At 33.9% G+C, this 142,774-nt stretch overlaps 15 protein-coding genes, 1 long non-coding RNA gene and 3 pseudogenes across 29 annotated transcripts; 5 read left to right on the forward strand and 14 right to left on the reverse strand.

Moving 5' to 3' along the window:
• Positions 1-23,548: 23,548 nt before the first annotated feature.
• Positions 23,549-24,650, reverse strand: LOC110714970 (ylmG homolog protein 1-2, chloroplastic-like). The gene has a single exon (XM_021893525.1). The coding sequence runs from the start codon at positions 24,486-24,488 to the stop codon at positions 23,790-23,792; it is 699 nt and encodes a 232-aa protein (XP_021749217.1). The 5' UTR covers positions 24,489-24,650; the 3' UTR covers positions 23,549-23,789.
• A 1,440-nt stretch (positions 24,651-26,090) lies between these two features.
• LOC110714822 (probable xyloglucan galactosyltransferase GT12) lies at positions 26,091-27,860 on the forward strand. The gene is made up of 2 exons (XM_021893373.1): positions 26,091-27,624; positions 27,754-27,860. The coding sequence occupies exons 1-2, from the start codon at positions 26,091-26,093 to the stop codon at positions 27,858-27,860; spliced, it is 1,641 nt and encodes a 546-aa protein (XP_021749065.1).
• Positions 27,861-28,245: 385 nt separating this feature from the next.
• Positions 28,246-29,912, reverse strand: LOC110714959 (probable xyloglucan galactosyltransferase GT11). The gene has a single exon (XM_021893517.1). The coding sequence runs from the start codon at positions 29,739-29,741 to the stop codon at positions 28,296-28,298; it is 1,446 nt and encodes a 481-aa protein (XP_021749209.1). The 5' UTR covers positions 29,742-29,912; the 3' UTR covers positions 28,246-28,295.
• Positions 29,913-30,269: 357 nt separating this feature from the next.
• On the reverse strand, positions 30,270-32,712 carry LOC110714967 (annotated as a pseudogene).
• Positions 32,713-32,785: 73 nt separating this feature from the next.
• On the reverse strand, positions 32,786-36,710 carry LOC110714972 (annotated as a pseudogene).
• A 199-nt stretch (positions 36,711-36,909) lies between these two features.
• Positions 36,910-40,497, reverse strand: LOC110714966 (probable aldo-keto reductase 4). The gene is made up of 5 exons (XM_021893521.1): positions 40,018-40,497; positions 39,419-39,619; positions 38,312-38,484; positions 38,124-38,226; positions 36,910-37,415 (listed from the first exon to the last, which is right to left on the reverse strand). The coding sequence occupies exons 1-5, from the start codon at positions 40,237-40,239 to the stop codon at positions 37,077-37,079; spliced, it is 1,038 nt and encodes a 345-aa protein (XP_021749213.1). The 5' UTR covers positions 40,240-40,497; the 3' UTR covers positions 36,910-37,076.
• Positions 40,498-41,994: 1,497 nt separating this feature from the next.
• Positions 41,995-43,955, reverse strand: LOC110714961 (annotated as a pseudogene).
• Positions 43,956-44,741: 786 nt separating this feature from the next.
• Positions 44,742-48,577, reverse strand: LOC110714962 (probable aldo-keto reductase 4). Its single transcript, XM_021893519.1, has 5 exons — positions 47,898-48,577; positions 46,947-47,147; positions 45,792-45,964; positions 45,602-45,704; positions 44,742-45,392 (listed from the first exon to the last, which is right to left on the reverse strand). Exons 1-5 carry the CDS (start codon positions 48,117-48,119, stop codon positions 45,048-45,050), a joined length of 1,044 nt encoding a protein of 347 aa, XP_021749211.1. The 5' UTR covers positions 48,120-48,577; the 3' UTR covers positions 44,742-45,047.
• A 4,191-nt stretch (positions 48,578-52,768) lies between these two features.
• Positions 52,769-54,695, reverse strand: LOC110714960 (auxin-induced protein PCNT115-like). Its single transcript, XM_021893518.1, has 5 exons — positions 54,416-54,695; positions 54,116-54,328; positions 53,840-54,012; positions 53,656-53,761; positions 52,769-53,459 (listed from the first exon to the last, which is right to left on the reverse strand). The coding sequence occupies exons 1-5, from the start codon at positions 54,629-54,631 to the stop codon at positions 53,118-53,120; spliced, it is 1,050 nt and encodes a 349-aa protein (XP_021749210.1). The 5' UTR covers positions 54,632-54,695; the 3' UTR covers positions 52,769-53,117.
• An 876-nt stretch (positions 54,696-55,571) lies between these two features.
• LOC110714965 (probable aldo-keto reductase 4) lies at positions 55,572-57,837 on the reverse strand. Its single transcript, XM_021893520.1, has 5 exons — positions 57,555-57,837; positions 56,902-57,102; positions 56,553-56,725; positions 56,362-56,467; positions 55,572-56,164 (listed from the first exon to the last, which is right to left on the reverse strand). The coding sequence occupies exons 1-5, from the start codon at positions 57,771-57,773 to the stop codon at positions 55,823-55,825; spliced, it is 1,041 nt and encodes a 346-aa protein (XP_021749212.1). The 5' UTR covers positions 57,774-57,837; the 3' UTR covers positions 55,572-55,822.
• A 3,907-nt stretch (positions 57,838-61,744) lies between these two features.
• Positions 61,745-63,491, forward strand: LOC110714969 (myb-related protein 306-like). Its single transcript, XM_021893524.1, has 3 exons — positions 61,745-62,078; positions 62,318-62,447; positions 62,564-63,491. Exons 1-3 carry the CDS (start codon positions 61,946-61,948, stop codon positions 63,273-63,275), a joined length of 975 nt encoding a protein of 324 aa, XP_021749216.1. The 5' UTR covers positions 61,745-61,945; the 3' UTR covers positions 63,276-63,491.
• Positions 63,492-65,328: 1,837 nt separating this feature from the next.
• LOC110714968 (probable aldo-keto reductase 2) lies at positions 65,329-69,532 on the reverse strand. The gene is made up of 5 exons (XM_021893523.1): positions 69,158-69,532; positions 67,925-68,125; positions 67,006-67,178; positions 66,717-66,819; positions 65,329-65,784 (listed from the first exon to the last, which is right to left on the reverse strand). The coding sequence occupies exons 1-5, from the start codon at positions 69,359-69,361 to the stop codon at positions 65,446-65,448; spliced, it is 1,020 nt and encodes a 339-aa protein (XP_021749215.1). The 5' UTR covers positions 69,362-69,532; the 3' UTR covers positions 65,329-65,445.
• A 1,591-nt stretch (positions 69,533-71,123) lies between these two features.
• LOC110714971 lies at positions 71,124-73,554 on the reverse strand. 2 transcript variants are annotated; one of them, XM_021893526.1, is made up of 4 exons: positions 73,221-73,554; positions 72,987-73,129; positions 71,686-72,277; positions 71,124-71,420 (listed from the first exon to the last, which is right to left on the reverse strand). In XM_021893526.1, exons 2-3 carry the CDS (start codon positions 73,106-73,108, stop codon positions 71,734-71,736), a joined length of 666 nt encoding a protein of 221 aa, XP_021749218.1. In that variant the 5' UTR covers positions 73,109-73,129; positions 73,221-73,554; the 3' UTR covers positions 71,124-71,420; positions 71,686-71,733. The 2 variants fall into 2 exon arrangements, with proteins under 2 accessions (XP_021749218.1, XP_021749219.1); XM_021893527.1 differs by having other exon boundaries at positions 72,987-73,554.
• Positions 73,555-75,877: 2,323 nt separating this feature from the next.
• LOC110714958 (pentatricopeptide repeat-containing protein At4g37170-like) lies at positions 75,878-82,842 on the reverse strand. 3 transcript variants are annotated; one of them, XM_021893516.1, is made up of 5 exons: positions 82,710-82,842; positions 80,399-82,179; positions 80,259-80,279; positions 79,829-80,084; positions 75,878-76,218 (listed from the first exon to the last, which is right to left on the reverse strand). In XM_021893516.1, the coding sequence occupies exon 2, from the start codon at positions 82,049-82,051 to the stop codon at positions 80,579-80,581; it is 1,473 nt and encodes a 490-aa protein (XP_021749208.1). In that variant the 5' UTR covers positions 82,052-82,179; positions 82,710-82,842; the 3' UTR covers positions 75,878-76,218; positions 79,829-80,084; positions 80,259-80,279; positions 80,399-80,578. The 3 variants fall into 3 exon arrangements, with proteins under 3 accessions (XP_021749208.1, XP_021749206.1, XP_021749207.1); XM_021893514.1 differs by having other exon boundaries at positions 80,259-80,316; XM_021893515.1 differs by having other exon boundaries at positions 79,829-80,279.
• On the reverse strand, positions 76,733-80,470 carry LOC110714823. Its single transcript, XM_021893374.1, has 6 exons — positions 80,428-80,470; positions 80,259-80,316; positions 79,829-80,084; positions 78,354-78,910; positions 77,445-78,151; positions 76,733-77,379 (listed from the first exon to the last, which is right to left on the reverse strand). Exons 1-6 carry the CDS (start codon positions 80,468-80,470, stop codon positions 76,733-76,735), a joined length of 2,268 nt encoding a protein of 755 aa, XP_021749066.1.
• Positions 82,843-84,076: 1,234 nt separating the features above from the next.
• LOC110714791 (protein PHR1-LIKE 2-like) lies at positions 84,077-89,556 on the forward strand. 7 transcript variants are annotated; one of them, XM_021893345.1, is made up of 7 exons: positions 84,077-85,022; positions 86,915-86,991; positions 87,113-87,125; positions 87,904-87,973; positions 88,086-88,155; positions 88,416-88,553; positions 89,101-89,556. In XM_021893345.1, the coding sequence occupies exons 1-7, from the start codon at positions 84,770-84,772 to the stop codon at positions 89,146-89,148; spliced, it is 669 nt and encodes a 222-aa protein (XP_021749037.1). In that variant the 5' UTR covers positions 84,077-84,769; the 3' UTR covers positions 89,149-89,556. The 7 variants fall into 7 exon arrangements, with proteins under 7 accessions (XP_021749037.1, XP_021749034.1, XP_021749032.1 ...); XM_021893342.1 differs by having other exon boundaries at positions 84,078-85,022; positions 87,895-87,973; XM_021893340.1 differs by having other exon boundaries at positions 84,103-85,022; positions 87,113-87,167.
• Positions 89,557-90,256: 700 nt separating this feature from the next.
• On the reverse strand, positions 90,257-93,543 carry LOC110714910. Of its 2 annotated transcripts, none has more exons than XR_002510171.1 (4): positions 93,232-93,543; positions 91,915-92,537; positions 91,176-91,448; positions 90,257-91,040 (listed from the first exon to the last, which is right to left on the reverse strand). It is a non-coding gene; the product is annotated as an uncharacterized LOC110714910 (long non-coding RNA). The 2 variants fall into 2 exon arrangements; XR_002510170.1 differs by having other exon boundaries at positions 90,262-91,040; positions 91,176-91,296; positions 93,232-93,540.
• A 1,221-nt stretch (positions 93,544-94,764) lies between these two features.
• LOC110714874 (protein ROOT PRIMORDIUM DEFECTIVE 1-like) lies at positions 94,765-111,342 on the forward strand. Of its 2 annotated transcripts, XM_021893427.1 has the most exons (8): positions 94,765-94,914; positions 95,412-95,702; positions 105,278-108,266; positions 108,358-108,479; positions 109,080-109,279; positions 109,402-109,778; positions 109,958-110,060; positions 110,836-111,342. In XM_021893427.1, the coding sequence occupies exons 2-3, from the start codon at positions 95,421-95,423 to the stop codon at positions 106,466-106,468; spliced, it is 1,473 nt and encodes a 490-aa protein (XP_021749119.1). In that variant the 5' UTR covers positions 94,765-94,914; positions 95,412-95,420; the 3' UTR covers positions 106,469-108,266; positions 108,358-108,479; positions 109,080-109,279; positions 109,402-109,778; positions 109,958-110,060; positions 110,836-111,342. The 2 variants fall into 2 exon arrangements, with proteins under 2 accessions (XP_021749119.1, XP_021749118.1); XM_021893426.1 differs by having other exon boundaries at positions 108,358-109,279.
• Positions 111,343-127,415: 16,073 nt separating this feature from the next.
• LOC110714993 (uncharacterized WD repeat-containing protein C2A9.03-like) lies at positions 127,416-137,984 on the forward strand. Of its 3 annotated transcripts, none has more exons than XM_021893553.1 (10): positions 127,416-127,566; positions 128,184-128,322; positions 128,456-128,626; positions 128,706-128,792; positions 130,200-130,334; positions 130,590-130,700; positions 132,953-133,044; positions 133,136-133,241; positions 133,456-133,542; positions 137,221-137,984. In XM_021893553.1, exons 2-10 carry the CDS (start codon positions 128,191-128,193, stop codon positions 137,632-137,634), a joined length of 1,335 nt encoding a protein of 444 aa, XP_021749245.1. In that variant the 5' UTR covers positions 127,416-127,566; positions 128,184-128,190; the 3' UTR covers positions 137,635-137,984. The 3 variants fall into 3 exon arrangements, with proteins under 3 accessions (XP_021749245.1, XP_021749248.1, XP_021749247.1); XM_021893556.1 differs by having other exon boundaries at positions 127,417-127,566; positions 128,459-128,626; XM_021893555.1 differs by lacking the exon at positions 127,416-127,566 and adding an exon at positions 127,620-127,733.
• Positions 137,985-142,774: the final 4,790 nt, after the last annotated feature.

Below are 142,774 nucleotides of genomic sequence, written 5' to 3' on the forward strand. Positions count from 1 at the left end.
ATCTTCCTAAAAGATATACGTCTAACCATAAACCCTAAAGATATATTCTCAAAATAATATCTTAACATAAATATCCTAATTAAATATATTATTCTCTTAAATGATATCTACGGAAAATATATCACACATATATTTTTCGATATCTCTAACAATTTTTAACTGATCCGATCTTTATACCCAATCTGCTCTAAATGGTCCTGAATGATCAATAATTGGTTGAAGAAGTAATTTTTTTTAATTAAATTAAATTTACACGTGTCAAATTTTGATTTGTCCAAAAAAAAAAGTAAAATCAAATAACAAAAAAAAAAAAAAAACTACCACCATCCCCACCACCAGCCAAACCAGACCCCAACAAACCTAGGAACCACCACCACCACAGCATACCCGAAACCAGACCCTGCAGGAACCACCACCACCTACCAAACCAGACCCAGCAAGCCAACCCCAAAATCCCCTTCGAAAAATAAAAAAACCCACCAATCCAGATCCCATGAAACTGGTTGGGGAGGTCGGCGCGACCGGAATCGACGTCGGGGGAGGACGATGTGGTCAAAATGGGAGACAGGGAAGGTCAGTGTGGCTTGTTAAGGGACGGGGAGGAGGTTGGGATCGGGACGAAAAAGGGGTTTTCGAGGGTAAGGGGGTGGGTGGTGGGTGACTTTTTAAATTTTTTTTAAATCAAACTCTTTTATTTTAACCAATCACAGATTGCCGCGTGTTAGATAACTTGTTATAACAGGCTACATATCCGATTATGACCATTTAGAGCGGATTGGGTATAAATATCGGATTATTTTAAAATAACCCAAACGTGGGATTATTCTGGGAATTTTTTCCCAATAATTAATAGACTATTCATATACAAATCATTATAAAGCATAATAATAAATTCATGATCAAGTAACATTATGGAAGATAATACCAATATAACAAAATGGGAAGTTACTCCGATTTATATACTAGACTTTATACATTAATTAGGCAATTCAATTAAAGTCATTGATAATTATTATCCAATCTGAAACGAAGCAACTTCGAAGATGACTAGATGAGTAGAGCCGCCCATTGACTTTAATAGCAATGATAGGATGAAACGTCATAATATTATAGTAGGGCATCAACTTTGAAGTTTATAAAAGGTAACCAAAATATAGACTAATTCACCTATCAACACAAAACAAACAAACAAAAAACACCCAATTTTTTTTTTTAAGGAAGATGAATACAAAGAAATATGTTGTTGATGTTCTCTTGCTGTTGCTTGCCATTGCCATACTTCTGACTGTGGCTGGCACCGGTGTGGCTGCGCAGGAATGCGTAGGATTCGGCCAATATTGCACCATTGGACAGTGTTGCCCGGGTTACGAGTGCCTTAGCGTCTTCCATTACCCCGTTGGCCTTTGCAGATAATGCCTCCGTCATGATCAGTTACATATTTATACCATCTACCTAAATAAAAATACGCTAATCCTACAATATACTGCATACTAGTTTAGTATGTTGTATACATACTATATATTGGGATTGCTACTTTTATGTTTAAATTACTACCTCCGGTCCAAATTACTTGCAACTTTGGAATATTTTATATCTCACAAATAATACCCCAAAGTTGCGAGTAATTTGGACCGGAGGTAGTACTTGTTATTACATGTTGTTGTTTAATATTATCATTGCTTGTATGTACCATAACTGTATTATGTCATGTTTGATTTTATTAAATTAAATGAAGTGATGTTGTGTGTCATGTTTGATTTTATTGAATAATTCGTTTATTTTCAACTTGATCATAACCAAGCATGTGTAAATCCGTTCACATTTAAGGTCGTGGATGTCTGCTAGATTAATTGATAAAAGAAGTCGTGGAGGTGCTGGGGATCGGATCAAATACCATCTATATCATTGCTCTTACGGTTATCTGTACACCAAGTATATATAAGATCTATTTTATGTATAAAATATATAATTTATGGCAAAAATGATGAAGATGAACAAATGTGTTATGGTGCTATTACTTACGCTTGCCATCATTGTGTTGGTGGCCACAAGCGAGCTTAATAGCTATGGAGGATGGTGCTCAGGATACGGTGAACCATGTGGACTATGGGAGTTAAGTTCGTGTTGCCAAGGCCATCAATGCAACAATTGGTTTAGTGGTACATGTTATTGGTCATTGCTCGTTAGAACACCCTAGCGCCTTTGCGTCTACCTAGTACATAAGTTAATACGTATGACATGTAGTATGTACATATTGAAATATTGTGGTGGTTTGTAAATTGTAATTTCTAATTTTCTATTATGTACCACCATCCCTATGTGTTTGTTTCTATTAGAGTGTATTGGATAAATTTTTTTGTTTATTGAATGTTATTTGAGCGAGTGGTGAAACCGTGAGAGTGTACGACCTAGTCGCATCATGTTTATGAATGGCGTGTATCACAAAATTCACCAATAATTAATTAAATATAGCATATCATGTTATACTCCAATAATTAAGGGTTTACTCATAAATAAACATATTTTCTAAGAGATTATCTAATTATTATGGCACCAAAAATGAATTCGATTGCATTGATGACTTAATGTCCATGCCACAAAAATTTCTAACTTATATATCCATGGATGAAAAACTTGAAGAACAATGAAGAACGATTTTTGAATTTTATTAAAAACTAATTTTTATAAAATAATTTTGAAAATAAAAAAAATAATTTTCAGAAAATAAAAATTAATTTTCTGAAAATAGAAAAAGAATTAAAAAATAGAAAATAAAGGGGGTTGACCATGATTTTTTTTAAAAAAAAAAATTAAAAAAAAAAATGAATCAATCATATTTAAGTATAGTGGTGGTCATAATTTTTTTTTTTTTTTTGTTTAAACTTCATACGGAGTATGATGTAAGCCTGTAACATTTTTGTAATCTAATGATCATACCTTTTAATTTCTTAAATTGTTTATTGTTAGGGCCTATATTTAGTTTTTTATATTGTATGACTAATGGGCCTATTTCATGAGCCCTAATCATTTGTATACATACTCTACTCTACACTCTAATGAAACTGTGGAAAATTATTTAGTGACATGGTATCAGAGCCAAAATCAATCTAAATCCTATATCTCTATTTTTTTTTTCTAATTCCTACTGAAAATAGGTTCGTAACTATACTCAACCCTCTTAATTATAGTTGACCTCCTAATTTTATATGCTCGATTGCTTGACCTTGATGTGACAAAGTCAATAATAATAATAATAATAATAATAATAATAATAATAATAATAAGTTGTTATGTCAATCATAACCATGCCCATATGTGTACTGGTCCATTGACTTTAGTAGTGAATGAGAAGTGATTATAAAGAGCCAAAAAGTGAAAGAGTACTAATTCTATAAAAATTCTCCGTATATTATTGTAATATACATATAGATAAAAAAAAATAATCTTCGTGGTATAAATCAAAATGATGAAGACCAACGAATATGTTGTAGTTCTGATTCTTATCTTTGCCTTCATTGTGTTGGTGGCTACCGGTGAGCGCGATCCGTTTGGAGGGTGGTGCTCAGGAGTCGGGGAGTCGTGTGGAGTCTGGGAATTCAGTTCATGTTGCGGAGACTATAATTGCGATCAATGGTTTAGTGGTACATGCCATTAGTCCCCCAGCCGTCTTTGCGGACCATTATTCATTATGCCTTCACAACTGCCTATAACATACGCTTACATGTAGTATTATGCATATCACAATGGTTTGCAATATCAATTATGTACCACAGCGACCTACTTGTGTTTTCGAATTTATTAAATTGTTTCCTTTTTTATGTATGTATTTATTTTGTCTGCTACTACCTCCGTTACATATTATTTGCAACGATTTGCTATAATGTAGAGAGAAAAATTGTATGATCGTTACAAATAATATGAAATAGAGGTAGTATATTGGATTAAATTTTCTATTGAACATTATGTGAGCAAAGCATGTGTGAGAGTGTGCGACCTTTTGTACCATGTTTATAGATTAATAAAACGCAAGCTAAAATCTTTATGATTTCTTATCTTCTTTGGTTAGTGAAAATTATCTAAAGTAGTTTAATTATAAGCTAAGCGTAATATTGAGTTAATTTATTATGGAAAATGCTATAAAAACAGTCTTGAAAATTGTTTAAATTTAGAAAACAAAACACACTAATTATACTAATCTACGCGTGTTTTTGTCATAAATTCTTAATTTTATAATTTTCAAGATTATTTTTAATACTTATATATACCCCTAAGAGCTATGTATAACATTACCCATTAATTATATCTAGTCAAACCTCAAGAGTACATAGCCACATAGGGTATATTTATTATCATGAATTTTTTAAAAACCACTAGGATATTGGATGACAAAAGGCATTAACGTGATGTAGAAAGTCATCAATGCAATGAAGTATTTAGTGGTAAATGCCATTAATAGTCATTAAAGCCGCTTAATTAATTGATTAACATATATGTATATCCTTATTAATTAAGCATAGCTAGTGTATTATGTAGATGCATTGACTTTGAAATTGTTATAAGACGAACAGATCAAGGAACATTGCTAGTATATTTCTAAAAACAAAGTAAAAAAAAAAGGTTATGAAGATGAATAGCATCTACTTACTTGCGGTTATCTTGCTAATGCTTGGCACCATGGTGATGGAGGTTAGTGGTGCGCCAGCATGTTGCTATTATGAACCGTCGTGCTCGGCTTACGGGGAACCTTGTGGAATCTTCAAGCTGGCTTCGTGTTGCTCCGGCTCTTGCGACGATATGTTTTCCGGTACATGCGGGCTATGATTAGAGCTGGCAAATAGCCGGCGCGTACTATTGCATCTGCCTAGCTGCCTGCCTCATATATGATGTCAAATGATCATGTACCTTTACTCTCTTATTATATTTTCTTAAAAGCTAATCAAACTATAAACCGTGAATAAAATTTGACCCTCTATATATATGTTTGATATTTCTTCCGTTCATTCTTTTTGTAGTCTGGTACACGGATCGAAATATTTATAAATTTCAATATAATGGAAGTTAGTGTTCCAACGAAAAAGAGAAAATACAAGTTTATCTTGATAATAAATTGTAGGGAATAATTTCAAGCCTTTAAAATCCCACTAGCTTGAACCCCACTGTGATCATACACTAAAGTACGGTGGCGTCCAAAAGGGAAGAAGATAGAGCAAAAGAGTCGCCAACAAGTTTTTAAGGAACTTGTAAACCGTTCACGAGGTGAAGGTTACACCCCTTAACGATCCAAGAGATCGTCAACTCCATAAAGTCATGAACCAAATAAGGGTTCGGGGATGATGGTACAAATCCAACCTAAAAGAGATTGAACCTGCCCTAATAATAGGCCTCTACTTTATTCTGCTCGTATTCATGTGCGCTTTCTGACTAACATACAATCAATAAGATTTAACCCTAAACCTGTTTATCTATGTTGGTTGAATTTAATGCACAAATAAACCTATTATTGGCGATCACTTGAATTATAATCACAATTAACCTAACAAGATTATTAATTATCTTATAAAGCGTGATTGCAAATACCAATTCCCTTTAATCTGCAATAAAAGGTGATCAAGCAATAATAATATACAATAATATACATATCAAGCAACATAATAAATAATCATAATAAATCATAAACATAAACATTAGAAATCATAGGAAGCATCATACTTTTAATCATGCTTAATATTAAAAACACCCTAGACATGATACTAGGAATCATCAAAAATAACAATTTAAGCATAATATCTACATCATGAAATCAATTAAACTATTAAAGTACTTACTTGGATACCTCGTACCTCTTTCTAATTACAAAATACACACGTTAGTAACTTCAAGGAAAATAATAATCAAAACAATTAAATTAAATAATTGAAAGAGAGATTTGGGACCAAACCCTCAGAAACTAAAACCTTTCACGTCTAGGGCGAAGGCAACTTCGAATATGGCTAGGTGTTTCAAGATCTTGTGAATGCGGAATTTTGTATGAAAAAGCAAAGTTTAGAAAAGAATGCTAAAAGACCAATGTTATTGAAAATTGATGAATGAAAAACTTAAGAATAAAGAGAATTAATTAAAAGCCTTGATGAATGAAGAGAGTTGATGAAAATTGATTGTAGATGATGAAGATAGTTGGTGAATTCGTCCATGAAAATGGAGTTTTGATACGATATTTATAGAGAAAATCAGCCAAAAAAGATAATTTATCAAAACAGAGTCTGGAGACCACAGAACCACCTTGGCGCCAGCCCTGGCTCATTGGCGCCAGGACCAGTGGCTAGCGCCAGGCGCCAATGGCTGGCGTCTGGCGCCAATCCTGGTTCCAGGCGCCAAGGCCTGGGGTTGGACGCCAAACCGGCTTTATAAGCGTTTTTGAAATTCTGATAAAATTCCCGTACTGGAAGATAAAATAATATAATTTCAGTTGAAAATGCTATTTGATCTTGATTAAAACTCTGAAGAATCCTAATTGAATTAAGAATGATAAGAACCTTCTAGAATGTTCTAGAAGACCAAAACCATTCCTAATTACATTAGGAATGATAAATCATATTAGGCCCTCCCCTAGATCATTGGGCCGTACTTAAAGCTCAAACAAGGCCCAGTTTAGTAAATTGGCCATAAATTCCTCAATATTCATCGAAATTGGGCTTATAATATATCGTTAGAAAGGTCTTTGCAAACCCCATCCAACTACACCACTATTGGACCCATATCATGGACCAACCAAACTGGATTGGAGGTTTTCTTAAAATAAAGTTTTCAAAAACAGAGAGAGGAGAAAAGAAATAAAACTTTCTGCAACACTAGACCTTTCCACACTTTCGTTTCATTCGATTATGATTCGACGTGAAAGGTACTCATCACTGGGTTTGGTTTTGGGGAGACACAAATGGGTGTCTACATAAATAAAATTTGTTTATCTAATGACATTTTCGTAAATAAATTAACAAAAAATCTTAGTCAGCATGACATTTTAAATAAGTCAACATTTGTGGAATCCGTATAGTAATAAAAGTTTCACTTATTTAAAAAAAAATGTCATGCTGACTCAGTTGAATTGTTGATATATTTATCAAGGTGAACGGGGACTACCTCAACGAAAAATAAAAAAAAATATAAAAAAAAACCTGTTATGTGGGCAGATTTTATGTTTCATTCCGTTCATCTTGATTTGTAGTTTCATAAACTCAATTTAATATTAAAAAAATATTTCCTTTGTTTTTATATACTCTATGCGCGAGCATATATAACTAGAGTTGTCAAAAGTTAACCCGACCCGAAATACCGACTAAAACCCAATTATTAACCGACCCATCTGAACCCAAAAAAATAGTGACCCAAATCCGACTTGAAACCAACCCTAGACCCGAGTTGACCCGAGTATGTGAGACCCAAACCCGAGCTAACTTGGAAATGACCCGACCCGAAAGTAACCCGTAAATTATTGTCCTAAACCGAACTCGACTTGAACCGAAATTGACCTAACCCCGTTTTAATCCGTCGAAACCCGAATATAATCCGACTTGTTACTAACCTAACCTGAATTCAACTTGACTCGTTCCTAACCCGACCCGAATGTAACCCAACCTATTACAAACCCGACCCAAAATCAACCTAATTTGTTATTGACCCGACCCGAATTTTACCAGACCTATTACTAACCCGACCCAAAAACTGAACCCGATCTGTTACTAACCCAACTTGAAATCAACACGACTTGTTATTGACCCGATCGACCTAAATTCAACCCAAATTGTTCTCGATCCGATTTCAAATCACCTTAAATGCAATTTAGACCACCTTATTATTGCTGATCAAAGCATTTTGTCTAGGGAGACCAAGTCGGTCCAGGGCAACAAAAGAAAGGAGCATCATCCTCAAATTTAAGAGTTAAATATAGTATATATTTGTTGTATGGTCAAAGGAGATAATTATATTCCAAAATTATAAACAATAGTTCCCTATTATATTGCCATACATATATATTATAGTCAAAGGAAATAATTAGCTTGATAAAAATGATAATTATCTATTTATAGTTAGTTGAACTCGAATATGACCTGACTTGGAAATAACCCCACCTGATTGTAACTTGCAAATTATTGACTTGAACATAACCCGACTTGACTCCGAGAATGACCCGACTTTGAAATGACCCAACCTAATTATAACCCGCAAATTATTGACATGAACCGAACCCGACTTGAACCCGAGAATGACCGGACTTGAAAATGACCCGACCTGATTATAACCCGCAAATTATTGACTTGAATCGAACCCGAATCAACCCCAAGATTAACCCGACCTGAATCTAACCCGCAAATTATTGACTTGAACAGATACCGACTTGTACCCGAGAATTACCCTAACCCGTGAAAACCCAAATTAAACCCGACCAATTGTTCACCCGAGAAGAATGTAACTCGTCCTGTTATTAACCCGACCAAAACTTGATAAGAAGTATGACCTGATGTGACACGACTCAAGCATGACCTAACCCAAACCCAATCCGTATAGGTTATGGAATTGATCCGAATTGACATGATCCAAGCTGACCCGACCCACTCTTACCGACCCAAACCTGACCTATTTAACCGAATTGATAACTCTACCCGAAACGTCCAAAATTTCTCAAAAACCGTGGATACTAGCCTTCAATTTTGGAATTTTTTGACATTTTTTCACCCGATAATAAAAATAACCAATTAAAAATGTTTACCATGATCCCTAATATCCTCCGGGAGTCCAATTGGCTGGGTGGAACCATCCAATTTGCCTTTAAACGACCAATTTACCGATTTACAACTTGCACCGATTTCATTAACTCAAGCTTACCACGAACATTTATGACAACATATAATGATCATATATGGATCCAAAAGGCATTATGTCACCCCGAGATGTATCCCCTAATATCTCAATGCTTTTCGACATCGGGCCCCGAAACATTCGAAATTTCTCAAAAAGCGTGGATATTAGCCTTCAATTTTTGATATTTTTGACTTTTTTCGCCCGGAAATAAAAATTGACGAAATGTTTACCATGGTCTCTAATACCCTCCGGGAGTCCAATTGGGTGGGTGGAACCATCCAATTTGCTTTTAACGGCCAATTTACCGGTTTACAACTAGCGCCGATTTCATTAAATCAAGCCTACCACAAACATTGATGACAACATATAATGATCATATATGGTTCCAAACAGAATTATATGACCCCGAGATGTATCCCCTAAAATCTAAAGGATTTTCGACACCGGGCCCCGAAACCTCCAAAATTTTCTCAAAAAGCGTGGATATTAGCCTTCAATTTGGAAATTTTATACTTTTTTCGCCCAGAAATAAAAATTGAAAAAATATTTACCATGGTCCCTAATACCCTCCGTGAGTCCCATTGGGTAGGTGGAATCATCCAATTTTCCTTTAAACGACAAATTTATCGATTTAAAACTTGCACCGATTTCATTAACTCAAGCCTACCACGAGCATTTATGACAACATAAAATAATCATATATGGTTCCAAACGGCATTATATGACACCAAGATGTATTCCCCGGAATTTCAAGACTTTTCGACATCGAGTCCCGAAACCTTCAAAATTTCGCAAAATGTGTGGATATTAGTCTTCAATTTTGGATTTTTTTTGACTTTTTCGTTCGTAAATAAAAATTGCCAAAATGTTTACCATGGTCCCTAATTTAATACCCTCCGGGAGTCCAATTGGCTGGGTGGAACCATCCTACTTGCCTTTAATCGACCAATTCACCAGTTCAAAAGTTGCAATGATTTCATTAACTCAAGCCTACCACAAACATTTATGACAACATATAATTAATAATCTTATATAGTTCTAAACGACATTATATGACCCCGATATGAATCTCCTAAAATTTCAAGGATTTTCGATACCGAGCCTTGAAACCTCTAAAATTTCTTAAAAGTGTGGATATTAGCCTTAAATTTTGGAATTTTTTTTGACTTTTTTTTGCTTGTAAATAAAAATTGCAAATGTTTACCATGGTCCCTAATATAATCCGGGAGTCCAATTAGGTGGTTGGAACTATCCAATTTTCCTTTAAATGGTGAATTACCGGTTTACAACTTGCACTGATTTCATTAACTCAAGCCTACCACGAACACTTATGACAACATATAATGATCATTTAAGGTTTAAAATAGTATTATATGATCCTGAGATGTATCCTCCAAAATCTCAAAACTTTTCGAAAACGGGCCACGAAATCTAAAATATTTCTCAAAACGCGTGGATATTAGTCTTCAATTTTGGAATTTTTAAACTTTTTTTCGCCTGAAAATAAAAGTTGTCGAAATGTTTATCATGGTCTCTAATACCCTTCGGTAGTCCAATTGGTTGGGTGGAGCCACCAATTTGCTTCTAAACGGACAATTTATTGGTTTATAACTTGCACCGATTTCGTTAACTCAAGCATACCACGAAAATTTATGACAACAAATAATGATCATAAATGGTTCCAAACAAAATTATATGGCCCCGATATATATTCCCTAAAATCTCAAGTCTTTTCGACACTGGGTCCCGAAACCTCCGAAATTTCTCGAAAAACGTGGATATTAGCTTTCAATTTTGATTTGTTTGACTTTTTTCACCCGTGAATTAAAATTTCCAAAATGTTTACCATGGTCCCTAATACCCTTCCGGAGTCCAATTGGGTGTGTGGAACCATCCAATTTGCCTTTAAACGACCAAATCACTAGTTTACTACTTGCACTGATTTCATTAATTCAAGCCTATCACGAACATTTATGACAACAAATAACGATCATATATGGTTCAAAACGGCATTATATGACCCCGAGATGTATCCCGTAGAATTTCAAGACTTTTCGACACCGGGCCCCATCAAAACCCGAATTTAACCCGACTTGTTACGAACCTGACCTGAAATCAACCCGACCCGAATTTAACCTGACCTGTTACAAACCTGACCCGAAATCAACCCGACTTGTTATTGACCCGGCCCAAATTCAACTCAACGTGTTATTGACCCGACCCGAATTTTACCATACCTATTATTTACCCAACCCAAAAATTTTACCCGATCTGTTACTAACCCGACTCGAAATTAACACGACTTGTTATTGACCCCACCTAATTAAAATTCAATCAAAATTGTTCCTGACCCGATTTCAAATCACCTTAAATGCAATTTAGACAACCTTATTATTGTTGATAAAAGCATTTTGTCTTGGGAGACCAAGTCGGTCTAGGCCAACAAAAGAAAGGAGCATTTTCCTCAAATTTAAGAGTTAAATATAATTTAGAGTTAAATATAATTTATATTTGTTGTATGGTCAAAGGAGATAATTATCTTCCTAAATTATAGACTATAGTTCCCAAGTATATTGCCATATATATTATAGTCAAAGGAAATAATTATCTTGATAAAAATGATAATTATCTATTTATAATTAGTTAAATCCGAATATGACTTGACTTGGAAATGACCCGACCTGATTGTAACCTGCAAATTATTGAATTGAACATAACCCGACTTGAATCCGAGAATGACCCGACTTTGAAATGACCCAACCTGATTATAACCCGCAAATTAATGACTTGAAGCGAACTCAACTTGAACCCGAGAATGACCGGACTTGAAAATGACCCGACCTGGTTATAATCCGCAAATTATTTACTTGAACCGAACCCGATTCAAACTCGAGAATGACCCGACCTAAATATAACCAGCAAATTATTGATTTGAACCGAACTCGAGAATTAGCCTAACCCGTTTTAACCCATGAAAACCTGAATTAAACCCGACCTATTGTTCACCCGACCCGAATGTAACCCGACCTATTATTAACCTGACCCAAACCCGATAAGAGGTATGACCCGACGTGACCCAACCCATACATGACCTAACCCAAACCCGACCCACACAGGTTATGGAATTAATCTAAATTGACCCGACCCGAGTTGACCCGACCCACTCTTACCCGATCCAAACCCGACGCGTTTACCCAAATTGACATCTCTATATAAGTATGTAAGTGACATGTTTCTTTAATCATGGATATGTTTTCCGATGAAGTAAGTCAATCGTTAATATCTTTAAATATTGATATGCAAAAATTATAGAGATTTATTGGGTAGATGATTTAAATCATTCATTATCATTATAAATCTAACAAGACCCCGGATAGAATACTATATTTTTCATTACTTATTTATGACGCGCAGATGATTGGAATGGAACAATTTGGGAACTCACCTTCAAAAACAAAACAAAATAAATAGCAAAACATGATAATAAAAGAGATCGTATTTATGACAAAATTTAGATTTCCTCCTATCAAACCAAAATATTATTTTATTAAGTTTCTACAAATTAAAACATGATAGAAAATAACTATCTTGATGAATTTCCTCTTTAATAAACCACCATTATGTTCACCCTCTTGATGATTTTCCTCCTCAATGAAATCATAATTAATTTTTTAGTTAAACCCTCTTATATAGGCTAACCAAGAAACCTATCACATTAAGATATTTTACTTTCTCCCTAAGCCTAAATAATCCTACATTGATTATATAAATAAAATCTATCTAGTTTTCTAATTACAATCCTCATCTAACTAGGATTTTAAAGCATAAAAGATGAAAATAAATAAAAATTACGTATTTGATAAGTTTAGTTTATTTCCGAACAAACCTTCCCTTAAACTCAACCTAACACATCCACATGTACCAACGGACCTTTTTTCCTCTTGCCGGGCTTGCAACACTAACATTTATAAATCACAACGTAGACAAAGAAGAGTGTGTAAATAATACTTTCTTCATTTTTGTAAAATGCATCAGTTATTTAATTTAGCATTTATCTATATTTGGTAACTTTATACCATAATTTATTTCCCTACTCAAAATATTTTATCATTTTTTTTTTGTATCTACTTAAATTATTAAAAAAAATTACTCTCTCATAAATGTTATCTCTTTCATGGTATGATTATACTTTTATCAAAATTAATTAATCATCCATAATAATCCATTTACTTAACTTGCATAATTGGGATTATTTAAAAGTAATTGGCTCAAATTTGGAATTAATAAAACCATTTTTTTCAACTTTATTTAAAGACGAAAAAAATACATCGATCAATTTGCCTTTTGTGATCGATCCGAATTTGTTTTGTGTGCAATTGTGCATTTGGATGCGTATACCCTAAAAAAATTCCTTTAAGCAATATATATAACATTATGTTGTCAGGCATGAAAGTTATTAAAATAGTGCAACTAAGCACTCCAATTGGCCAACGTACTTGCTTGTGAATTATTGTAAATTTTTGTTCTTATTCTATTTCATTTTTGTAAGATTTTTCCTTGGAAATGGGAACTTAAAGTGAAAGAAATAATTGAGTTGACCCTAATAGTTAGCAAATTAAAGTCATTATTTATGATAATTATCCAATTCCGAAAGAGTAAACTCACAATTAGAGTGAAATTTATAACTTTGCCAGCTTATGTATAAATCGAACGCACGGGTATGCGTTGGCTTTGATTACAAATAAAATTAAACATGGACGACGACTTTAATTTGAAGGTTATAAAATGGCTAAGAAAACATACATGAAAGCACCACAAATTAAAACAAAGAAAAAATATATATACGATGAAATCATCAATAATGAGTTATATTCATATCTTGGTTGTTGCCATGACCATCGTGATGGTGGCGACGAATAATAATGTAGTTGCGCAGGATCAATGCATTCCTCAAGGCAACATTTGCAACTCACGACCTACTGAGTGTTGCTCGGACTTTGAATGTAGACAATACGAGTACGAGGCTTTTACTTGCCAAACGTGCCCGGGCCTTGGAGAATCTTGCGGGTTTTTCACCAAGTGTTGCTCACAAAAGTCTGAATTCACTTGCGATGGTTTTTTTACGGGTAATTGCAAGGCGTGCCCAGGACCTGGTGAACCCTGCGGTTTCTTCACTTCTTGTTGCAAGAAAAACTCTTGCAGCGGGTATTTTTCGGGTACATGCCAATAGATCAAATTCATCAAACCATCAATAGCATGCTGATCTACTAGCACAATACTCCGATCCCTCTGTGCCCTTTTATCTACACTGTATGATTCAAAAAGCTCTTACAAAAAGTGGACTCATGGTGCAAGAAACCTGGGACTAGGGTTGTCATTACTGTTTGGGTCCAATTTAGTCCAATTGGGCCTAGACATTAAATGATCCAATTAAAAGCCCAAGGTCAAGGTTCAACTCTCCAATTTGCGCTAAAGTCAAGATCAGTCCACAAGGCAAGTCAATTGGGCCAAGGCCCACATTCTCCATATATGCAAAGGTATAAAAGCCATCAATATTACATTTGTACAGACATACACACAAAGCCTCAAGCAACTAATTCTCTTGCATAGCTTTCTCTCTCTACACATTGTACTGACTTTAGCATCGGAGGGGTCTTCCTCGGCAACACCCCCGAGGCTAGTTTACGTGTGTTTGCTGTGCAGGAAACCTTCGGCCCAACATCACTTGGACCGAACCAGTCTTCACCACTTTAGCGGGCCTTCGGCAAGGCCCCATTATTTTCACCCGAAACAATTACTAATGTACTATATGTCTATAACTACTACTATCCTATGGTGTTAATTTTTAGTAAGTGTGCGTGTGAATTTCTTTCTATATATGGTAGTATGAGGGTTGTTACATACAAAGTATAATAAATGTACTTCCTCCATTCTCTTATAATCAACACAAAGTTTTAACTTAGGTACTTCTTCTATTCTTATTTAATCACAAGTTTTATATTTTCATGTTTGTTAGTTGATGCATCATTTTAGATTTTTAACCCTTTATATCTCTAATTATAGCTGCATAAAGCCTATAAAAATTTGATTTTAATAATGTAAATTGACACAAATCTTAATAAATCCCAATTTCTTCGATATGATATTATATATATATATATATATATATATATATTATCTAACGTAATACTCTCTCGATCGCTCTATTATTTTTAACCGCATGATTTGACTTTTGCACTATTCACATATTATGGTTGACTTAATTTTTTCACTTGTATAAAATAATAAATGTTACTATATAATATATCGTAAGATTAGTCATAATGTCGAGTTTCATAATATAACTTTGTTATAAATTTTACTAAAAGTCATTTAAAGATATTAATGGTCAAAATTATATCTCGCCAAATATACCAGTCAAACTGATGCATTTAAAAATAACAGAGGGAGTACTAACCGTTGACACTGAGTGTCTGAGAATGTGATTGATGAACTCATATCATTTTTCTAATAGCTCTTACAGCGCTGCTAATGCCATAAGTAGAAGTTAAATGCGTGGGTATGCGTGCGCTGGCTTGATTATACAATTAAACATAGACGACTTTGAAGGTTATAAAATGGCGGCTAATGAACATAGATGGGAGCACCAAAAAAAATAAAACAAAGAAAATAAACATAAATATTATACAAGATGAAATCATCAAACAGTTATGTTTTTGTTGTTGCCGTGATCATTCTTATTGTAGCCACTAGTGTGGTTGCGCAGGATCAATGCACTCCTCTAGGCTACCCTTGTTATTCTTCAAATGAGTGCTGCCCGGGAAGCGAATGTCGACCTCTCAGGCTCCCAGCTCATAGTTGCCAAACGTGCCCCGGACTTGATGCATCTTGCAGTAAATTATTCACTCCGTGTTGTTCTGCCTTCACCTGCGACGGCTATTTTTCGGGTACATGTCGGGAGTCGTAGATTTAATCATCTATAGCTTGTGGATCTACATCTACTTGGTTGCCTGCTGCCCTGCTTTATTTGTATGTAAAATGTAGTATTGTAGTACCTAAATAAAATTACTTCTCCTGTATACAGGAAATCAAGTACTAATGTACTAATATTATTATGTGATGGTTAAATTTCTAGTAAGTTCTATGTATGACTAGCTATACGTTGCGACCACATTTATTTAATTTATAAGAGTAATCTCAATTTTTTTGAAACCATATAAGAGTACTCTCAATTAATTATTCATTAATTCATTCAAGTATGAGTAGCCTCAATTATTCATAAAAGTTATCTTAATATGATCGGTAAAGTAACCTTAATTCATTATCAGTGTGACATCAATCAATTAGAAAAAAGTAAAATTGTTCTATTCATTCAAGTAATGCCTCATCTTTTATTTTAACTATTAACATAATAACTCCATTTATTTATAAGAGCAACCCTTTTTTCTCTCTTTGCGGTAACTCTTTATGCATCAAAGTAACCCCTTTTTATCATCGTCATAACTTCATTACTTAATAATTGCTTATAAGAGAAATGGTCACACCATATGCCCAGCCACATTTAAGAATTTGTGCTATACTTTAGTATGAACTTCAATTTTAATTAATTGAAAAATAAATAATTATAATGATAGAAGTGTATATTGTCAAGCAAGTGTTGCAGATAATGATAAAAAATATACATTGCCAATAAACAATTGTCATATTTATAACAGAGGTAATGTTGCAATTAATATAAAACGTAGGTACATATATGTTGTTGATGTAAGTTTTTGCCTTCACTCTATTTTATTCCATATTATCATAATATTTTTCCATAAAAATTGGAACTTAAAGCGAAAGACTTAATTAATTAACAAAGTCATCAATAATAAGTAATAACTATCCAATTCTTATAGAATAAACTTAGAAGAAGTGCTTTGATAACCTTGCCAGCTTAATCATAGATGTAGAACTCATCAATATGCGTTGGCTATGGTTATTACTTAATAATACAGAGACGACTCTAGCTCAGCGGTTATAAAATGGTTGGGAAAACATAGATAGAACCACCAAAAAATACTAAGAAAATAAATACAACTACTACAATGAAATCAAACAGTTATACTGATGTTCTCGGCCTCGTTTCCAAAATTTTCATCCTTTGCATTTTGATGGGGTTAGCCGCTAATGTGGCTGCGCAAGATCAATGCACTCCAGAAAGCCTTCCTTGCGACTCTTCGAGTGAGTGTTGCCTGGGGACTGACTGCAAAACACTCGAGGTGGGTCGTAGTTGCATATCGTGCCCAATACTAGGGGCATCCTGTAGTAAGCTCACCAATAAGTGTTGCCCTGAACTGGCGTGCGACGGCTATATTTTTGGTACTTGCAATCCTTGTCCAGGACCTGGAGAGCCTTGCGGTTTCTTCACTCCGTGTTGCTCCAACTACTCATGCGACAGCATTTTTTCGGGCACATGCCATTAGATCAAATTAAACCTTATGATCATATAATTTATATGATATACTACTACTAAATACATACATACTACGGAGTATATCATTATAAGGTGTTTAATAACGTACTGTGCAACAAGTGTGCCAGTATGTATCATGTTAGAACATACTACGTATAACAATATTACATACATGCTTCTAATGTTTATTCGGTAACCTCCAATAATACTATGTATGTTATCTAATAACGTTTCCATTACATGTACGTATGGTCATTGTTTGATACATAGTGTTTCATGACAGTTTGAAATACTTTTCAATGCAATGCAAATGTCCCAAATGTAATTGATGGTGCAATGGCTTTGTGATTAATGTCTTTGTAAATTGCAATTGTGAAATGAATTGTCAACTAAAAACTTTTGCAAAAACATTATTATTCCTCATAAAGTAGGATGATGATTTGAGTGATCACAATAAAATTGTAGCCATTGTATTAGATCAACCTGCAAACATTTATTTCTTTTGACTAATATAAACCATCAATAGAGTTCACTTTTGATTTTATTTTTGAAAAACGTTGACCAAAAAAAAAAAAAAAAAAAAAAAAAAAAAAAAAAACTCATTATATCCAACTATCATTCGATTTTAACATACTACCTCTGGTTCAATTTACTCGCAACAAATGAATATTTTATGTCTCACAAATAATACCCCTTTATTGCGAGTAAATTGAACCGGAGGTAGTATTAGTTTTGTTTTTATTTCCTTGCTCAATGTCGTTTGCTTTCATGCCCAATGGGGCAAATAAAAAAAAAAAGGAATGAAATAGTAAAGTACATTTAAATACAAATCTAACAATGGGGCAAATGATTTTGATGCAATACTTTCAAGAAAAATCACGTTAAATAATTAAAGTTTATACTCACAAAGCATAAGCAAATAATAATAAGCAACGAATGATATTGCACTCCGTAGAAGTCAATGATATTGCACTCCGTAGAAGTCAACAATCATATCTTCGTTTGTTATATGCCAATCATCCCAGATGTTGGTCAAGTACTCAAAACTCAAAATCAAATATCATCTACATCAATTTTCTATTGAAGTTCAGACGGAGAGATTTGGAGGGAAAGGGGAAAATGTGTATATATTTATCAAACGTATAGGCCAATTTTGAAACAAAAGTATATATTTAGGTCTTTGAATCACACCTTAATACCTTATAGAAGAATGGAATTCAGAATGGCACATATAGGCCAATTTTGTAACAAAATTTTTATTTTGCCTGCTTTTGTTTCCTACAGACAGTACATTATAAAAGCAGAAGCTATCAGAATTTCAACATGACAGTAAAGAATCAAAAGCTAACAGTCAATTCCATTAAGCACTTGGACGAAGCAAGTTAAACCAGCAAATCCTTGGGTGTTCCATATGCTAGAGCTAGGTGTACCCAATACTTGTTTACTTGCTTTATCGGATGGCTCAGATGAGCAAAACCAATAGGAAACAGGGGACTACTGATCTTTAAAAGAACAACAAGAATAGAGTGTCCAAAGTCAACCCTGTTGCATCTGGACCTTGTACTATACAAAACCTGAACTCTAAACCAAATCCCTGAAAGATCTCAACCTAAATGTTCAACAATCAACACAAACCTGAATACACCTTTTTCGGGGTATATGTCAATGCAAATCTACTTCCCATGTACGGTATACATGGTCTCATAACTATTAGTCAATGTTTGTCCAAACAAATCTCGTGCTTTAAAACCTCCAAGTTACCAGCAAATATTCTACCTCAAAGCTCAGAAAATCAGAATGGTTCATATCTATAAACATCATTTTATATGGATGGCAAGCATTACCATTTGAACTAGAGTAATTTAAATGAATACTCTATAAGACATACAGCCACAGGAGAATTGTGTATAAACTTATATGACCCCAAGTCATTGAACAATGCTAACAAGACAAAACTCACCGCTATTGGCCCTATTCAATCATCAACAGTCACCAATCTTTGATCAACTACACATTAAACTATAAATATCACCCCTATACACACATCTTATGCTAGGACTGCTCATAATTTAATTAGGAAGCTCAATTCAGCAAGCTATAGTTTACGTCAACTTACAGTCAAAAACTCAGAAAAATAATCCAATCTACGTAATAAAGGATGCTCTAGTAATGAGTTAATGCTAGTGAGTTTCTCAAAAGTGGAAACTCAGCAGGTACTACATTGTTATTAATTTGTCTTTCTTAGTCCCCATAGCCTCACACAAATGCTACTCTATTTCTTAATATGTTCAAATCTCTGGAGCGTTCATCTCAAATTGAACCAGAAAATAAACATTAAGTTATTTTGTCTCAGGAAATCATACAGGGCTAAAGTAACATTGCCCTCCTACATATCCAATCAGAGACTATAAACTTCCTACCATAGATAAAGCTAGGTTCTGATCGAGCTTCTTCTACACTAAGACTCCAAGCAAAAGCACACCTGCAATTATCTCAATTAAGAGCTACTCAATATTCATGTCTTAATTGGGTACGTTTCTGGCCCTTGCTTCTACAATGAAGGCAGTCAGATTAGATATACCAGCACTAAACTTCTCATAAGCTCATTCGTTTATTTCACTAATATTTTCATCTTACAAGTTCATCCAACATGAGTTACATAACCCAGTGAGTGCAAAAGGAAACTCAAGTTATGAGGAAAGAAACAAAAGGAATTCCTAACCAATCTAAATCATACAAGAAGGGTTCTCCCAAGGTTATTAAAACAAAGGTCCCCAAGTCGAGCAATTCTACCCTGTCTTATATGATTGCAGGTGAATGAGAAAAGGTGAAAAGATTAGGCCACTAAATCTTACTCATCAAACATTTTCACAATTCCTAACTTCACTCTGTTAGGCTAGATTAATGGCTAGCGGTTGAAGTTGTACAAAAGAGCTTGATAGATCATGGTTTTTTTTCTTTCATTCTACTTCAACCACCCTACATTGGCACAATGCTTTTACGAATCTTATTAAGAGTGTAATAATGCTTCGTAACCCTTGCCCCAAAATCGAGTAAAACAGTATAAGCACTCAAACTTATTATCTATGCCCGTTCCTCATCAACTTTTTAAGCAAGGTACTAAAAAGACGAGCAACACAAGATACCATATTAAAATCCCTAGTCACTGATAATGGTTGCCCATCCCACGGAATAACAGGGAACCAAGTAATCAATCAAGTAAAATCCTAGGCTCCTAGCTATTTATACACCTTTCTTGGGGCCAAGGTCCATATTTTCCCATTTAGAGTAAAATGTGGTATAATGACATTTGGTCTATGTCAAAACAAATTGGATGCTAAGTACCCAAGCTAGCAGCAAAGAGTTTTTCACATAAATATTCACATAAATTATCTTCATTTCTATGAACTGCCATTTGGACTTATCTAAACAAATGAGCTAGATTATGTCTAATACTTCATACTACGCACTCTTACTGTACATCCATCTTATGTTAAAAGTGACTCAAAACATAATCAGGTAACCCAAATAGACAAGACAAGCTTACAGTTCTACAAGATGCTCAGAGAATAGTCCAATCAATTCTGCTCAAAACTAAACCAAGAAGCAGACTATTCAGCTCTTTTATCTCAAGTAACTCATCCTTAAAGGGGTCAAAGTGACATTGCCTTCCTACATTCCAATCACAAGCATAAAGCCTCTTACCATAAGTGAAGCAGGTTTTGATTGAGGTTCTACTACAAATAGACTAAGTGAAAGAGCAGTTGAAATCTCTTAACTGAGACATATACACAAGTACAGACACACCTTTGGTTACCCTCAGAACATTAATATAGCAGGTGTGTTTCTGGAAGCTGCTTCAGTGCTTCTACAAAGTAAACCAGTCAAATGAGATCAACCAGAGCATTTATACATCTCAAGCAACTAATGATTTTTTTTTCCTTCTCATTTCACTCACATTTTCTTGTTCCAACCTCCAAGTCTATTCATCACGAAATATAAGTCCCAAGGAGCATTTAAGTCAATAGGAAAGGAACAAAAGGATCTTTCAATCAAACCTAAAGCAAATAAAAAGAGCTCTTAGTTCATGTAATTCCACTCAGTCTGGATGCTCGAAAAGATTACAGGGAAATAGGAGCAGGGCAAAGACTAAGCTGCTAATAGATAGTAATTGATGATTTTAATCAATGGCAGAAATTTTATAACCTCTGATTAAGGGTTTGTCAGAACTACTCCATAATCCTTCATACAAATTGCAAAATTGTCTCAAATTATTGCACCAAATGGGGTAAAGAAGAAAAGGCACCTAAATTTAGGCTCTTTGCCCTTTCCTTACCCCCCTTTTCTAAGCGAGGTACTGAAACAGATCTAAACACCACACGATAACTTAAGACAATATACAAGAGGGCTAAAACCTCTGATTAAGTTAAGTATACTCATATTCCCAAGTCTTTTTGAAAGACCAACGACATGACCAAGTAAATTAACTCTTTCACTATTCAACGATACCATTTAAACAACAGTATCTCACACTACCACTACAATTTCAAATTTCAAATTACTTCAGTTTATAAAACAAGCTCATCAAGTTTGAGGTTTTACATCACCGATACCAATGCAATCGATATAAGTATATAACACTTGTATGAGTTCAAATTTCTCCAAACAATTGACGGTTTTCTTTTCATTACCAAAAATAAAACTATGAAACTAACTACTTGCAAAATTACCACACTTCAGTGCCTAAAAAATTCCAAAAAAGAAACCATACTAATCATCATCAATTAAATATCAAAACTCACTTGAATTCAATATCAAAAGAGCAAAAGAAACAGAAATCATCATCATCATCATCATCAACTATCAATTTAATAACAAAACTCAATATAATATGCATATAAATAATTATAGGTTTATCAGCTGAATAACAAAACTCAAAATAGCATATACTTGTATTAGTTGTATATAAATAATTATAAGTTGATAATTTCCTCCATAATTTAATGATTTCATTTGTTCATCTAAAGTAGAACTAACAGCTTACAAAATCTGTTTATTCCATTGTTCTAACCCACATATAGCAAAAATTTATAAAAACAAAATTCAACAATACCACACATAAACAGCTTGCTCAAACCTTCCACCTTGAATTCTGCACAAAACTAAACTAGAAAAGCCAGTAATTGGGTTCTTTAAGCTCAAGTAACTCATCTTTACTGGGGATCATACGGCATTGCCTTCCTACATTTCCGATCACAAGCATACAACCCCCCTATACCAGAACATTTTTTTATTTTTTTTCATTTCACTCGTATTTTCTATTTTAGCCAATTCAACATGAAAGAGTTGGTGCTAAGGACTATTCAAGTCGATAGGAAAGGAACAAAAGGATCTCCCAATTAAACCTAAAGCAAACAAAAAGTTATCTTTGGGTTCTTAAGAATTAAAGAAAACAGAGCTCCCAGCTTATGAAAATCCAACCTGTTTAAATGCTTAAAAAGATTACAGGAGAATGGTGAATTGGTGACAGGGCAAAGATTAAGGCGCTAACAAAAAGTGTTCAACAATTTTTACTATTGGCACAGACTTTAAGAACTCTGATCAAAGATGTGATAAAACTACTCTGTAACCCTTCATACCAATTGCAAAATTCTCTCAAGATAATGCACAAAACAGAGTAAAAAAGAAAAGGCACCTAAATTTAGTCTCTTTACCCTTTTCTTACCCCCTTTCTAAGCAAGGCACTAAAAGATCTAAGCACCACAACATAACTTAATATATTCAACAAGGGGATTGAACCCTCTAATTTAAGTTACGTATATTACTTTACAGTCTCATAATCTCCAAGTCTTTTTCGAAAGATCGACAACATGACCTAGTAATTTAACTCTTCTACACCTCAACAATATCCTTTAAATAACAGTATCTCACACTACCCCAACAATATCAAATCTCATTACACTCCCTTATACACAAGCTCATAAAGTTTGGGGCTTTACATCACGAATATCAATGCAATCAATATAATTCTGGTATGAACTCAAATATCTCAAGATTTTGACGGTTTTCTTTTCTTTGCCAAAAATAACACAATTTAACTACCAACTAGCTAAATTACCATACTTCACAGTTCATCAACAAAATCCCACAAAACACTATACTACACCATAAACAACTCACTCAAATTCGATATCAACAGAGCAAAAAGAAAACATCATCATCAACAAAATAACAAAATTGAAAATAGCATATATATATATATATATAAATAATTATAGGTTAATATTCCTCAATAATGTGATGATTCCATTTCTTCATCTAAAGTAGAGCTAACAGCTTACTAAATCAGTATATTCCATTGTTCTAACTCACAGCAAAATTCACTTTTATAACAAATTTTATAAAGACAAAATTTAACAATACCATACATAAACAGCTTACTCATTCTCCCACCTTCAATTCACCTTCATCTTTTTCATCAATAACTCCCAAGACTGCTGTTCAAAATCGAGCCAAGAAGTCCCAACACCGCGAAAGCTAACAACGGGCTAACATCCAATGTATCGAAAATTGGTGGAATAATATTTCTAAACAGATTCAAATAAGGATCACACAAATCCCTAATTGCCGATAATGGCTGCCTATCCCACGGAATATTAGGGAACCAACTGAGCAAAACCCTAACCATTAAAACCCCACTGTAAATATCAAGCCATTTCGCCATTCCAGCAGCAACAACTGTTAATGGAGTATTGAGGGAACCACTAGGGCGGTCTTTCAATGCGGCGAAGAACAAAGGACCCACTGAACCTAGCAAATTCGTCCTCAAATTGGTGAGATTCTGGAGCCCAGTAGGGGTTGGTAAGGGTAAAATCGAAGCGATTTTAGTAGCGAAGAGTTTCGAAACGGCAAAAACGGTGGCGATCAAGGTGGTGATTGGGCGCATGGAAGTGGAAAGTGGGGAATCGTTGAAGGGTATAGTTGGAATTGGTGAAATTGAAGGTGCTGGTGAGGTTGAAGATGAAGAAGAAGCCCTAATATGAAGAGAGAGATTGGTTGTTGGTGCGGCGGAGGTTGCGAAGAAGAGGGTTTTTCTGGTGGGTTTTGATAAGGAGAGAAAAGGGGTTTTAGGGTTTAGGAGAAAGAGGGATTGAGAAGAAGCTGTAAAAGTCGCCATTGTTGAGGTTTCAGAGCTTCTTCTTCGTTGAAGGAGGAGAGAGAAAGAGAGGAGGAGGGAGAAGAGTGTGGATGATGTTTTGATAAGAGGAAGATTTAATGGCGTTTTAGTGGGCTTTTTATTTTGGTTTTTGTTTGAGTTTTTGAGTTAACTCACGTTGGACCCATAATAGATAAGTTGGATGCTAGACTTATATATTTAGAAGTGTCAAAACCTTATTCCATCTAAAATCGATTCGAAAATATATTTAATTTTAATTTCAACTCATATAAACGATTATTTTTTTTTTTGAAACAAAACGAAATTATTGATTGAAATTATTTTTGTATAAGATTTAATATTATAATTTATCGCCATTGTTTATTTGTATAAGATTTAATACTATAAACAAAACGAAATTATTTTTGTATAAGATTTAATACTATAATTAATTTTTTTTTTTTTTTAAAAAAAACACACCAGAAGATAACACGTGTCATTGCTGATGCGTTGTCTTATAATAAGTTCAGTAAAAATAAGTTCAGTTCAGTAAAATTAATTTCAGTTCAGTAAAAATAATTTCAGTTCAGTAAAAATAAGTTCAGTTCAATAAAATTCAGTTTTCTTAAAGAACAATTATAATAGAAAATCAGTAAAAATAATTTCAATTCAGTAAAAATAATTTCAGTTCAGTAAAAATAATTTTAGTTCAGCAAAATTAAGGTAAATCAAACAGGGCCTTATTGATTGATTAAACCCTGTTCACTTCACCTTAAAAAAATATTAATAATTTAGTAAAAATAAGTTCAGTTCAGTAAAAATAATTTCAATTCAGTAAATTTCAGTTATCTTAAAAAAGAATTATAATTGAAAATTAGTAAAAATAATTTCAGTTCAGCAAAAATAATTTCAGTTCAGTAAAATTAATTTAATTTCAGTAAAAATAATATAAGTTTAGAAAATATAATTTTTTTTCACTAAAAATAATTTCAGTTCAGCAAATATAAGGTAAATTGAATGGGGCCTTAAGTTTAAAATTAGATTTGACCTTATCGAACTCGATCCGAACAGGCGAACACCCAAAATGACACCTCTAATTCATTTGTTCTATGCATTTTTAGCTCCCTATAGCATTTTCCAAAAAAAATAAATACTTGGTAATATCCAATCCAATCAAATATTTTGATTATACTCTCGAATTCATAATCTTTACTTTCCTTAATCACCAAAAAAAGCTGGTATAGAGGCTTGATTGCACAGTCAATATATAGAGTGTTTTTAATAATTGTTTTAGTAAGAATCCTACAATATCTTATAGCATTGAATATATGAGTTGGAATACTACAAGAAAAATTACATATATGGAAGAAAATCATATGATTACATGAATATTTTTGAAGTATGGATAGTACATTATTCACTTTGATTCTAAAAAAAATGTTCCTATTTAATCAAATTCTTTTGTTCTGCCTCATAATAATAGCTCACAAAAATTTAACCACACCAAATTAATTTAGCCATTCGATGAAAGTTTTCTCATACAACGGTTGTAAGTAAAATTTTATTGTTTTTCGAAGGTTTATATAGTAGAACCTTGTTCAATTTCAAGCATATACAAGAAAAATGATGTCCCACTTGATAATCTCTAGGAAGCCAACATTAAGCTTAATGCAATTCTTCAAAAATTGTCACAAAAATCCATTATTATTGCATATAGTTATTGCAACACTTTTATTGTTGTGCCTTGCATTGCCTTCCTACTACTACTTCTCGATCTCATTCACATATGAAAGTACCATAATTGTTACCAATTGCAATGTTACTTGGCAGACACCGGGAAAAATCACTCCGAGAGTTGATCAAGAAGAACCAAGGAAGCGAAAATTTGATCAAAAATCACTAGACATTCATGTTAAGCAAGATCCTTGCTCGGGCCGTTACATTTACATGTATGATCTTCCTCCAAGGTTCAACCAAAACTTGCTTAAAAATTGTCACACACTTGTTAAATGGTATAATTTCTGCCCTTATGTGCAAAATGACGGTTTAGGCCCTAGAATTAACAAGAATAGTTGGTATCATACTGACCAGTTTATGTTATCTGTGATATTTCACAATAGAATGAAGCAATATGAGTGCTTGACTAGGAATTCTTCCTTGGCCTCGGCGATTTATGCTCCATTTTACCCTGGCCTAGAGATAAGTCGATACCTTTGGAGCGAGGTTAACTCCTCGGTCAAAGATGCAGCAGCCTTAGATTTCGTCGTGTGGTTAAAGAAAAAACATGAGTGGAATCGAATGTTTGGTAAAAACCATTTCTTTGTTGCAGGGAAAATTAATTGGGATTTTAAGAGAACAGGTGATGGTAACGACGGTTGGGGTAGCAAGCTCTTGAATTTGCCTGAAGTCAAGAACATGACAGTACTAACAATCGAATCAAGTCCTTATGAAAGTAATGAGTTCGCGATCCCATATCCTACCTATTTCCATCCCTCAAACATTAATGAAGTGTATAAGTGGCAGAAGATAGTGAGTAGAAAAAAACGAGCTTACCTCTTCTCGTTTGCTGGGGCCTCGCGCCCCAATCAGAAACAGTCCATCAGAGGGGAGTTGATCAGTCAGTGTAAAGATGCGCTGAACGATCGTTGCAACTTAGTTAACTGTATGCAAAATAACTATCAGTGCAACAGTCCAACACATATCATCAAGATGTTCATGAAGTCTGTTTTCTGCCTGCAGCCCTCAGGGGATTCATACACAAGGCGGTCCACTTTTGATTCGATCTTGGCTGGCTGTATCCCGGTTTTCTTCCACCCTGGATCAGCTTACATTCAGTACTTGTGGCATCTTCCGAAAAATTACACCAAATATTCAGTGTTTATACCAGAAGATGGGGTAAAAAATGGGACTGTCAGAGTTGAAGAGTTGCTGTCACAGATTTCAGAGGAAGAAGTGTCTTCCATGAGAAAAGAGGTCATTAGATTGATACCGAGAATATTATATGCACGGAAAAAATTAAATATGGTAGAAGACGCGTTTGATGTTGCTGTCACAAATGTTCTCGAAAGGATTGAAGATGCCAGGAGACTAATTCAAGAAGGAAAAGAACCAAGCAACAATTCCTCTGGAAATTTAAGCAGAGAGGATTTCTCAGAAGGTAAATTAAAGGAGTGGAGTTCTTTCTTCTGACATTTCGGCCAAATGATGGATTTGGTAATGTATGCATAAACATTAGCTTATATATATACTGTATGACTGAATTGTTATGGTACAATTTTTTACACAGTTAGATCTCGTTTGAGAGGTTTGGAAATTCATTATTTCTCAATCAGTACTTCTGCAAGTTTTTCTGAACCTTTTGTTTCAGTTTTGCCCTGTGTCTGTCCACCTTAATAATATCAGTTCGTCGCTGATCAAGAGTCAGGACTATACTGATGTTTCGTGTTTTAGCGATGTTATTAGTAAGACAGTTCTAAACCTATGATTTTTTATGAGTATAATCACATATTCTGACCAAACAACATTGCAAACTACCATCAAGTAAGCTATCATCAATTCATCATACAATATTTCAAACGAAACAGAACAGAAATAAAATCATGCATTCTGAATTTTTATCTCTGAACAATTGATTTAAGATGACTGATTTTTCTATGTTTCTCTCTAAGATTAGTTGTCAAAATCTAAGCAGTAAAAAACTATCATGAAGTCAGATATTACAGTATACCTAACAACCACCTTTAGGTCCTTTACTAGTTTTTAACTATCAATTCACTTGCACAATTATAACTTTGAAATTTGGCATTATTTCTGCAAATTCTGCTTGCTTCAGAAATAAGAATCCCATTCATGATCTTCGCCTTTTCCTGTGAAATAATACTTCTTTCTTGACTCCTCTTTCCCTTCTCGAAACCTTATCCTAGCTTCTTCAATCCTCCTCAGTACCATTTTAACAGATACATCAAATGCGTCCTCAATTGTTTCCAACTTATTTTGCGCGTAAATAATTCTTGGGATCAACCTTATTACCTCTTCTCTTAAAGCAACAGCTTCATTGTCAGGAATTTTTGACAGTAGCTCCCTAACATTAACAGTCCCATTTTTAATCCCATCTATTGGTATGAATACAGAATACTTTGTGTAATTCTTAGGAAAATGCCACAAGTACTGAATGTAAGCTGATCCTGGATGGAAAAATACCGGGATACACCCAGCTAAGATCGAATCAAAAGTAGATTTTCTCGTGTATGAGTCCCCAGGAGGTTGCAGGCAGAAATCAGACTTCATGTATGTCCTGATAACATTCTTTGGACTGTTACAAAGATCATCTTTATGCAAACAATTAAGCAACCTGCAGCTATTGCTTATCGCGTTTTTACACTGACTAATCAACTCTCCTCTGACCGATCCTGTCATATTGGGGCGAGGAGCTCCACCAAATGCAAAGAGGTATTTCCTTCGTGGTGACTTCCTCACGCGTTGCTGCCACTCAATCACCTCTCTGTCACTCGAAGGATGGAAATAGGTCGGATATGGGATTGCAAAGTCATTGCTGCCATAAGGGCTCGACTCAATGGTTAGCATTGTCATGTTTTTGGCTTCAGGCAAGTTTAAGAGTACATTACCCCATGCCTTAGAGTTTGCGTCTCTTAGCCTCCTAAAGTCCCAAGTAATTCTTCCTGCTACAAAGAAATGATCCTTACCAAGCATCCTGTTCCACTCCGGTTTTCTCCTTAGCCATGTAGCAAAATCAAGGGCTGCAACATCCTTAACTGATGAGTTAAACCCGCCCCAAAGAAACCGGCCTACTTCTAATCCAGGGAAAAACGGTGCATAGATTGCTGATGCTATAAAAGAACTAGTAGTTAAGCATTCATACTTCTTCATCCTATTATAGAATATCACTGATAACATAAACTGGTTAGTAGCATACCAACTTAACTCATTAAGCCGAGGCCCAAAACCTTCATTTTTAACATAAGGGCAGAAATCGAACCATTGGCTAAGTGTATTACATTTTGTTACTAAGTCATGGTTGAACCTTGCAGGAAGATCATGCATGTAAATGTAACGGCCTGAGCACGGATCTTCCTGTACACTGACTAATCTCTTCCCTGTCCTTTCCTGATTAATTACCGGTACGAGACGGATTGTTTCTTTCACTGTGTTTGAATATGGTGATAAGTAATGATAGGTATGCAATGAAAGACAGAATAGTATGAAGGTTGGGCTGATTATACACCATATATAGTTGTGACAATGGCAGAAAACCATTGATTCTAATACTAAGATTTTTCTGATAATAATATTGCTTTTAAGAGTAAGGAAGATTTTTTTGTGATCTTGATTTGCACAACAATTATAGCTTAATAATTGGCACCTAAATCTTTGTTGTTTTACTTTATCTAAGTCCAAGCTACTTATTCTCAATTCAGTTAAGAATTATTTTTGTGTTTTTTTTTTTTTTTTTTTGTTTTTTTTTTTCAGGGAATATAGGAATTATTGAGTTTATTTTTTAAAAGATATTATTTTCTGTATAAAAATTATATATTTATTATTATTCTATTTGAGGGGTTGTATAAAAAATTAATCTAAGCTGTTATTTTTAAACTTTTCATTTGCTAATGATTTTGCTATTTATTATTATTTTTTACAAGATTTTGCTGTATATTCAGAACCTATGTGTAAATAAATAAAAGATTTCAATGTAAAACCATCATGATATATTCTACGACCAAAAAAAAAAAAAAATTGATATGAACTTCCATTTGTGTGTGCAATAGCTGATCGAAAAAACTTTCATGATGAAGAAATTTCTTTATTGTTGTAAAACTTATTAATACAGCTTCAATTCAAGATCATGAACGAAATAAATTGTTTGTTTTTATGACAAAATGTAACTATTAACAACAAGATGATCACACAAAGTAGACAACATTTAAGAAATACAGGATTCGGTATATGCAACATCATCATTCAGGTGACCAGGAGGACAAAGATGGAGTCTCTGAATTCTCCCAAGTACTAGTAAGACCTCCATATCGATGGCCTTTAACGCTGTCAGCAGAGGCAAAGGGCTCTAGCTCAGCCATCTCTTCAGGAGTAAGCTTCACAGATAAGGCTCCAATGTTCTGGTTGAGGTTTTCAATCTTAGTGGTTCCGGGGATGGAACACACATCAGCTCCCTGGTGATGAACCCATGCAAGCGCTAGTTGTGCTGTGGTGCATCTTTTTCAGGCTGCTATTTCACTGACTCGCTCAAACATGTGTTTATTGTGCTCAATATTCTCTGGTTGGAACCTTGACAAGTTCTGAAAGCCAATAAGAGTAACATGTAGCAAGAGGTTACTATTAAAACAAAAGTAACTGTACAAAACGAGACCACTTATTTGGCACACATGGAACACATTGTATACAAATACGTCAACAATTTGGACAAACCTGCCGAAGGTCCTCCTTTGAGAAGCTCTCCACTATCTTAGGCCCTGAAGAGAGGAACCCCCTTCCAAGAGGACTATATGCCACAATTCCAATTCCGAGTTCCCTAGAGATAAATAAAGTCAGAACTCAGAACACAACAGTTTGATGTTCTCATTAGAATTTCGAGCATCAGAAACATGTCACCTGCAGGTAGGAATTATTTCATCCTCCACATCTCTTGTCCACAAGGACCATTCCAGCTGAACGGCTGTTACAGGGTGAACTGCATGCGCTCTTTTGATGGTTGAAGCTGAAGCTTCAGATAGACCTATGTACTTGATTTTTCCCTCCTCGACTAGTTTTTTCAGCTCTCCCATCTGATGCAGCATGTCAACAACTCAAAAGACAGAACTGGTTTTATCAGACAATCTTAGTATAGCAGCAACCTTAAGTCGTGTAACACCCAACCTAATAATATATAGCATTTATATATATGAAAAGGCTTTAAATAGGTAGCTCTAAGACATCTGAAGTAGCTTAAAACTTTATAAATTATTAGCACACCCTTGTGATAGACACAGTGATCAACCTATAACTTAATACCACTGAAATTGTCATCACATCAACACATCACCTGATGTGATGCTCTGAATCCTCCGAACTATTAACTTATCTTCACCCTGACTTTTCTTCTTGGTCCCCTCTCTTCATAATATTAAGTGATAGTCCAAATGTTACTAGAAATAACATGAAAACTGGAAATCCAAGTTAAATAATAAATAATGTTTCTGGTAGCAGATTCCATTTCAGAATGATAAACCAGGGTGAATAAGAAAATAAAATGAAGCAAATGAACACACCGTGACTTCAATGGGAATTCTGATATCAACACGGTGCTGATAATAGAGGTCGATGCAATCAACATTAAGCCGCTACAAGCTTCCCTCACAGCAAGCCCTTACATATGCAGGATCACCACAAATCTCTCCTTTTCCATCAGTAAATTTGAGGCCAAATTTTGTAGCCAATTCCACTTTCTCCCTCCAACCTCCTCTCAATGCCTGCCCAACACAAATCCACAAGGAAAATAATAAGAAAAGAAAAGGAAAGCTAGCTTAATCATACTTGAAGTTCCAATTGGGACCAATTCCAAGTAATGAGTTATGTTGTTCCCAAAACCTGACTGCTAAGTTAATGTCACTTACCATAAAGTTAACCAACAATCAGATTCAGTAGCACAAAAAATCAGCATCAAAACTAAATCTTGTCAAAATATATAGCTACACACAAAACGACATCAACAAAAATAAATCAAAATGCCTTTGGAAAAAAAAAATTACCAAAACTGAGCACACACCTATAATATCAAAGCTTAAAATAAATAAACAAACAAAGAGCATATAGAATCATCAATATAAAAGGTGGCATATCTTAAATTACCTTGCCAAGGAGATACTCATTTGTATGAGGTCCATAAACATCAGATGTGTCAAGGAAGGTGATACCAGAGTCAATAGCATGGTGGATCAGTTGAATCATGTCTTTCTCGGGTTTAGGAGGGCCGTAAAAGGCAGACATCCCCATACATCCAAGGCCTTGAGCTGATACTTCCAAACCCTGAGAACCCAGCTTTACCCTCTTAACAGCTGATGCCATATCTTCCTGTTTCTGCTTCCTGGATGTAAGCAACTGTGTATCAAGTGAATGTTAAATAGGCAAGAGAAACCTTTGGCCAAGCTCAAATCTCAGTGACTGGAGTTTCCAATAAGAGGGGCTGGATATGGCCTTTTGCTAAGTTTGACTTTTCTCATGGTATCACTTATCCTATAATTGCCGTGTGTCAGATAGTTATGTAATTATGTAATAACAGCTGAGTCAAGGAAATCAACCCATGAAAATTACATGAAAAGTAAATCTTCTTTATTAAGGCAAAAGATATAGATACAGTCCATACAGATTACAAAAAGAAACAAAAGCACACTTAACTGGCAAAAACAACTCCAGCAATACAAAAAAAAAGAAGTAATTTGATCAAAAAACTACTGATGTTCACAACAAAACATTATCCTTTGGAGTACTGTTGCACAATATATGATGAACCCTTCATTCAGGTGTCCATGAGGACAAAGGTGGGGTGTCTGAAGTCTTCCAGGTAGAAGATAAACCTCCATATCGATCACCCTTAACACTGCCCTCTGAGGCAAGAGATTCTAACTCAGCCATTTCTCCTGGAGTTAGACTTACAGACAAGGCTCCAATGTTCTGGTTGAGGTAATCTTAGTGGTTCCGGGGATGGGACATACATCATCCCCTGGTGAGTGGTGATAAACCCACGCAAGTGCTAATTGTCCAGGGGTGCATCCTTTTTGAGCAGCTATTTCACTGACCCGCTCAAATAAATGTTTGTTATGCTCTAGATTCTCTGGTTTGAAACTTGGTAAGAGCTGAAAGGAAAAGAAATGAGTAGATCAATATGAAGATAAAGATCAATAATCTTCACAAAGCTATTCGTATTATGACAGGGATTACTTTAATAATCGAGATAAGCCCTCATATTTACTTCCATTCATTAAGTACAACTTTATTATGTTTGTGACTCATGGAAGATATACAGGAGCAACCCTTAGAAATAATTAGCCTAGAATTACTAGCTTTGAAGTTCCCTGTTTCGAATAAAGATCAAGGGGTCAAACTCTAGAAGCAAATAACAACGATGTTTATAATGTTAATTGACAAAATGACGGGCAATGAGCTTGTTGGTTAATTTTGAGTGGGAGTACACCAACAAAGGCTTCAAATGCAACAAGGAACCTTTGCATAAATTGAAAAAGCACTACTGCACACATATTATGTTAAAGGAATAGCAAGGAAATTATAGGTCAATTACAGTACATTTGAAACAGGAAATGGAGCATTGTTTTGAGGAATCCCTTAAAAACAAGATTTTACTAAACAAATATGGAGTATAAGATAGATAAATAAACTAGAAAAAAAGAGCAATTTTTTTAATCTTATACCAGTAAACTCGGAAAAAAAAAAAGACTATAAACTAAGTCAGAGCAATTTGGACAAACCTGCCGGAAGTCCTCTTTGGCCAAGTTCTCTGTCATCTTAGGCCCTGAAGAGAAAAAAGCCTCTTCCTAAAGGACTGTATGCCACAATTCCAATCCCAAGCTCCCTATGTCAAGATACAACAAAGTCAGAACTTTGAGACACAGTCCCAAGTTTTTACATTCACTTACCAAGTATCAGATTTAACTCACCTGCAAGTAGGAACTATGTCTCCCTCCACATCTCGCGTCCACAAGGACCATTCAATCTGGACTGCTGTTATGGGATGAACTGCATGTGCTCTTCTGATGGTTGATGCCGATGCTTCAGATAAACCTATGTACTTGATTTTCCCCTCCTTGACCAGTTTCTTCAGTTCTCCCATCTGATGTAGCATATCAACATATAAGAGGACAAAGAAATAGATTTTGAACATTAAGAACGTAAATACAAAGGGGTTGGGCAACAAGATAATGATTATGTTGATAAACAGTTATAGAAACACCAGCTCTATTCTCTAATAACACAGTGAATATTATTCCACAATCACTACCAAAATTTTTACTTTAAAAGCTATTGCTTTCGCATGCTTTGACTTTGTGACTATCTTTCATGCAAGGACTGCTTGTGTATGACCAATTCTCTAGCTAATTTCCGACCAACGTCCATGGGATTGGTTTAGATTTGCATAACACCTGAAAAATGACAATTTTTGTAGAAAGAGCTAAAATTTCTTGTACAGTTGTATTTGATACACCATCGGTCCATCCCTTTCCCCTAAATAGCTTATGATAAATAATCCGGTGTATTCAATAATAGCTTATGATAAGTCCCTCAGTGATATACCTTCTATTTTCCCGTCCACTCCATACAACTAATTTCTCACCCAAATATAGACAAGAGATAGAACAAATTACGAATGTTTTTTTGAAAAAAATATACGAATATTTCAGAAATGAATACTAATAGAGATTTCTGAAGAAGCAATTGTACAAACCATGACTTCTATTGGGGTTTTGGTATCAATACGATGCTGGTAATAGAGGTCGATGCAATCGATATCCAGCCGCTTTAAGCTTCCCTCACAGGCAGCCCTTGCATAGGCAGGATCACCATGAATTTCTCCTTTTCCTTCCACATATCGAAGGCCAAATTTTGTAGCCAATTCCACTTTCTCTCTCCATCCTCCTTTTAATGCCTGCCCAAATTACAAGATCAAAACCCAAAAAGGAAAAGGAAAAAAAAAAAAAAATATACAATCATAAGCTATCTAACCCGAAAATCACATCACCAATTAAGTCCTAATATCAATCAAATTATCAATATGTTTAGAAATTCAATATATTGCTAACAAAACATTATCATATATCTATCCAATCAACACACCAATTAACAACTGATCAAAAATTATCATAAGATCATCATTATACTAGAACACACCTAAATCAATACCCATATCACAGAGGATTTGTCCAAAAAAAAAAAAAAAAAACAGACGAGAAAAAAAATGAAATTCCTAAGTATTGAACAAATCCCCATCAAGATCAAGACCAAAATAACATCAAATAAACAATCAAAGCTCAAAAAATGTCATAAATAGAAAAGGGTAATGGTTAAATACCTTTCCAAGAAGAATTTCATTGGTATGAGGACCATAAACATCAGAAGTATCAAGAAAAGTGATGCCAGAGCTAACAGCATGATGAATAAGTTTGATCATATCTTGTTCAGGTTAGGGGGTCCATAAAAAGCAGACATACCCATACACCCTAGACCTTGAGCAGAAACTTCTAGACCCTGTGAACCCAGCTTCATTCTCCTAACACCATTTGATTCTGCCATAGAGTGAAATCTCTCTGTTTTCCCCTGTTTTCCTCTGGTTTTGGGGGTTTATTTTTGTTTCTTCTCTTTTGTGGGTATTGGTGAGAGGAGAGTAATTTGAGTGTGTTAAGTGATGGAGCTAATTTGAGTATTTAAATGAAGAAAAAGGGGGGAAAGTTGCAAAATTGATGAAGTCATGGTCTAATTGGGATATCTATTGAGTTTTGTCTTTGTTGATACAACCATACAAGTATATCTAAATTTGGGAACTTTGATAAAACAAACTCAAAGAACAGGGCTTTAAATTTATAGAGGACCTAACGTGTATTATTTCTACGCATTGGCCAAATATAGGTGTTAAACAGCTTCGTTAAACAGTTCAGCCAAAGGGACTAGAGCACAAGACAAACTCAAATTTAAATGGGAAAATGTAAATCCAGAAGGCATGTAAACTAGTTTTTGCGGTTATTGATATCTATTAATGCAAAGGTTCTTAAAAAATTAAATAAGAAAATTAATAACATGATTTATTAATGAACAAGAATTAAACAGTTGTAAAATCCTATACTTTGAATGTCTCATTTTCAAACACCAAACTTTCATTTTAAGACATTTTGCAAGGAAATAAGATAGTGAAACAAAAGAGTAAAAAAGAAATTGATTCATAGTCTTGGAAATAATTGAAAGGAATGATAAATATGCAGATTAGCATGGAGTAACAGTCTAATAGGCTATTATCTAGCTAAAGATTACACGATACAGGAGAAGAACAAACATGCTGCTGGACTATTAATGCAAAGTTACATCTAACATGCTAAATACAATTACATTATACATGGAAAATTCATTTGATGTTAGAACGATTCATGGGTTGATCACATGAAATTACGCGTTCATACCTGCTGCCAGGAGCCCTTCTTTGTGATGCTTGTAACCATCTTAGGCCCTGAAGAGCGAAAGCCCCTTCCTAGAGAAACATTAGTTAAGCTCAAATCTCAGTGACTAGAGTTTTAGTAAGGGGGCTGGATGTGGCCTTCTGCACATTTGACTATCCTCCTGGTCCACTTATACTTTGATTGCCGAGCGTCAGATAGTTAAGTTATTATGTGATAACTTATAACAGCCGAGTTGTGGAAATCAACCCATGAAATTTTCATGATATCAACTCATCTTTATTAAGGCAAAAGATACTGATGCAAATTACAACATTAAACTAACACATAAAGACTCAATAGTACAAGAAAGAGGTAAATTGATACATCTGAGATAGCTGTAAGCGGAAAAATACTGATGTTCACAACATAGGATGAACCATTTTCATTCAGATTTCCATGAGGACAAAGGTGGGGTGTCTGAATTCTTCCAGGTAGAGGATAAACCTCCATATCGATCTCCCTTGACACTTCCCTCCGAGGCAAGAGATTCTAGCTCAGCCATTTCTTCTGGAGTTAGCTTTACAGACAAGGCTCCAATGTTCTGGTTGAGGTTCTCAATCTTAGTGGTTCCGGGGATGGGACATACATCACCTCCCTGGTGATGGACCCACGCAAGCGCTAATTGTCCTGGGGTGCATCCTTTTTGAGCAGCTATTTCAGTGACCCGCTCAAATAGATGTTTGTTATGCTCTAGATTCTCCGGTTTGAACCTTGGTAAGTGCTGAAAGGCAAAGAATTAAGTTGATCAACATGGTGCTAGAGATCAATAATCTTTCCACAACTGATCATACCATGAAAGGGATTACTTAATAAGCCCTCAAATTTACTTCTTTTTATTAAGCACAACTCTTCTAAGTTTGTAAATTATGGAAGATATAGAGGAGCAACCCTTAGTAATAATTAATCTAAAACTAGGAATTGCTCTGTTTCCAATAAAGATCAAGGGGTCAAACTCATCAATAAACTAACAACGGTGTTTATAATGTTAGTTAATGAATTGACGGCCATTAATTTGGCGCATAATTTTGGGTGGGGGTAGAGTGGTAGACCAAGAAAGGTTTTAAATCAATAAAGGACCTTTGCATGAATGGCAAAAGCACTACTGCATATTTATTATGTTAATGGAGCCAAACTAGAATTATCATCTTTGATTAAAAAAAAAAAGATTGGGGGGGGGGGATTATAGGTCAATTACGGTACATATGAAGCAAAAAAACGAGCTTTATTTTGAGGAATACCATTATACTTGTATAAGATTATACTTAAGTACTTAACAAATATTGTTTCAAAAAAAAAAAAAAAAAAAAAAGTACTTAACAAATATGGGGTACAAGATTAATAAACTAGATAAAGAAGCTTCATCTTTTGCTTTTTTGAGGAATCTCAGAAAAATGAGACAATTAACTATGTCATAGCAAATTGGACAAACCTGCCTGAAGTCCTCTTTTGCAAAGTTCTCTGTCATCTTGGGCCCAGAAGACAAAAAGCCCCTTCCTAAAGGACTGTAAGCCACAATTCCAATCCCAAGCTCCCTATGTCAAGATACAACAAAGTCAGAACTCTGAAGATACAGTTCCAAGTTTTCACATTCACTTACCAAAATCAGAGATATCTCACCTACAGGTAGGAACTATGTCTTCCTCCACATCTCTCGTCCACAAAGACCATTCAATCTGGACTGCTGTTATGGGATGAACTGCATGTGCTCTTCTGATGGTTGATGCTGATGCTTCAGATAGACCTATATACTTGATTTTCCCCTCCTCAACCAGTTTCTTCAGTTCTCCCATCTGATGTAGCAGCATATTACCATATAAGAGGACACAGAAATAAGTTTTGAACTGCTTTTAATCTTAGCAGCAATTACTGTGTTCTAAAATTAAACTGAGCATGCTGCATATTAGTTCTAGCAAATTATTGTGACCATGCTGTATACCATTCAGGTGCATATCATTGTACCAAACCATATAGAAAAGTTTTGTGATCGGTGGCTCAGTTATCGAGCTAGTGGTTCCTTTAAAAGAAGATTTTGGTTAATATTATTGGCAAAGTATTTGTTGCAATATTATTTGTTTGTATGAAAACTAAGGACTTAATACAAAGGGGTTTGGGCATAAGATAATGGGTATGTTGGTAAAGAATTTTTAAAACACTACACTATTGCTAACATCTACTCTTAAGAATTTCTGCTAAACATGCTAAAAATTTACCAGTAGCTTTCATACAAGGATGCTTGAAAGTTAACAGACTCTCACAGCTAATCCCCATCCAGTGACCATGGGGTTGGTTTAATTTTGGCAATTGGCATAACACCTCAATAATGAGAGTTCGAGAAGAAAGTTCTCCAATTTCTCGTGGAGTAGTATTTGACACACCACCTCTTCTCTAAGATTATGATAGCTAATCTGCTTAAGACCTCAATTTGACAGTTTCAGAATAAAGTGCTTAGTTGTATTTAATCACCACCAATCCCATTCCAAATTTTCCATACTATGATTATGATAGCTTAACACGTGTATTGAAGAGTATGTGCTAAATTGTGATGTGACAACAGTTTAAAAGAAGATAAGGCTTCATTTTCCAAACTCTCCTTAAAACTAATCCATAACCCAAAATAGACAAGACATAGAACAAACATGGATATTTCATAATTAAATGAGACATGTTTTAGAATCATAAGCAAGAATAACTAATAGAAATAACTGATGGAGCAAAAGGACGAACCGTGACTTCAATCGGAGTGTTAGTATCAATACGATGTTGATAATAGAGATCGATGCAATCGATATCAAGCCGCTTCAAGCTTCCCTCACAGGCAGCTCTTACATATGCAGGATCACCGCGAATCTCTCCTTTTCCATCCACATATCTAACGCCAAATTTTGAAGCCAATTCCACTTTCTCTCTCCATCCTCCTTTAAATGCCTGCCCAATTTACAAGATCAAAACCCAAAAATGGCCAATTCAATCATACTGTACACTATCAAACCCCAAAAATTGCATCATCAATATTCAATAAAGTCCCAATTCTAGTCAAATTATCAATGTGTTCAGAAATTCACAAAATTTCTTACAAAACATTATTATATATCCATCCAATCAACAAAGCAATTAACCATTACCAATTATTACTAAAATTAATCAATACCCCAGATCAGAACATCATCATAAGATCATCAAAAACCAAGAACACGCCTAAATCAATACCCAAAATACCCTAAAAATTGAACACATACCCATCAAAATTAAGACCAAATTATCATCAAATTATTCAATCAAAGCTCAAATTATGCCATAAATAAAAAAGGGTATTGATTAAAAACCTTCCCAAGAAGAACTTCATTGGTATGAGGTCCATAAATATCAGAAGTATCAAGGAAAGTGATGCCAGAGCTAATAGCATGATGAATAAGCTTGATCATATCTTCTTCTGGTTTAGGAGGTCCATATAAAGCAGACATACCCATACATCCTAGACCTTGAGCAGAAACTTCTAGACCTTGTGATCCCAGCTTCATTCTCCTAACACCATTTGATTCTGCCATTCTATCAAATCTCTCTGTTTTCCTCTGTTTTTTGGGGGGGTTTATAGTTTCTTCTCTTTTGTGAGAGTTGGTGAGAGGAGAGAATAATGAGTGATTTGAGTGTGTTAAGTGTTGGGGGGTATTTGTAGTGATAGATAAGTTGACTTTTTGATGAAGAGATTTGCGTAATTGATGAAGTCATTTTTTTTTCTTTTTTTTTTGGAAAGAAAAGTCATGTTTTCATTGATTTGCATAATTGATGAAGTGAAGAATTATAAATAAAAAAAATACTTCCACACTCATAATACTCGATATAGTTTTCATTTTCCTTCGTCCTACAATACTTGACACATTACTAAAGTATGGAATGAGAATACTTTTCGTCCGTCCCATAATATTTTTCCACATTTTTTCTCTCTTCACCTACTCCACTTCCACCCCACTTGTTCTTTTCTTACAATATTAAAATACAAAAGATAATCTTTTATATGATAAACAAATGTTTTAAATAGACCAACTTATAGTTTTCTTAAACTAAGTGTGCAACTCAACGTCTCAAGTATTATGGGACATAGGGAGTATTCAGCAAAAATGATTTTGGTTTCATAAAAATAATTTTAGTTCAATAAAAATCATCAGTAAATTTATAGAACAGATACAATAGAGAATCAATTAAAATAATTTCAATTTAGTAAAAATAATTTTAGTTCAGTAAAGATAAGAGAAATTGAACAGGGCCTAAATGTAATTGGGATTTTTAATCTCAAATTAGATATAGTTGTATTACATCCTTATGTGGTGTAATCAATAGAGTCACCATGTTTTTAAGTTTTTAATATTTACAATTTGTATTGTTCAAAAAAAAATTATTTTAAATTTGTATAAAAATTATGACAAAAGAGATAAAGTATACAAAGTTAGTTGGTCTAAGAAAATATTGCCTTTGTGAGTTTTACAAAAATAAAAGGAAATTTTGCAAAAAAAAACCACCTTTTAAATCTATTTTTTTGCATAAAAAATTATTGCACAATACCACCAATTTTAAAAATTTGCAGCAAATTACCACTTGTTTAGCCAAATTTATCAATTTGTTTTACATTGAATTGGGTGGTAAGTTCAACAAAAATTGACTCTTACAATCTTAGACTAGCTTGATTTTGATATATTTAGTATTCATATTGTCGAAAGCACAAAAGTTGTCTCTGAAAAATTGTTTTTAAATTTCACTAGATTTACATAAACAATCCCGAGATATTCACGAAAACCATAAACTATGGGATGAAACAAGATATAATTTATTTTTGAGATCGATTGAAAGATCAAAGTAAAGCTCGCCTAATTAAGTTCAAAGAACATAAAAACAGGTAATATTGTCTTAACTTTTATATACACTCTTAGGGCTTGTTCTCTTACGTTAAAATTCAGTTCAGTTCAGTTCAGTTCAACTCAGCTCCGCTCCTAATTTCCTTCTCTTATAAAATATTCAGTTCAGTTCAGCTCAGTTCAGTTCAGCTGAGTTCAGTCAATAAGAACAGGCTCTTAGTTTGAATTAAAACTAAGAAAATTGATATGGAGCAATACTTGGTGACACTGGTGCATTATCACAATTTTCTTATTGCCATGCTTATGAATTAAATATCAAAATGTATGTACACTTTTAGGTGATTAAATAATAAAATGATCACCGTAAAACGCAATGATATAATATAACCCATAATCATATAAAAAAAATAATGGTCCCTTAATTTATTCAAAATTTGATTATTCTACGTCAAAAAAAAAAAAAAAATTGATTATTCAAGGTGGAGGAGCTCATAAACAAGATTACATCATTTACTCTGAATATTACATAAAATTGACACACAACCAATAAATAATGCATTTTTAAAATAAGAGAGGAAAAAAAAAAAAAAAAAAAGTCTACAACTCTCAAGTCTCAATTCAAGAAAATTCAGCACCTAAGCACAGGATGTTCCATCTTTTTTTAGTTCTCTACTTTCCAAGAGGATAAAGGTGGAGTATCACAGGTCTTCCAAGTAGCCATTCCAGCTTCATATCGATCACCCTTAACACTATCCTTCGAGGCAAGGTGCTCTAACTCAATCATATCCTCGGGTGTTAGTTTCACTGATAGCGCGCCAATGTTCTGTTTCAGGTTCTCAATCTTAGTGGTTCCCGGGATTGGACACACATCATCTCCTTGGTGATGGACCCAAGCCAGTGCTAGTTGTGCAGGGGTACATCCTTTTTTGGTTGCAATTTCAGTAACTCGATCAAAGATGTGCTTGTTATGCTCTAGATTTTCAGGATGAAACCTTGGAAATAACTGAAAGAAATGGTAAATAAGCAGATCAATATGGAGTGACAGCCTAACAGGCTAGTCGATAGACTGAAACTAATGTATATAGCTAAACTTTACGCGATATAGGAAAAGAATAAACATGTTGCAGGATTATTTATTATTTATGTAAAGTTACATCTAACAGGCTTAATACAGTTATATTTAACATGGAAAATTCATTTCAGGTTAGAAGTTAGAACAAATATTTATAAATTGGTCACATGAAATTACGCGTTCATACCTGCTGCCAGTATTCCTTATTGTTTGAAAGGTTATCTAACATCTTAAGTCCTGAAGAGAGAAATCCCCTTCCTAGAGGACTGTATGATACAATTCCGATCCCAAGTTCCCTAAGTTAATGTAACAACAATGTTAGAACACTCAATTTTTTTTAAGAATGTTACATCTGAAAAGTCTCGCGGTCTCACCTGCAGGTAGGAACTATTTCTTCCTCCACATCTCTGCTCCAAAGAGACCATTCCAACTGAACTGCTGTAATCGGGTGGACTGCATGCGCTTCTGATAGTCGAAGCAGATGCCTCAGATAAACCAATGTACTTGATTTTACTCTCTTCAACCAATTTCTTTAGCTCTCCCATCTGAAATTACATGTGACAAAAACATAAGAAAAACAAATTAACTCTTGTTTAACCTTATGATCAAGTCAATATACATAAGTTCTGATAAGGTATGGCCTAATGGCCTATATATGTTTAACCTCGAAAACTATGTATGCCTTATAGTATGAAAGGGAAGAGATCAAGTATCTATTAGTATAAATAGCACAAAATATAATAAAAATTAAGTAACCAACCGTGATTTCAATAGGAACATTGGTATCAACACGGTGTTGATAATAGAGATCGATACAATCAACATCAAGCCGCTTCAAGCTTCCTTCACAGGCAGCCCTTACATATGCAGGATCACCCCGAATCTGCATGTCTGCACCAACAGCGCCGTTGATGCCAAATTTTGTAGCCAATACCACTTTTTCTCTCCATTCTCCTTGTAGTGCCTGCTCAATCAATACACAATTTTACAAAATAAATTTTATTAAATTAAACCAACACAAACTCTCATTTTATGTTTATAATCTATTAAACATATCATATCAAAAACAAGTAGTTATGCAACTACGAGTACATACCTTGCCTAGGAGAATCTCGTTGGTATGAGGTCCATAGGTGTCGGAAGTATCAAGGAAAGTGATGCCGGAGTTGATAGCATGGTGGATAACTTCAATCATGTCTTCATCGGAGTTTCGAGGTCTAAAATAAAAACACATTCCCAAACATCCTAGACCTTGAGCTGAAACTTCTAAACCTTGAGAGCCTAACTTAATCTTTCTAACAACACCTTCCATTTCTTATTGTTTTTTTGAGTTTACACTTGTTGGATTTACTGATTCATTTCTTGGAAGGGCTAATGCATGCTATTTATAGAACATCTAGGGAAATTCGTGCGTTATACATGATGTCATAGTGATTATTAATATAATTAAGATAAATATAAAAAGAAACCAATAACATTATAGTCTATTTACCATGGTTGAGATGTCAAATTTGGTGATTTAATTTTCAACATGTAGGTATATACAAGTTTATTATAGCCTATAGTAAACAAAAGTTAATTCGATTACGTTGAAATGGTCAGTCATCAAACATGTACAAAAAAGCTTGGAGAAGAATGATTAATTGATAATAAATTAATTAACAGAAAAAAAAAATTAATCATTGATAATATTATCTTGAACCTACTTGTACAAAGTAATCAGTTATTGCAATTCAAAGAAAAATGTCCCCTGATTTGAAAATTTGACAAAGAACTTGTTTTTAATCAATCTTAGTATGGCAGGAAATATAATTAATAAATATGTAAAGTTAAAATAAAAATAAAAATAAAAAAAAAATAAAAAAAAAGAACAGAAATACATATTTAGTAGCAGATTCCATTTCAGAATGATAAATCAGGGTAATAATAAAGAAAATAGATGGACTAAATAAAAGGACACACCGTGACTTCAATGGGAACGGTGCTGATAATAGAGGTCGATGCAATCAACACCAGGCCAGGCCGCTTCAAGCTTCCCTCGCAGGCTCATAGCAAGCCCTTATGTATGCAGGATCACCATGAATCTCTCCTTTTCCATCAGCATATTCGAGGACAAATTTTGTAGCCAATTATGGGAAATTCCCTGTTTCTCATATTGAGAAACGAAATTTGTTTCTCATGAAAACATTTTCGTGAATAAATCAACAACTTTTTCATTATGACCCCATGATAATTTCAAGAAAAAGATATTGATACAAATTACAACAAGAAATTAAGCAAAAGCACACTCAACTGGCAAAAACAGATCCATTAGTACAAGCAATAGGTAAATTGATCAATATCTGAGCTTGCTGCATTAAGCAAAAAACTACTGATGTTCACAGAAAAACATATTCTTTTAGAGAACTGTTGTACAATAAAGGATGAACTAATTTCATTCAGGTTTCCATGAGGAGAAAGGCGGTGTGTCTGAATTCTTCCAGGTATAAGATCGAGATACATCCCCATATCGATCACCCTTGACACCCTCCTCTGAGGCAAGAGATTCTAGCTCAGCCATTTCTTCAGGAGTTAGCTTTACAGACAAGGCTCCAATGTTCTGGTTGAGGTTCTCAATCTTAGTGGTTCCGGGGATGGGACATACATCGTCTCCCTGGTGATGGAGCCATGCAAGTGCTAACTGTCCTGGGGTGCATCCTTTTAGAGCAGCTATTTCACTGATCCGCTCATATATTTGTTTGTTATGCTCTAGATTTTCTGGTTGGAATCTTGGATAGTACTGAAAGGAATACAAATAAGTTGATCAACATGAAGCTATAAATCAATAACCTTCATTCACACAACTAATCGTACTATATATGAAAGGGATTGCTTTAATACTAGAACAACGTTTCTAAGTTTGTGAATCATGGAAGACATAAATCATTTTCGGAAATTCAGAAAAATAATATACAAGAAACTAAGTCAGAGCGAGCGATTTGGACAAACCTGCCGCTGATCCTCTTTTGCAAACTTCTCTGTTATCTTAGGCCCTGAAGAAAAAAAGCCCCTTCCTAAAGGACAGTAAGCCACAATTCCAATCCCAAGCTCCCTAATTCAAGATACATACATAAAATTCATAACTCGAAAGACACAACACCAACTTTTCAAACTCACTTATCAAAGCGGGATATCTCACCTGCAGGTAGGAACTATGACTTCCTCCACATCTCTCGCCCACAAAGACCATTCAATCTGGACTGCTGTTATGGGATGAACTGCATGAGCTCTTCTGATGGTTGATTCCGATGCTTCAGATAGACCTATGTACTTGATTTTCCCCTCCTCGACTAGTTTCTTCAGCTCTCCCATCTGATGTAGCATATATATTAACATATAAAGAGTACAAAGATATAGATTTTGAACAGGTTTTATGCCAGCCTGCCAGGCTATCTTAGCGGCAATTACTACTTTTAAAAATTAGAGTGAGCATGCTGCATATTAGTTCTAGCAAATTATAGTGAGCATGCTGTATAACTTTAAGCTGCACATCATTCTACAAATCCATTTCAAAGGTTTTTACTCGAATGCTTAGTTATCGTGCTAGTAGTTCCTTAATAAACAGATTTTGGTTGATAATAGTTGTATTGTGAAGTGTTTGCTGAAGTGAGTCATATATTTTTGGCAAAACTATCTGCTGCAGTAGTATTTTTATGAAAATTTCTTGTGTTTAGAAGAAAGTGCTTCAATTTTTTGTATAGCTTTATTTGATACACCGTCTTTCCATTAAGATTATGATAGCTAAACACCTCAAAATGACTGTTTTAGAATAAAATGGTGCAAATTCACATATAGTTGAATTTGATACACTATACAATTCCTTTACCCTGCTAAAATTTTGATAGCTTAACCTATGTATTTAAGAGTATGTACTTCATTGTGACGCAACAACAATCTAAAAGAAGAGACAAGGCTTCATTTTCACATTCTATTCTCTCCATATATATTAACTTAAAAATGCACAAGACAGCAATAGAACAAACATGATTATTAAATGAAACATGTTTTGAAAAGGGGATTTTTCTGTGTGGCTAGCCGGGGTTACTCAATTTATTTGCTCAGGGGTTACTCGAGTTACTCCTGACCAAGTAACACCTCGAGTAACCCCTGAGCGAACCCTTCAAATAATCCCCTCAAGTAACCCCTGACCGAGTAACTTGAATAACCCCTAATCAAGTAACTCAAGTAACCCCTGTCACACGATGGAGTCAGCCACATATAAAATTTTGTCGTTTTGGAATCATAAGCAATAATGAATACTAATTTAGATAGCTGATGGAGTAAATGGACAAACCGTGACTTCAATCGGAATGTTAGTATCAACACGATGCTGATAATAGAGGTCGATGCAATCGATATCAAGCCGCTTTAAGCTTCCCTCACAGGCAGCCCTTACATATGCAGGTTCACCATGAACCTCTCTTGTTCCATCCACAAATCTAACACCAAATTTTGAAGCCAACTCCACTTTCTCTATCCATCCTCCTTTTAATGCCTGCCCAATTTACAAGATTAAAACCCAAGCATGCCAATTCAGTCATTAGCAATCAAAATCATCAATAAGCCCCAATTCCAATCAAATCATCAATTTTAAGAAATTCACAATATTGCTAACAAAAGATTATGTATATCCAAATCCATCCAATAAACAAGGCACTCAAAATAACCATTAAAATTTCTAAAATTAGTCGAAGACCCAGAAAAAAAATAAAATAATAAATAATCATCCTAAAATCATCAGAATTTGTTACATACACTCGGTGTATGGTACACCCGATACACCAGGTAATTTGCTCATTTATTGAATGAGCAAAAATTAATTAATGAGTAAATTACCGAATATACCATACACTCGGGTATACAAAACGGACAAGGATTTAAACAATGCATCATGAAGTTTGGAATGAACAATGTACCCTAACAAATACGATTAATAATTATGTACTAAACATTCTTAATTACTAACACCGTTAAGTATCCGTTAGTTTTAAAAGACAAGAATTCCACCATTGCATTTTATTTAATTTTTTTTGAAATGAATTATTAACGAACATTAACATATAAGAAGATTTTTCATATATGACTTTATGCAGACTTTATTTGAAATGAAATGAAATGAATTATTTGAAAGATTAACAATGCTATCATGCAAAATGTATGACTTTATGTAGACTTTACACGATATTTGGGTCTATTTAGAGACATTAAATTAACAGTATAAATAAAAGGGTATTGATTAAATCACCTTCCCAAGAAGAACTTCATTGGTATGAGGTCCATAAATATCAGAAGTATCAAGCAAAGTGATGCCAGAATTAATAGCATGATGAATAAGTTTGATCATATCTTCTTCTGGTTTAGGAGGTCCATAAAAAGCAGACATACCCATACATCCTAGACCTTGAGCAGAAACTTCTAGACCTTGTGAACCCAACTTCATCCTCCTAACACCATTTGATTCTGCCATTCTATCAAATCTCTCTGTTTTCCTCTGTTTTTTTGGGTTTTATATTCTCTCTTTTGTGGGAAGAATAATGAGTAAATTGAGTGTGAACTGTAGTATTTGTAGTAATAATGTGATGGGCTAATTTGAGCATTTTAATGAATAAAAGGGGGAAGATTGCATCATAGATGAAGTCATGGTCTAATTGACTAACTTGATTTTTTTATTATTTTTTTTACTTTGTTGATGAGATTCACTATCTATTTTCATACTCTTTTTTTATATACAAAGTCTGTTTCATATTATTTTTAATGATTTCGATTTATGAAGTATGAAACAAGGTACGAGTAGTAGATTACCATATTTTGACTATTGCTCTCTCTGTATGTATGATCCCTTCTGTGATTAAATAAATAAACATTTTCCTTGTATACTTATGTCAATGCAACACTTTAAATAATACAAGTAATAATATAATATCTTTAAATATCAATAAGTAAAAATTATAACAATTGAATATTAATAAAATAACAATGCAACACGTTGTGGTCAGCCGCACACAAAATTACATTAGTCAAAGTGAATTAGATAAATAGTACAAATAGTCAAAACATTTCATTTATTTAAACACGATGGGATTGTTACATTAATTATAAAATAAAAAATTGTCGAATCAATTTTTTTTTTTTTTTTTGGGAAATATGAATCAAATAGGATTGATACATATTAAAAAGGTAATTTCCAAATAAGAAATTTTCATATATGTTAAATTATAAAAACAGAAATATTCAACAGTAATGATAAGATTCGATTCGATTTGGTCTGATTTGATATATATATATATATATATATATATATATATATATATATATATATATATATATATATATATATATATATATATAAGATAAGATAAGATAAATGTAAGATAAGATAAAATATAGAGATATTCATTACGGAGTAGTAAAATACTCTGTATAAGATAAGATTCGATTTGGTTTGGTTTTTGGTTTGATTTGATCCTCTTATATGTTTTAAGCTTCAAATCTATTAATGATTCACAAACTTTTCATTAAATCGGATGTTCACTATTTTAGTGAAAATCGGAAGAAGACGTCAGTTTGGTGGCCCAATTTTGGCAAGGAAAAAAATTCGTATTTTCTCTCTCCTCTTAATTCTACTGCTTCTCTGTCTTCTTCAATCTTTTTTTTTCTCTCACCTCTACTTTTCATCTTTTTTTGTTTTTTCTCTCTCCTCTTTTGGCCATTTTCATTTTCTCACTGTGTTAGTTGATTTCTCTGCGTTACTCAATTTCATTTTTCAATTTTGTTAATTTTTAATGTTTTGATTTTTAGGATTTTTTGTAGTTTCTGCAATGGTGAAGAAGAATAGTTTGGTTTCTGGTGATGATTGATGATGTTGATGTTTCTGCTCTAGATTAGTGTTTGCACTCTTTTTTTTTGTAAATTTTTCGTCGCTTTGCTTGGTGAGATGGTCGGAAAGGGTGGAATCAACAATGGTTTCAGCACGATTGGTGCCGCTAACGGTGGTTCCGGCGGTGACTTTTGATTTGTTTGAGTGATTGTATTGTTTTTTCATGACTATTGTTAATTTTGTGTTTGTTTTGTTGATTTTGATACTCTGTTTTGCATACGTAGTTTAATTACTTTTGTGAAAAAAAGGGGTCACTTTTGTGAAAAAAAAGGGTCACTTTTGTGAGGGGGAAAAAAGTCATTTATGTAAAAAAGGGGTTATTTTTGTGTAAAAAAAAGGGGTCACTTTTGTGAAAAAAAAGGGTCACTGTTGTGAAAAAAAAGTCACTTTTGTGAAGATATGGAACACTTTTGTAGAAGAAAAAAGGGTCACTTTTGTAGAAAAAAAGGTCACTTTTGTACAAAAAAGGAGGTCACTTTTCGCAAAACAAAATGTTCGATGCACAATAAAATTATTGTAAACCGGGGGCATAAAAAAGTTTTTGTTTATGATTTGATCTAGTTATTTCTAAAACAAGTTCCTCCATCCGTTTTTTAATATTTGCATCACTTTAACTATCAAATTTCATAAGTTTACCATAAATAACTTTAACCGGATTGTTAATTGGGTTGTTCAATATACATTTTTTTTAACGAAAAGTAATAATATCATTAAATAATAGCTATACGACATTTTAAATAATAAAGATTTGTAAACCACAAATTTAAAGAAAATATTATAACTTTTACAAACAAAATCATAACTAATTTGGCATAGCTCATACTCCACCGCTTCAAGCTTGACGCGAGCAATGATTTTCGATGTCTTTGCATCTTTCCAAGTTAAAACCTTCGCAATCCGCGCTGATGTTTTGATCAATTAGTTGATGACAAATCCAATACCCATAGGAATCCAAATCACCTTCCCAATTATTATAAGAACCCTAAAAATAAAATTTTCATCCATATATGAGAATCAAAATCTCAAAAAATTGGGAAAAATCAAGAAAATTGGGATAGACGACTCTCACGGAAGGAGAGAACAAAAAAAAAACAAAAAAAACAAAACGTAAAGGAAAACAAAAAACTAAATTGAATTAAAGAAAAAGGGTCGAAAATAGTCTAATTAGAAGAAATTAGACTATTTTCAGCTTAAACGGCCAAGAAAACTAAAACCCTAGAAGAGAGAAGAGAGAAAAAGAAAAAGGGGGTTGGGGTTCTTCTATATAATAACCCTGTTAATTCACTTTTCTACGTTCATTTTCCACATTATAACCCCAATATACATTTTGTTTCCGTACGGTAACCTTGTCGTTATCCCGCCGTTAAAAATTCCGTTAGTAGGGTCCACTCTCAATTTATTAAATTTTTTTATCGATTTGCACGTTGGAAAATGTCCCGTTTAAAGTTTTCAGGGCTATTTTGGCCAAGGAACCAAATTAAACTCAGATTTGGAAAAAAAATAAATTAAATGCCTCGTTTTTCTTATTAAGTAATGTCTCGATTTACGTGTTCACGTTTTAATACTTATAACGAGGCATTTACTGACTCATTTTGAGAAGATGGGAATTAAAAGTGGGATTATTCTAGGAATTCAAAAAGGTGAGATTGTTTTGAATAGAATAGACAAAGGTGAGATTATTATTTTCCAATTTTCCTAAAATATAATGTTTGTATGCAACTCGTGACGGCTAAATAAATGGATGAAATAATGTCTTGAGAAATTGAGATTAATATAAACCGTAAGCTACTAATAAAGTTACACACTTACACCTCTAAATCACTAGTGTATTGAAGATTTGAAGTAGAAAGTCATGCTTTTCTTTTTCTTATTATTAATTATTTCTGTTGTTACGGTTTATTTTCAAAACTTAATCACTTTTTGGCTTTTTGCACCTTATTTTGGCATCAACCTAAAATTAAATTAAGAAACAAATTAACTTTTACATCATCTAGCTGAATTTCGTGTTTGATATGCTCCTGGGAAAATTGCAATTGTGAGAAATCTCGTGTGATATATTCAATGGCTTAGAAAAAAATTGTTACAAAAATTAGGATTTCAAAATATATTTGACCAAGATTTAGGGAGTAAAATACGTTAAAATTTTATATTATACCTTTATTTTTTTTAGTTGACACTGTTTGACTTTTACACAATTCACACAGCACACTTTGACTTGCTTTTATGGTTTATAGCTACAATAAAACATATTCATGTGAAATCTTGTTTGAATCGTTTTAATGTATATTTTATTAATATTCACTTTTTATAATTTTATATTGTTGATAATTAGAGATATTAATCGTTAAAAACATGCGTTGACAAGCGTGATAATAAAAAGGTGTCAACTAAAAAAAAAGAGGAATTAGATTTTTAAAATTTTATGTTACAAATAAAATTTTAGCAAGATAATCATACATTTTAATGCGTTTTTTTTTTTTTTTTTTAATGGAGATTTGTTTTTAAATTTAACCATGCAAGACAAATAGACAATAAAGGTTTTTGGTAGAAGTTGTCATTAAAATACAAATATAACAAGGCAAACTATGGTCATCAAAGTAGGTTGTAAATTTAGGGATGATTATGTGAAAGAATGTTTAGAGTTTGTTTGGGTATCCATATGACTTTACTTTGGGCCGATCATTTGTAACTATTGTAAGGTCCAAGTCAAGTCCATTAAAATGTCCTTAGCCAAGTCTAAAGTTCAACCTTAACGTATTAACAATTTAATTGCATTTACATACTGATTTACGGATTAGATCATTTGAGGGACTTTTCAGACAAACCCCCATTGTTTAAGTAATACCTCCGTTTTTTTTTTAGTTGACACATATTTCTTTTTAAAAAGTTTTTTTTTAGTTGACACATTTTCTTTTGGGGTAACTTTTTTACCTTGTATTTACAAGCTACCCCACTTGCTTTTTCAATCTCTCTCACTCCCTCTCATCTCCTTAATATATGTGCCTAAATCAAACGCGAAACGAAGGAAATAGTAACCAAAATAGGATAAAAATACAATATAGTACTCGTTCATAATAAAATTTTTTTTTCCGACACCACAAGTATTATAACATGCGATGGTTTATAGGAAGCTACAAAGGATAATTATGTAAACAATATCCCAAACTAGTACCTTGCCAAGGAGAATCTCATTGGTATGAGATCCATACATGTCAAAAGCAAGTAAGGTGATATCAGAGTTGATAACATGGTGGATAACTTCAATCATATCCTCCTTGGGCATATATTAAGTTACAAAAATAATTTTTTTTCGGTAACTTTGCTACATAATTACAGAAAACCCTATAGTAAAGGGACTAAATATAGGAATGATGAACCCTATTGACAATTTTTAAAACTAAAGTATAAATAATTCCATTAAATAATCGTATTAAGTAACAGGTGACTAACATATTAGTCATCTCTTTAAACTCACTTATATATCACTTTAAACATTACACAAATCTGGCACACAACACATAAATAAGGATTTAATCAACACAACACTCTGAAGTCTCAATCCAAGCACAATATGTACCATCTTTAATTTTATGTTTCAGTTTTCCATGAAGACAAAGGTGGAGTATCATAGGTCTTCCAAGTAGCAATTGCAGCCACATATCGATCACCCTTAACACTATCCTCAGAGACAAGGTGTTCTAGCTCAGCCATATCCTCGGGGCTTAAATCCACAGACAACGCGCCAATGTTCTGTTTGAGGTTCTCAATCTTAGTAGTTCCTGGGATTGGACACACATCATCTCCCTGGTGATGGAGCCAAGCCAATGCTAGTTGTGCAGGGGTACATCCTTTTTTCACCGCCATATCAGTAACCCGTTCAAAGATGTGTTTGTTGTGCTCAAGATTTTCTAGATTGAATCTTGGTAAAAACTGAAATAGAAGATGTAATAAAGCAGATCAACATGGGGTAACAGGCTAGGAATACACTAAAACTGATGTACTGCTAAACATTTCGCGATACAGGAGAAGAGATCATAAATCTTCTGCAGGTCTGCAGGATTATCTTATGCAAAGTTAGAACGACAATGAAATTAGTCACAACTCACATAGAATTATGCGTTCATACCTGCATTCGGGCGTCCTCTTTTGAAAGGCTCTGAACCATCTTAGGCCCTGAAGAGAGAAAGCCACATCCTAGAGGACTGTAACATACAATTCCAATCCCAAGTTCCCTAAGGTAATGTAATGACAAAGTTAGATTTCATAATATTTAAGGACACTACATACATTTTTTAAGGGAAAATTCTCACCTGCAAGTTGGAACAATTTCTTCCTCCACATCTCTAGTCCACAACGACCATTCTAGCTGAACTGCTGTTATCGGGTGGACTGCGTGTGCTCTTCTGATCGTCGATGCAGGTACCTCAGACAAACCAATGTACTTAATTTTACCCTCTTCAACTAATTTTTTTAGTGCTCCAATCTGAAATTATTTGTGACAAATGATGATGAGAAGAATAAAAATAGGACTTATATTATGAAATGGTAGCATTAGCATTTATAGCACATAGTGCAAATGAACTAACCGTGATTTCAATGGGAACATTGGTATCAACACGATGTTGATAATAGAGGTCGATACAATCAACACCAAGCCGCTTCAAGCTAGCTTCACAGGCAGCCCTTACATATGCAGGGTCACCTCGAATTTCCATCTTTGGATGAATTGGATCACCAACGTTGTTAAGGCCAAATTTCGTAGCCAATTCCACTTTTTCTCTCCATTCTCCTTTTAATGCCTGCTCATTTCACAAGATTATTATTTAAGTAGTCTATAATCACACAATACAAGAATAATTTATTTATGCCTACTACTACGTACATACCTTGCCAAGGAGAATCTCATTAGTATGTGGTCCATACACGTCGGATGTATCAAGGAACGTAATGCCGGAGTTGATAGCATGGTGGATAACTTCAATCATTTCTTCATCGGGTTTCGGAGGCCCGTAAAAAGCAGACATCCCCATACATCCTAGACCTTGAGCAGAAACTTCTAAGCCTTGAGAGCCTAACTTAATCTTCCTAACAGCACCTGCCATTAATTTTTATGTTATTTTTTTTTGAGTTTCTTTGATAGGTTAATTATTTGTTTAATATTTTTCTTAAGAGTTATTTATAGTGTAATAATATAAGGTGCAGAAATAATAGTCAAAGTTGTGCGTAATAGATGAAGTCATGGAGATTGGAGATGAAGTCATGTATTTCTTGTTTTAATTCTAGGTAGGGTAATATAATGCATGTTATTTATAAAATTCAATTAGTAAAATGGACTAAATATCTACGAAGTAGAAAAAGTTGTGCGTAATACATGATGTCATAGAGATTATCAGTTAGTATAATGCAAGGAAAAAGAAGACAATAGCAATTGATTAAGTGATCAACTTTACAATATAGTCTTTTTACCATCGTTGAAATGTCAAATTTGGTGATTAATATTTTAGATGAAGGTACATATGAGTATATTATAACCTACAATAAGCAAAAAGTTAATTTATAGGAGATGATGATAGTTCGTCATTTCTAAATTGTGATGCTAAATTTAAGGGTTTTTATTAAAAAAAAAATGATAAAAAATGTACTATATTGTAAAGCTAGCCCACAAAAAGGGACTGATTTAAAATGCTTCATCAATCAGCTTGATTGACTAGGGTGGCCTCGCAATAAATCAACCAATGAAATTTTCATGAAAATCAATTCTTTTTGTTAAGGCAAAAGATATATATTGATACAAATTACAATAAGAAACAAAAGCACACACAACTGGAAAATAAAAATGTTTCTAAAAAATAAAAATAAAAACAAGAAATAGATAAATCGATCAATATCTGAACTTTGAAAAACATAAACATTTGGAAATTGAATGAGTTACACCATTAAGGTCACAACTTAAAAGAGCTAGCATGAGTTACCACATATATACCATCTCTTGGGGACATTTTTTTCAAACAAAAAAATTCAATAATTTTATAAATAATCGTATTAAGTATCAAGTGACTAACATAATACTATTCAAAAAAAGTGACTAACATAATACTATTCAAAAAAAAAAGTGACTAACATAATATAAGTCATTTATTCTAACTCGCTGACATATATCACTCTTAACATTACACAAAATTGATACACAATTGTGTAAAAAAAAAACCGGCACACAAAAAAATTAAAAAGGAATTTAATTAAAACCAATGCAACACTCTGAAGTCTCAATCCAAGTACCATCTTTATGTTTTTCAGTTTTCAGATTTCCATGAAGACAAAGGTGGAGTATCATAGGTCTTCCAAGTAGCAATTCCAGCTACATATCGATCACCCTTAACACTATCCTCAGAGGCAAGGTGTTCGAGCTCAGTCATATCCTCGGGGCTTAGCTTCACAGACAACGCGCCAATGTTCTGTTTGAGGTTCTCAGTCTTAGTAGTTCCGGGGATTGGACAAACATCATCTCCTTGGTGATGGATCCAAGCAAGTGCTAGTTGTGCAGGGGTACATCCTTTTTTCACCGCCATATTAGTAACTCGTTCAAAGATGTGTTTGTTATGCTCAAGATTTTCTGGATGGAATCTTGGAAATAACTGAAACAGAGGAAATAATACAACAGATCAACATAAAACTGATATGCTGCTAAATATTACGTGATACAGGAGAAAATGTGCTGCAGGACTAGCATATGCAAATTTGCATCTAACAGACATAATGAAATTACATTTTACATGAAAATTCATATGAAGTTAGAACGACTTGAATTCAACATGGAATTACGCGTTCATACCTGTAGTCGGGCATCCTCCTTTGAAAGGCTCTGAACCATCTTAGGCCCTGAAGAGAGAAAGCCTCTTCCTAGAGGACTGTAACATACAATTCCGATCCCAAGTTCCCTAAGTAATGACATGACAAAATTTTATTTGGAAATATTTAAGGATTTTACATTTTTTTTAAGAGATAATTATGCAAAATTCTTACCTGCAGGTAGGAATAATTTCTTCCTCCACATCTCTAGTCCACAATGACCATTCCAGCTGAATTGCTGTTATCGGGTGGACTGCGTGTGCTCTTCTGATAGTCGAAGCAGTTACCTCAGACAAACCAATGTACTTAATTTTACCCTCTTCAACTAATTTCTTTAGTTCTCCCATCTGAAATTATTTACGAAGAAATTATAACAAACTTTTACAATGATCCACTTAGTACACATGAACACATCAAGTTCTGATAAGGTATGTATTGTGGCATATTTTTAAGTTACCTCAAAAATTATATATATTAGGCCTTATATAATGTAATGGTAGCACGATGGTGCAAATGAACTAACCGTGATTTCAATGGGGACTTTGGTATCAACACGATGTTGATAATAGAGGTCGATACAATCAACACCAAGCCGCTTCAAGCTTCCTTCACAGGCAGCCCTTACATATGCAGGATCACCTCGGATTTCCATTTTTGTATCAACAACGTTAATGCCAAATTTCGTAGCCAACTCCACTTTTTCTCTCCATTCTCCTTTTAATGCCTGTTCAATTCACAAGAATATTCAAGGTAGCAAAAGGCTTAGTAAACCCCCCAACATCCACAATCACAAAGTACGCATACAAGTTTATTTATGCCAATTAACACTAATAATTTAGCATTACTCGATAGATCAGATCACCCATAAAAATAATATTAACACGTACTAGTTTATAGAAAATCCACATATCAAATTATGTAACAATGCAAATAAAATTCACCACCAAAACAAGAACAAAGCCTCTGTTCTCATTAGATTATTTTTAGTTCAATTCAGTTCAGCTCTAATAAGTTCAGTTCAGTTCAGTTCATTTCAATCAATGAGAACAGGCCCAAGAAGTCTCAAAATGATTTGTTAAGCTAACACAAAAACTCGTGTTTACCATATATACACAATAGAATTTTAAACATATATCAATATCTCAATTAAGTATGTATGTAGCAACTAGCTAGTACCTTGCCAAGGAGAATCTCATTGGTATGAGGTCCATACATGTCGGAAGTATCAAGGAAGGTGATGCCGGAGTTAATAGCATGATGAATAACTTGAATCATTTCTTCCTCGGGTTTTCGAGGTTCATAAAAGGCAGACATCCCCATACATCCTAGACCTTGAGCTGAAACTTCTAAACCTTGAGAACCTAGCTTAATCTTCCTAACAACTACACCTGCCATTTCTTGTGTTATTTTTTTTTGAGATTCTAAGATAAGTTATTACCTGTTTAATTTATTTCTTAGAGGGGTTATATCGTGTTATTTATAGTGTAATAATGTACATAAAATCTAGGCAAAGTTGCTTGTGCGTAATAGATGAAGTCATGGAGATTTTAGATGATTAATATAAAAAATTAGAAAAGAATGATAAAAGGCAGTCAATTGATTAACTTTACAATATTAAGATATAGTAGTATATTATCTTCTTTATTTTTTTGAAAGAAGTATATTATCTTTTTAATAATTGTCGTTGAATTGTTGAAAAATGTCATATTTGGAGACTAGCAGCATAAAAGTATATTTTAAAATATGGTAAGCCAAATTGATTTGTTCATTGGAATGGTCAGTCAAACATGTAAAAAGATGCATGGGAGGACAATGATTCGTTCGTTGTTAATTTTCTAACACAAATTATCAATAAGTATTGTTTCGGGTAAAACAATGTGGACCTTGATCGATCGATCCTTAGTCAAAGGGTTGAAGACACAACTTGGGCGGTCAACTCGGACCAAAGTTTTTCTGCACAAGAAGAGCACATAAACTAGCCTCGGGGTGTCCGATGATCTCCCCTCCAATGCCTAAGTCAGTACTAAATTACTTCAATGGAGAGAGTGTAATAGAGCTTGTGCAAGAAATAGTGCTTGTGGCTAATAATACCTTATTATGGTGGAATTTGGGGAATTTATACCCATCGGGTAGTGTGGGGCCCTTGGACACGTGTCAAGTTGTGAGCACATGGGCCTCTTCTATGGACTTTGACATGCCTTTGGGCTAGTTATGTAGATTTAGAAACTTGACTTATTGGGCTTGATGGCCCAATTGATATTTAGGGACCAAAATGGAATAGCAATCAAACAAGTACTACTTCCTCCGCTAAATATTGCTCCTTTGTTGCAGTTAAGTAATATTTTATGTCTCACAAATAATATTCCTTTGCTGTAATTAATATTTAACATACAAATATTAATTAACCTTAAGCATGAAGTATCGATCAATTATTGGAGTTCAAAAGAGATACTTTTCCTGCCCAAATTTCATAGAAATTCACTATAGCATGGGAGTATTAGAGCAGTAGTTTAACACCCGTGTACGCATATTAATATTGAGATCCTACGCATGCTAAGCTACAAGAAGCAGGTTGTTTACAAAACTCGAGACCATGATGTAACCAAACACTTAGTCAAATTGTTACGACTAAATATAAATATAGGAAGTATATGACACGGTAATATTTACAATAATTGGCTACATACAATCTTGTTACATGTAATTTGTAATTAACCAATATAATAAGAAGATTGTTCATTAATTTGTATTAATCTTGTAAGGATGAACAATTTTGTTTTAATTTATTGATCGAAGCAATAATAGTGTATAATGTTAAGTTGTGCTTCAAAGGAGCAATTAAAACAATTCATCATCCATGGTTGAGAAGATCAAGCTTATGTAGTTATGTCACTCAGTCACTAGATCTATACTCCGATGCCTTTGCCCTTGCTTCACTTGCATTTTAAGAGTCAAACTTCATAAAGTTTGACCACACATTCTGATTCAGTTATTAAAAAGAATAATCCCATTGAATCTTGTTACACTCATCATAGCATGCATGTAATTTCATACTCCGTATCTACCTATTTTTCTATGTTGCTATTAGAACTGGTTATTGCGTAGGGTAACCTAATGGTAATAGAGTCAGGGCCAGTTTTAAAGGGTTTTAATGGACAATGCCTTTAACGGACAAGACCCTTATTTGGTAGGGTCAATATAAGTCCAAAATATTTTTCCAATTTAATAGACAAACATAATACTAGTAGATAAAGTAAAAGTAATTACATAGATAAATTTGTATTCATATATACTTGCTAATGGCTTGTTCATTTAATTATTATTATGTTGGCCCGTCCATTATCAAACCGCTATTGACCCACAACCCGCATTGGTCCAACCCGCTATTGACCCTATAAAATGTGATCCGACCCACAATTGACCTACAATGATCTACCTAATAACAAGGTCTAGTTGCTACTAGGGCCTCTTCACATTTACTTAATTGAGCTGAGCTGAACTGAATTGAGCTTGACTGAAATGAATATTTTATGAGAGAAGGAAATTAAGAGTTGAATGTACTGAATTGAAATTAAGCTAAATTGAACAGGCCCTAAGACATAGTAAAATAATTAACAGTCGATCATTATTTCTTAGAGATCATAAAATAATAAATGAATGAGGCAAACATGCATTATAATAGGGGGGACTCGATATTTCAATAAGATATCCCCACTTATGTAATGCAGTGTCGATATTGTAGGGGATTGGGAAGTATGAATTCAAAGAATTCAACCTACAAAGACTTTTGTGGGGGCAAATAAACAAGAAGTGAAGAGAGATTACTCCCTTTGTCCCTACCAAGAGATGGATTTGTTATCAAGGGTTGAATTTGGGGATCATGTTTTAATTGATCATTTTGTTGGTACGTACTAGAGTAAGGTACATATGAATGAAACTTGTCACTCAAAGCACGAAAGTAACAACAAATATAATCACTAGATGTAAGGTACATTACGGGATGTATCACTCGTTGTAAGGTACATTACGGGATATGTAAGGTACATTAGGGGATGTATCTGTTTCTAAAAGATATTTTTGTTCGTCTCAACGGGAATTTCATTGGCATAAATAAATTATCTAAAAATTGACAACATAAAGTTCCAATATATATATCAAAGTTCAAATATATGTGTATTTTTTTTAAATAAAATAAAGAAAATAGAGATACACAATAAAAAATAAATTAGTCTTCTCTCAAAACTGCAGCCTAACTTGTCAAAAATAATAAAATAAGAAATTTGTCGTCTATCTAATAAGAATCCATGTCGATCTTGCATGTTGTTTGGCTGTCAAAGTGTCAAGTGTACTTTTCTCGTGAGATTATATAGTTTGCACAAATATTTGCTTTCCTACAAACATGTTGTGATTAAAACGAGTCAAATTGGCTAAGTATATTGTTCACATTGTCTCTAATTAAGTAGTTAAAAAATGAGTGTATGTTCGAATTTCAATTACCTTGCCAAGGAGAAATCTCATTAGTATCGAGGAAGGTGATAAGTTGAATCATGTCTTCCTCTGTTTTAGGAAGGCCATATAAATTAAAGCTGACATTCTCATGCATCATGTGAATATAATTTGCCCCCCTCAAAAGAAAAAAAATATCTAAACAAAAATAATATTTTCTTCATTCTTTTTTTTATTATTATTTATATATATATATATATAAATAGATATTTCAACTATTGTTGTTATTGACAAACTCTACTTTAATTAGTTTTTGTAGTTTATTGATTAGAAAGCATATTTCTAAGTAAAAGTTTGTTAGAATCGTCTCACTATATTCCAAAGTATTGAGCTTTTTATAATCACCTCGTCTTGTATATGGTCAGCCATACCGTGTGACCGCTTATAAAATAACAAAGTAACACATATAAAACTGACCAAATAACCCTTGTAAAACTAACTAAATTACCACTATAACACTAATCGAGTAACCCTATTGCACTGACAAACTAACCCCTTTAACACTGACCAAGTAACCCCTATTATACTAACGAAGTAACCCCAGCCACATGGTGTGACCAGCCACATATAAGACTTTGTGTTTAACAATATTTACTAATATTTACTAATTGATAATTAATGATAGTAAGAATATGAATTTTGCACTTTTATATTGACAAATCACAAATGTAATAAAAGAAATGTATCAGCTAAAAAAACGAAGAAATAAATTATTAAAATAAACCAAATAAGTAAAAGAGTGAGATAAGTCCATGAAGTGATTAATTAAACAACTTTACCTTTTGACTTTATTAGTATTAAATGATTGACTCACTATAAATTTAATACTCCTACTATAAAGTTATTAGAGGTCAAGTGAGTCAGCACGGGTAGATCAATGGGAAATTAAAGTTTCCCTAACTTTATTGCCACTTTATAGTTGGCAGTTGATGTCACTTTTTCATGAACTTCTTAGAATTAGCTATCACTACTATACTTCTCTTGTATACTATAATAAGTTACATAGAGAAAATAAACCTAATTAACACATCCAACGAGCTGAGAGCTTAGCTAAGCTAGCCATGGGAAGACCACCTTGCTGTGACAAAGATGGCATCAAGAAAGGCCCTTGGACCCCCGAAGAAGATATCATTCTCGTTTCGTACATTCAAGAACATGGTCCGGGAAACTGGAGATCTGTACCTACCAATACAGGTACATATTTTTATTTGTTATTAGGAGTAAGAAATAAAATAAAACTCGGTTGAGATTATCCTGATCTATGAATATTTCAATTTTTCGAGTTCATTTTATGCTTTTGGACCGAACCTTATCATCAAAAGTAGGGTTTTTTTTTTTTTTTTTTTTTTTTTTTTTTACCTCATTGTCATCATATTCTATAGTTTCTTATATTTCATAAATTTATGTAAATATTATTGTACATTTTGTAAAAGGGTTGCAAAGGTGCAGCAAGAGTTGTAGGTTAAGATGGACGAATTATCTTAGGCCAGGAATTAAACGAGGCAACTTTACTTCTCATGAAGAAGGAATGATTATCCATTTACAAGCATTATTGGGTAACAAGTAATTTTCTAACCCTAAACATTTTATTTTTTTTAATTTGATGAAAACTTTATTCATATATAAATTGTGATTGTACCAAATAATTTATTTATTTCGTTTATCATTTTATGTTTAAGATGGGCTGCAATTGCTTCTTATCTTCCACAAAGAACAGATAATGACATCAAGAACTATTGGAACACCCACTTGAAGAAGAAACTTAAGAGGTTTCAATCATCTTTTCATCAAGAGCCACAAAATCCTCTAACCTCATCTTCTCTACACAATAACAAATCCATCAACGACGACAATAATCATAATCATAATAATAACTACGAGAATAATAGTGCTGATCGCAACAATATGGTAACACCACCACAACCACCATCCTCATCATCAACTTGTTATGCCTCGAGCACCGAGAACATCTCAAGGCTTCTCGAAAGTTGGATGAAGTGTTCACCAACTTCCAAACATAAGTTGGAAGTTGGTAACAATCACGACGACAACAACGACGACGATAACAACAACAATAATGATAATAATGATATTGCTCATGATGGATGTGTTGGTGACGAAGAAGATGATCAATTCGAGTCAATGTTGTCGTTTGACAACCTTAATAGTGATAATAAGGTTGGCATGGTCACTACTACTACTACTGCTTGTGACGACTCTACTGAGGAGGATTCTAACGAAGGTGTAAAGGTACACGAAAACATGGATTACATTGATGACGACGATGGAAATAATCCTCCGTTAACATTTCTAGAGAAATGGCTTTTGGATGAATCTACTACATCTCGTCAAGTAGCTCAAGAAATTTTGCGGCTACCATCTATTTTCTAATGAATTATGGTGTATGCAAAATTAATTAGCCTAAAGTAGTAATTATATATAGTTTAAGCTACATAAATTATGAATTGTAACGCATGATTATTAACAATAAACATGTTAATTAGGAGGAGATCGAGCAGCTCTTGCAAGTTGTAAAAAAATGCTGTAATTTTTCTTTAAATTAGTTTCTAATTGATGAATTGAATTAAGCTTATTATATATTATGATTTTTTTTTTATATGATATACGTTTATGTTAATGATAATGGACCCTATAAACGTTAATTACGTACGATTGCATGCATGTGGTGAGAGAGGGATCAATCCAAAATTTAAAGCCATAAATTAAAAATTTAAAGCAAGATGACCCTACATAAAAATGGCGTAATTAATTTTGAATGAAAGCTCCAATTAGCTAAAATAGTCGTCCAATTTAATGCTTGAGCCTGAAATTTCAGCTTTAAATGTGATTACTAATCTTGGTCCTTGATCATCTTGTATTATTGCAAATTCGGCTTTAATAGAGAAATTAGAAACATACAATAACGTCACCCCACCTACTACAACGGGGATAATAGTTTCAATAATAACAATCATTTTGAAATTACGAGTATTAATAATATATGCAACCCTTAAGCTTGAAAATAAGTATTATGGGTCGCTTGGTAATCGATTATAAACTATGGTAGTGAGAGTAAATTTATATGTAGATTTATTAAGAAAATCAATTGCATGATCACTCAAAATGACTCGTAAATTGTTTGTTTTTATTAGTAAGTTATTCTCACAGTGTCACGTAATACTACCTCCTAACTGGTAATGGAAAAATATGAAGAAAACACCAGCTGTGCTTAAGGATTGAGGTTGTCTTCCATACTAAAATACACTTAAACTTCATTCTCATTACTGCAATTTACTACTGTAATGAATACGAAAAGGATCATCAAAAATTGACGGGAATATTAATTTAGGAATGTGACAAAAAACACAAACGTCGATTGATGTGATCACTGTAGAATTACGTTTATTAATCTATTCTTAGCCTCCCATTGATGTGTTAATTGTTAAATTTCGTTTATCATTCTATTTTTAGCCTCTCATGTGTAGCTCTTACAGAGAATGTTCTAAATCAATGCCATTCGTTATCAGCTCTTCAGGGTTTTATACTACGTGTATCATTTTTCTTCTAAAAACAAAACTAAATACGAGTACATTTAAAAAAAAAAAAAAAAAAAAAAAAAAAACAAATAGTACAATTTTTATGTCAACAACCCAAACTTGATATACAACTCTTATCTCCATTGTTTGTCCGTTACGTACAACTCTTATAGATTTACATAGTTTATATACATCCAAAACCTAAAGTTTTTTTTTTTTTTTTTCTTTAAAGAAAAAGTCATACAACAATTTTAAGTTCTTTGTAATGTCATTTTTTTGTCAAACACAAATATGTTCTTTTATCAAACACAGTTATGTTCTTTTTCAAACACTAGTATGTTATTTTTCAAACATTAATATGTTTTTTTTTTCGCCCTTGTTTCTCAAAACGTGTCTAATGTTCGTGGTGCACCCGGGTGCACTATACTATTTTTAAACAAATTAACAATACACCACAAGCTTCGATAGCTCATTAAAATTTGTCAAATTTGCTTTTGTATATATGCATGTGAATGTTAATTAGGTTAATCCAAAACTTTAAAACAAATCCCATATGACTTTACAAATGATATAAAAATAATTTTTTAAGAAAAAATAATTAGAAAAAAAAAATATATATATATATATCATCCAACTTGCTTTAATTTTATCACAATAATTCAAGTTAGATTAATAAAAAGGAACAAGATAAATAAATCATTAAGTACTTAGACTATAATTGGCAAGCTTTTTGAAGCATTTCTTGGCTTGAGAAACAATTGTTGGGCCAAACAAGGAGTTCTTGAGGAATAGCATTTTTTTAGAAGCCCAAAATAGTTTTGAGAAAAGGAGAAAACTTTGAATCACTTAAATTATACTTTTTTTTTTTTTGACGGGACTTAAATTATACTTCATACTTCCTATTAGAGTTAATCTAATTCGAAAAATGATGGATAAAGAATTTTGAATACAAACAAGTGAACACATTATTTATAACTTTTGTACCTGTGAATCAAGAATACAACATATTTTTGCAATAGATTGTTCTATGATGATTGCCAAGAAGACAAAGGAGGGGTATCTGAATCCATCCAAGAAAAGGTTTTAGTCCAGGTTCTATCACCCTTCACATTATCAGCAGAAGCATACGACTCGAGTTCAGCCATTTCATCAGGTGTTAGTTTCACTGTCAAGGCTGCAATATTTTGGTTCAGATTGTTGATCTTGCTTGTGCCTGGGATAGGATAGACATCGTCCCCTTGATGATGAACCCAAGCAAGAGCGAGCTGCGATGCAGTGCACCCTTTCCTTGCAGCCATATCACTAACCCGTTCAAAAACGTGTTTGTTATGCTCAAGGTTTTCAGGCAGGAACCTCGGTATATTCTACAAGAATATTTATCAGCACACACATATACGAAGTATATAATAATGACAATAAAAGAAAAAGTGGGTAATAAATGGAGAAGAACACATAAAATTGAAAATAATAAGGGAATCACTCCTGATAACATCCAACTTCCACACCCAAATTAAAACACCGTCGATTTACATATGCCAAACACCAAAACCTCTACAATTCATACAGCATCAGTGAAGATTTAAGGATGCAGAATGTCATACTCTTGGTTTCTGTGATGACATCAGCTTCCCGTTCCTTTCATGGTGGTTCTAGTTCTAATACTCCCATCTTCTCTCGTCCTATTATAGTAAATACAGAAAAAGGATGGAAAAGCCAACTATTCCACTAACTTATAATACTCTTATCATTATTTGCACTAATCTAAGATTACTCACCCAGATATTAATATGAAAAGGCAAACGGTGCAAAACAAATGTATAATAGTCTACAAGATTTGCAAAGGAAACCTTTGCTCAAAGCCATAATATACTACCCCATTAGCCATCACCCTCAACACCTCTAAAATGACTCCTGCCTTTGAAAGGTAGTTGAATGACTTGATTCTAAAGTCTAAACAGTCTAGCCTGAGAAATAGTGAAGATGCTCTTGATGTCTAATCCTCTATTTGCAAAGAGGCTGTTTTTAGTAGATTTTTGAGTCAAAAGACAGCTAAGAACTTCAAACTTCACAGCAATTGAATACACGGGACAATTGCCAGAGGTATATGATTTAGTCTATAGCCTATTGTAATTTGAAGTTGAAAATTTGCCAACTAGAGGCCTTTTTTCAAAATTGTTCAAAACTATCAACAGGATATGATGGGGAATTTTTTCAAAATGTAGCAAGTTTACACAATAATAAAATGCTAGGAAGGCCACTATTTTTTTAATGTAAATGCATTGAAATTTGAACACACCTTTCGGTAGTCACCTTCATAGAAGTTTTCAACCACCTTGGCTCCCAATGAAAAGAATCCACGTCCTAAAGGGCTATATGCTACAATTCCGATGCCTAGTTCTCTGTTCAACATCAACAATATGCTCATGTACTAAGATAAATAAATACAACTTACAACCATTATAACTATACAATATGGTTCCATGACTTCCAACCATAGGTGAGGAAGATCCTCCTGAATTCACCAAACTTATCATAATCAGTAGACTTTGTGCAGTTCTAAAAGAAAAAAGTAACAGTGGACTCACCTGCAGGTAGGCACAATTTCTTCCTCTAAATCTCGTGTCCACAAAGACCACTCCATCTGCACAGCTGTTATGGGGTGGACAGCATGAGCTCTTTTGATTGTCGTAGCAGATGCTTCTGATAGACCAATGTACTTGATCTTTCCCTCTTCAACCAATTTTTTGAGCTCACCTACCTGAAAGATGGACAGCAGAATCATGATAGGAGCAGCAGCCAGAGAGGGCAGCACAGTATTATTAACAAATATGATTTATATGAAGCATTAGACAACAGAATGTTGTGGTTTAATTAATAAATGAAGCCAACATGATGAACCAATTTTACTCGTAACATCTTACAAGGTTTAAATCAGTAGGACTGTTCATTGGCACAAAAGATCCAAATTTTTTGCAGCAATTCACCAAATAAAAAAACAAAAATACATGCTTGAAACTTGAGTGCAGAGGTGAGCTTCAACAACCCCACCCCCCCCCCCACCCCCCCACCCCACTCCCACTATTCTCTTAACCACCAATATTCATCACAGAAGAAGAAAGTCTCCCAATATACATTTGTATCTGTCACAGTTCACTGACGTTTAGTACAAGTATAATATTCAGCCGTTCAATATAGAGTAGGTCCTCAAACAAATAATCATTTTCATTTAAACAAGTAAATGTATCCCCCTAGGAAATTATTAGTGCAGTTTAGTTGCACAAATTTAGAGGAGCCAATGGCAGGTGTAACTTACATACTTACATAAGTTAAGAAAAATAATAATAATAAAAGGAAGAGCTTACAAATAAACTAGTCCAATAGCATATATAGAGATCTCAAATTTGAACCTCATTCAGTTCTTGCAAAACAGTAAACGGGTAACAAATATAAAAGTTAAAGTATAAATAGGGGAAGGCTATGAATTAGAGACATTCAAATACTAACCGTTACTTCTATCGGAACACTGGTATCGACACGATGCTGATAATAAAGGTCTATGCAATCAACATCAAGTCTCTTCAAGCTAGCCTCACAAGCAGCCCTCACATAGGCAGGATCACCCCGCACCTCTATCTTACCATCAGCTGATATTAACCCAAACTTGGTAGCTAATTGTACCTTCTCTCTCATCCCTCCTTTTAGAGCCTGATTAATTAATCAAGAACATTAATGTCTGCAACAAAACTAGCAATAATATCATCATAAACAACAAAATGCAGGAGGATGTATGGCAAAACGTGTTGAAATTTATATTCAACTTCAACAAACATGATGTAAAATAGCATTGTAAACTTTTGTGCCTAAGCAATACCCTATCCACGAGACTTGCCCCCAAACTAGAAGTACTCCTCCCATCATAACTAGTCTCCTTTTACAAGAGGGGGACAAAAAGGAGGGAACTTAGTGCTTTTCCCACCAAGCTCACCACAAAAATTCTATCAGAATATTGTGTACAAGTAAAGACAGTCTAATCATAAACAAAAGTGTAAAATTTTGTACCCCAGCCACCACAGGACTAGATCTTCTTCGAGTTCTTAGATATCGATTATGCATTCGAAATAAGGGGTTTTGCAATTTATTTATTTTTTTGGCTAGCTTAGGAATCATAATATGTTGATATAGACTTATAGAGTATCCATATACAACCATCATACCAACTAATAACAACCCATCAATTTTATTTTTTTTTCTGCATAAATGTTCAAAACCTTAGCCACAAAATACCAATTACATCAATCAAGGTTTGCAAACAGCTACTAAAAATATTAAATTTAATCAACCAAGAGCACAAAATGTGTCACATTTTAATTCCTGTTCTCAGACAAATTTAACAATATTGCTTAACCTCCAAATAATCTCCCCACAAAACAAAAAAATGGTTAAATAGTAAACAATTAGCATAAACAATCTCAAATACTAAAAATAATATAAACAAAACAAATTGGATGAGAATCAGTAGCTAGTCCACAAAGTCAACCAAACAAACTCCACTAATTTTCCAATTACATGATACATTAACATCCAAAACAACCAAAAATATGAAAAATTGTAGCTTTTTCAACAAGACCCATCAATTTTAACATACAAAAACTACAATCAAACCCACAATTATTGCAAAAAGCTAAATCAATCTCAATTTTTAACAAGAACAATAAGGAAAAAATGAAGAAATTGTACCTTTCCCACAAGAATTTCACTGGTAAAGGGGCCATAAATATCAGAAGTATCAAGAAAAGTGATGCCAGAATTAATGGCATGATGAATTAGAGCAATCATCTCATCTTCTGGCTTTGGTGGTCGAACTATTCCTGCACACCCAAGTCCTTGGACTGATACTTCTAACCCTTGCGAACCCAACTTCATCTTCTGCACTTCTGCCATTGATTTTAATTTTTGATGATTTTATTTTGAATTTTCTGGGTTTTCTGTTTCCAATTTTATTGGAGAAAAATAATTCCTTTAAAATGTGGGAGAATGAGAGAATTGTAGGCAGTTATGACTTCATTCATGACTTCACTAAATTGAATAATGATGTAGTGATGTTTGTAGAATTGTGATACTGGAAAAGTAAGAACAAAATAACAAAAGTCGAAAATATTTTTTAGTGTAACCCATATTGACTATCGAGTTCGTGAGATCAGGTCGGGTCTAATTTTAAACGTGAGTCATTCTAAATTATTATATTAATCAGATATTTTTTTGGTTGGTCGGATCAAGTATTGACACCTCTTATTTTCATACTACCTTTTGGCTTCTACCTTCATCTTCAATGATTATTTGCCCGTTGTTATTTTTTACTTTGTTACTCAATCCTTTATCGATCAAGTTGAATTAATAAGAGACAAAAGTAATATGATCAAATGCATGTTATGTGAGAGTAAAATTGTGAACTTTAACATCGATTAATTGATTTTGGATGGAACAATTTTTGGACTTAATTAAGGTTAACATAATATCTGAATCATTAGAGATTGTTCGTGGATGTATCTAATTGCATTGTAACTTTACAAGTGATCAATGTTGAACCTCTGTGTTTGTATTTGTTGATTTTTTTTAGTCTTTCTCGCATCCATTATAACAATGTATAAAAGTATTTACCATTGTACAAAGATAAGCAAGTCATTTACAATACTAGTAGATTAGAAATTTGAAGTTGTTAACATTTGTGTATAAAGGCCACCAAGCTGTTCTTGAAGCTGCACTATGATCTTCTCTTCTTCAGCAATTGTGTCCAAAAGCCTCTTATTTTCCTCTCTTAGCACAACAAACTCACTAACCACCTCCTCAACCTTGGCTTGAATGGCATCATCACTTAACTCGAACACACTCTCCACGGCTCGAACCACTCGCCATAAGCTCACCACCACCAACAATCCTCCTCCAACCCTCACTAAGGCCAGCTCTAACACCAATGCCACCACTACAACAACATAGCCTAGCTTCTCGAAAAATGCCCTCCCTAACCCTACACACAAAAGGATTGTTTTCAAAAATAAGAGGCCTAGAATTGCAATTCCTGCCCAATGAAACCATGTTTCTAGTCTTCTTCCTTCCACATCTTTGCATTTGGTTGGTGTTAAAGAGGAAGAGAGCTCAATAAAGGATATCGCGAGATCAAATATTAGTAGAATAATCACGACGATGTGAGCTTGAGGGGATTCTAGGATATTCACTAGATGAAGTCTCCATGGTACAACATCATTGCTTATAAGATAATTAGTTGTGGTGGACTTGAAAGTTTTTTGTTGATAGTTTTCCCTACGCCTACACAACTTAATGAGACCTTGAATAGAGGATTCCGTGTTTGTAATGCAATGTGATTGCTCGATTTGGCTCGAGAAATTAGTCATCATATGGGTTGGAAAATCATATAGATATTCTGTCAATAAGTTACTATATAGTATCAAGAATTAGGCACAGGGATGACATTGATGTAAAATTAAATTAAGGTGCAAGAAAACTTTAGTTTATGCATGTATTGCTTTTTTATTACGTTGATGTCTTCTTTCTCTGCCAAAAGAGTAGTAGTATGAGGTATTTTAAAAGTTTAGAGATGCGTTAAGGGATGTACGAAGTAGTACATATTATTTAACATACGCGATTGCACGACTATATTATGTATGCATGACTTGTCTATATGTAAAGTTAAGCAAAGAAGATGAGACCAAAATACAGCATAAGTGCATAACATATTTGACCATCAAATGTATTGTGAGTCATACTTCATCACCTTTGTTTCTAGAACTCTACAAATCCACAATGTTTTGCACGTAGATCTTCGGATCTCCAATAGCAATGACAATCAGTACCCAAAATGACAATCAATATGAGATTCAAATCAAGTATTTCACTTCGACATAAATATATATGCATCCTGCAGCTCGAATGATGATTTTGAATCATAAGTTCGCGCCCTCCTGTTACATCCTTTTGTCCGATTCTATCAAGAAAAAAGTAATTACTTCGTATTAGTTAAAGTTGATTAGGAAAATAACACCAGACAAATTCACCAATAGAACCAAAGGAAAGACGCACAAGTAGAGGCAACTAGCCTGACTCATTGGTGTATTATCACACTTAAGTCTTCCTAAACTGTAACAATAATACGAACTCTACTACTTAAGTCTTCCTAAACTGTAACAATAATACGAACACTACTAAACAAAAATCAAATGCAAGACCCTAGTAAAGCGAGATTGATGTACCTTGGTAATTAGATTAGTTGTACTAAATGATGAACTTGGTAATCTGCTTCAAGACTTTAACACTGGCATACGTTTGGACAGTCTGTTATTACAATCTGCACCATCATCAGTGAGCTCTGATTTAGAATCGAAGTACTCGAAATCAACCTGATTTTTTCTCCTATGTTCTCTGTCTATATCCAGGGCTGTAACAGAAGTGCAACTTAAGTCATCCATTTCATCAACCTCTTCTAAAGTGCAACGCTTTGCAGTAGCGAAAATCTCTGCCATAGTCTTCATTTTACGCCTCCACTTCCTTGTTTTATTCCCCTCTTGCGCTGATATTGCACTAGGATTTATGGCTGTGACCTCGTTTATGTACTGGACTTGTTCAGATTTCATAGATAATGTTGTTTCAACTAAGTCATGATCATTTCCTACATTCGCCACATTTCTCTCATCATATGAAATACTTGTCCTTTCAAGTACACCTCGAGCTTCAAGAGGTGGAAGCACGTTTGTAACACCATACTCAAGGCACGATTTTAGGTATTTCTCCTGGAATGGCCAGTTCTGAAATGTATTCTTTTGACGCGAAAGATAAACATAATGTCTGCAGGGAAAATTACATCAGAATAGTGTGATACACTTAACCTTGCAGCTCATAAAAAATTAAAACAGCTAGAATTTACAGAAGTTGGTAAACTAATACCTAAACATTGATGAAATGGCAAAACAGAAAGGTTGCAGAACAAGAAGAAGTGCATAGATTCAGAGACAGTACATGCTATTGATTTAGCCAAGTGAAAATTAGAAAACTTAACAGGTTACAGTAAACAAAACTTACCACGTACATTCAATTTGTTGGAGTGTTTAATGTAATTTGTTTACAAGTTCATAGAATGAATCGAGTACGTAGTACGGAGTATATTAACAAAATCAAGCCCTTATACCAGCTTGCCTTATACCTTCTAAATTTCCAATTGAAATTAAAGAGCATGTTAAATCAATATATGATCCTCAAACAGCTAATATAATGCAAGTTGGAAGTGATTAACTGATTATACACTCCCTCTCTACTTCTCTAGCGAAAGTGTTATTACTTCGTTGCAAATAATAAGAAACGGAAGTAGTATATATAATAAACCGTCTCACACCAAGATTTTGCAAAGACCTTATTTTCGGACATATAATAGACTCACAGTTTCAAAAAACTTCAGTATACAATAGGATTAATTATACAGTACAATTAACACTTGTCCAGATTTAGGTACGCTATGAACGTGATAATTAATTTCGGACGGAAGGAGTATATAACGTACCTTATGGAGAAGAGCTTGGTGCATGATTCAGCGGTAGTCTCAGTGCAAACATAAAATCGCTCCGCCGAGCTTTCGGCTGTCTCCATGTTATTCATCTGTTGGAGCTCATAATGTTGCATCATTACCAAAATTTTAAAAATCACCTGATGAAAACAAAAGTTGCAAAAAAGATAGCTTAGACAGTGTTGTTTAGTTGCTTATAAAAATCTGAAAAGGAGAAAGCAGGGGACATACCAAACATAAATAATCTTACACCATAGTACTTAACATAGATACAAGAAAGTGTATAGATTAAATTATTTGTACTACAAAAAATTCATTAAATAAAAACCCATGATGGAGAAGCAGGAACAGAACCCACAATTAAAATAAAAAAAATCCAAATATTAGAAAGTGGAAGACAAAATAATCGGAATTAACGAATGCTTAAATCATATATACGGAAAGAAATACAAGAAGATTATTTGTGGGCGGAGGGATTGTTATTTGTTACTGCTAAAAAGTCAAGTGGTTGAACCAACAAATGAAGATTTTATTTAATGAGTTGAGAAAGAGTGAAATTGTGCAAGTGATTTTATGTTGGCAGAATGAAGGTAGGGACTACTAGGGAGTGAATGTGAATATGTTTGTGATGGAGCAATCTTGTACGGCAACCACTCTTCATTTCTAGTCTTTTTACATACACTTGCCCACAATCTTGTTTTTTCCCTAAAAAGATCTAATTTACTTTGATGGCAAAAGTAATTGTACAGTTGATCAAGTATTATCTGATCCAGGGCAACACCTCTTGATAAGAAACTTCACTCTTTACAACCCTTTGTACCATTTTAAGATATAGCCAATCCTAAATTTTTAACCATGTACTGTCAAGGCATAAACAAATTGGTAAAATAATAATATTAGTAGCATTATTAATAATATCATATACAAGGGTATAACTGGTTGTACATAGAAAAATTGCCCGTTTTTATATAGCAAAAAGCTTATGTCTCCATCAATATATTTATATGAAATTACTTAGTAATGTTAATATATACGAAAATATTCTCGTAAATTTTGAATCATGAAAAGGATTTGGATACAAAGACTTTTTAGTTTGAAATAGAAGCACTGGAAGCAAGATTAGTTGTTTTTTTCTTAAGATTAGTGTAAAATTATCGGCCAAAATGAAATACAAAGTTTAATACGAAGTATGTAACAAATCCTTAATCTCTACAAAGACACCACCTTGAGCAACAAATAGAGCAACCAAAGGAATTTCTTTGTACCCACAAGCTTAAGATCGAATGAAACCAACTAGTTATCAAAGATTGAATTTACAGGCACAAAAAATGCATAAACAATTTGTATTAATTATTATTCTCTGTTATCACTCTTGACTGTTTCAACCACTGTAGGATGCTAAATTTAAAATTTTCCAGAGTGCAATTGGATTGTCCAATCAAACATATATTCAGGAATATAAAAAGATATAATCCTATATACTTGTACATTTGTACATATCTAGCACAGGCAACACAGGACCACACCAGCATGATTTCACTTATTTGGGCTATATGGTAATGCACATTTTTTTTCACCCATAATAAAATAGATAAATTGCTTCTCCCATCTGAAGTTAATTATTGTGTATTATCTTAAATTGTACTTGCACTATATAAGTTGTCACCTTTCAAATATAATATGGAGTCATAATGATTTATGACCATATTTGGATATCACTACTAAAAATGAGTGATTTTACTATTATCAAGGGTCTTTTGTAAAATCATGTCATATCCTTAATTACGAGAGATTCAGAAGACAATGTGATAACGGATTTTGAAATGTGAGAGTGCGCTCTTAGACAAAGAAGCATCATTTAAAATAGCATGTCACTCATTATTCAACTCCATTGTTCAATGTAGCATAAAATTATCGTACACAAGAATGATAAAATGCAAGACAAAATTCTATATGCATTACTCAGTAGTCAGTACTCACTTGGAAGCAGATCCAGGAGCTGTAGCACGGGGTTGTTTGGTTGACAATGTAAAATGAGGGAAGTGAAAATTCATGGGATTTGAGAAATTGAGGAGTTGTTTGGTTGACACAAAAAAGCAAAAATGAGGGAAGTGGAAATTCATGGGAATTTCAACTTCCTACAAAACAAGGGAAGTAAATTACCTAGTCCCCCCCTAGGTCAATCAAAATTCATGGGATTTCTAAATTCCCACATTGCCAACCAAACAAATTTAGGAAATTCCTAGGAATTTCATGAGGGAAATAACTTCCCATGAAATACAATTTCCTATGGGAATTTAATTCCCATGTCAACCAAACAAGGCCTTAGACAAATAAGTTCACAAACACATTCCTTCTTCCAACTCAAAAAGGCTTGATAGAATATATACACTGAACTCAACTCAGCTTGGCTAACTTAGCCACTTCCGTCTCTTAAGACCAACAAGGATTCATAGAGCAATATTCACCTGCTGTCCATAGACTACGCCATTTAGCCTGATCACTCAACTTCCATGGATGAACCTAGCAGTGATTCCCTTAGGCCCTTAGTACATAATTTTCACCAATGAACATAGAAGAGGTTTTACTTTGAAAATAAATATTCAGATCTTATAAAGTGACATATCATTAAGCACCATTGATTGAAAACTGATTGTGCAGGGCACAAGCAAACTTGCTCTACTTTAACTCGATTTTTCTCTTCAGATTTTTCAACAATGAGTTGGGATTCTGGAGGGGGATGTAATACTTCAATCAAAAACCATAATGAAATTTAGTTAACCAAAAAGATTAAAACCTAAAACCTATACCATAAAACAAATCCAATGATTAGAATCACCACTTGGATGCAAAACAAGATGAGTTGATACTAGTGCCAGTTGATGTCATACTCAACCCAAACATGCGCGGTATATTTTTTTTTTTTTTTTTTTGGAGGGAAAAGGTGGCTTAATTAGTAATTAAATTGTTTACAAAAGTTTGCCTACCCCTCTGGATTTGGCACAAAATTTGGCACAAAATAGCATCCTGTGGAATACAATCCCTAGAAATAGTAGCAATGTCTTTAGCTAGATAGTTAGTACATATGTCTGGGGGTACAGCAATATTACATCGAAGATTCAAAACACTTAGTTTCTCCCTTGCATCTCTAGCCAGGATGTCAGCCACCATGTTCTTCCCTCTTTCACCATAGAAGAGCTTGGCCTCAGGTAATCTTTGGAGCTGCAGCCTGCAATCAATTGTTTTTGGTGTTAGAGTAGTGTGAACATTTTGGCCAATATCCTCAATGATGTATTTGCAGTCACTCTCAATAATGCATTTGTTCCATCTTCTCTCTTCTATCCAGTCTAGAGCAAGTTTGATTGCCATTAATTCAGCATCCTTGGCATCTGTACAGAACCCTTTCCATTGAAATCCCTCTATCCATATTCCCAGGTGATTTACAGCCAGAGCTTTTGGAGTGTGGAAGGAAAGAAGCATCTATATTGATTTTGAGGAAGGATTGAGGAGGGGCCTCCCAGGCATAGGATTTAGGCTCTATTCTAGATTTCTAGTGTGTGGAGATGTGGAGAAAAACCACTCACTAGCAGCCCAAAGGCACTGGGAAGTAGAGGTTGTGATGTTGGTGTTCGTTTTTGAAAAAATCCAAGAGTTCCTTCTTTTCCAAATGAACCAAAGAGCAAAACCGAAGGTTATGCTCCAGAGAACAGAATTTTGAGCAGGTTGATTGTTTTTGAGGTTTCTTAGGATCCATTGCTGGGAGCTCTCATTTGCAGATTTGGGGGTGGAGGATGGGTGAGAAAGGTTTTGCCAGAATTTAGATGCTCTGGGGCAAGAACTGAAGAGATGGTCAATGCTCTCAGTGAAATTTGATTTGGGCAGAAGGGGCAGGTGCTGGTATTTTTGATGTTTCTTAGATGAAGATTTTGGGAAGTAGGGAGTCTATCCCATACTAGTTGCCACATGAAGACTTTTATTTTTGGGTAAGTGTTAGAGTTCCAGATAGCATTCCAGTCCCAGTCAGGGTGGAGATGCATATTAACAGAAAGTGTTCTGCTACTAACTAGCCACTCTCTAGCCCTGGTGGTGTCAAACCTCCCTTTTTTTGACCATGCAGTGAAATTGTAGTCCTCATTAGGATTCAAATTAACACTTTGGATTCTGCTCCACAAGTTGTCACAAAGCTGGAACCCCATCTTATGTTCTAGAGTAACTCTACTGCTGGAAAGGATATCACTCAGGCAAGAATTTGTGGCTGACTCAGGGATGGGACCTACGAGTTGGGATCTGACAGTGTCAGCTTGTAACCATCTATCCCCCCAGAAGTTAATGCTTCTCCCATTTCCCACCTCCCAGTGAAGGCTATGGCTAAATAACTCCCAACCCTTCCCTACAGCAGACCATATATGAGATCCCTTATTAAATGGGGTAGGTCTACTCTTGGACTTGACATACTTCTCAAATAAGACTTTCCCTGCCAGTTTACTCTAGTATCCACCATCCAGCATAATCTGGCTAGGCCTAGTTGGTTCATCTCACTATTGTTTAGGATCCCCAAACCCCCATTCTCCTTTTCTTTACAGATATTCTTCCAAGCAATCCAGGTTACTCTCCTCTTGATGGTATCCCCACCCCATAAGAAATTTGAACAAATAGAATCCAGCTTACCTAGAATGAATTGGGGAAGCTTGATGCAGGACATCAAGTACAAGTACCTGGGAACTGAAAGCATAGAGGATTTCAGAAGGACAAGTCTACCCCCACTAGATAAGTGGTTTGACTTCCAGTTTGCTAATTTTTTCCCCAACTTGTCAATGATTGAGGAAAGCTGTCTTCTTGAGGGTCTTTTATCAGACAAAGGGTAGCCTAGATAAGTCCCTAGATCATTTGAGGAGCTAACATTCAGACATTGCTCAAAATCATCTCTCAAGCTCATAGGTGTATTTCTAGAGAAAAAAAGCTTACTTTTATCCTCATTTATTTCCTGGCCTGACAGAGAACAAAAACTTTTTAAGGTTTCAGAGATGGAATGTAAGGTTTTTTTGTCAGCTACACCAAATAAAAGGACATCATCTGCAAATAGAAGGTGGGAGATGGCAACACTCCCTCCTCTGAATCTAAAGGGCTTCCATTTGTTTTGGCTACATTCAGTGTGGATTTTCCTGGAAAGGAATTCCAGGCAAAGAATAAATAGATAAGGGGATAAAGGGTCCCCCTGCCTTATGCCTCTAGCAGGGAAGAACTGAGAGGAAAGCTTGCCATTTATTAGAATGTTGGAGGATACAGAGGAGATACAGGACATGATAAGAGAGACAGTTGAAGGGTTGAAGTTAAAAAAACAGGAGGCAGTGGTGAATGAAAGACCACTCAAGCCTATCATAGGCCTTTTCAAGGTCTAGCTTTAAAGCAAATAAACCTCTGCTACCCTTCCTTTTTCTCATAGAATGGAGTATTTCAGTAGCTAGAATGTAGTTCACCTCAGTCCCTCTACCTTTTAGAAAACTGTTCTGGTTTGGGGAAATAATGTTGTACAAGTGAGGTCTTATCCTGTTGACTAGGATCTTTGAGATGAGCTTGTAAGAGGTGTTAACAAGGCTAATTGGTCTAAAGCTGGTAATTTGGGTGGGAGACAAAATCTTTGGAACTAGGCATATGACAGTCCTATTCATGCATTCCGGGACCATTTTGCAGGAGAGCACTTGGTTTACAGAGAGGAGGCAATCATCCTTTAATGTGTCCCAGGAAAATTGGAAAAAAATAGCATGGTAACCATCTATGCCAGGTGCTTTGAGGCCACCAATGGAAAAAAGGGCCTCTCTAACTTCAGAAAGTGTAGCTGGATGAGAGCAGTCAATGGAGTTAAAGGATTGCACAGGTGGGAGGGGAAAGCAAGGCTCAGAAGTGAAAAGATTTTTAAAATGCTGCAGAATGTGATTGTGAATTTGGCCAGGTTCTTCAATCCATTCACCAACGTTATTTTTTAGGGACAAAATTCTATTCCTATTCCCTCTGATGATAGCAGTAGAATGAAAAAATGTAGTGTTTCTGTCACCTTGAATCAACCACTCAGTTCTAGCCCTAGCTGCCAGAAGAGTTCTTCGTGGTCAAGGATTTCATTTAATTGCAGCTGTAGGTGTTGTTCTAGTTCAAAGAGCCTGGTATTATTGGGATTGTTCTGGCAAGCTAACTGGGCTCCATTGATCCTGGCAAGAAGTCTATTTTTTGTATTTTTCTGATTAAAGGCTAGGTTCTGAGCCCATTCTCTGAGATCAGGTGTGAGTTGTTGTAGCTTGTGGTGTAAGGAGGAGGTATATGACGGCCATTTGGATGATAGGAAGGAGGTGAAGTCAGGTTCATTCAGCCACAAAGGCTCAAACCTAAATGGTTTTTCTCCAGGAAAGGAAGGCTTGTGATCAAGGGAGAGGAGCAGGGGATTTTATGGTCAGAGGACATCCTTGTTAGGTGCTTAACTACAAAGTTTGGGAATGCTTGGATCCAGTCATTTGTGGCTAAGAATCTATCTAATCTTTCAAGAATTGGCTTTTTCTTTTGTTTATTGAACCAGGTATATTTATGACCAGAGAAGCCTAGATCAATCAAGTTACAATCATGAATAGCATCATTAAAAGCCCTCATTTGATGTAAAGGATGTTTATTCCCCCCCCCCCCCCCCCCATTTTTCATGGTCATTGCAAATTTCATTTAAGTCCCCACATACCAACCAAGGCAAGCTATTATTTTGTGAAGTTAATCTTAAAGCATCCCACAATTCTAATCTAGCATGATAAGAAGTAGGTGCATAAATAGCTGAAAGAAGAAATTTTTTTTTGTGATTGTACCTGCACAACAGCATGGATTGCACGAGGCTCCTTGTTGACTACTAAGAGGTCGTGGAAACCCGAGTTCCACATGATGAGGATCCCACCAGAAAACCCCACCGGGTCCAGCACTTCATTCGAGTTGTAGGGTAGAATTTCAACAATTTCCTCGCAGCCAATTTTAGTGACTTTTGTCTCAGTGAGAATGAGAATGTCCGGATCATGATCTCTGATGAGTTGCTTGATGTTACCCTTGAACCCATCTCTTGCTATCCCCCTAGCATTCCAAATATGAAACATATGTATTAGCCTAATTTGAAGTATGTGTTCTTTTATTACCTTTCACTCTTGCACACTTCTGCATTCTTCTGGGTTTTTCTTTACAGATTGATGTTGCAAAACAGAAATACAACACCATGGTGAATTGGCTCCTCGAGACAAGCTGATTTACCTTAGAGGATTGAGGTTCCAACTACACTTAGCAGGTAAGCCGATAATTAACATAAATCCTAGAAGACAAACAAAATAATGATTAAAAAAACCCATAGTAGTGATAGAAAACAAAAAATAATATTGAGAGTTGGGCAGTACCTAGGTATTCACAAGTATCATATTCATACTTTCTTGTTGCACTTCCCCTGCAAGAAGTGAGTTGATCCACATCATTGGTTCACATTCTTCCCGGATGGAACTTGTTTCCCAAATTAAGGTGCTCGAACAGATAAAATTGTTGAGAGATGCTTAATGACGTGATGTACCAATAAGAATAACTCAATTGTTCAAATGTTCATCTACTTCAACCCAACTCCATGCTGCACACTTTTCCACTCCTTTTGGCTTCATCAATTTTCTGATATTGGCAACCTCATCCCATAAGCCAGCTTCAGCATAAATGTGAGCCATTGTTAGGTATGCAGCAGAATCCTGTGGCTGCAGAGCAAAGAGCTGATTAGCAACCACTCTTCCCAATTCCACGGCACCATATGTTTTGCAGCAACTCAATAGCGAACTCAATATGACAGAATTAGGATCAAAAGGCATCTCATCCATCAATTGCATTGCCTTTTTTATATGCCCTTGTCTGGAATACAAGTCAATTAGACAAGCATATTGATCCATTGTAGGAGACAGATCATAATCCTTTATCATCTTCTTGAAGTTCTCTACAGCTCTATCAAGTAAACCTGCATGATTACAAGCACTGAGAACTGCAGTAAAGCAAATATGATCAGGGAAGAACCCTTTGCCCAACATGTGATCAAACAGCTCTAGCGCCTCTATTGCTCTTCCACTCTGAGCATACCCTGAAATTAGACTTGTCCACAAAACATAGTTCTTTTCAATTGTTTGATCGAAAACATAACGAGCTTCATCAATGCTACCGCTTTTTGAGTACATGTCAATCAGAGAGCTCAAAACAAACAGATTGGTCAAAGAACCTAATTTTATTACCAATCCATGCACCTGCCTCCCAACCTGGAGAACTGATAGCCTCCCAGATGCATGCAAAATGCTGCTCATGGTGAAATCTGTAGAGCTAATACCCTGATTTCTCATACGTAAAAACAGTCTGACTGCATTTTCAACATAGAGGTTATGGCAGTGACAAGCAATCATTGAGTTGTAGACAATACTATCCCTGGTTGCTGCCTCATTGAAAATCAAAACAGCAGCATCTACACACCCACATTTTGAGTAAAAATCAATCAAGGAGCTAACCACGAAATTGTCAACCATAAAACCAAGCTTTATAACATGAGCATGAACTAGTAAGCCTTGTTTAAGAGGTTCTTTTTCAGCAGAACAGGCAGCAATAACACTAACATAAGTGAAACAATTAGGTTGAATATCGCTTGTTAGCATCTTCTTGAACAAGAAGTTGGCCTCAACTCCACATCCATACTGTAGATACCCCGATATAATAGATGTCCATGACACTTCATCATGCTGCTTCATTTCATTAAACATGCTCCTAGCATCCTCAATCCCAAAACACTTTGCATAAAAATCAACAAGTGCACTACTCAATATTAAATTATCTCCATAACCATACTGAATTATCTTCGCATGAATTTGCAAACCCAATTGGGAATTTCGAATCTTTGTACAAGAATTAAGTGTTGTACATAAATCATACTTGTTCACATCAGTTCCAACATGTACCTTTCTCAAAATCACCCTTCTAAACTTCCAAAGAGTTCTCTTAGTTGATAGGTATATGAACCTACTTCCCCATGAAACCATTATTCTTCAACAACTTTCGACTTCTAATGGAAATTTCATTGAACAGCCGATGTGCACTAATGGAACAATGGTAGTTACAGCAAAAAGACGGATGTTGGATGTTGTGTATTAATCATATATCCTCCATTCTTGCCCATCATCAAAGACTCAAACAATTAGAATTTGAAATATTATCAATAGATCGCCACTCTTACAAGTAATTAAATTAAAATACAAATAAAAAGTAATCAATCAGGTTTCTCTTGCTCTGTTTATGGTCATACGGTGTTTAAATTATAAAGATTCAATAGCAAAAACCCAGAAAATTATGAAAATCAACAAATTTAATCATAGTTTATAGTTCCTAAGACATCAAAAACAACCCAGGAATAAGGGAATTTCGTCGAATACTTAATAGGCATGACATTTAATTAGAAGTTTATATTAAATACCCAGCATGTTATACGATGAGACTGATAAAGTTAGCACCTTTACCTTTCATTGCAGAATTGAACAGCAAGAACAAATAAATCAAAGCAAAAAAATAAATTTAAAATAAGAAAAGTAGATTGAGGAATTTTGACGAACACATGGTGTGCAACTAAATTTACAAAGTATAAAGGTCAAGCAGAGAAATGAAATTTTACAAAGTTTGCAAAATACAGAGAAAATTGCATACCAGATATAAGCTCGGCAATCCTCTCGGCGAACGTCTCAAAACCCTATCTTCCTCCATTTTCTTCAAATTCTCCGGCGATACTAAGCTCGGAGATTCCGTCCCCAACTCTCCTTCACTCTCCTTACATTCCGCCGATTTTATCAGTTTCAATGGCGTCTTTTTCCCCAATTTCACTTCAATTCCAACGATTATCTCCGATTCTGAACCCGAAAACCTAGGTGATCGTCTCATCACCTGATCGTCCTTAATTTTCCCCAATTTTTCCACGCTTGGAGATTTCACCTCCGATTTTCTGTCACTTAATACTGGTTTCACTAGCTTTAATGCTGCTTTCTTCCCTGATTTACCTCCAATCTTTTCGAAGCAAGGTTGAGACAAGAAATTCAACCGCCATTTTCCCATTTATGCTTTTTAAAATACGTACCCTAAAAAAAACGTAGTAAAATTAAAAAATAGTTTTTTTTTTTTTTTTTCCAACGTGAATCCTAATTAAGATTCATATTAGCCGACCCCAAATAATTTTGATACGAAGGCTTTTGTTTTTTGTTGACCAACGTGAATCCTACATACGTAGGGATATTCATAAAAATATGGGGTAAGTACGCAATGTACTGTTTTCGAGTATTTTTCATGGAATTCGCTCCTCCATAGGCATTGATTTCATTAATGGGTTATAGAGGTGATCATCGGGCGGGTCGGCAAGGGCGGGTCGAGGGAAAAAAGCAGCCCACTTCTCGAGCCAGGCCAAATCGGGTCGAAAATTTTATGCCTAAACTCATCCAAAATGATCGGGTCATGCGGACTTTTCGAGTAGAGCAAAAAATAATCAACTAAAAATGCATAAAAACGCATTCCGAAGCCCGCCCAAAAAATATTCGGGCCGGACCGGCCCAACTCGATTTTGGGCCAAAAATTTCTGCCCAAAATCGGACCGGGCTAACTTTGAATCTTTGATCACCTCTAATAGGTTAGCCATTTAAGGCATGTTTCTGATTTACTGAACTGATTGGAGCTGAACTAAATTGCATTGTTTATGAGAGAAAGAAATTAGGAACTAAAGTGAACTGAACTGACTTAAACTGAACTGAAATTAAGCTGAAAAGAACAGGCTCTTAGTAAGTGAGTTGGGTTTAATGGGTGATGATGTGAATCTAGTTTGTGAGAGTTGTAAGGAAATGTTTGATTTATGAAATCTTAATTCCAAGTTTTTAATTCCAATTATATGATAACATTGTTTTTTTGATTTGATAGAGACTTTTTTAGGGTAAAATAGATTTTCTACTATTATTAAGGACCTCAAATCTCTAGGTAAAATAGATCAAATTCTACTCAATAACTTTGTAAGTGGCAATTTTCAATGTACAACTGGTTATACGTTGTACACAGTACAATCAAAATCATCACTACTTTCTATCCTCAAATTCTAATAATATCCCTGACCTCTAAATCTCACCCGGTACCATATTATCATAGGTTAACAATTATCGTTTCAGTTAATTAAATTAATAACCTTGAAAGATGTAATCATACAAACATTGAAACATATAATCATGCAACTAATAACTCATTAATCCCACTTGACCTTTAAAAAAAGAGAGAGAAAAGCAAGAGAAGACTTCTACAGTTCTACCAAATCAAACACACAACAAAAAAAGTCAAGAACCCAAATAAAAATTCAAAAGAAACCACACATACACTGTAGTAGAACCAAAATTCCAGGTCATGAACAGAAAAATAGTGGTCCTTTGATAATAGACAACTCATTTCACCAAAAAATTGTTTAAGAAATCATCCCCAATTCCCCATCAATTTTACCTTTTCACTCAACCTCTAAAAAGCAAAAAAATTAGAAGCAAAAATAAACCCCAACTTACTTTCTCAGCTTCTCTTCTCAGTACTACTACTACTTCTTACAGATTCTCCCCTTTTTCTTTCCTGTTACTTTCAAAGTTTCAACCTTTTTGCTTAAATTTCCCATCTTTTTCAATTTTAGGGTATTAATTTCATCTGGGTGTTCTTCAATTTCTTCAATTTTCAATTTTTCTTTTTTGGGATTGAAAATGTATCCAAGATTTATTCAACCCCATCACCATAATCCTCAGCATCAGCAGCAGCAGCAACTCCATGAGTCTTTAAGTGTAATGGCGGGTCCCACTGATGAGATTCATCAAGTGGGTCCCACTTCCACTTCTGCCGCCGCAACAGGGGACCCACGTTTGGTGTTGACTTCCGATCCAAAGCCGCGTCTCCGGTGGACTGCTGACCTCCATGAACGCTTTGTTGATGCTGTCACTCAGCTTGGCGGGCCCAACAGTTAGTTTTTAATCTTTTAATTTCTTTTTGGATCTGATAAATTAACTTTTTTTTGGTTTTTGATTTTTAAGGTTTTGCTGATTTTGTTTTATGGGTAGTATCTAGTAGTATGACATTGTTGATTTGGTGTGCATTTATGACTTTGAGTTGTTTGACCTTTATTTGTTTTGTAATTATTGTGGTTTCTTTTTGTACTTTTGTTTGATGCTATTTATTGTGTAAATGGGTTGGTTTTGTTTTGTGGAATTAATGGGGTTAATGTAATTGTGGTGGTAATGTTGGGTTTTTTGGGTGTATAGATAGCCATTAGCCGCGAAAGTAGAGATGTAGACGGGATTTGATCTTGTGTATGTTACAAGTACCGAAGACTTTATCGAGTAAGCTAGCTCACATCCACATTGTTGGTGTTAATTGTGCAAAATGGTTTATACTTTAATGTACTTTGTTGTAGTGTGTCTGAACATGGTAAGTTGGGTGTTGGAACGCCTAGAATCATAGAATATGATGATCTCATGGTTAATACTAGAAATGGTTCTTGGATAGTGCCATTTGTGGAATTGGATTAATTGGAGATTAGGGTGGGTGGAATTAAGGTGAGGGGGTTATTGTTATAATTATGTATGAGATTATCAAGAAAAGTGGATTTTTTTGTTGGGTATTCTTTCTAAATTTGGGTGCCTGCTAGATGCTTGAGGAGAAATTATATGTTCTTCACAATTTAGGCTTCCCTCTTATTGGTCAGTAAAATAATGTATTTCCTAATTAATGAAATTGTTGGCCATTCTACATAAGTGGCAATGTGACGTAGAGGCTAACTGCAATTCTGTTTTGATAAAAGATGGCATCATATGCTGTTGTGCGGTACACGAAAGTGAGAGGGGATATGGACTTACAGAGTATTAGTAAGGTTTTATGGTAGTCCCAATGTATAGGAGAAAGTGATACGGTGAAAGAAGTGCTTCAAGTTATTGTTGTAGAGATTTTGATTAATTTTGCTTTCGTAGAAGGTCAAATGGATCCGTGCCATTTGATGTATTGTTAAAAAACCTGTGGCTCTTTGCTGCAATGCTGCCTCATAGAGTTTTTGTGTAGCAAGGGATGCTGAATTGCTGATAATGAAGTTGAAGTACATTGTTAGGACTTTCCTTTGACATGTGTGATTATGAGATGCCATCTTTGGTATGCGTTTGAGAGTTGTTTGCAATAGGAAATTGAATTTGTTTTTTTGATATGCTACGAAGAGCTTTAGGGATGCCAATGTAATGTGTTGCATATCCAAATGTAATCTTGTACTATTATCCATCATACTATCTACTTAGACGGTTAGACCTATAAACCATAAACTCTTACAGATGATGATGCCTTTGAAGCTTCATTCACTTGAATGGCTTGTAGGTGATCCTCATGTGTGTGTGTGTGTTTTGTTTTTGGGGGGGGGGAGTATATTATCAATCTAATACGAAGAATTTTTTTTAGAACTGCGTGATAATTAATTTTGTTGGAAGTGCTATACTGTTATGTGAATTTTACTTATAGAAATAGTCTGTCTACTGGTTCATGGCTATAGGCAAAGCTGTGTACCTGTGGACCTCCCCAAACCTGGCATATGGCGAGTATATGTTGGGCTATTACGTTGTCAATGCTGCTGCTGCTGCTACACTGAATAACTTATAGCTTTCCTATTGAATGTCTAGTTTTTTGTTCTGAATGCTTTTTATAGATTTATTACTTGATCATGTATAGCTTTTCTTATAGCCTGTCAATTTTGTTTTCCAAATTGGAGCCTTGCTTTCTTAGCAAGACCTTCATTGGTTTTGTCTACATTTGCTAGTTGTAAATAATGTCAACATATGATCTTCTAATGCATGTTTGAATGTGATTTATCTGTGCAGAAGCTACACCTAAGGCTATAATGCGGACAATGGGTGTGAAAGGATTGACTCTTTTCCATTTGAAAAGTCATCTTCAGGTTTAAGTTTGTTCTTTAACTATTTTCTCCACATGTTCAGAGAGTTAAATTATGCAACCATTGTCAACCTTCTGGTAAGTATCTGATTGTTTTTTTTTTTTTTTCTATTTTTACATGGCAGAAATACAGATTAGGTAAGCAATCGGGGAAGGATATGATTGAGGCTCCAAAAGATGGTGCGTGTTACACTAAAATGAGTATTTATATAATTAAAGATGGCATCATATTCAAGTAATACAACATTCCATGCCGTAAAACAAATTCCTCAGATTTTTATCTAATCAAATTTCTTACTTTTCTTGTATCCTGTATACAAAGGAAATGTCTTGCTTGATTGTCTCATCTTTTTTTCATTAACATTTAACAAGCTTGCCAGTGCAACTTGATCAAATTGATTGCTCGTTTGGTACAAGGTCATGAATATAAGGGGAAAGTAATGAACTCATACGCCATTTTGTATAAATTGTTTCACGTCAATGTCCAAAGTAATGTAAATCCATTCCCAGTAATAGATTATGTCTCATTATAAATCCGTGCATTATTATGGATTTTCACACAGGACATTCTTTTTAAAGCTAAACTCAATTATTTAATTTGTAACTTTGTGCAAAGTGGCTGGAAATTGGTCTCCTATGTATTATATTAGTTATGTTTCATTGACCTACAAAGTATGATGGTTCACATTCTATGGGGTTCTATATCTGTGTCCTTTAACTCCCAAGTCCCAATCCTACATATCTTTCCCAACAAAAAACAAATGTAAAATAGCTAGAACTTCTTTTAATGTGAATATCCATAGCTAAAGTATTAAAACATTGGTCATCCACTAGAATTTGAAGTAATTAGTTTAGAAAAACACTTCTCTCATTTGTCTTTACTGATCATCCACAATAATGAACAAAGGAATTTCAGCTTCATACCATTTGGAGAGCCCTCGCACGAGTAATTCTTCTTCAAGTTTGCCAACATCAGACATGGATGAGTAAGAATTTGAGAATCTTTACTCTTTTTTATATTTATTATCGCTTTCTTAGATCTTATGCTCTTTATACATCTAATATTGCAAACATTCATGGTGAATTGGGCTTGAAAAGGGGTTATAAGGTTAAGGAGGCCTTGAGAACTCAAATGGAGGTGCAGACTAAACTACATTTGCAGGTTGAGGTATGTAAATTCCTCAGTTCTTGTGCATGCAACATTAAGGCTTTGCTCATTACACCCGAAAAATGTTTAATTGATTGGAACTTAGCTAAACTTCTTGGGTAGCCCTTTTTAAAACTTAACTTCACTTAAGTGAAAAGAACAAAGCCATAGAGTTGTTGATTTCTTTGCATGACTAATTATCTTTTGTGGTCTATCAATAATCAGTTCTGTGAGAAGTTGAAGGTAGTTGATCAATTTGTTTTGCTGTTTACTTACTGTAGGCTGAGAAGCACTTACAGATACGCCAGGATGCAGAGCGAAGATATATGGCAATGCTTGAGAAAGCATGTAAGATCCTTGCAGATCAACTTATGGGGGTTGCAATTGCAGAAAATCACGCGCAGACACTTCAAGGTCAGGTATCGGAAACTAATTACTCTTTACAGTCCTTATAAAGTGCCCAAAACTCTATGTTTGGATAGCTATTGTGGAAAGAAAGGGAAGGGAGGGGAACCCGGGGGGGGGGGGGGGAGGGAGGGGGGTCAGAAAGGGAAATGAGGGGAGGGAAGGTGTGAGCCTTCATTTTTCGTTCAATTTTGTAAGGATTTGGTTTGTTTAAAGGGAAGGAAAATGGACTCCTCCAATTCCCTCCCTTGCCTCTCCCAAGTCACATCCAAACAAGGAGAGGCGAATATCTCACTTTCTCTTCTGCTCATTTCTTCATCTTACTCTATCCAAACACTGTAAATTCCCAGAGGGATGACTGTTTTGCTGAAAGTTGTTTGACTGTTGACACGGTATAATGTTTTTGAGGTTTCAGAATGAATGATTTTTAGCTGTTGTGGAGCGCAAGGGCAATTATGGGCTTGGTTCAGTGAGCGTTGGATCTTGTTTGGAAGGACAGCTTAGCTTGCTTAATTTATGACAAACCTTAATCTATACAAATTGATGGAGTTTGCATTTCAGCTACCTGAAGTTGGAATTACAATCGTCAGTGGTGGACAAAGTGCTTGAATGATGCTGATTTGTGTAATACTTCTGTCAACCTTGCTGCATGTGTCATACTTCTACCCGGAAGAACGTAGAATCTGTAGCTTGTAAATTTAATTACTAATGTTTCTAACATGAGATGCATCTGCATCTCCTTTTATTCATATTCGAGGAAATACAAACTCAACGCCCTGTGTGGACTGTCATGCACCCTTAGTACCAATTTTGTGCCTTGCCATTTGGTAATTCCGCGTAGTAGTATATCCTCTTCAAATTTCATGACATTCTTAATTTCTAATGGATTGTAATTGTTGTAGTTTGCAACTTGGATGGGTGATTGTTCAAGGGACTTTGATTTCCTACTGATGTAACTGATGTCTATATGTGAATTAGTAGTTAAATGTCAATTTTTTCATTATGGTTTTTCTTCTAGCTAATATCTTAATTACTAGTTTATTACTTATTTCTAATGAGTCATTTTTTTTCCTATCATTTACTCTTTAGTTGTTCGAATTATATGCAAATGATTAACGAGCATTCTAGTTTTTACTCTTGATCTTAATGAGCTATTTAGTTTTTTTTCTTGAACTTAATTTTCTGTTTTTTCAAAAATTTTATTCTTGAACTTAATTTTCTGTTTACGTCTCAAGATATTGTCTCAAATGAATGATATCGCTCAACATTCTTTTCACCCCTTGTCCCTTGTTTTATACAATAGAATTACGAGAAAAATGTTGGAAAACTTGATTACACTAATTATGCATCAATTTGAATCGACATTGTCTTATTATATACTTGGTATGTAATAATCAATTAATCATAATTGAAATGATATTATGGTTTCAATTCATCCATGAATGTCAGATCTATGAAAAACACACTTCCTTGAGCTCTTTTCACCCAACGATCATTATTCGAAATCTGAATTTTGGATGGTACCATCTCCAGCTTGATATTCTTCTCATAAAGCATCACAACCTTATCAATGATATCTTCTGGGTCAACTATTCTGTTACAAGGACCCATTACTACAAAATCCACTCTAATACCACTGTATTAGGGTTAGGGTTCATCATTGGCATTGGGGAAGATGGACTTACAATCCTCAAAACAAATTACAACATTAAAAGCAACAAAATTAAAGATTTAAGAGCAATCAATTTGGAGGAATTCAGGGTTCATCACTTTTGAATGGGAGAGAAAGCGAGACAATTAACATAGAGGTGATCATAAAATCGAGCGGAGCCAATAATTGAAATTATATAATACAAATTAGCTATTCAACTTCGTGGGATTTTAGTAATTAAACAACCTGTTAATCAACATTTTACTAACTAGATTTAAAATCAAACTTGGATTAAATATTGAGAAATAAGTATGGCAATGTTCATATTGGAGTACCTTAGCTTGTGGAGGATATATTATTACTAGTACAAAATATAGAAATAGATCGAGTTCATGTGCCATAGAAAAATAGCCTAATAACTACTGTATTAAAAATTATACTAAAGGTATGGATTCTAAAACTCATACTAGTCTAAAGTTGTTTGGTTTTATTGTTAAAATGGATTATATACTTCATTAAAAGAATGGATTGTGAATCGAGGGGAGGTGGTATGAAAAAAAAAAAAAAAAAAAAAAAGGTGAATGGATTCTAAAACCCATTCCAAATGATCCAATTTCTCTATGGCACACGTACGACCCTTATGTTAATCCCCTTTAGCCTCAAGAATATTGAGTTTGGCTTCCAATTTCTTCATCTGCTCTTGCATCACTTCCATTTGGTGCTTCAGAACCTTTAACTCGGAAATATCCTCACTAACTGGCGCCAAATCATACTCCTGCTGAGAAACAGAAACAGAGTCCTTCCAGCTAACTTCATAGTCGGCTTCTTCGAAACCACCATTCTCCTTTACCTATAATTCCACGATAGTCACCTTTAAGCAATAATGTCTTTTGTTTATTATTGAAGGAATGCAGCATTTCATCTCTTATTAATATGCTGGAGATGACACTTAGCATCAATAATATTGGTAATTAAAGATAGTTACCCTTCTTAAAGAGAAGGAGCACAATTGTTCCAATGCCTTGTGACATTCCTCATAGTTGGCAAATTGTATAGTGACATTGCAATATTTTGCATCAGCATCATTCACACTCGTATCAAGATTCCTACAAGTATATTTTATAGCAAACAAAAATCACATATGTGAATAAATTATAACAGAATAAAACGCCAAATACCTTAATTCTATGGCTAACTTAAGGGAGCTTGTCTTAGCTTTGCACCATGCACAGACTCCCAATCCTTGCACAAATTTGGCCTTAAAAAAAAAATTTGACTAACTTCATTTTACACACAACCAAAAAAAACACACTTAAATTAGCTTTATTACTTTATCTAACATAGAAGATATATGTTGTACAAGTAACATCCATCCTTGCGCCATACAAGGGTAAGAATTTCCCTAACTTGAGGTAAATTATCATATAAAAATACTAAAATAGTGGAAAAAGAAAAACAAACAGTAGTCAATATTTTGGGTTGACACAAGAAGGCATTTAAGCACAATTCATCAAGATAATACATAATAAGCTCAAAAAAAACAGAAGACAACATAAAGCACGTTTGCTACTAGGATGTCACGATTTCTACCAGTTAAACAACAACATCAATTAATGAATCAAGATTAATAACCACAGAAAAATAAATGTCTACTTGGTATATAATAATCAATAAATCATAATTGAAATGATATTATTGGTATACATATTCAAGTAAGTGAGTACCTGATTAACCCCAAAGTCCCAAAAAAGGAACGTAGGCGGTCCTTTGATGGTTGGGAGGAGTCCTGATTGTGGTCAGCAAACCATTAACATGGCACACCCTTAACAACAATAGCTGGTGGCATAGATTTATCATCAAAATGCCGTGCCATCATTTGTTCAACATCCTCAAAAACAGGCGAAAATGCTCGAATCTTAAAAGTAACACCGATACGTGTAACTGCATAAAACATTTTGAAGGTGGACATTCTCCCCCTAAGAAATTCCCTAACCTTCCTCAGCTTTTCTTGACCTTTGGAGTCACCAATTATGTGTTTCAATTCATCCATGAATGTCAGATCTCTGAAAAACACACTTCCTTGAGCTTTTCTCATCAAAACATCCTTATTCCTCCACCGATATTCGGAAGGTAACCGTTCCACCTTAATATTCTTCTCAGAAAGCTTGACATCCGCATCAAATCCTCTCCCATTTGAATGCATTAAGATGGATTTAATAATCCTTTCTGGGCTAATTCCTGAGCTATAAGATCCAATTACTACAAAATCCACTCTAATGCGGGGGGCTAATACCACTGTATTAGGGGTAGGGTTCGGCATCGCGATTGGGGAAGATGGCACGCTTACCTGATAAACACCCAACATGAATATGAACCTCACAAATCCCACAAAAGTAATTACTATTCGCCATACATAAAAAAAAAAAAAAAAAAAAAAAAAAAAAAAAAAAAATCCATCGCATTGACCAATAAATAACTAAGATCTAGAGGCAAAATCCTACTGATGTAGCAAAAAGTAATAGAACCTTTAGAACTTTCCAAATACTAATTGTGCTATTTCATAAATCCATTGTAATCCAAATTGCAAAACTTTCTGCTACTTGACAGCAATTAAGTACAAACAATAATTGCGCTATTTTCATAAATCCATTGTAATCAAAAGCTAAAGAATATTGCTTGATTAAACCTGCAATTAGTAAAGCAAGATAGGAAAACATAAAACTAAGGAATAGTGCTTGATTGGCTTTAGATATATGAATATGAATATCACAAATCGCACAAAATTAATTACTAATCGCACATCCATAGCAAAATTCATCGCATTAACCAATAAATGTTGCACACTGATAAAATTAGCTAAACTAACAATCGACAGATCAAATATAACAACAGTCAAAGCAGCAAATCAAAAATTTAAGAGCGCCGATTTCGAGAAATCAACAAATTATGAAAGCTTAATCGCACAATTTCTCCAGTTTGATTAAAAAAAAAAATTAAAAATTAATTAAAAAAAAATCAACCTATAATAAGGAAATTGATACCTGAGACATTCGGTTTGGGTTTCGTATCAATAGGATGCAATTCGAGCCGAAATTAGCCAATCAATGTGTGATGATTCGAGTAGCAAGCAATTTGTGAGAAAATCAAGCAGCAATCAATTTGGGAAATTCGAGCAATCGATTTGGAAGCAATTTTGGGTTCATCATTTTTGAATAAAGAGGGAGCGAAATAATTTAGGTCCATTTTTATGCCCGAAACAAACATAAAAACGAGGAAGGGCCGCCCCAACAACATCCTCCTAAAAAGATTGCTTTATTTGGATTGGAGGATTATCGGAATAAACCCTCCGATATTTTGTTATTATGATGAAAAAGGGGTAAAAGTATGATTTATGTTGAGAGAAATGAATTAAATATTGTTTTCAAATAAGAAAATAGGAAATGGGGTAACTATTTTAAAACGGTCGAAATTGAAAATGGAGCAAGTTTTAAAAAATGGAGGGATTATTACACAATACTAATTCAGTAAAAAAAATTAAAATTATACAATACTTATTAGGACACTTATTAATCACTACTTTTCTTTATTATTGAATAACTAAATTTTATTTGCGCTTACTTTTAATAGGTGCAACTGGTCAACAATTGTTCAACAACTTGATACAACAACTTTGACACAAGTTAACACGTAATTAATCCATAAAATAAAACAAAATACCCCGTAATAGGCCACCAGACCCCTACTACAATTCGTGCCTAAAACCCATCGAAAAAACCCCAATCCTACCGGAATAACAACTCCATGCCTTTAGGATTGTTCAAAAACGGACCGATCTCCATTTGGGGAAATTCAGACAACCTCTAGTATGTTTCAGACAGTATCATATAAGTTCACATAAGTGAAATCAAGTGAATAAAACATACCCTTAAATACTTAGGGACGGACAGAGCGTATCACATTAAAATTAAAATAGGGCAAGTCGTGTCAAGACTTGTCATTATTGCTCCAATCCTTTTATTTTGAAACAAATTATATCCATTTTCTCTCTAATTGTTAGATAAATTGGTACTTTGTATTAAGCTGAGACCTATCGTGTTGTGAGAAATTATAAAATAACGTAGAAAGTTACTATAGATGGAAATGATGCAAAAAAAAAAAAAGTGATGCACTAAAAAAAAGGAAGTATGTAATTCTTTAGGTTTTTTTATCTGTCATGACCAACTATAGAATACAGTAAATTTATAAGGGGGCATGTTTGTAAAATCATGTTAAAATACGTGCGTTACCCGGTTAGTAAGGGCCTGTTCTGATTTATGAACTGAGATAACTAAACTGAACAGGATTGAATAGAGTTGTACTGAAGAAAATTAGGAACTAATGGTTTAGCGATTTACTTTATTTATTGTCTTATGAGAGATTGTTATATACACCCTAGTATACGGTACACCCAATAATATTTGTTTGTTCATTTGATCATAAAATGAGCAATAATCAACTAAATGAGCAAAAAGTACTCTTGAATGCACCGTGTACTTATAAAACAATTTCTATGGCCTTATTCGATGTTTATACGGATCTGACCCACTTATAACTGGGATTGGTCACGGGTTAAAATGGGGCTCCAACCCATTGAATTGCTGTCAATGTTCTCTTTTCTTAGCTCTCCATTGAAGCGCACTTGACAATCTCCATACTTGTATCCCCCATTGAAGCAGCTTTCTGAGGTAAGTTGTTTCCTTTTGTAATCAATCAATCTTATCAATTTCAGGTTTATCTTTGAGAGGCAATCTAATTTAATTGTTTTAGGTTCTAAAAGCTGAACTATTGGTTCTAATAACTAAGATTATGAAACATCACAACCATCGATTATGTTGCTAGAAAAGAAATTTATGACCCTAATTTGATAAATAAATCAAATATCCCTGAAATTATTTATGTGATTTTTCGAGCCTTATTTGATAATTGAATCAAATTTGGTTGCTAATGTATTGCAGAACCCTTTAATGTTAGGATTGAACTATGATTTTTTTTGTTAATTGAATCAAATTTGGTTGCTATAATGTACTGCATAACCCTTTACTTTAATGTTAGGATTGAACTATGATTTTTTTATTTATTGAATCAAATTTGGTGGCTAATGTATAGCATATCCCTTTAGTGTTTGGATTAAATCATGAATTATTTGGTAATTGAATCAAATTTGGTTGCTAATGTATCGCAGAACCCTTTAATGTTAGGATTGAACTATGAAATTAGACCTTTTCACCCTCCTGCCATGGCTCAGAGACGAACAAGGAGCTTTATACCCTCGATTACAATGGATAGGATTGGTAGAGGTGGGTATGGTTTTGTAATTTCATTGGGGAAATGTAAGAGGAAGTCCCTCTCTATTTGTTGTTCAGCTCCTAAGCTGGTACGAGATCGTTCATTAGATAGGCATGTGATTAAGCAAAATCGAATTCGATTTGTGCAGAAGCTTAGGAATTTGCTTCTTTTGAAGCCTAAACACTACATGATAGAACAATGTATACTACAAGAGGGGGGGTGAATTGTAGTGTATGTAGACTATGGTAAATTTTGTGGAATTAAATCTACTACTAAGAGAAAAGACACTGAGATAGGCAATGAATAAATTCACTATGTAAAAATAATTTACAATCACTAATACGTTGCCTAGACTCAAGTTCCGTGAGGAACTCAAGTTACCCAACTGTGATCCCTCAATCACAGTTTCTCACACTTTGTGATTCTACTCCGAATCACTTGTACAGTGTAAACAACTCTCTCAAATCTCACACTTTACAACTCTCACAACCCAAACCCAATTACACAATGATTACAAGTATTTCCTAAAGAACTTAAGAGACTAAGGATGGAAGGAACTTCTCTTTTAAACACTTTGAAACTCTATGCTCAGAATACTTAAGATTATTTTTCCACACTTTCAAAACTTAACGTTGATCTGTTTTTATAGGGAGATTATCCAAGCTTCCATCATGTTCCTACTTCCCCCTCAATCCCACGTTCACCTATACTGGGAAGTTGGGATGTAAGTGGAGGAAGTTGAGAACCATGATTTCACTAGCTTGACTCCTAAATCAACGTGCTTCCTTAATTTAAGTAAACAGTTATTTTTACTAAGTAAAAAATCAGTTAAGGATTTAAAAAGATAATTATTTATTAATTAAAAAAGATAATTGTTTATTAATTAAAAGATAACTAAATAATTAATTAATTTAAAAACTTATCTTTTAAATTAATGAATTATTTTGATTTTATTTATTTATAAAATAAATCTTTTTCAAAACTGATTTTATCTTTTCCTTAAATTAAGGGATATGAAAACTGTTTTTGAAAACCATCGTTTAAACACTTTTCTGAGCATCAGTCAAGTTCCTTCAAGAATTCCAGATTCCATCAGGAACTTTGAGTTTCTCATGAGTTCCTTCCAACACTTTTGTTTCTTAAGTTCATGCACTGAATAACTAAGTATACTAGAGTTGTGAGGACATCTTGAAAGCTTGCATTCATCATCAAGTCTTCCAAACTCTGTTGTTCCTACTCCGGAACATGTATTTGTGTACCTGAATCTTTCTGTTCAACCAAGACTCATAAACATCATTAGTCAGAGTTTGTTTTATGTAAGTCAATCATCAAAATATTAAGGTAGTCAATTCAACAATATTCCCCCTTTTTGATGATGACAAACAAAAACAAACTCGGTTAAACAAAACAAACATCCAAGCAATCAGAGTAACCAATACTTAAATAAAACAATTAAATTATTTAAAGCAATAAAATAAACTAAGGATAAAGAAGTCTGCATCATTCATGAAATTAATAAATTGTGAAATTTATACCTTTACTTAAATGATGAAGACTTGAAGGGAATCGGTTTGAGTCCAGCTTTCTGAGTTTGTTCTTCTCTTCCCCCTTTTGACATTATCAAAATGATAGAAAGAGCATGCTATATATAGTACTAAACTACGGAGGGAGTAGTAAATCTGAATTCATGAACGATTAAGCATGCGCACACAGTTCATATGCAACCAAAATGAAAACATCAAATTCAAAGACAAACTTAGCCAGTTTAATACAAACCGAAATAAAACAAAATAAAATGTTCAAAACAAGCCAAACAAAATAAAATTGAAGGACAATATCACTGTTTAATAAATCACAAGAAAGAGTGGGGTAGGTTTGTTTTGCAAAGGGCTAGGAAATGGTAGCAGCTTCATGGTAAGGTAACATCCTTGATCGCATCGAGAATGGTCTTGTAACAACTTTGCTTCACTTTAGCTTTGAGTTCCTGAGCCGAGGAGTCCATATGAGCATTTACTTTATCTACCAGAGAAAGCATCTGAGTTTGCAGCCCCTCAACTTTAGTAGCCAGGTTATCCACTTTAGAAGAAAGGTTAGTTATACTCTGTGTAAGTGTAGTGGACAAAAGCTGAAGTTCCTCCTGGATTTGCAAGGAACTTGGACCAGAGCTAAAAGCACTGAAGCCGAAACCAGAAGTACGAGGTTGTGAAGCAGGTGGAGAAGGTGTGGTTTGGTGAACAGAGGAAGGAATAGGGGGTGGTGATGGAGTGCCTTCAGAAACAAGGGAAGACGGACCCTGAGGAACTTGGGTGGAAGTTCCTTCAGACACTTTAGATGTATCATCATCCAATTCAACAATAATAACAGGCTGAGATCTCAGTGTTCTGGGTTTAGAAGAAGCAAGTCTAACGCTTCTCCTTTTTCTACCTGTTACAGGGACAGTTTGTTTAACAAAGCCTCCAATTTCCTTGAGTAGCTCTTTCACTAACTCCTCTTTGTCATCTTTTTCCTCCTTCTCACTCTCTATTTCTTTCTCTTCTTCTGTTTCCCTCTCTACTGCACTTTTTCATTCTTTTTCACTTTCTTTTTCCTCTTCTTTTTCACTCTCTGTTTCCTCTTCTTTTTCATCATTTTTCTCACTGTCTTTCTCTTTCTTTTCTTTTTCTTTCTCACTGTTTTCTTCCTCCTTTACTTCTTCCTTCTCACTGTCTTCCTCTTTTACTTCTTCCTTCTCACTGTCTTCCTCCTCATCAATGCTTTCCCTCTCATTCAGTTCCCCCTCACATTGATCTCCCTCTTCCTCAGATTCCGAGTGTACATCGGTAATAAAACAAACTTTTCAACGAACAACTTTAAGGCTTAATTTTGAGAGGGATTTTTCATGGAGTATGTTTTCTGGTTTCAAGGGGTGGGTTTCTTCATTGGTTAGAGGAACTTTGAAGGTTGGAAGTGGCGGTTGGTGTTTTGGGGTTTTTTGAGGTGAGTGGGTGCGTGTGGTAAGTGAGGTGAAAAGATAGGTGACGGTTGAGAGTTTAGTGGGATAGAGAAAAGGTTGTGATTTATTTTGACAATGATAAAAATAAAAAAATAAGATAAAATCTAATTGAGAAAAAAAAATCTTTTTGTTGTTTTTTAAATTTATAAGATAACAAAAATAATAAAAAGATAAAAATAAAAATTGAAAAATAAAGAAAAATAAAAATTACGAAAGAAAAAAAATTTCCAGTAAGTTACTTCAAAGTAAAATACTGGTTAACATGTACAGAGCTTTACAAAAAGGAACTTGGAAAATAATATGGCTTAATTTGTCTTCTTCATTGACATAATCACATGATCACACACTCATTAGAATTACATGCTTGTTCATTGCAAGATTCGAGATTATGTTTTTCACACCAAGGTTATATATCGCAATGCTCAGTCGTTTCACTAAGACATACCTTGGGGTTCCAAGAAGAACTGCTCAATTCAGCTTTATCATTCCGAGTTCCAATCGCATCTTTTCGAATTTTTCTCTACTCAAAGGCTTTGTTAGAATGTCAGCAATTTGATATTCAGTTTGTACAAATTCTAATTTAATAGAGCCTTTTTCCACATTGTCTTTTAGAAAGTGATGCCTAACATGAATATGCTTTACACGTGAATGATGTACTGGATCTTTTGAGATGCAAATAGCACTAGTATTATCACAGTATATAGGAACACATTCTAAAATTATGCCAAAATCACGCAACTGTTGCTTTATCCATATTAATTGGGAGCAACATGCAGCAGCAGCTACATATTCTGCTTCAGCAGTGGATAGAGCAACAGTGTTTTGTTTCTTGGAACTCCAAGAAACTGGACAAGAGCCTAAGAATTGAACCATACCTGACGTGCTCTTGCGATTTACTAAGTCTCCGGCATAATCTGCATCAGCAAATCCTTTGAGATCGAATGTATCACTTAGTGGGTAGAATAAACTCAAGTCTGCCGTTCCTTTAAGATATCTCAATATTCTTTTTACGGCAGTTAGATGCGACTCTTTTGGATTTGATTGGAACCTAGCACAAAGACCAACACTAAAAGAAATGTCAGGTCTACTTGCAGTTAAATATAATAAGGAACCAATCATACCTCTGTACATTGTCTGGTCCACACAAGTTCCTGAGGGATCTTCGTCTAATCTAGAGTTAGTTCCCATAGGAGTGTGGTTAGTCTTTGCGTTGTCAAGGTTATACTTTTTCAGGAGTTCCTTGACATATTTTTGCTGATGTATAAATATTCCTGATTCTGTTTGTTTGATCTGCAGTCCTAAAAAGAAATTGAGTTCCCCCATCATGCTCATTTGGAACTCACTACACATCAAGTCAGCAAAGTACTTGCACAAAGATTCGTTAGTTGCACCAAATATAATATCATCAACATAGATCTGTACAACTAAAAGATGAGTTCCTTTAGATTTTAAAAACAAAGTTTTATCAATTTTTCCTCGTTTAAAATCATTTTCCAAAAGGAACTTAGACAATCTTTCATACCATGCTCTTGGAGCTTGTTTTAGTCCGTAGAGAGCCTTATCAAGTTTAAAAACATGGTTTGGAAAATTTGGATTCTCGAATCCAGGGGGTTGATCGACGTAAACTGTTTCTTTTAATAAACCATTCAAAAACGCACACTTTACGTCCATCTGATACAGTTTAAAACCCATAAAAGCAGCAAAAGATATTAAAATTCTAATAGCCTCAAGTCTAGCAACAGGAGCAAATGTTTCCTCAAAATCAATACCCTCCTGTTGTTTATATCCCTTTACAACCAACCTAGCCTTATTTCGTACAATTGTACCATATTCATCAAGTTTGTTTCGAAAGACCCATTTTAAGCCTATGACCTTTTTATCTAGTGGCTTAGGTTCAAGATGCCATACCTTATTTCTTTCGAATTCATTGAGTTCCTCTTGCATGGCTATAATCCAGTCAGGGTCTTCTAAGGCTTCTTTGTGGTTGCGAGGTTCCAAAGTAGATAGAAAAGCATTGAAGGCACAGAAGTTCCTCATTTGCGATCTAGTCTGAGTTCCTTTGCATAAGTCACTGATAATTTTGTCCAGTGGGTGTGACTTTTGGTGCTTCCAAGGTTTGGGCTGGAAGGTTTGGATAGGAACTCGACTATTCTGATTTCCTGAGCCTGTTGCTTCTTCTTCAGTGATTTCCTCTTGTGTTATTGGTTCCTCGGCAGGTTCTTCATTCTGAGGCTGTTCTCTCGAAGGAACTTCAGTCTGTATGTCGAATTCCTTCTCTGGATTTTCATGATTTTCATTTAATCGAGTTGGCTGCTTATTTGGAATTACTGCATCTTCTTCTTGTTCTTGAGGACGTACTAGACCAATTTCAAAGTCATAGTCCTCATGTTCCTGTGTACATGGAAGTGGATTAGTTTCATCAAATATAACATGCACACTTTCCTCAACACACATAGTGCGTTTATTGTAAACTCTATACGCTTTACTGTTAGTAGCATATCCAAGAAATACGGCTTCATCACTTCTTTCATCGAATTTCCCTATGTTCCTTTTACCATTATTATGCACAAAACATTTACAACCAAATGCTCTCAGATGAGATATATTCGGTTTTCTGCCTTTCATAAGTTCATAGGGTGTCTTATTTAATATAGGCCTTAGCATGACACGATTTATAATATAACAGGCTGTATTCACGGCTTCTGCCCAGAAGTTCCTTGGAAGATTGCTGGCTATTAACATGGTTCGAGCCATGTCTTCTAAGGTTCTGTTCTTCCTTTCCACAACTCCATTTTGCTGTGGAGTTCTTGGAGCTGAGAAATTATGACTTAAGCCTTGTTCCCTGCATAAATCATCAAATTTAAAATTCTCAAATTCAGTGCCATGATCAGATCTAAGGTGTATCAGTTGATGTCCGGTGGACTTTTGAATTCTCCTGAAAAATGTGACAAACTCATCAAAAGTCTCATCTTTGCTAGACATAAAAATTACCCATGTGAATCTAGAATAATCATCAACAATTACTAAGACATACTTCTTTCCACTTCTACTTTGAATCCTCATAGGACCACACAAATCCATATGAATTAACTCTAAAGGTTTCGTGGAACTCACCATTTTCTTGGATTTAAAGGATGATCTGACCTGTTTTCCTTTCACACAAGCATCACAAATTTTGTCACATAGGAACTTGATTGAAGGAAGTCCCTCTACCAAGTTCCTTGTTCTTAATTTATCAATCAAAGAGAAACTTGCATGACCAAAACGTTTATGCCACAGTAAAGGATCATCCTCAATGACACTGAGGCAAGTTAAGTTGTTCCTCGGAACTGTATTGAGATCCACTGTATAAGTGTTCCCTTTCCGAGTTCCTTCCAGCAAAACTTTCCCAGTGTCATTCTGAATGATGCTACATTTTTCAGAATCAAAACTTACTGAGTTTCCTTTATCACAAAATTGTGATATGCTTAATAAGCTGTGTTTGAGGCCCTCGACTAAAAAAACGTTATCAATAGCTTGGGAACTTGACCTTCCAACTTTTCCTACGGCAACAATGCTGCCTTTCTTATTATCACCAAAGGTCACAGTTCCTCCTGTATAGGCCGTCAGTGAGAGAAATCTTGATTCATCTCCTGTCATGTGCTTGGAAAAACCACTATCGAGGTACCATTGGTTGTTCCCCCTCACTACGACCTGCAAAAGAAACTAAGGGTTAGATTCAGGAACCCCATCTTTCATGGGTTCCTTCGTTGATACAGCAGACTCATTTTTCTTTTGCCATACATAAACTATATTTTTAGTGGACTTAAGTTCCTTTCTTTTGCATTCAGTATCTTTGTGTCCTGACTTGCCACAGAAGGAACACACAGTCTCACTAGGAAGTTCCACATAGTTTTTCTTTTTACTACTACTCTTCTTTTTGTGGTTGAAACCCAAACCTTCTGTCCTTCCGGTTTGAGCTTCAAGTATCCACTTTGGAACTCCCATGTGGATTACACTCTCATTGTTTCTTGCTCTTTCTAGATCCTTTTCAAGGAACTCATTTTTGTCTTTAGTAACCTGCAATTCTTTTTTCAAATTTTCAAGATCATCATTAAAGGTTACTAAAGGCAATTGAAGAGCATTATTAGAATCAATGTTAGTGCATAGCAATTTATACTGAGTCAATTCAACATTTAACATGATATTTTCATTTTTGACTCTTTCCAGTGTTTCTTTAAGCATAGTATTTCTATCTAGCAAATCAAAGAATCTTCCCTGAACATCTGTTCTTGAACTATTCAAATATTTCATATGATCCTTATAGATTTCTAGAGCTTTTTCATTTTGTCCAAGTTTAAGACATATTTCTTTATATTCATCCAATGTTTCTATGAGCAAAGAAATTAATTTGTCTTTTGACAGGGATTTCAGAAATTTAGGTTCGAGATTTACCTCCTTTGACTTTTCACTGTGTTTAGCCATCAAACACAGGTTTGCAGTTTCTTCTTCCGTGGATTCTTCTTCATCCTCATAACTTGTGTCTCCCCACGCAGCTATCATGGCTTTCCTGTAATCAGATTTTGAAAAGTTAAGAGTATTAGATTTTCCGTGTTCCTTCATTTTGCCTTTTCCTTTTTCTGATTCCCAGAGAGGGCATTCCTTGATGAAGTGATCTGTGTTCCCACATTTGTGGCAACCTCCTGTTTCCTTGGAGTATTGGTTCTTCTTGAAGTTCCTTTTCTTTTGGTCACCAAACCTTTTGTTGCGGTACAGCTTTTTTAACTTCCTGACTAGCATGGCAGCTTCTTCCTCTCCAGATTCGGAATCCTCATCACTTGGTTGGGCAACTTTTAAAGCGATTCCTCGGCTTTTTGAGCTTTCTTGACTTTTGTTTGATAGGTGAAGCTCATGAGTTATCAAGGAACCTGCAAGTTGTTCAAGGTTAAAGGTTGTAAAGTCCTTTGATTCCTGCAAAGCAGCCACTTTGGCTCTCCACCGTTCATCTTCAGGAAGGCTTCTTAGAATTTTGCGTACCTGTTCATCCATAGGAACAACTCTACCAAGAGAAACTAATTCATTAGTAATATTTTTAAAACGAGTAAACATTTCTTGAATAGTTTCTTTTGAACCCATTTCAAAACGTTCATATTTAGAAAGCAGTATATCAATTTTAGAACGTTTGACTTCATGAGTTCCTTCGTGGGTTATTTCTAGTAAATCCCATATTTCTTTTGCTGTTTTACATCCCATAACACGAGTGTGTTCATCTGGCCCTAAACCCCAAACTAGGAGTTTTTTAGCAGTAGCATTAATCTCTTTCTTCTCAAAGTCATTTCTATCATATTCAGAGATAGGTTTAGGAATTACCTCATTTTCTGCATTGGTCTTGGTTACCTCGTAATCTCCTACTTCGATAGCTCGCCAGACTTGATAATTCTCGGACTGTATGAACATCTCCATCCTTGTCTTCCAATAGGCATAGTACTTCCCATTGAAGAGTGGTGGTCTTTGTGTAGAGTAACCTTCAGCTAGTCTCTCGTCCTTTGACATTGTTCCTCCAGGAACTTGACTCGACAGGGCTTCCTGCTTTTCCGAGTTCCTTGCTCTGATACCAATTGATAGAACAATGTATACTACAAGAGGGGGGGTGAATTGTAGTGTATGTAGACTATGGTAAATTTTGTGGAATTAAATCTACTACTAAGAGAAAAGACACTGAGATAGGCAATGAATAAATTCACTATGTAAAAATAATTTACAATCACTAATACGTTGCCTAGACTCAAGTTCCGTGAGGAACTCAAGTTACCCAACTGTGATCCCTCAATCACAGTTTCTCACACTTTGTGATTCTACTCCGAATCACTTGTACAGTGTAAACAACTCTCTCAAATCTCACACTTTACAACTCTCACAACCCAAACCCAATTACACAATGATTACAAGTATTTCCTAAAGAACTTAAGAGACTAAGGATGGAAGGAACTTCTCTTTTAAACACTTTGAAACTCTATGCTCAGAATACTTAAGATTATTTTTCCACACTTTCAAAACTTAACGTTGATCTGTTTTTATAGGGAGATTATCCAAGCTTCCATCATGTTCCTACTTCCCCCTCAATCCCACGTTCACCTATACTGGGAAGTTGGGATGTAAGTGGAGGAAGTTGAGAACCATGATTTCACTAGCTTGACTCCTAAATCAACGTGCTTCCTTAATTTAAGTAAACAGTTATTTTTACTAAGTAAAAAATCAGTTAAGGATTTAAAAAGATAATTATTTATTAATTAAAAAAGATAATTGTTTATTAATTAAAAGATAACTAAATAATTAATTAATTTAAAAACTTATCTTTTAAATTAATGAATTATTTTGATTTTATTTATTTATAAAATAAATCTTTTTCAAAACTGATTTTATCTTTTCCTTAAATTAAGGGATATGAAAACTGTTTTTGAAAACCATCGTTTAAACACTTTTCTGAGCATCAGTCAAGTTCCTTCAAGAATTCCAGATTCCATCAGGAACTTTGAGTTTCTCATGAGTTCCTTCCAACACTTTTGTTTCTTAAGTTCATGCACTGAATAACTAAGTATACTAGAGTTGTGAGGACATCTTGAAAGCTTGCATTCATCATCAAGTCTTCCAAACTCTGTTGTTCCTACTCCGGAACATGTATTTGTGTACCTGAATCTTTCTGTTCAACCAAGACTCATAAACATCATTAGTCAGAGTTTGTTTTATGTAAGTCAATCATCAAAATATTAAGGTAGTCAATTCAACACTACATGTCTATCCGCGTTCTCTCCAAATGCCGTTCCTACTTATCTCTATCAAAGCCTCGGTCTATTCTCTCTATGATCGAACGTTATCCTACCCTCTTTGAGCTTTTCTATGTGCCATATCCGCCTACTCCCCTTAATGCAACGAAAACAAACTCCCAACTGTGTGTGCGTTTAACCCCAGCTGCTGAATCGCTTTCTTTGCGAGAAGCCCATCTTAAGTCTACTGCTTCTGTTTTGATGGCCAACAAGCTTCAAAAGCTTCTCATGCTCTCTCCTCATAGGAGACTTGTTTTGTCAAAGCTTGCACATATGGGGCCTGATCTTGGTCTGCCACCCAATTTTAGGTCCCGTCTTTGCAATGAGAATCCTGGAAAATTCAAGATTGTTACTACATCCTATGGTAATGCTCTTGAACTTGTGTCTTGGGACCCAAATTTAGCGGAACCGTTGCCAAAGTTTAGAAATCACTCACCTGAGCTAATTGTGGATAGGCCTTTGAAATTTAAGCTAGTAAAATTAAGAAAAGGCTTAACTGTGAAGAGACGCCATCATGATTTTTTGATTAGATTCGGAGAATTGCCTGATATATGTCCCTATAAGACTTCATTTGAAGAATTTCATAAAAGTTCTTTAGAAGCAGAAAAGAGGGCTTGCAATGTAGTGAGGGAAATTTTGGGGATGACAGTTGAAAAGAGGACGTTGATAGACCATTTGACACATTTCAGAAAGGATTTTGGGCTACCCAACAAGTTAAGGGCTATGTTGGTTCGGCATCCAGAACTGTTTTATGTAAGTTTGAAGGGCCAGAGGGACACCGTGTTCTTGGTTGAGGCATATGATGATAATGGTGAACTCATCCAAAAGGATGAAGGTCTCCTTATCAAAAATCATTTGTTTGAGCTGGTCAGGCATGGCAAGAGAATAAGGCGAGAAATGAAATTGGCCTTAGCTAATGATGACACTCTCATTAAAGATCATCCTGTTAAAGTTGTTCATCAGGAGCTGGAACCTTTTGATGATGTTACTGAAGATGATGGATTTGAGGATCTATTTGACGGGAATGATTCAGAATTTGAAATTTACGAGGAAGACAGTGATGAAGAGTATGATCAACCGGTGGATGTCAATGCAGAGCAGCAATTCTGGAGGCCTGAGGGTCATAGGGAAGACAGTGATACTTCTGAACGCTGGTAGTATTGAATATTGACACTGTAAAAAGTTTATATTTAGGTTCTCTCTGGAAAGAAATGGAGTGAAAATATGAAGTAATGTAAGTTTTCCTGTCACCATCATTTTCTGTATTCATGTAATTTTCTGTATATAGTGTTTTTATTACTTATTCTGGTCTGGTGATTCGGGTTAATATTTATTTTCCTTTTGTTTTTCTTGCTTTTCCCTTTTTCTAATTTGGGAATGGGGAAAGTTGCAAATGTTGTATTTGGCACAAATTGTACGCGATATATGCTTGCAACCCAGTATTCGAGTTTGGATTTTACTGAGGTGGCTCATTCTTGTTGTGTTTCTCTAGTTATTACATTTTTCTATCAGCCTAAGGTAAAAACATGTTGCTTGTATGCAATCTCTTCGGGCACTTTACTTTTTATCATGCAAAGGGCTGAAGAATGAACTCCAAAAGTGCTCATCTTATAAAGTAATTGGCAGTTTCTGCAAGTATTTTATTCCAGACTTACTCTTATTGGTACGCCTTTTCTTCTTTTCATTTACGGAACATAAAACCTTAATTTATGTTATCTTGCATGGACATGTGCTTCGAATAATTTACATCTCTTGTTTCCAGCTATAACACTTTCTTTATGCTGTAACTCAAAATTTCAGAAGTCCTGGATCCTAAACTCTGTACTATAGGGCTTTACTTAGCATATTGTTTTATATTATGGCCTTTTCCATGAACTATTAAGCATCAATGTTTGAGTACCGTAATATTTTCTTAGGTGATGACATTGGGACAATAACACATTGATATTGTGATGCACATAACTGTATCAGGAAACTTATAAGCAATACTGTAAACAATATTCTGAACTTCTAAACAATATCTGCTGTAGATATTGTACAAACAGGTCTATTTTTGGAGCATTATGGATGGTCCCTTCTATCTTTGGAGGGTTCCATAGTTTTTGCTCCAACATCAACTGTGGCTTCTGATGACCGCGCACTATTAGAACTACTGTGTGGACAGATACGGGTCAAATATTTACCTCTTAGGTCATTCAAGACTCTAACCAGATTCTTTTTAACCCTCCCTTTTTCTGATAACCTGCCTCTTGCATTTACTTCATCTTGCTGGTTCTGAACTGCTTATTAGTGCAATATTACAGAGGTATTCAGTATTTATGTAAGCTTGATGCTTCCTAGTCTTCATTAGGCAAAGCTCTTGGACATTAAATAGTCTTTTGTCTCTGTTTTCAATTTTCCTTTCTTTAATGTATTTCATTCAATAACTTAAGGTACGTTCTAAAATGCTACACCATTATATGGTGACATGGGAAGCTCTACTCTTAAGATATTTTGTTTGATCTTAAATACCATAGCAATCTGTTGGGCATCCGACTTGTGTTTGGCAATTTCTCTTGTTCATGCTTCCTTAAATAGCATCATAAATTGTTGGTTTCAGTCAAGTTATTCATCCACCCCTCCACCTCCTTACATGCTGTCATTTCCTTTTTCTTTACTTCATCCCAGGTCTACTTTTTTTGTTAGGGATGATGCAGTGTTGTTTAACCATTTTACTTTGAAAAAAAAAAATTTGCGTTTCAGTTCTGTCTTGCATGCTTGCTAGTGAGTGTAAATGCTAATTTTGGCCTCTTAAGGGCATCACTAACAGTGCTTGCAGTTTGCAAGTCCCTTGCTGGTTGCTTCATTGCTCAAGTGCACACTACATCAGGTAAATTATAAGGGAAAGTATGCAAAGTATCTATGATCCCTTTAGGCTGGAGTTTGTGGCAGTATAATCGTGATGCATCAAAGATAGGTCCGTTTATGTCTACTTGTGTCAAGGTACCTTAATTGCAAGTCATTATTTTTGAAGCTGCTTCTGAAGTTCTGATTATATTTTGTTGCAGCAACAAGCCAGCAATTGCAGGATTTACACTATTTTGCAGCAAGGAGCATTTCAAGATCCGAGAAGTTCTTTATAAGCAATTTACAAATGGCTTGACCTTTGTAATTCTGCATCAGTTACATCGTACATTCTCTAGAACTACACTGCAATTTACAAATGACTTGCAGTACAACTCTTAAGATTTTCGGTTGATCTGCCATGGCAATTTGTCTTGTGTTAGCTGTTTCTCATGTCCATGCTGTCTTAAATTATTGTATTATGAATTGCTGGTTTCTGTCAAGTTTCCGTTGTCTCCCCGTCTTACCCTTATCCCCTGCCTCTCTTCTGTGGTGCATTATTAATATCTAAGAATTCGAAGAAGATCTCGTCCTGTGGTAGTTGGGGTGCAATTTTTCCATTGTTGTGTATGATTAGACTATCTTGTACACAATTATTCTGATAGAGTTATTGTAATATATTGGCGGGAGAAGCACCAAGTTCTCTTCTTTTTGTTCTCCTCTTGTAAAAGGAGACTAGTTATGATAGGAGGAGTACTTTTAGTTTGGTGAACAAGTCTCGTGATTGCTAAGTCTCAAAAGTTTACAAGGCTGATTTACATCATATTTGTCTTAAGTTGTGTATAAATTTTAACACGCTTTGGCATACATCTTCTACATTATGTTGTTTATGAGACATTGTTGCTAGTTTTGTGTGGAAATAAATGTTTCTTGGTTGATTAATCAGGCTCTAAAAGGAAGGATGAGAGAGAAGGTATAACTGGCGACCAAGTTTGGGTTAATATAAGTTGATGGTAAGATAGAGGTGCGAGGTGATCCTGCCCATGTGAGGGCTGCTTGTGAGGCTAGCTTGAAGAGAATTGATGTTGATTGCATAGACTTGTTTTATCAGCATTGTGTTGATACCCGTGTTCCGATTGAATCACGGTTAGTGTGTTGAATCTCTCTTATTCATAGCCTACCCCTATATGTTGATTCCAAGCTCAATTGTTCTTAGTGAGCATTATACTTAAATATTTATGCTTGTTTTCCGTTTACTGTTTTGCAAGAACTGAAAAAGGACAATACAAATGTTTATTGGGATCTTCCACGATGAATCTTAGTGGTTCTTGCTTTTGGTTTCATGTTTCAATTGAACACCAAAACATTCTGCTCTCTGACGTTTAATGTAAATCATACATATTTGTTAATACCGTGCTGCCCTTGCATGCTGCTGCTGCTCCTATCCATGATTCTTCTGTCCATCATCCAGATAGGCAAACTAAAAAAAACTAGTTGAAGAGGGAAAAATAAAGTACATTGGTCTATCAGAAGCATGTGTTGCAACAATCAGGAGAGCTCATGCTGTTCACCCCATAACAGCGGTGCAGATGGAGTGGTCTTTGTGGACACGAGATTAGGAGGAAGAAATTGTGCCTACCTGCAGGTGAGTCCACTATTTCCATTTTCTTTTAAAATAGTTACCTTGCAAGTTTTTTCTGCACAAAGTCCATCTTCCTTCGCCTATGGTTGGAAGTTTGGGGACCGTAATGGGGTAGTTTTAATGGTTGTAAGTTTTATTTACTGATCTAAGTATATGAGCATGCTGTTGTTGATGTTGAACAGAGAACTTGGCATCGAAATAGTAGCATATAGCCCTTTAGGTCGTGGATTCTTTTCGTTGGGACCCAAGGTGGTCGAAATTTTCTGTGAAGGTGACTACCGAAAGGTGTGTTCAAAGCATCTTATTACTGTGTAAACTTGCTATATTTTACTTAGTTGTCTTTTGGCTCAAAATTTACTAAAAATAGCCTCTCTTGAAAATATAGGATTAGGCTTTAAGAGTCTCTTCATTATTGCTCAATTTAGACTGTAGGGATTCGAGTATCTTTCTAAGGCAGTAGTCTTGTTAGCGGTTTTATTGGGCATAATGACTAATATCAAGCAAAGGTGTGTTACAGTATGATATCAAGCAAAGGTGTTTGTACAACAGTTCGAAAAACCTTATATAATCCACAGTAATCTCTTAAGCACAATTTGAAGATTATTGTACTTTTTGTAGGCTATTGTACTTTCAATGTTTGAGCTTGAAAAGAAAAATCATGGAACTATATTGGAACAGAGGGAGTATAATTTTTGTTAATTTTTATTTTTTTGATTTCAGTTATTATTAGTAGCAGGTTAAAATATATTTTGGCTACTAATATAAAGGGAGAAAAAAGAGGGTCAATTGTGAGAATTTTTTTTTAGGCTATGTTTGGTAACATTGGTTCATCTAATTTTGTCTTAAATTATTTATTATCTTATCTAAACTTATTTTAATTTATATGAACTTATTTTATTATTTGATTTTTTTTTTCCTAAAAAAAAGATTAAATAATACAAAACAAGTAGACCCTTAATAGACTTTGTATTTCGTACTTAATTTTGCATGTTTTTCTTCTCTTCTCACTCATTTCTTTTGATTTTTTGGTTAATAATCCTGCTGATTCAAACTCTTGTAGAACATACCAAGGCTCTTGCCTGAAAACCTTTAGCTTAACAAACATGTTTTGAACGGGTTAGTGAAATGGCTGCGAGGAAAGGGTGCACTGCATCGCAGCTCGCTCTTGCCTGGGTTCATCATCAAGGGGACGATGTCTGTCCTATTCCGGGAACAAAGCAAGATCAATAATCTGAACCAAAGTATTGAGGCCTTGTACACTTGATGAAATGGCTGAACTCGAGTCGTATTCTTCTGCTGATAATGTGAAGGGTGATAAAACCTGGACCAAAACCTTTTCTTGGATGGATCATGGATTCAGATACCCCTCCTTTATCTTCATATCATAGAACAATCTATTGCAGAAATATGTTGTATTCTTGATTCATAGGTGATAGGTACAAAAGTTAAAATAATTTGTTGTTTGTTTTTTAAATTTCTTACCCATCACTTTATTGTTTTGGGGACAACTTTATTGTTCGATTGCAAACTTCAGCATTTTCGAATGAGCTTTAACTCTATAATCTAAGTCACTTGGTGTTTTCTCCTTTTCTAAAAACTAGGTTGGGCTTCTAAACAAGGTTATTATTCGAGAACTTGTTTGCCCCTAGGATTGTTTCTCAAGCTAAGAAATCTTCAAAAGCTTGCCAAATACGATAAGATTAGTAAAATTGGGATTATTAAAATGTATTTTTTTCTTAAATTAAATAGAATTTACGTAATTTATATTCAAGTACTAATATCTCTTTTCTTGTATACATTTACGTTTGATTCAACTCTATTATTTTTCTTAAATAATTCTTTATACGGAGTACCTTAAGTTCTCATAAGTCATTCTCTCACTATTATACTTAACTAAGTACTCCGCAATGGAGATTGGAGACAACGGTTTCTTTACAATATATATAATTGCCATAGCACCTGTACACTCAAGTTATATCATCGATTTAGTAAAACTGGATATGACAACATAGCCAGATTACTTGTCATGTAGTTTTTCATTAAATTGAAATTTTTGTACTTTGATATTTAATTTATGGAAAACGAATGAATTGAGGTAATTAAGCACAAAAAAATATGATTCTTGTAGAGTTATGGAGGTTGTACAAAAGAAGGGAAAAAGAACTTCAAAAAAAAAGGATGGAGTTGAATAAAAACATACTTCCTCTGTTTTTTTTAACTTGACCCACTTTGACTTTTACACTATTCACCACCCCTCCTTTGACCGTGTTTTGTGAATAATATGGAAGGAAAAACATATTCATGTTGGATCATTTTGAATTCGTCTCAATAAGTAATATCATAATATATAACTTTTATATTTTTTTGCCGTTAAATTTTTGCATTGGCAAGCGTGATAAAAGAAACAGGTCAAGTAAAAAAGAACAGAGGAAGTAGTATACAAGAAAAGAAAAAGAGATAAAAACTAGAATATAAATTATGATCTCTATTATAAAAAATCAAGAAAAGGGATAGTTAAAATGATATGAACCAATAATGGTGGGTGGTACATAGAATGAGACACAATACGAAGTATTTTCTAACAAAAATAAGTATTGACTAATGATCGAAGATGAGTATTTCTATTAAGTAAGGAAAATTTGCAAATTGCAGCTATTTAAAGTTCATATTTTGCAAATTGCAGCCATTTAAAATTTTTTTTTTTTGCAAATTGCAGCCCAAAAGTTCGTATAAATTGCAGCCCAATTCAATTTTTACATCGATTTACATGTCGAAAAATCTTCGGTTAAGGTTTTAGGGGCCATTTTAGTCCTTAAGAGTCCAAATTGAGCTCGAAATTAGCAAATAAAATAACATAAGTGCCTCGTTTTGCGTAACAAAAATATATCGATTTGTGGGAAACTGTAAAAATGAGACACTTACATTATTTTTTTTTGCTAATTCCGAGCTCAATTCGGTCCCCTAAGAACTAAAATGGCCCCTAAAACCTTAAACGAAGATTTTTTGACATATTAACCGATGAAAAAGTCGAATTGGGCTTCAATTTACAATTTATACGAATTTTTGGGCTGTAATTTGCAAAAAAAAATAAAATTAAATGGCTGTAATTTGCAAAATACAAACTTTAAATGACTGCAATTTTTCATATAATTAGATGAGTTATGAAGATTTTTTGGTGAAAAAGGAAGAATGGCTAAATGATTATTTCAATGACATTCATCATAAATCTGTTCAAATAGTAGTAAGTGGCATGAAGAATGGTTACTTGGATCAGAATTTTGGCACTGACTCAATTATTTCCAACAACATGAGCTGTTAGATTCGCGGCTGGTGAGTTTAAAGCGGTTATACTCTCAAACTAAAGTATGAATTCAGGAAATTGGCATACTTAATGTTATCAGACACTAAATACCATTTATCACTTGTAGTAGTTTCTAATCGTGGATGCAGTTCATCCATGACTTTATTTTTGTCGTCCAACATATTTTTACCAAGCTCTTTTAAACTTAATATATGCAATTTTGTATTGGTGGTGTGTCAGGATCATCGGGAGGCGGGTTGTTGGATAAAAATGGAAGGGTTTTTACAGTTTTGATTGGGGACATACTAAAAACATTGGGACTCCATTTATTTTTGGTATTAGCATTAATCGATATTTTGAATGTTTGTCCGACATTTGTGATAGAGAGGCGATTCCTCAATGAAATTCTTTGATTGAGAGAATAAACGAGATTGGTAAAAAAATTGATGGACGGCAAAAATAAGGTTATATTCTTATAAAGGATGTGCGTGCACGATTAGGAACTGTTACAAGTGATAAATGATTTTCAGTGTTTGACCTAACAAAATTGTTTCGTATTTACCAATTCATTCTCTAAATGTAGATAAATCGGAGAAATCATATACATCCCTTCAAAAAAAAATGTTAAAGTTGCTTCCTAATTTCACGTAATTTGTTATTACATAAATAATTTTAATATTATTGGTTTATTTAATTTTCTTATCTTATTAGTTAACTAGTTTTAGTATCGTGTAATGCATGCATTTATAATATACGATTTATTAATAATAACAATTAATTGAAACTAAATGGCTTATGTAACATTTTTTTTTAGAAAAAAAATTGAATTTATTAATGTCTATCCTTTAAAAGAATTTATTAAAAGAATTTTAATTTTTTCAATAGATATTTTTTTTTTTAAAAAAAAAAGTAAAGTATTTTGGAGAGAAAATTTTTCACAAAATCATGCCAAGTGTCCATCCGGTGATTAATTTAGTATTTAGTATATATTTTATTTAAAATATAATATCGATGAATTACACCAGCTTAAATTTAATACATACATTATATAAATAAAAATATTAGAATTACCGTATTAATCGATTGTTATCATTATATATACCGATGAATTAAATAACCTTAAATTTTATTTAATTTTCTTATCTTATTAACTAATTTAATATATACAATCTTAAATTTAATGTATACGTAACAACATGGTTATCAATGCAAAATATTATTTATTTTTTTTCCGGTGTTTGTGTTAGTTTCTTTAATGTGCATTCAATTAAGGCTTGAAACTCAAATATTAAGTAAAATTTCAAATTAATAAGTAACATTTTAAAGTAAAACTTTTAAAAAATAGGTAACATTTGATGAAAAGACTAAGAGGTGTTACCTTATTTATGTAACATATCTATTACCTCCGTTACATATTATCTGCAATGATTAGACATTTTTTCTCTCTATTTTATATCAAATCGTTGCAAATAATATGTAACGGAGGTAGTATATTTATCACTAATAACTAACCTATAAAAGCTAAAACATGCAAATAAGGATTATTGCAAATTAAGAAACTCCTTACCCACTATGTTGAGACAAATTTACCCCTCAGAATGTCAATAACATTTCTGGCTTTTTTTTTTAATATAAATATTCTTATATAATAAAAGAGAAAATCAGTTTATCTCCTTGCTTTAAAATATAATAATAATATACTTAAGATATTTATTAAATACTTGTAAAATATACTTATATCAAATACTTGTATAAATACCACTATTCATATTTATTAAAATACTTATTTTTATTGTAAAATACTCTAAAAATACGGGGTATTACAAATCATGCATAATAGTTATTGATTGATGATCTATTACCGAATTTCACTTAGGCTTTAACCTAACAGGTGCAACCGGTCAACAACTTGATACAATAGGTTACTGGCACATGTTAACACGTAATTGGACCATAAAATAAAATAAGATAACTACCGTTCGTGGCCAAACCCATCGAGAAAAACCCCAGCTCCACAGAAAAACAACCCCCCTTTCTTAGGGGTGTTCAACAACAAGTCCGATCTTGGAATCGAGCTAAACAATTAATTTTTCTAGTATTATGTTTGGTTCGATCGAAAACTCTTTAAAATCTAGCCTTTGACCAGAATTTTTTTTTTGGTTATTGTATGCCTAAGCCCTTAACAAAATGATAAGGATAAGTCCAATACAAGATGGTTTAGGTTTTAGATTAGATTTTTTTTGTGCGGTCCAAGCTAAATTGGTACGGTCTCCAATGCTTAAAATACAAATTTTTGATTTCGTACTGTAAGAATTATGTCTTTTAAGTTGCTTAATTGTTACTCCCCCGTCCCCGATTGATAGTCATTTTTGCTAAAAAAATCACGGGAATTAAGGAGAAATAAAGAAAGTACATTGAAAAAGTTAATTTACATTGAGTATCTAAGAAAGTAAGAAAATAGAGAGAGAAAGTAATTATAGTACATGGGAAAGTAAAATTTACATAGGAAAGTTAAATTTGCACAAATATTTTTGCAAATGTTAGAGAATTTTGGTAAAAAAAATATTATTAATGGTACTTGAAAAAAGCAAATGTGACTAACATTTTGAGTCACCAAAAATGACAAAAGTGACTTATATAGTTATATGCTTGCAACCCAATATTCGAGTTTGGATTTTACTGAGGTGGCTCATTCTTCTTGTGTTTCTCTAGTTATTATATTTTTCTATCAGCCTAAGGTAAACACATGTTTCTTGTATACGATCTCTTTAGGCACTTTCCTTTTTATCATCCCATGTCTACTTTTTTTGTTAGGGATGATGTAGTGTTGTTTAACCATTTTACTTTGAATTTTTTTTGCATTTCAGTTCAGTCTTGCATGCTTGCTAGCGAGTGTAAATGCTAATTATGGCCTCTTAAGGGCATCACTAACAGTGCTTGCAGTTTGCAAGTCCCTTGTTGGTTGCTTCATTGCTCAAGTGCACACTACATCAGGTAAATTATAAGTCAAAGTATGTAAATAAAGTATCTATGATTCCTTAAGGCTGGAGTTTGTGGCACTATAACCATGATGCATCAAAGATAGGTCTGTCTATGTCTAGTCGTCTACTTGTCTCAAGGTACCTTAATTGCAAGTCATTATCTTTGAAGTTGCTTTTGATGATATATTGTCGCAACAAGCCAACAATTGCACGATTTGCACTATTTTGCAACAAGGAGCATTTCAAGATCCGAGGAGTTCTCTTGTGTTAAGTTCCGTTTCAAATGGGTTATATGTTTGCTAGCTATTATGCCCTTGCCATCCGTGATTCCAAGATATTTTCACACAAACACTTGTACCTAGCACTGTCAAAAACCGAACCGAACTGGTGAAACCGAACCGTTTCAACCGATCCGAATGAGAACCGAACCGATTAAAAACCGATTTTATGAAACCGAAAACCGACCCGAACCGCATGTTAGTAAAACCGAAACCGAACCGATCCGAGTAAACGTTAAACCGTTTAAGAACCGAACCAAATCTTAACCGAACCGTTTCTAACCCGAAACCGTTTAAACTGGCATAAAAACCATTTACACCGAACCGTTAACAAACTGCAACCCGTTTACACCGAACCGTTTATAAACCGAACTGATTATAAACCAAACCGCTTATAAACCGAACCGTTTATGAACCGAATCACTTATAATTCGAACCGCTTGCAAACCACTTCATACTAGGGGTATTTTGAACGACTCGATAAAAATCCGATTTTTTTAAATCAAAAACAGATCCGAACCGTAATTTAGTAAACCTAAAATAAAACTGATCCAAATAATGTTAAATCGTAGAAAAACCAAACTCGTTAACAAACCGAACCAGTTATAAATCGAACTAAAATAAAACTGAACTAAAAAAGAACCGAACCGTTTCTAACCGGGATAAAAACCATTAACAAACCGCAACCCGTCTGCACCGAACCGTTTACTACCCGGACCGTTTACAACCCGAACCGAATTTAAACCAGGATAAAAACCGTTTACACCGAACCGTTAACAAACCGCAACCCGTTTGCACCGAACCGTTTACTACCCGAACCGAATTTAAACCGTTCAAGAATAAACCAAAACCGAATCGAACCGATAATTATTTAAACCAAGCTGAAACCGACCCGTAAGACATTTGAACCGATTTCAAACCGACCCGATTTCAAACCGAACCGAAACCGAACTGTCAAACCGTTTTGACAATACTACTTGTACCACATCAATACTACTAGAGTACTTGTCTTTGACTACAAAAATATGAAGGAATTTAGCCCATTGTTTAAATGGTTAGGGTCGAGCTAAGCGAGTAGAAAGCTTTCATGGGACAAGGTTGTTAAAAGGGCCAATAAGCCGTTAACCATGAGGATGGTTATTAGGAGATAGAATCTGGGAAAATAATTAAAAAATGAAGAGAGAAATTTTTGGGGAAAAAAAAAGGCAATAGCCTGGTTGTGGAAATAAGGTTATGAAGCTTGGTTATTGAGTGAAATAGTAGTGTCAACTTGCTTGGTCATTGGGTAAAAGAGGGAGATTGTGTGGTATGGTTGGGTAAAAGTAAGAGAGAGAAAATGTATAACCAAAAATTTGTGGGTTAACTATTGAGATACATTGGTTATTAAATAGGTATAAGAGTGGTTATAGATGAGGTGAAAGATATAAAAATTAATAAAATAAGTGATAACCACAATGGTTATGGGCAACCAGTGTGTTATATCTTAGTTTTAACTACTATTTTAGTTTACTTTATTTCTAATTTGCTTAATGGTCCGCACTCTATCAACTCGCTATTGACCCTCAATTCACTTTGGCCTAGCTAGTTTTGACCCAAGACGACCATGATATGACCCAAGTATCCAACTCATACCATGATATGACCCAAGTATCCAATAACTAGGTCTATGGCTAATGTAGCGTGTACATGAAATCTTCTAGAGTATTTGTGATATAATAATCCCTTAAGTAGCTAATCAAGTACTTATGCTACTAGTTTGCTTCTCTGACAAATACAGTTATGATAGCCCAAAAGAAAAGAAAGATGTATTGGTGAGTTGCATTGACAAATGAGCAACAAGACTTAGCACCACTCAAGTAGGAATATTGCCCTTTTACCACATTCACATGGCATACATTTTTTGGTCTAAACCCATAATAATGAGGAATATTACTAAGCACAAAAAAAATGTGGATTTTCTATAAGCTCTTTATACTCCACATTTTGCTAACACCTTGTCTTGAAGGTTGAGCACTTGTTCCCTATTTTCCAACACCCCAACTTTGCATTGCCAATCTCCACAAAAGATTTGATATCTCTTCTCAAGGCATGCAAGTTTTTTAGTATCTTTAATTTTGCACAATTATGCAAGTTTTGCTCTCTAGATATTGAGCATGCATCTAATCTATTGACATTGCAAACTATAGAAGTATGAAGGTGTATTTACGTATGCATGTGGACCATGTGGTTATGTATTTTTCTATCTTTAATTTGTATATTTTAATTTTTTATGTGATTAGTATATGACATAAATCATAATAACTAATTTTATTAGAGACCGTCTATTTAAAAAAAAAATTAAGAAGTTGAATTAAATAATTACTAGAGAGAATTACACTCTAATGTCAAAATGAGACTAATTCTATGAGCCTTAATCTTATGTAATTGTAAAATAAATAAATAAGGACCAGCTTGATTTTTACAATAAAAGTTTGTTAGGTTTTACAATTATTTGTCACTTCCCCAAATTTAATGAGTTGATTTATTTCATTAAGAAACATTTTTTGTTATTAAGTTTATTGTTGAAATTAGCAGATTTGTCTACGTAAGTAAATTTGCTCAAAGTGACCAACAATTGGAAACTTGTCCACTTTGGGTTGTATGTAATTTGTCTCAAGTCATATACTTGTATTTTTTACAATAGGACAAAAATACTCCATAAATTCCACTTTTAGTGGGGTTAGAAAATGATGCATGCTACCTAGCTTCAAATTATTTGAAAATGATAGACAAAGTTGTTTTTCGAGAGAAATCATTTTTAAGAAAGAGATAAATTATTTAGATAGGAATAATTAGCTTTAATTAGTTCAATTCACATACACACAATAAATTAGATAATTTAAGTTTAGATTAGTAAATATAATTTAAGTATATGTCAAACTATAATATATATACTCATACCATTTTGTCCAAAAAGTTAAATTCAAGTAGCTCAAATTTACTTATATAACACAGTCATAAATTCATAGTAAAACATTTAAACTTACCTCTAGGATCAAGAAGTTAGATCTTATTAAAAACAAGTAATAACTTTAATTTTGGTCTCGTAATAGGATCTATACAATTCTATCGTCACTTAGCTTTTATATCAATGTGGTTAATTAACCAAGCAAATTTGATATTATTATGGGAGTTTAATTTGTTAAACCTGAGATTATATTTTTGTTTTACGGTCAAAATTTGTGATTATTCTTATTGATTTATCTTTCAAAAAGTGAGAACGTGGTACTAATAAAGGTAGCTTTTTAGTTCATTACCAATTTTTTTTTTTTAATTTTATTTTGGGGGAAATTTACGGAAAAATATATAGCGTATACAAATTAGATACTTTGGTGCTAATTAAGGCTCACAATCGTGATGATTTCAGCTAATATAAAGGAGACATGATTAGTGTTTTGTAATAATGTTTGGACCAACTAATTGCTAGTTCTCATTTAGTAAAAATGGGGGATATGATGCTTAATTCTTCCCAATATGACATAAAGTTGGATATTTAACTTAAACCAATTAATAAGCTTGAGTTAAGTTCGAAAAATTTGTTGAGATTTCACTCAATGAAATTGATTGCTTAACAACCAATTGGTTGTTGGTGTAGTGGTGATTGGGACTACACTTGGTAGGGAGGACCCGTGTTCGATCCCCCGCAACAACAATCAGATAGAACACCAAAAAAAAAAAAAAATGATTGCTTAACAATTTAATTATCTTCAACGTGAGGCTAACATAAGGCACTACACCCACATCATGGAACAGGATATTATTATTTTCCCATAGATATTGATGAGACAAAGAAAAGGACGTTATGATTCAATTGGATTACTCCTACCTTGCACTTATTTTTCACTTTTTGTATGTCAAAATAAATAAATTAATTTTCACTTTCACAATTTTTTTAGACAGTTAATTATGACTAGCTAAATATTTATAATTATCATTACTACTATTACTTAGTATTTTATTTTGGATCCTGCTAACGCATTTAAAATCTTATATAAGGTGGTATTAATTTGAGAAAGCATGACAAAATCACGCGTTGATCAGTGTAATTAATGTTAATTTTAATTTAATCTTTATACTTTTAACTAGCTTATCCAACGCCATCGGGACTTTCGTTAGCATTTGCCTTTTATGAGTAATTTTCATTTTTCAGTTGTAATAAAAGCAAACATAGGCGGAGTTAGGGGGTGGCCTACCCGGGTCTTGGCCCCCCCTATGCCCAGATCTTGATACATATAAATAAAAAAATCTTGTGTAAAATATATAAGTTTTGTAGTTCGTTTAGTTGGTTAGTTACTTGATGTATAGATGTGGGAAGGTCAAGGGTTTAATTACTCATATTTCTTTATGGCTTTATTAATTGAAATTCTTTATAACTTCGGCCCGATTTATAAATAAATTCTGGATCCGCCAGCCTTTAGAGACTAGCTAAAGGTATATCATTCACCTTGCTTTTGAAGGCTATGTTCAATGTAAGATTGCACACTCCCGCATGAGCACATGCATGCATGGTTGGGATTTTGAGAGGTTGTGTACGTAAATTTATATCGAGTTGTACAATGAAAATGGTAATGATATGTGTATGGGACTATGAAATTATGGTTGTTTCAAATATTTGCAAGGTGACTTGGATTTGAATTGAGAAAGTCTTTATATAAGAGAAATTGATTTTTATCATTGAACATTAAAATAAAAATAATTCTCACCTATCACATCCAAATATTCGAGTATCTAAAAGATGAGAACCTTTGATGCATGGTATGAATCCTCGATAGATGAGCAATTTCCATTAAAAATGCTCGAAAAGGACTAATTTCCATAACTATGCCTTCTTCTTTGTTTTTTTTATCAATATTTCAGACATGATGTCCACATCAGCAGTTGAAATTAGCGCAACTATTTATTTTACTTGTACACACAAAAATTATTATTATTTTAGATATTAAATCAGTGGTTTTACTCTTGATTAAAATAGCGATTTTAGTAAGCGATCGTATGAATGTTGAACTAAATTTTGATGTATGTGTATTAATTTAACCACCGCTAATTGAATTAGTGATTTGCAAGGGGCTCAGTTTTCTTGGTTGACGTGGATGGTATGTACGGACTTTTGTAAAATGTAGCAAATTAAGAAATTAGTTATTTTCGAGCTTTTAATATGGAAATTGCTCTAGAAAGACGGAATAATATACCAAACATATAAACTATATAATGCTTTCTCGATCCTAAAAAATTGTCACATTTATTGGAACTTTGTAGGTTAACTATCCTATAAATAATATTGTAACTTGAGATTAACATAGATTTATTTGCTTTAAAGTCCACTCTAAAAACATCAAATTTATGTAGGTATAATTTTTGTGTGTATAAAATATACTACCTTTAAAAAACAAATCGGATTAAATTAAAATAAAAGTACAATTATTACTCTTTGTTAGAAAGAAAAAGAAGAATATCATGTATATATAAATAATAATATAATATATACTACTCTTACGTAGACAACAAAAGGAATTATAAAAGTATGGATCGTATGATTATGAAAACCCTAGTTGAGACGAAAGTGTAAAAACAACACCAAACTATATTAGATTATTACAGTACTAGAGTTGTTTACGTATTTGATTAATGAATTTTAGAATCCTTTTGTGATTCTATGCATGCGCACCCCTTTACGTTATTGTCATTGACAAAGCATGAGGTGCACACTCTATTTTTAATTATTCAATGTTTGTTTTTAGAGGCTGTGATAATTACAGGAAAACACTTGAATTGGCTAGTTTTGTTTTAATTTTTTTTACTTTCTATTTCGATGATATAATACAAGTATGTTATAGTGGTGAGAGCATAATAGATAATGATATAAGTAAGCTTTGATCATAAGTTCCAGTCTTTCAGAATTTATGTATCGTTACTACAATAATAGGTATAAAGAGGTCACCCGACCAATCTCAGTAGTACGCGATGGATTTATAAGTTTTCTTACCATTTAACAACGGACAACATACGCATACCATGTTAATTGGACACGTACTTGTGCAATACTTATATAGTCTATACTACTATACATTATTTATTAGTACTGTAATATTTTTTTAATTTAAGTTGTTTAAATATATAGGGTCAATTACATTTTGCCCTTAATGGCTCTCAATAAACCAATAATAAAATCAATACATTTAAATGTTATGAACCAATTGTTTAGGTTGTGCATTGACAAGGTGTATTCTTGTTATTGTATTGCCAAATTATATACTCCATACTTCGTAGGTCATATATGTTGTACTTCATAGTTAATTTATTTTCAATAAATGTACTTGAACAAACTCTGGCATGAAATTAAAGAGTATTAATTATTATTGCTAAGAGAGATAGTCCACCATTATTAACATGAGTAAAATGCGAGAAAGATATTGAAAAACAAGATATTGAATAAAAGACTTTGACATATCAAAATAAAGTTAGAAAATAGAAACAAACATTGCTATTTCACGATAGGTTAGTTGTTACAAATTTAAAATAGTAGAATCGGGTTGTGCTATGTGATTTAATTTATGAGTACTCCCTATCATCTTCAATCAAAATTACATACATAGCTCATACATCGACATACGAAGTATCATAAATTATTTAATACGAGTATTATATCAAAGTAGGAATAATTCTCATTTATAAAAAGTTAATAAAACAATTATGGTAAATGTTAAAGTAGAGAAAGATGGGAGAAAACGGGTTAGTCTTTGGTATTGATATTAATTACACAAATGTTAAAGTAGAGAAAGATGGGAGAAAACGGGTTAGTCTTTCGTATTGAAATTAATTACACATATATACACAAAGATAAACTTGTCAAATATACAATATTAACAAATATAACCAAACCGACTGTTATAGTAAAGTATTCAATATTCATAACATAGTGTTGTATACTTGTATACGTACGTATCACAGGTACCTAAGAATCCATGATTCATTGGTTAGCTACCTCATAATCTATTTGTGTTATTTTCATGCACATTTCATTCAATCATTTCATGTTATATTAATAGTACTTGGTTTAGTGGTAAAGATAGCATCTTATAGACTATAAAATAAACTATGGGATCATTGTTCAACAACGGCATTTTAGCGGTGAAAATTTCTTTACCTCTCTCCTTTTGTTTTCTAATAAAATTAAATAAGATTCTTCATCTTACCTAAAAAAAAAAAAAAAAAAAGTCGTACTCAATGTGTCAAAAATATCGGATAAGATTGAGGAATATTTTAATTTCATAAGTTTCGAAGCATCAAATTTTCTAGTGGGGATGAATATTTATTTTGAAATAAAAGGGATTGTTTGCCGACTACATGTCATTATGTTTGTTTTCTTTTGTGACAAATAGAATACTACCCAAATTCTGTAAACGCATCTTTGTTTTTTTTTTTCTTCTTTTTTTCCCCTTAATTGTGGCATTGCTGCTACTGATATCTATATGCTGGAAAAAAATAAATTAGAAAGTATATTGTACATTCTAAAATTAGATTGCACTCGACATAGTCGACACATTTACAATTTAATATCTCTTTTTAAATTTTAAATCGCTTGTGATAATAGGCAACTATTTTTTTTTTTTAAGGAAAATGCTATACATGCCCTTAGGGCTTTAGGCTTCATATAAATATTAAATATACACTAAAGAATGTATAAAGTTAGGAAGTCATAAAAATATAAGCACTAATTACATTAATTTACGTGTGTTTTTATCCTGAATTCCTAATTTTATACAAATTTCAAGAGTATATTTCATGCTTTTATATATATATATATATATATATATATAGCTCTCTATTTCATATATATAATTCCTATAATAATTTTTCTTTTATATAAATCATCGATAGTACTCCATTTTTATTTTTTTTTGAAGAATTAGTCCAAAGTTAAATTAGAGTACGAATCTTAAAACAAATAATGAATAGGGTAAAACTCACAACATTGTAAGGATAATTAAAACTACTAGGAGTACCTGGTGGACTTGGGCTTAGACCTGGTGGGTCAAGTGACTCACCAGGCCCAAAAAAAAATTTTAAGTTATTTTTAAAAAAAAAAAATTAAAATCAGTTTTCCCCAAAAAAACCAAACACGAATTCAGTTCAAGACTTCAAGCCCTAGCCTTCTTCAGTTCTTCTCTTCGCCATTGCCAATTCGCCTCTTCCCTTCAATCCTTCATCAATCATCTGCAACTCCAGTTCTTCACTTCTTCATCAAAGAGTAAGTTTGTAATTTTTATTGTTAATTTCTAATCTTCAATTTAATTCATTCTAATTAGTTAATTTTATTAAACTACAATCGCAATCTTCAATTTAATTCAGCCAATTCGCTATTTCGCTGTGCGGGCTGTGCTGCTGGCTGCTCCGCTGCTCGCCGACGCCTAGTCGCCTCAATCAGCGCCTGCCGCCTCCGGCACGGCAGTCCGGCAAGGTATGTTCATCAATTTATTCTTTTTTTTTTGTGAATTTTTTATCAAATTTGCATTACTTGTCTCTTAAAATTAGTATATACGGTGAATGTTCATTGAATTTGCATTATTTGTGTAAATTGTGTTTTGACTGTTAAATTGAACTTATTAGTTTATCTGTTTTACTGTTTATGTCATTATTTGAAATTGTGAATATGTGATGCCGGTATTGCCGGACATTGTGTTAGACAACAATTAGACTATTTAACTATTAGTGTAAGGAAGATTATAAATTTATAATTAGATTACAGTGTGGACTGGTTAGTGCTTAGTGGTGCTAGTCGCATATTCGGCTTGAAGTTCCGTATAGTCGTATAGATTAGTGGAGATATTAGTTTGTTGATTTTAGTCTTGTCAATTTTTTAAGCTTGTTAATTATTAGTTAGGATTGTAATCTTGTCAATTTTCTATTTGGATGATCTAATGATCTTTGTAAATAATTTTTCTGGGGAATATTGTTTGATTTAGTTGATTATTCATTCAATTTTCAGAATGAAGAGAAAACGCACTCCAAATGAAATGCAAAACATTACTAGCTTCTTTGCTAAAAAGAATCCTACTTCAACTTCTCTTCCACATCCAACACAAAATGAACAAACTATATCTCCGCCTCAACAAAGTGAACAAACTATATCTCCACCTCAACAAAGTGAACAACATTCATCTCCATCTAATTATTCAACTCAAAATTCCCCTCAAAATGAACAAGGCCAATGTTCTCCTAATGCCCCAATCTTTGGTGAAAGATTAAGTGAACATGAATTTGCTAATCTTCCACAAGATCCAGGAAAGAGGAGAAAGATGAGTCAATTCCATAAAGATGATAGAGATTTAGTGAGAAGAATTTACATTCAAAGAAAGTCTTGTCAGCCCAAAGACTTTATATTTCCTCAAACTTCAATTTTTGGCAAAAACCGTCGCTTTTGTGCTAAGTGGTTTGATACTTGGACTTGGCTTGAGTATAGTGCTAAGTAGTATTATATGAACATTTGGTTGTATTTTGTACTGTTTGAATAATTGGATGTATTTTTTAGTACTATTATTTGGTTGTTCGGTAATTTTTTTTTTTTTTTACATACTTGATTATCGATTGTGACCCATCAGTCGGAAATTCCTGGGTCCGCCACCTCTATTTTAAATTATGTGTAATGATTAAATATTTTTAAAATAATTTTACGTCAAATCGTTGTAAATAATTTGAAAATGAGGTAATAATAATAAAAAAAATTGTGAAAGTCGATAAAAAGCAATTTTCCGTATGAGATTATTAGTTATGACTCTCATACGTTTATTTTCAGTTCAATTCAGTTCAGCTAAGTTCAGTTCAGTTCAGCTCAGCTCAGTGCAGTTCAGCTTCTAATTTCCTTAGCTTCTTTTATAAAATATTCATTTCAATTCAGTTCAATTCAGTTCAGTTCAATTCAGCTCAACTCAGTTCAGTTCAGCTCCTAATTTCCTTCTTTTATAAAATATTCATTTCAGTTCAGTTCAATTCAGTTTAGTTCAGCTCAACTCAGTTCAGTTCAGCCGAGTTTAGTCAGTGAGAATAGGCCCTACAACTAATCTATATTATGTAAAATTATTAACATTTTTTTTGAGGCCACGTAAAATTATTAACACTTTGTTCGTCTTTTATTGTTCTGCCTCTTTTCATACTCGTAATATTTTGTTAAGCTTTTTATTAGGTAGAGATCCTAAACACTACTCTTTAAATAGTTACTCGCATTTTCCTAAAAAAATAGTAAGAGCAATATTTTAGGGCATGTTCACTCTAGTTTAGTTTCATTTCAGCTCCAATCAGTTCAGTTCAGCTTTTAATTTCCTTCTTTCATAAAATATTCAGTTCAGTTCAATAAATGTGAGCAAATTAAACCCTTAGGGCATGTTCACATTTACTGAAATAAGCTGAACTGAACTGATTGAAGTTGAACTGAACTGAAATGAATATTTAATGAGAGAGGGAAATTAAAAGTTAAACTAATTGGAGCTATACTGAACTAAACTGAACTGAAATTAAGTGAACAGATCCTTAATCATAATAATAATCTTAGTAAGATCACATGTGACTATATTATTCACATTAACAAATAGAAAAAATCAAAATTTTACTAGTATAAATTTTCAATACAATGAAACAATCTTTATGAGATAGATAGAGTAATTTATTTACACTTGGTATAATAGTGTTTTTATAAAAATCGGGATCTACCGTCGCATCACAATCTGTCTTTTTCTATGTTTCTCTCTCCTCCCTCACAACTCATCCTCTCTGCACAAAATCTGCTTTGCCAAATCCAAATTTAATTTCTCAAATCTAATTAACCTTGATATTCACTTATCAAATCAATTTAATGCTACAACCCCATTTATCTATTTCTGGGGACACATTACTTTTCGAGTTGAGTTGACTCATCCGAGTCTTTGCGTTCAATTTTTTTCCCCAAATTTTAAGGCCCATTTAGTTTTTCTTTTCCCCACTACCCAATAAAGTCGGTTTTTTTTTTTTTTTTTTTTTTTTTTTTTTTTTTTTTTTTTTTGTAGAAATTCAATTAATTTATTAATTTTCTAAAAAAAAAAAAAAAAAAAATTCCCCTTTAATAAGTTATAGTATCTGATATTTGGGAAAGATATTCAGGTTGAAGGAGAACGAGAGTTTTCCAGATTGCTCTTCTGTCTTAAAATTTAATTAATTAAAAGGTGATGTCGTTTTCCTACATCTTCTAAATTATTCATACTTGGTTTATTTTATTGTTTTTTGTTTTTTTTAGTTATGTTATGTTTATAATAAATTAATAATATTTGATTTGATGTTTTGGGGTAAATACAAGTTAATATCTGAGTTGTTCTTTGGTTGCAATTTTAGGGTATGATTTAGGGATTTGGGATTTCAATTTTACTGGGTTTTGGGTTTTTTTTGTACGGGTTCAAGTATTGATAGATGGGTTATGATTGTTTTGAATTGGGTGTTGTTTAGATTTGGATTTAATTGAGAATTATTGAATTTTGCTTCTGTTTTAGATTTAAATTTTCAATTTTTTTTGGTGGGTGAAGATCCATAGAAGATCTAGTATTGATTTCTTTTGTTGGCAATTGATTTTTCTACAGTATAAAGATTAGGGGTTTAGTGATTGCCTGCTAATTGATTTTTGATACTTTTGATTTAATTATTTGATGAGTTATTGCGAATTTTGTATATATTATATTTCAGTGATAGAGCAGTTGATTCCGCTTTAAGCATAGGGTTTAGGTAGGAAATTATGCATGAATTCTAAATTTCAAGCTTTTTATGCTAATGCCAAGACATTCATGTGTAGGTGAATCATGTCTGAACATCAAGTCGACGAGTTCGACTACATGGCTGATGAGCAGGATGTTCCTGAATTCATTGACGAAGTGGATGGGGAGTTTTATGCTAGAGATGATGGCAATTTAGGAATGGATGAGTATGAGGCGGTATGTAGTATCTCTATTCATGTTATAAGCAGTGTAGAAGTTTGATTATAGTATTAGCTTTTAATGCAGTTCTTTCTCGATTTCAAGTATTGTTCTTCATGGTACTGAAACTTACCTGCTTGATATGATTTAGCAGCTTACGAAGGTGACAGATACCTCGGCTGCCAGTGCTAGACAAGGGAAAGACATTCAGGGTATTCCATGGGATAGATTGAACATAACAAGAGAGAAATACAGGTTAACTAGGCTAGAACAGTACAAGAATTATGAGAATGTCCCATCTTCTGGGGACTCCATAGACAAGGTTGGTTACTTGCCTTGAAGTGTGTAATGAATAAATATTTGTTCGGAATTTTGTGTGTTGACTTACTTGGTGTGATTAGGAATGGAAGTCAAAGGAGAAAGGCGGAAGTTTCTATGAGTTCTTCTACAATTCAAGATTGGTTAAGCCTACAATTCTACATTTTCAGGTTTGTAGCTTTCTGGATTTCTGTATTGATTCTGTGAGAAAAACAGATAATTCAGTTTAGTTTTACATTACCATATATTGTTGTTGCAAATGTGTTCTTTCTATCTGTGTTATATGTTGCAAAATAGTAGGATTTAAGCTTTTCACTTGGCTGAGGCCTTTTTCCCTCGTCGGATATTATGATAGTGGCCTTGATAAGCACTGTTGCCTGGAATTTTAAAGCATTCATGCTGTAGTTATTTGATAGACTTCCCATTTGTTTTCTCTGATAAGGTTTAGGATCTTAGTACCTGTGCAATTTTTTCTCATTCGTGTCATGGTCTCTCTCTCTCTCTCTCTGCCTCTTCATGCTGTTTAATTTTGGATTGGAAGTTTGCCTAGGCTCATAGCTTGTGCCCAAGGGAATACACTGAGATAGTGAGATGTAGGCCACTTCTAAGCTTATGTTAGGCTGTGAAGTAAAATTGTATGACTGTTGAAGAAGTGACTCCTAGATTTATAAAGTTGTTATATTCATCTTCAATGTGTGAAATCTCAAGATTCTGCCTCCACGTTTGAATTCTCATAAATAATGAGTAAATTTAAAGGTAATCAATTGTCCGTAGTGGGACTAGGCAGACAATTAAAGTGTTTAGGTGCAAGACTGAAAGCTATAAATCTAAATAAGCCAACTAGATTTTCAACCCGTGTAATATATTGTATATTTGAATTTAAAATGGTCTGTCTGTGCCTATGAGATCACTTCCTAGCCCGTTCTGATCGATTCCGAAATCAATTGGCAATAAAAAAATAGCAATATTTATGCCTAATAGGTGGTTGACTTCTCAAATGTAGGGAAACTAAAGTGTAGAATGTGATGAGATATTGATACATGCTAGGAGTCGGGGGACTTCCATTGTGTTTTATTGTTAGATGTTACTGTCTATGACCATTGTGAATGCTAAATCGAGTTATTTTCTTGTCAAATTTGAGTATTTGCATTATGCGTCCTTTAAGACCATGTGTCTTGGTCAACTTGTTTTCAGTTTTTAAGAAAAATTTGTGCTTTTTTTATGTTAAGTCTAGGAAAAAGTAAGTGCTACTTAAATTCAACTTTCTATATAAGTCTTAATAAGCTTTGATAAGTGTAAATCAGGTAGATAATGCACCCTTAGAAATAATATTGTGTATGATTTTCAGAGCTAGTGCATTACTCAATTTAGCGAGGCTTTGTGTTGATAATTATAATCGTTCACCCACATAAAGATTAATTTAGATCCTTGTCAATTGCTATCAGTTTCAAATGTTGTTCTAGTACTAGGTTTTTTGAATGCTGTTGAGTCTTTTGATCTCATTTTTTTGTTATCATAATCTGCATGTTGTTGGAGCTGTATTACTGTTTGACATTGTTGTGTTCATCTATTTGCAGTTAAGAAATCTTGTTTGGGCTACTTCAAAACATGATGTGTATCTCATGTCCAACTACCAAGTGATGCATTGGTCATCATTGACTCGAAGCTTATCAGAGGTTGTTAATTTTGCTGGACATGTGTCCCCTAATGAGGTATTTTCTCTCCTGTCTTGAAATGTGTGTTTTTATTATTTATGTTTTTTTTTTATTCTTTTTTATACAATAAAACTGTATGGGGGAATATTACTGCATAATAATGTTAATATTTTCATGTCCATAGTATCATACTGTGAGATTGTACTTTTGCCCTCTATCCTTTTTTCTATACCCCCAGCCTTTAAAGCTTCTTCCACGAGTCCTTGGCTGATCTGTAATTCTTAATGCTTTCTTTGTTGATTGATGTTGCAGAAACACAAAGGGAGCTTGGTGGAAGGTTTTACCCAAACTCAGATTAGTACACTAGCAGTCAAAGACAAACTCATGGTTGCTGGGGGATTCCAAGGAGAATTAGTGTGCAAGGTATATTTGCATCTTTTATTTATTTACTGCGATACTTGATTTCTTTTGCTTTTCATAAACTGAATTGTCACTTATCAGAGTTATCTCTATATGACTGTACATGTTATTGGTGTGGACAGTTTTCTAACATCATGAACCTATGTTTAAAAAGGACTTCATAGCTTAGTTTTTTTTTTTTTTTTTTTGAAGGGAAGATCAATTCATTAATAAGAAGCCATACGACATCTACAAAAGCGATTAGAAACGATTAATACAATGAAAATTGAATCAAATAACAATTCTAATTCTGTAGAACTACGATCACGAGTGAGAATTGACATTGATTAATACCCTCGTCTCTTGAATCGCTGTCCTCTGCAGCTTTCTTCTACGAGAGGGCTTTGCGATCTTTTGGTAGTTTTTGAACTGAACATAAACCGATTCAATTAATTGTAGTTGTTGATCAGACTACTGATTCAACGCCGCACGAATCACCACCAAAAAATTACAACTTTCGATGGCAAAAGAGAAATCATCTACACTGATTAAGACCATCGTAAGGATGAGATCTATTATTATAAGCAATTAAAAGGGGATTTTGGGGCTTACCACTGATTAAGGATTCAGTGGTAGCCCCTACCAATATTCACAAGGGAGATAAGGGGAAGAGAAGGATGAAGGAGAAAAAAAGGGAGAAGGGAGTAGATTGAAAGAAAACCCAAAAGACTGGGAAAACCCTTGCAAAAACTAGGAAAACACCCTCCCAAGGAGAAACCTAGAGGGAACAAGAAACCACACGTAAAAGGTCAAATTGAAAGCATATATGCTGACAATTTAGCACTTCTAAGTAGAAAGTCAAATTATAAGCGTGAGTTAAGTTCCTTTTTTAGAATATCAACATCATCTTCTTATTCAATAAAAAAAAGAGTTGATTTTTTATTTTTTTAAAGAATTAGCGTAGTAGCTATGTTACTTGACACCCTGACATTGTTATGAACACACTTCATTTTGGACCATAAACATGAAGATTTTTTTTTAAAAAAAAAGCTGGTGATTGGATTTGTGACGCTTGGACATTCGTGTCTGAGTCTGAGACACTGACACAAGTAAGCGAGTCTAAGACTCTGAGTGACATAGCCTTGTAGTCAGATTCATAGTATGAAAATGTGGTTTCAGTCGCGATCACGGTCGCGTGATTCGGTAACGGAATTGATGCGTTTGATCGCGGATCGTTGCGTAAGAATTAAAAATTATATTTAAGTTTTAAACTCTGTATTTTACAATGATTTTTCTCTTAAATTTTGAAAATCTTATATTTTTTACACCGAGTATACCACCGTATTTCCCTTTTTACTACTATGTATTCTTATACCCCTCTTTATATTTTAAAATTAAAATCCTTTTTTTGAGTGTGGGGCCCTGGTAAATTGAAAAAAGGGAAGAGAAGGGATGGGGGTCACGTGGGACGTGAAATAAGAAAAAAGCAGAAGGAAAGAGAAGCAGTGGGGTCAGGTCAATTTGAAAAGCGGATAAAAAGTGATGTTTGATAACCAGCTGTATCACATTTTATTTAAGGAAAATGCTATACATAGCCCTAAGGGCTATATATAAGCATTTAATTTACTCTTGAAAATTGTTTAAATTTAGAAAATCATGACAAAAACACACTAATTACACCGATTTGCGCGTGTTTTTGTCATGAATTTCTAACTTTATATATTTTCCAAGAGTAAATTCAATGCTTATATATAGCCCTAAGGGCTATGTATAGCATTACCCTTTATTTAAAAAGAACTCGACTTTTATGGAGAATTCAAATCCCTCGCCGGAAAAAATGTCAAGAGAGCTTAAAACTCTGTTTTTTCTTCGGATATTCGCTGGTAACGTTTGATACGGTCAATTTTCACTTTAAAACTGCCTAATCAACCGAAATCGCAGAGTATTGTAAAGCAGCGTGCTGTACGTAAATATCGGAATGGCAGCTTCAAAATCCGTTACGTCTTGGGCGATTTGTGACGTGACGGCCGAGTTTTTATACCATGGGACTCAGATTTTGCGATCAGCTATTTGGGGTATTTGAATTGGTTGCTCTTGTTATAGGGGCACTCTATTTGCATTGTTTGTGTTTATTTCACTCTAATGTATCCTTATGCTCTTTCAGGGCATTGGATTTATACATTTGTTATTCTTTCCTTTTTTCTTTTGGTGTGTTCCAGAATCTTTATTGATTATATAATGGAATCAATGTTGTTTTGACTTGATTATATTTGCAGCGTCTTGATAAAAAAGGAATAAGTTTTTGTGCCCGGACAACATACGATGACAATGCTATCACCAACGCAGTTGAGATATACAACAGTTTGAGGTAATGAAATCACGATAAATGAGTGCTGTGGCTATTTTTTTTATAATCTTTATTGAAAGAGGACTTTTTCTGTTTGGAATTGTTTTTGCAGTGGCTGTTATCATTTTATGGCTTCAAATAACGATTGTGGAATACGACTGTATGATATGGAGAGTTTTCAGCACTTGAGCCACTTCCGTTTTCCTTGGCCCGTAAATGTGAGTGTTTTCATACTTTTAGCTTATCTTTCTTTCTTTCTGTCACTCACCTCAAATTATACTCATAGCATAAATATAACAATGTTAAGTTCTGTTTCTTTCTTTATTCTCTCCTTTTTTTTTGAAGGTTGGCATGGAGGTTAATTTAGAGTTGTATTTTGCAGTTATTTGGCTACTAGTGTTTCTGACCTGTAATTTTTTTGTACTGATGCAGCACACATCAATTAGCCCTGACCGGAAACTTATTGCTGTCGTGGGTGATCATGTCGACGGGTTGCTAGTTGATTCGCAAAGCGGAAAGGTATGCCAGACTATTCTCTTAGATAGAATTAAGGGGCCGTATCTTTGCCTAGTTGCCTAGCCATTAAAGGTTTAAACAGTGCCCTTTATCCTATAAGCATAAGCATGTGTAGGTATTGGCAGTTGCATGTTGTTGGCCTAGGTATTAGTGTTCAAATGTAGCTACATTGAAGGGTCCAAAGACATAACACTCTAGTTGAAAAAACAGTAGATATGAGCAACTGAGTTGAGATATATAAAGAAAAATGTGATGCTTCGTTCTTCCCGTGCTGGGTTTATCTATTCTTTTTGTTAATATTCCTCCGATTTCACGGCTACTTTCTGTTAAAATTACTCACTACGGAAGGGCTTCCAAGATCAAATTGTAGGATCGGATTGTAAAATTGTACTATCCTACCTAATTCAATTAAATAAGACTTAATACTTGTTTTTTTTTTTTGTTTTTGTTTTTTTTTTAATTATTCATTTATTTATTTTTTTATCACAAATAGATATATATTGTGGATTCGTTGACATTTTTTTTTAAATTCGCATTTAATTTTTTTTTTTTGAAAAATTAAGTGTACAAGTTATAGAATAAGTCACAAACTACAAAGAACACTTAGCTCTTAGTTTTTTTTTATTTTTTTTATTTATATCCTTTTTACAATATATTTATCTATTATCCAATCTAAAATTCCCATTTGGCCATTTCCATACTCAACATCATCACTTCCAACATCAGTTGTTGTAGTAGTTGGCTCATTTTAAAAGTTTTCAGTTTTTGCCATCACCAAAATTTTCTGCATCAAATTCACTTGGACCCATAAAAGTTGCAACGCTCAAAGTTTGATCTTCAATATTAATATCACTTACTTTTAAAATTTGTAGTTCTAGCAAATCTCCTTGTTGCTCTATTAAGATCAATTAACCATGTTTCATTTAATAGAACATGTTCTTTTACTTCTGCTATGCACCCATCATCACTGGCAACTCTTCCAAATCAATTGGTGGTTGTGTTTTAGGGATGTTTACTTGTTTTCATGTTTATATTTTAATATCAAATTAAAATCATGAATACGAAATCGTTTATTTTTCTTGATGTAATTGATTTCCTCTCTCTGCCTTTCTTTGTATGAACCTATTAAAATTTTAACTAAAGTAATGAGAAGATACTAAGTCACCCCATGAGTATATTATATAAAGTAGAAAATAATAGATATCATATTTACCATCTCAAATGCACTTCGATTTCACAACCAGAAGAACTGCAAGTCTAGGTTGCAAACTTTTTTTAGCTATAGACAATTAGACATTCATCACCATAAGAATTTCACCAATCAGCTTTATGAATTAATGCACATACATACTATCATGTTAATTTCATGAAAAAAACTTTTGTTTACAAATATAAAAAATAAAAAAAGGTTGGTGTATGTTGGGGCCTTTGATCTTGTTTACAAATACAAAAAATAAAAAAAAGCTTTGCAAAGAAGGGAGCAAGACATTTGCATTTGATCTTAAATCTTAACAAGCTTCACTCATTTGTCAACACTTAAGGGTTCTAAATCAGAATTGCGGCTTCACTCACCTTAGTTCACAATTTTGTAGGGTCTAATTTTGTTTAGCTTCACTCACTAAACTAATTAACCCAATTTTAAGTTCGGTTTTACTTGCCTTTGATTGTATGGGCACCCTCCTTTTGATTTAGGTTTCACTTGATTAAAACAATAGGAAACCTATTATGTAGGTTCAAAACTTTAAACAATCATATAAGCTAAATTTAATCTACAGCAAAACCTTGACTTTATTAATGAACGTCCATGCCTTTAAATAGGCTACGAATATGCTTTAAGAGTCCTAAGTACTTTAGAATTTTCTAAAATAAATTTTAAAAAATTAAAAAGATAAACAAACGTTGAGCCAACTTAGACCAATTCCTAGTAGAATTCTTAAACGTTAGATTTTGTAAAATAAATTTTGAAAAATGTAAAAATAATTCCTAATGCTTGAAACCAAAAATTCCTTTTAAGTGAAAGGTAATATTGTAAGCAAAATCTAGACTTTAACTTAAAGAAATTTCCAAGAACCATTAAGAACTTTTAAGAAGGCTCCAAGAATGAATCAAGAAAGGAAATCTTGGATGTTTTCGCATCAAGGTTGGAGTAGCATGAAATTGTCAAATTAGGAGAGTGAGAAAGTCAAAGAACTATTTGTTGGGTTTAATTTTTCTTCTCATGTTTATTCTAATAATAACCGAGTGATGGTTTCTTTTATTTACAGTATTATATGGGCTAGCCCAAGGCTGGTAAAAGACGTCCATTTTATTTATGTTGTAGGATCATTAGAATCAGAATACACTCTTGATCCTATTGATTCTCATGCTATCCTAACAATCCTACCATTGATTCTTTATTTGATCCAAATTTTATGCATGATCCAAGTCTTTGGATGATTCTTTAATCCTCGTGATTTTAACAACTCTTGATGTAATAAAAATTGACTAGTAATGTTGGTATTTATGATCACTGGCGGAGCCAGCGTGGGACAAGGGGGACAGTTGTCCCCCCACTTCCAAAAAAAAAATAGTATAAATACAATATTTTGTGCATAATGTAATAGACCAAAGGAGTTAGCGCAATGGTTAAAGTAAGTTGCATGAGTTTGTACTTGTAGTCTTAGGAACTGGGTTCGATTCTTCCTGTGCGCTTTTTCTTTCCTTTATTTTTTTTTTTTTTTTTGTTTTTGTTTTTTTTTTTTAAAAAAAATTATTATATATATAAATCTTTATAAGATTTTGAAACCTAAATTTTTATAAGATAGTATTACTTCAATTTAATTCTTAACATTACCCCATTTACTTATTTGAATAATTGTAACTGTAGTTCCCTTTATTTATTTATTTATTTTATTTGTTTTTTAATAAATCTTTATAAGATTTTGAAACCTAAATCTTTATAAGATAATATTACTTCAATGCATTTCTTAACAATTACTCCATATACGTATTTGAATCTTTGTAATTGTAGTTTTGCATGAGCTTTACCCTAAATTACGATTGTTATAGCCTAATAGATAATTATGACAGTATTACATTTAAATAACTATATTATTAATTGTTTGAAATCTTCAAAAATTATGAACCCCTAAACAAATAGTTTATGGAGAAAAGTGGTATACGATGTTGATTTTTTGACTAAGTACTCCGTATTTTATATTTTGAGCTGTAAAACTTTAACTATTCAAGCATATTTTTGCTCCAATATTAAACTAAGTGATGATGTTTATTTGTCCCCCCGGTTTGAAATTCCTGGCTCCGCCACTGTTTATGATTAGATTGATTAGCAATGGTGCATTGGTTATTACAAGTTATTGATAGTATGAAATGAAGTATACTGAGCAATAACTAATTGGTTACTAGGTTAGTGAAGTGGAAAGATAACGAGTATTGGAGGGAATATACCAAATTTGTGCACGTGTTTTGTTTTTAAGAAGAATCTCAGTAGATACATATGTTGGACTTGCTGTTGATTTGTACTCTATAATTTTCAACATGCTAGGCCAACTGCCAATGTATGTTAATTTGTTCTTATAAGTCAAAATAAAACCTAAACCCAGGGAATACTTAAAAGAGGGAATGTAGAAAACGGGCCTTTATAAATGAGAATTTATCACGATGATGTGTTTATTGCATGGGCAGGTTGTTTCGACAGTGGAAGGCCATCGCGATTTTTCCTTTGCTACCGCTTGGCACCCAGACGGACAAGTTTTTGCCACAGGTAATCAAGATAAGACATGCCGAGTTTGGGATGTGAGGAAGCTTTCGGAATCAGTTGCCGTCTTAAAAGGAAACTTGGGCGCTACCCGATCCATTCGATTTTCATCAGACGGTAAATTTATGGTGGCTGCTGAACCAGCCGATTTTGTCCATGTGTACAGCACGAAAGCAAACTATGAGAAGCGACAGGAGATCGATTTCTTTGGGGAGATTTCCGGAGTATCTTTGAGCCCTGATGACGAATGTTTATATATAGGAATATGGGACAGGACTTATGCAAGCTTATTACAGTACAATAGAAAACATGCGTACCAATACCTGGATTCGTTTTTCTGAATGGTGGAAACTCGCCTGCTCAATTCATTAGCAAGGTTTGAAAATCGTGCTTCAAGGTTTCTAAAATTATGGATCTTTTGGCATCAAATAGGTTATATTAGAATAAAGCAGCAGGAGATTATGCTAGTAAGTAGTAAAGTATACCTAGTAGATGTTTGTATAGCAAGAGGTATGCTATCATAGTATGATAGGGTTCTGGTTCTTCTAGTTAAACTCTCCATCCCCTCTTATTTTCTTCTTTTTCCGGCTGTTTTTTTCGCTTTCGGTTAATGTAAATGTATCGGTGTAACATTGTCTGAAATCTAGCTGTGAACATTTAATCTGTGAAAGGTGTCTGAATTCCCCCTTCACCATGAGACTTGCTTTTCTTCTGTGTTGAGGTGAAGATTTTATTTGATTTTGCAGGACTAATCTTCTTTATAATTCAGATCTCGGGCTAATCTTGTCGATAATTTTTAGTGTTAGTGCTTAATTATCACTATTAAGCAAGTGTGGCATGTCTGATACTAGGATACCAGCACATGTTGAATACACAAAATGAATTTTGTTCTATGTTCGTAAAATATCTAATTTTGCAATAAAAAAAGAACGGAAAGAGTATGATGATATCACTTCATTTGCTTTGCACATGTCATCTCGAATCTAATTTATATATTATACTAAAAGACAAGCGCCTCAATGTGAGGATGACAAATGCCACTCTCTCATTGGCTTATCTTATGTATAAAATAAATCTATATAATTACTGTTTACATATTTAAGCATAGTTATTTTTGTTAAACTTCAAACAATAAAAGCAAGTTTCTATACATGCATAAGATTTTCATGATTTCCTAACATAAATATTGATTTAATTTTTTTATAATAAATATATATACTTTCCAATACTACAAATAATCTATAAAATCTTTCAAATCTTTATGTATAGTTAAGTTAAAGAATAATAACTAATTTGAAGCAATATGATTAAAGTGGCATAATTAAGGAAACAAATATTTCGTATTTTGAAAGGCTAATATTGTTTTTTCTTTATGAAAATTAAATAAAATCGATAATATTTAGTTTGACGTCAATTATGAAATCAATACAAACATTTAAAAAAAAAAAGCAGATGTACAATAAAATATTGTGCACCTATTATAAAAGCTACCCTGTAATGAATGAAAGTTATTTATGCTTTATTGATAAAAGTTACCCAAAATATCAGATGTACAATAAAATATTGTGCACCTATTATAAAAGCTATCCTGTAATGAATGAAAGTTATTTATGCTTTATTGATAAAAGTTACCCAAAATAATGTAAAAGTTTTTGATACAAAATTTTTTAGTGTAAAAATTACTTTTATCGTTTGTTGTACTCCTTGACAAATACTGAATGCTGAGCCGAAATGTTGTTTTGGAAAAAAATACATAATCTTGAACATAAATTTAATTTTAATCGGCCTTTCATTTTCTATACAATGTCTTTTACAATGACCTTTTGTTTTTCTTGCATATAAAAAATAAAAATAAAAAAAATTAAAAAACTGAACCAATAACCAATTAAACAAGAGGAATAAAAGTTAAATTGAATTAGACATTTGACGGAAAAGGGATAGATATAAAATATATTATAACTATTACTCATGTTTTAAATTGTAATATTCGTATTAACAATGCAATTACTTATGATTTTTTTTTTTAGAAAAACTAACATTTTGAATTAAAAATCGTGCATTGCTCATGTACTATACTAGATATACAACAATCATGTGCAATAATTTATGTTGTTTTATACATAATAATACTTTTAACTATAATAGTATGTGTATATAATATAATATTTTTTATAATATAAAAAAGTATACGTATATAATATAATATTTTATAACACGTGTCCTCCATACCAAGTGTAGTCCCAATCACCACTATACCAATTGGTTGTTGGTGTAGTGGTGATTGAGACTACACTTGGTAGGGAGGACCAGTGTGCTCCCTTGCAACAACAATCGGAAGGGAGTGAAACCTAATAACCTAGAACTGATCCTCAAATCTAGATTAGCTCAAAGGGTGAACCGGATAGAACACCCAAAACTCAATGCATATATGACGGAAATTAACTTATCCTTTATCTATCTTATACAAAACTCCAAAGTCTATTTTTTTTTTCAAAATATGATAATAACATTTGTAATTTTTTGTTAATATGAAAGATATAAACCTATCAAAATGTATATATAGTTAAATTGTTTAATAACTTATATCGAATGCGTAGTTTTATTAAAATTATTTGCATGTAATCATTAAATGTGTTGGATGTTGTGTAGCTATGCAATGTCCAAAACTTTAGTTGAGCGACTTTGATTTAGTGATTGTACGGTAAAAAGATATTGACTTCGATCTTGAAACCTAATAGTCTAATAAATTCTAAATAGAAAAATTAAAACAAAAGAAAATGAAAATAGTAAATAACTTTAAATATTGAAATAAACATAACCTTTTAAATCAATTTAGCGAATTCAAAAGACAATTTTAAGGCATTTAAAATTAAATGGGGGAAAATATATGTATAAATAATATTTTTAGATATATAAATGTTCATGCACTATTATAAGAGTTTTGTTAACTTTTTTATAATTAAGGTAGGGATAAATCTTAGTAATATATACTCCGTATATTTTATTTATATAAAATTATCAGTATCCATACCTATATACGAAGTATTTGTGTCGTATACTATATTTAATCAGCTGTTGGTTATATATATGACTATTATATAATATATAGTTTTTGGCACAATGCTTAACTTAGGAAAATATATGTTCTGGTAGATCAAATATAAGGTTATTATTGTGTCTATAGATTTAATGAGTGCGACGGGTAAATAAAACATGTATATATTAGATTGATTGTAGCTACTGATGCGGATGGTATGATAAGAAAATTTTAGTTTTTTCTCAACGGGAGATATAAATAAATTAGTCCACTTCTTATATAGCTATGTGGAGTATTATTCAATTATTTTTCAATTTATAAAATAACATTATAAAAAATTAAAAGAAATTCAAATAACATAAAATACTATTTAAATAACGTTCCTTTAATTTTTTTTTATTGATCATTAGTACAAGTCCTTTAATAGTAAATGAATTACCTTTGTTTTTATTTTTATTTTTCCTACGGGTTTAATAATTTGATTAAATTTATAATCCGTGCATCGCACGGGCACTATGCTAGTTTTTTTATTATTTGCGATGTAATATAAGTTTTTTTTTTTGGCAGGAAGGGACAAAATGTATTAAAGTTTTAAACCTTGGCTAATGCCAAAAATACAGAAACACCTTGTTAGTCAAGGTGGTTGATAAGTTTCTGAGCTTCCTGCCCCTACTGGTTGCTGCGTAGCAGCAAGTTGATAGTTAGAGTTAACAAGTTTGTTCCAAAAGAAGCGTTAAAACTATTACAGACATTAGTTTGGGCCACAGGGGGCTGCAGAATAATTACAAAAGGACTTAAAATAGACATCTCAGCATGTAGGCTGCTAGAAGAAAGAGGTAGATCCAACACAGCTTGCTTGGCTGCCACATCCGCTTCCCACACTCCTTTCCTTTGGGCCTTTCTCAGCCTTCCTATTCCTGCGTTTGAGATTAGGTCCCTGCAAAGAGCATAATAATTTTCCATATCATCATGGCCTCAAACAATCAGAGCTAATCTGCACATCTTCCATTTTTCCCAGACAGCCCATGAGATAGCTGCTATAATGGCTAAAGTTTCAGCCATCAAGGCAGAGGTAGCAAAAGTATGCACATCAATTCCTTTGATCCATTGACCCTATTTGCTTCTACAGATACAGGCTAAACCGGCTTCCAGAGATTGGGGTATGAAAGAGGCATCCACACAGATATTTAGGTTATGATGGGTGAAAGATGGGAGGGGGATATTGGAAGAGAGAACAGAAGGAATGGAGGAGGGACCCAGGAAACTAAGTTGATTTGCAAGATGCAAAAGAGATTTAGCCCAGATATCGGTTCTGACTGATTTCTTATTAAACACCCAGTAATTCCTTCTTAGCCATAGTCTCCAAGAGATGAGAGCAAAGGACTCACTCCAGAGGAGGTTAAGGAAAGGATGCAGGTTAGCATTTCCGAGGTTGGCATCCCACCGGTCCTTGGAGTTAAGGTTTAAGTTTAGAGGGGGAGGCTGGACAATGTTCCAGATTTCAGTGGCTCTAGGACAGTCCCTAAAGATATGGAGACTTGTCTCCTATAGAGTAGGATAGAAGCAGCAGAAGCCCGAGGGTATTATTTGCATGGAGTTGAGATGATTAGCTGTAGGAAGCCTATCCCAAAGGCATAGCCACAGGAAGAATTTGTTAGATGGAGGAATATTCAGATTCCAGAAAGAGTGGCTAAAAGGGGTATCAGCAGATTTGGGGTGGGAGATTTTCCATAGGTGGTCATAGGCAGATTGGGTGTCAAAGAAACCCCCTTTCCCCAGGCAGAGAAAATGGAGTCCTCTCCATGACATGGAAGGATAAGCTTCGAGAAGAACAGTATATTAGATAATTTCCAACAATTACCAGTGTCTAGTTATAGCATAAACTGGTATAGGGAGCAAATATGATGAATATTTTTACAATTCATACAAACAATCATCAATTCATTTTATGTTACTATTATCATTTTATACAACTGAAGAGGCAAAGGAAATATTTAGCCCATACTTTGGACTGGAACATAATTTAAATTAATGAGCCATGCATAACATGATGCAAGTCGAAATATAGAAAAATCTAGCTTATTAATTGTTGGACCTTTGGGATTTCAAATAATTATTGGATCTTTGGTCCCATAAACATTGTGGAGTGTTGTGGTAGTTTTGGTACTAAAACTAGAGCTGTCAATTTGGGTAAACAAGTCGGGTCACTTCGGATCGGGTTAATACAGATTTATTCCATAACCTACGCGGGTCGGGTTTGGGTTGGATCATGCTTGAGTCGGGTCATGCTGGGTCGTACTTCTTGTCAGGTTTGGGTCGGGTTTAGGTCGAGTTAATAACAGGTTCGGTTACATTTGGGTCGGGTGAACAATAGGTCGGGTTTTCACGGGTTAAAACGGGTTAGGACAATTCTCGGGTTCGGTTCAAGTCAATAATTTGCGGGT

This window comes from Chenopodium quinoa, unplaced genomic scaffold (assembly GCF_001683475.1).
Source record: "Chenopodium quinoa cultivar QQ74 unplaced genomic scaffold, ASM168347v1, whole genome shotgun sequence".
Lineage (NCBI taxonomy): Eukaryota > Viridiplantae > Streptophyta > Magnoliopsida > Caryophyllales > Amaranthaceae > Chenopodium > Chenopodium quinoa.

Coding starts and splice junctions, on each gene's coding strand:
- LOC110714970 (XM_021893525.1), bottom strand. CDS start 24,488: ATGGCGACTTTTACAGCTTCTTCTCAATCCCTCTTTCTCCTAAACCCT.
- LOC110714822 (XM_021893373.1), top strand. CDS start 26,091: ATGATGTCCCACTTGATAATCTCTAGGAAGCCAACATTAAGCTTAATG. Junction 27,625..27,753: donor CAGAGAGGATTTCTCAGAAG/GTAAATTAAAGG, acceptor TTTTTTACACAG/TTAGATCTCGTTTGAGAGGT.
- LOC110714959 (XM_021893517.1), bottom strand. CDS start 29,741: ATGGTTTTCTGCCATTGTCACAACTATATATGGTGTATAATCAGCCCA.
- LOC110714966 (XM_021893521.1), bottom strand. CDS start 40,239: ATGGCAGAATCAAATGGTGTTAGGAGAATGAAGCTGGGATCACAAGGT. Junction 38,485..39,418: donor ACACTCCGATTGAAGTCACG/GTTCGTCCTTTT, acceptor CTGCTACATCAG/ATGGGAGAACTGAAGAAACT. Junction 38,227..38,311: donor GACATAGTTCCTACCTGTAG/GTGAGATATCTC, acceptor ATCTTGACATAG/GGAGCTTGGGATTGGAATTG.
- LOC110714962 (XM_021893519.1), bottom strand. CDS start 48,119: ATGGCAGAATCAAATGGTGTTAGGAGGATGAAGTTGGGTTCACAAGGT. Junction 47,148..47,897: donor ATGAAGTTCTTCTTGGGAAG/GTGATTTAATCA, acceptor TAAATTGGGCAG/GCATTAAAAGGAGGATGGAT. Junction 45,965..46,946: donor ACATTCCGATTGAAGTCACG/GTTTGTCCATTT, acceptor ATGCTACATCAG/ATGGGAGAGCTGAAGAAACT.
- LOC110714960 (XM_021893518.1), bottom strand. CDS start 54,631: ATGGCAGGTGCTGTTAGGAAGATTAAGTTAGGCTCTCAAGGCTTAGAA. Junction 53,762..53,839: donor GAAATTGTTCCAACTTGCAG/GTGAGAATTTTC, acceptor ACATTACCTTAG/GGAACTTGGGATTGGAATTG. Junction 53,460..53,655: donor AAGAGGACGCCCGAATGCAG/GTATGAACGCAT, acceptor CTTCTATTTCAG/TTTTTACCAAGATTCAATCT.
- LOC110714965 (XM_021893520.1), bottom strand. CDS start 57,773: ATGGCAGGTGTAGTTGTTAGGAAGATTAAGCTAGGTTCTCAAGGTTTA. Junction 56,726..56,901: donor AAGTCCCCATTGAAATCACG/GTTAGTTCATTT, acceptor AAATAATTTCAG/ATGGGAGAACTAAAGAAATT. Junction 56,468..56,552: donor GAAATTATTCCTACCTGCAG/GTAAGAATTTTG, acceptor GTCATTACTTAG/GGAACTTGGGATCGGAATTG.
- LOC110714969 (XM_021893524.1), top strand. CDS start 61,946: ATGGGAAGACCACCTTGCTGTGACAAAGATGGCATCAAGAAAGGCCCT. Junction 62,079..62,317: donor ATCTGTACCTACCAATACAG/GTACATATTTTT, acceptor ATTTTGTAAAAG/GGTTGCAAAGGTGCAGCAAG. Junction 62,448..62,563: donor CAAGCATTATTGGGTAACAA/GTAATTTTCTAA, acceptor TTTATGTTTAAG/ATGGGCTGCAATTGCTTCTT.
- LOC110714968 (XM_021893523.1), bottom strand. CDS start 69,361: ATGGCAGAAGTGCAGAAGATGAAGTTGGGTTCGCAAGGGTTAGAAGTA. Junction 66,820..67,005: donor GAAATTGTGCCTACCTGCAG/GTGAGTCCACTG, acceptor GATGTTGAACAG/AGAACTAGGCATCGGAATTG. Junction 65,785..66,716: donor ATGAAGGTGACTACCGAAAG/GTGTGTTCAAAT, acceptor ATATTCTTGTAG/AATATACCGAGGTTCCTGCC.
- LOC110714971 (XM_021893526.1), bottom strand. CDS start 73,108: ATGATGCAACATTATGAGCTCCAACAGATGAATAACATGGAGACAGCC. Junction 72,278..72,986: donor ACCAAGCTCTTCTCCATAAG/GTACGTTATATA, acceptor TTTTCCCTGCAG/ACATTATGTTTATCTTTCGC.
- LOC110714823 (XM_021893374.1), bottom strand. CDS start 80,470: ATGTGGATCAACTCACTTCTTGCAGGGGAAGTGCAACAAGAAA. Junction 78,911..79,828: donor CAATCCATGCTGTTGTGCAG/GTACAATCACAA, acceptor CACATTCTGCAG/CATTTTAAAAATCTTTTCAC. Junction 78,152..78,353: donor GCCTATGATAGGCTTGAGTG/GTCTTTCATTCA, acceptor ATTCCTTTCCAG/GAAAATCCACACTGAATGTA.
- LOC110714958 (XM_021893516.1), bottom strand. CDS start 82,051: ATGGTTTCATGGGGAAGTAGGTTCATATACCTATCAACTAAGAGAACT.
- LOC110714791 (XM_021893339.1), top strand. CDS start 84,770: ATGTATCCAAGATTTATTCAACCCCATCACCATAATCCTCAGCATCAG. Junction 85,023..86,914: donor TCAGCTTGGCGGGCCCAACA/GTTAGTTTTTAA, acceptor TTATCTGTGCAG/AAGCTACACCTAAGGCTATA. Junction 86,992..87,112: donor ATTTGAAAAGTCATCTTCAG/GTTTAAGTTTGT, acceptor TTTACATGGCAG/AAATACAGATTAGGTAAGCA.
- LOC110714874 (XM_021893426.1), top strand. CDS start 95,421: ATGTTAGGATTGAACTATGAAATTAGACCTTTTCACCCTCCTGCCATG. Junction 95,703..105,277: donor TTTTGAAGCCTAAACACTAC/ATGATAGAACAA, acceptor ATTCAACACTAC/ATGTCTATCCGCGTTCTCTC.
- LOC110714993 (XM_021893553.1), top strand. CDS start 128,191: ATGTCTGAACATCAAGTCGACGAGTTCGACTACATGGCTGATGAGCAG. Junction 130,701..132,952: donor AAGGAGAATTAGTGTGCAAG/GTATATTTGCAT, acceptor TTATATTTGCAG/CGTCTTGATAAAAAAGGAAT. Junction 133,242..133,455: donor GTTTTCCTTGGCCCGTAAAT/GTGAGTGTTTTC, acceptor GTACTGATGCAG/CACACATCAATTAGCCCTGA.